At 46.3% G+C, this 121896-nt stretch overlaps 1 protein-coding gene across 1 annotated transcript; it reads right to left on the bottom strand.

Moving 5' to 3' along the window:
• Positions 1–7144: 7144 nt before the first annotated feature.
• Positions 7145–59338, bottom strand: LOC129708824 (peptidyl-prolyl cis-trans isomerase FKBP5-like). Its single transcript, XM_055654831.1, has 10 exons — positions 58719–59338; positions 39481–39625; positions 35108–35250; positions 30895–31015; positions 19038–19194; positions 15700–15790; positions 14384–14467; positions 12751–12936; positions 11767–12006; positions 7145–9191 (listed from the first exon to the last, which is right to left on the bottom strand). The coding sequence occupies exons 1-10, from the start codon at positions 58872–58874 to the stop codon at positions 9093–9095; spliced, it is 1422 nt and encodes a 473-aa protein (XP_055510806.1). The 5' UTR covers positions 58875–59338; the 3' UTR covers positions 7145–9092.
• Positions 59339–121896: the final 62558 nt, after the last annotated feature.

Genomic DNA, 121896 nt, shown 5'->3' with positions numbered 1-121896 from the left:
ACGTTCTCCCCGTCACCGTGTGGGTTTTCCCCGGGTGCTCCGGTTTCCTCCCACACTCCAAAAATGTACATGTTTGTAGGAGAATTGGCTTCGGTAAAAACAATAAATTGTCCCCGGTATGTAGGATAGTGCTAGTGTGCGGGGGGTCGCTGATCGGCGCGGACTCAGTGGGCCAAAGGCCTGTTTCCATGCTGTATCCCTAAACTAAACTAAACTAGACTGACTACACAATGAATTTGTCCACGCCTCTGGACTTCCAAGTAAGTAACTTGCCTTGAGAAAATGGGAAGGAGGAATTTGCATTGTATATTAAGGCTGCGATGGTCGCTAAATCTGAGCCAGATAATAGACAGGGGGCAGTGGCGGACTGGCCAGGGTGTCACCCTGATGAAGTGGGCCCCCTATATCAAGTGGGCCCCTGATGAAGTGGGCCCCCTATATCAAGTGGGCCCATGATGAAGTGGGCCCTTTTTATCTCCTGGCAACCAATATTTTAAGACCCAGTCTGCCACTGACAGGGGGCATTGTTGTCTCTTGGTGAAAGGGTGAGATATTTGCACCATGCGTTAAATTAACAGAGACATTGAGAATATAGGATGAAGCACACTGCACGGTGGCGCAGCGGTAGAGTTGCTGCCTTACAGCGCTTGCAGCATCGGAGACCCGGGTTCGATCCCGACTACGGGTGCTTCTCTGTACAGAGTTTGTACATTCTCCCCATGACCTGCGTGGGTTTTCTCCAAGATCTTCAGTTTCCTCCCGCTCTCCAAAGACGTACATGTTTGTAGGTTAATTGGCTTGGTATAATTGTACATTGTCCCTAGTGTGTGTAGGGTGGTGTTAGTCTGCAGGGATCGCTGGTCCGTGCAAGCTCGGTGGGCCGAAGGGCCTGTTTCCACACTGTTTCTTTAAACTAAAGTAAACTGTCTGAAGAAGGGTTTCGGCCCGAAACGTTACCTATTTCCTTCGCTCCATAGATGCTGCTGCACCCGCTGAGTTTCTCCAGCATTTTTGTGTACCTTCGATATTTCCAGCATCTGCAGTTCCTTCTTGAATACCCAGAAATGAAACAGTTGGCTGTTACGAGTGCATGATAAGTAACCAGGGCCAGGGAGAATGTTTAAATACTTTCTGAACACAGTAAAGATTGCCAGCAGATAAATATAGTTGCGGTCTTTAAGGACTGTTTGATTAGAGATTGATTATTTATGAGATCTGGGAGACCAGCAGAGGGAATGGCTTATGATTGAATTGATGTTTTAAAAATAGTGTATATAGATGTGTAAAGAGCCTGAAGAATGGGTTGCAACACAAAATGTCACCTATTCTTTTTCTCCAGAGATGCTGCCTGACCCGATGAGTTACTCCAGCATTTTGCGTCTATCTTCTGTGTAAAGATGTATATGTATTCTTGATTAGTAAAGGCGTCAAAGATTACGGGGAGAAGATAGAGAATGGGGTTGGACAGGCTAGATGCAGGAAGATTGTTCCCGATGTTGGGGAAGTCCAGAACAAGGGGTCACAGTTTAAGGATAAAGGGGGAAATCTTTTAGGACTGAGATGAGAAAAACATTTTTTACACAGAGAGCGGTGAATCTCTGGAATTCTCTGCCATAGAATGGAGTTGAGGCCAGTTCATTGGCTATATTTAAGAGGGTGTTAGATGTGGCCCTTGTGGCTAAAGGGATCAGGGGGTATGGAGAGAAAGCAGGTACAGGATACTGAGCTGGATGATCAGCCATGATCATATTGAATGGCAGTGCAGGCTCAAGGCCGAATGGCCTACTCCCCCCCCCCCCCCCCCCTGCACCCCCCCCACCGCCCACTATCCTTTCACGTCAGGTCATAACTCATTGCACCCACCCCCACCCCTCTCCCCCCCCCCCCCCGCACTGTTCCCATTCAGTCCAAGCACGATATTTACTCAGACAGAGGAAGAGGCCATGAATGTTGACAAAGTCCTCAACAGCAATATAATAAATGCTCTGTTCCGCACCCATTAATCATCGTCTCCGCGATCAAGGTGTCAGGACACAATGTTCTCGATGTTTCTTGAGAATGATAAATGGTAAAAAACAAGGACTCTATTTTTTTTTTAACTGCAGCCAATTAGAATATTTTTTAGAATAGTCGCCTAGTCTTCTCGTGCAAATTGAGTTCTGTTGATCAGGCGTTTGAAAATGTATTCAAGCATAATTTTATTCAGGCTATTACAAAATAGCCTTGATGCACTGATTTAGAACAGCTGTTACTAAAGCAAAGCCAGAATCCTAAATGATAGACTTTGAAATAGAAATAGCTCAATGGGACAAAGCAATTTCCTCCTTTTCTAGGAGGATTAGATTAGATTTGGAAAAAGGTTCTGATGGTGGCATGTTTTGATGTTGTTAGGGGTTATGGGGAGAAGGCAGAAGAATGGGGTTGAGAGGGAAAGATAGATCAGCCATGATTGAACGGCGGAGTAGACTTGATGAATCGAATGGCCTAATTCTGCTCTTAGAACTTATGAACTTTTAAGAAAGTTTTCTTGCTGCATAAAGGAGAGAATGTACTACATAAAGTAAACCCTCATGTTTACAGACCTTTATAACGGATTTTGGTTTTAGCGGGCTGATCTATTGGCCTTCACTGTTGAAGAAGGGTCTCGACCTCAAGCGTCACCCATTCCTTCTCTCCAGACTTGCTGCCTGTCCCGCTGAGTTTCCCCTGCATTTTGTGTCTATCTTCACTGCCAGGCCAGGCTGTCGATGCCACGCCCGATCTGTGCCACCTCCCCGGGCAGCTTCCACTCCACACCTGCCTCCAACGTTGACTCCTTCCTGCCTGAAGGCCACGACCAATGACTCTGCCAATTTCCCCTTCCTCCACCCTAGTCACCAGCAGGCCGGGACCATCAACTCACCTGGATTCCAGGCCCAGTTCCAGACCGAGAGTCCGAAGAAGGGTCTCGACCCGATATAGTCACCTATCGATGTTCTCCAGTGATACTGCCTGAGTTACTACAACACTGTGTGTGCTTTGGTGCGTTGACCAGCAACTACTGTGGTTTCTTTCTGCTGCTTATACAATGATAATCCCTAACTTGGTTATAGCGGGCAATCATTGCACCAACTCATTGCAAAGATAGACACAAAATGCTGGAATAATGCTAACCCTAACCCTAATAATGCAAAATCTCTGGAGAAAACGAATAGGTGATTTTTTGGGGTTGGGATGCTTCTTCAGACTGATTGTAGTCGGGGGTGGTGGGGCTGGGAAAGATGCAGGGCAAACCATGGCCAGCAACAGATGACCTCAGGCGACGAGGTTCTCTGCTAGGCAGATTGTTGGACATAGACCAAATATAGTAGGTGTGAGCCCAAGAGGGATGAATGGGCGGCACAGTGGTTCAGTTGGAGCGTTACTGCCTTATAGCGCCAGGGACCCAGGTTCGAACCTGACTATGGGTGCTGTAAGCTGTTTGTAGGGTGAAAATGAGAAGCTAGTGCGACTTGGGGGGGGGGGGGGGGGGGGGGGGGGGTAGAGAGAGGGGGAAATGCCGGGGCTACCTGAAGTGAGAGAAATCAATATCATACCACTGGGCTGTAAGCTGCCCAAGCAAAATATGAGATGCTGTTCCTCCAGTTTGCATTTAGCCTCACTCTGACAATGTAGGAGACCTAGGACAGAAAAGTCTGTGTAGGAATGGGAAGGAGAATTAAAGTGTCCAGCAACCGGGAGATCAGGTTGGTTCACATGGGCTGGGCGAAGGTGTTCCGTGAAACGATCGCCCAGTCTGTGTTTGGTCTCGCCGACTTGAAGAACATATACAGTAGATGTTGGAGGAGGTGCAAGTGAACCTCTGCCTAACCTGAACGGACTGTCGGGGTCCTTGGACAGGGTCGAGGGAGGAGGTATAGGGACAGGTGTTGCATATCCTGCGGTTGCAGGGGAAAGTACTTGGGGAGGGGGTGGTTAGGGATGAGTTAACCAGGGAGTTGCGGAGGGAACGGCCTCTGCGGAAGGCGGAAAGGGGTGGAGATGGGAAAATGTGGCTAGTGGTGGTGGGATCCCATTGGAGGTGGTGGTAATTTCGGAGGATTGTATTATGCGGTGGAAGGTAAGGGCTAGGGGGACTCTGTCTCTGTTGCGACTAGGGGGATGGGGAGCAAGGGCGGGGGCTGCGAGGTACCGAGGAGACACGAGTGAGGGCCTCATCTATGATGGGAGAGGGAAACCCATGTTCCCTAAAGAATGAGGACATCTCGGATGTTCTAGTATGGAACACCTCACCTTGGGCGCAGATGCGGCGTAGACGGAGGAATTGGGAGTAGGTGATAAGAGTCTTTGCAGGAAGCAGTGTGGGAAGAAGTGTAGTCGAGATACTGCAGTGGGTTTTATATAAATGTCAGTCAATAGTTTATTTCCTGTGATGGAGACGAAGATCAAGATCAAGAAAGGGGATGGAGGTGTCGGAGATGGTCCAAGTAAATTTGAGTGCAGGATGAAAATTGGTGGTGAAGTTGATGAAGTCCATGAGTTCTGCTTTGGTTTAGTTTAGATGAGAGATTTAGTTTAGAGATACAGCGCGGAAACAGGCCCCTTCAGCCCATCCAGTTTGCACCGACCAGCGATCCCTGCACACGTACACTCTCCGACACAAACTAGGGACAGTTTGCAATTCTACCAAAGCCAATTAGCCTACAAGCCCGCACCTCTTTGGAATGTGGGTGAAAACCGGAACTCCTGGAGAAAACCCATGCGGGTCACTGGGAGAAGGTACAAACTCCGTACAGACATGCACCCGTGATCAGGATCGAACCCGTGTGGGTCTCTGGCGCTGTAAGTCAGCAACTCTACCGCTTGCTGGTGTAGCTGAAGTTCGCATGTCACTGTCGTGACTGAATACAACGGCTGCTCTGTTCTGAGACCCGTGGCATATTTTGAAGTAAGTATCTACATGAGTCACGAGTACAAGCTGCTCAACATCAACATCACATGATGGGAGCGCTCATTTAATTCTTGCTTGTCCACAATAAAGTGTACACAGTGTTTTGTAGCTGCTGGTGTCTCCTAGCAACTATTACAGATTATACTTGTAATCTGGCCAGTAAACATGCTTGCAACCAGTCAACAGAGGCATCGCTGACATTTTAATCCACCGTGACACCGTGTACACATCTTAGCAACCGTTTCCTTTCCCGGTGATGCAGGATGCCTTCCCCGCATCTGTTCCCTGTTGTGCTAGTGAGATAAATGGAACTAAATTCAAATCCATTGTCACTTCTTTTCTCGTTTGGTTTTTTAAATGATCGCAAAGTTGCAGTTCGGATGCATCGTGGCACAGCGGCAGAGTTGCTGCCTTACTGCGCCAGACACCCTCCAGTTTAAATTCCATTTGGAATATTTTGGAGGACCAAGAAACCAAGAGCCAAGAGCCCGGGTTCATATGTTCTCGGAGCAGTATAAGGCCGTATGGCGCATCAAGTCCACTCCGCCTTTCAATCAAGGCTGATCTACCCTTCTCCCTCCCAACCCCGTTCGATCCTGACCGGAGTTTGCACGCTCCCCCTGTGACCGCTTGGGATTTTTCCCGGTGCTCCGGTTTCCTCCCACTTCCCAAATAACGTGCGGGTCTGTAGATGAATTGGCTTCTGTAAATTGCTCGTAGTGTACTGGATAGAGCTAGTGTACAGGGTGATCGCTGGTCAACGCAAACTCATTGGACATAAAGACCTGTTTCCACACTGCATCTCTAAAATAAACTAAACTAATTGGCGTCTGTAAATTGCCCCTAGTACGTAGGATGGAACTAGAACTAGAACTAGAACCAGATACTAGATGCTGCCTTTACAACTTACAACTTAGAACATAGAACAATACAGCACAGGAACAGGCCCTTCGGCCCACAATGTTTGTGCCGAACATGATGCCAAGTAAAACTGATCTCATCCGCCTGTACATGATCCATGTCCCTCTATTCCCTGCACTTCCATGTGCCGATCTAAAAGCCTCACGGATCTGTACTGGTTGAATTTAGTTATACTTTCATTGGCCACTAACTAGACCACAGTAGAGAGCATGCTGACCGGTTGCATCGTGGCTTGGTTCGGCAATTTGGGTGCCCTGGAGAGGAAAAGACTACAAAAAGTAGTAAACACTGCCCAGTCCATCATCGGCTCTGACCTTCCTTCCATCGAGGGGATTTATCGCAGTCGCTGCCTCAAAAAGGCTGGCAGTATCATCAAAGACCCACACCATCCCGGCTATACACTCATCTCCCTGCTACCTTCAGGTAGAAGGTACAGGAGCCTGAAGACTGCAACAACCAGGTTCAGGAATAGCTACTTCCCCACAGCCATCAGGCTATTAAACCTGGCTCGGACAAAACTCTGATTGTTAATAACCCATTATCTGTTATTTGCACTTTATCAGTTTATTTATTCATGTGTGTATATATTTATATTATGGTATATGGACACACTGATCTGTTTTGTAGTAAATGCCTACTATGTTCTGTGTGCTGAAACAAAGCAAGAATTTCATTGTCCTATACAGGGACACATGACAATAAACTCACTTGAACTTGAACTTGAACACTATTATTCCCAGTCTCCTCTGCATCACAATAGAGACAACAGCAGGGGGCAGCACAGTGGCGTAGAGTGGCTGCCTCACAACGATGGAGACCCGGGTTCGATCCGGATTACGGGTTCTTCCTGTAAGGAGTTTATACGTTCTCCCCGTGACCGCATGGGTTTTCTCCAGTTGCTCCGATTTCCTCCCACATTCCAAAGACATATGTACATGTTTGTAGGTTATTTGGCTTCTGTGGATTGTAAATTGTCCCTAGCGTTTGTAGGATCGTGCCAGTGTACAGCACGGGCCCGGTGGGCTGAAGGGCCTGTCTCCACGCTGTATCTCCAAAGTGTAACGTCTAAAGAATATGATCCATATCCCTCTATTCCCTGCGTGTGCCCATCTAAAGGCCTAGTAACGCAATATTGGATAATTTGGTTACATTTTCATTGGCGATTAACTAGAACACATGATTATTCCCAGAGTCTCCTCTGCGATCACAATAAGAAGCAAACAATGCATATGCAGCGGAACCTTGCAGGAACATAAGCTGATGGAAGAATTTTCCGATACTGCTTTGGACAGCTTTCAGTATGAAACAAGCTTTTTATTAAGAATCCTAAAACAATACTCAAGCAAAGACTTAAAAGCAATAGGTCCTCAGACATTGTACCAAACATTGCTTCTTGGATTCCCACTGACCCTGCTTGATACAAATACAGTTGGACACACTGAAACCACTGCATGGGCGCTGTAAGGACAACCATTGCAGTTTACGAGGATGTTGGCAGGACTCGAGGACCTGAGGCTATAGGGAGAGGTCGAGCAGGCTCGGACTTTATTCCTTGGAGTGCAGCAGGATGAGGGGTGACCTGAGGGGAATCGAGAGGGGAGGTGCAGGGAGTATTTGCCCCAGGGTAGGGGAACCAACAACCAGAGGATGTAGGTTTAAGATGAGAGGAGAAAGATTTAATAGGAACCAGAGGGACAACTTTTTCACACAAAGGGTGGTGGGTATATGGAACGAGCTGCCAGAGGTGGTGGTTGAGGCAGGTACGATCACAATATTTAAGACATTTGGATAGGTACGTGGATAGGAAAGGTTCAATAAGGATATGGGCCAAACAGAGGCAGGCGGGACCAGTGCAGATGGGACATGTTGGTCGGCATGGGCAAGTTGGGCCGAAGGGCCTGTTTCCACGCTGTATAACACTAATATCCTTCACACTACTAAACACTGTGGTACTGGGTCCATTCAGGGGGGGGGGGGTGCTTCAGACAAAACTGTTGGAAGGAGGGGGGCAGTGATGAAGCAATTAGCCAGTTTATAAAGAAGAGTTTTTGAGAAACATAGAAACATAGAAATTAGGTGCAGGAGTAGGCCATTCGGCCCTTCGAGCCTGCACCGCCATTCAATATGATCATGGCTGATCATCCAACTCAGTATCCCGTACCTGCCTTCTCTCCATACCCCCTGATTCCCTTAGCCACAAGGGCCACATCTAACTCCCTCTTAAATATAGCCAATGAACTGGCCTCAACTACCCTCTGTGGCAGAGAGTTCCAGAGATTCACCACTCTCTGTGTGCAAAAAGTTCTTCTCATCTCGGTTTTAAAGGAGTTCCCCCTTATCCTTAAGCTGTGACCCCTTGTCCTGGACTTCCCTAACATCGGGAACAATCTTCCTGCATCTAGCCTGTCCAACCCCTTAAGAATTTTGTAAGTTTCTATAAGATCCCCTCTCAAACCTTATGGAATGAGCGACAACAGTAATATGCTGCCCACCTGAATCAGAAGGTTACTCCTTTTCTCTGGGGAACTTGACTTGAGACTGAACTCTTTGCAGGGTCGATGCACCATAACAACAAGGGGAATCGAGAAGCAGAGGGCATAGGTTTAAGGTGAGGGGGGGGCGAAAGATTTAATAGGAACCTGAGGTGTGACTTCTTCACGCAAAGGGTGGTGGGTGCATTGAATGAGCTGCCGGAGGAGGTAGTTGAGGCAGGGACAGGGACTATCGCAACATTTAGATGGGTACATGCATAAGGCAGGTTTAGAGGGACATGGGCCAAACATGGGCAGGTGGGACTAGTGTAGATGGGACATGTTGGTCGGTGTGAGCAGGTGGGACCTAGGGGCCTGTTTCCACGCTGTAAGGCTCCATGACTCTATCAGAACTGAATCTTTTGGCTGTCTGAGTGCTACGTTCAAGGACTAACATCAAAGACCAGAGGAGGAGGATAATAACATTTATTTGTGCTTGGTTTTGGAATGCTCAAAATTCGGAAAAATATTTTCACTCCAGATTATAAAGATCTACCGTGGCTTTCAGGGAAGTCTGTGGCTAACAACTCACATTGCACTTGTAGAGTTCTCCAAGGACAACAGTCCTTTTGCTCCTTTCATTCAGGCAGTAAATAGCTCCTTGCACTCTTAGAAATGGTGACCCTCCCAGCGCAGTGTAGCTGGGGTGCGATTTGCGGCCTGCTAGGGCGCCAACTGGTTCACTCTTCAGGCACACACGCTTTTCCGCTTCATGCTGCCTCTCGTGGTTTTTTTTCTTCTGGTGAATCTTTTTCCTCCTCCTTAAATATAACGCTCCCTTTCCCCCTGGATGACTTGCCATTTCGTCCCTGCAAAATGAACAAGGAGAGGGTGGGTCAGAAGACGCTATTTGGACTTCACTTCACGATGCCTCGGGCAAGCCGCCAGAATAATCGAGCATGAGTCTCACCCCGGTCACTCCCCCTTCTCCCCTCTGCCATCAGGCAAGAGGGAGCAAAGGTTGAAAGAAACTTACCTCCAGATCCAGGGGCAGTTTCTTCACACCTATTGTGACTAAGGCAACTGAACCGTCCTCCCATCAGCTAGAGCAAGGGTTCCCAACCTAGGGTAGATTTACCCCCAGGGGGGTAAATTTCACCTACCCAGGGGGTAAATTTGTTGATTCTGGTTTGTACATATTTTTTCACATTGACTAACTGTGTTTGGTTCTGGTATACCGGTATCTGATCAGTCTGAGGAAGGGTTTCGGCCCGAAACGTTGCCTATTTCCTTTGATCCATGGATGCTGCCGCACCCACTGAGTTTCTCCAGCACTTTCTGTTCATCATGTACAGGCATGTGAGATCAGTTTCACTGGGCATCACGTTCAGCACAAACATTGTGGGCCGAAGGGCCCGTTCCTGTGCTGTACCCTTTCTACGCTCTATGCTCTAATGGAATTATCCAAGCCTTGGTTGACTCATGAAAGAATAATCATCACATTTGGCCACATTTGTAATGAAGGAGTCTACAAGAGCAAGTTAATCAGCACAAGGGTGTCATAGTGGCCGAGGGTTAGAGTTGCTGCCTGACAGCGCCAGAGATCCGGCTTCGAACTTGACTACGGGTGCTGTGGAGTGGCCAGCTGCGGGACTGTGGAGCGGCCAGCTGCGGGTCTGTGGAGCGGCCAGCTGCGGGTCTGTGGAGCGGCCAGCTGCGGGTCTGGAGCGGCCAGCTGCGGGTCCGTGGAGCGGCCAGCTGCGGGTCTGTGGAGCGGCCAGCTGCGGGCGGCGGCGCCGACTTTTCATTGAGAGCCTGGGATCGCTCAGCGAGATCGCCAGTTGTGGAGCTCCATCCGGCGCGGTCTTGTCGGCTTCGGAAGCCGCGGCCTCCAGTACAGAAGCGGCCGTTCCAGGTGTCCCAGGCCGCTGTGAGGATTCTCCTGACGCCGGAGCACCACCACCCGGCGAGAACGGCCTGGAACATCGGGCCTCCATGGAGGCAACTGTGGAGGCCTCAATAGGCCCGACTATGGGTGGACTGGGGATGGGGACTGGACATTGTGCCTTCCCTCATAATGGGAACCATTGTGGGGGGATGTTTTTATGTTTAAAACTCTTATTAATGTTATGTCTGTATTATTTATTTATGTGCTGCATGGCAAGAAGCATTTCACTACACCTAGGTGTATGTGACCAATAAAATAACCTTTGAACCTTTGAACCTTTGTCTGTACAGAGCTTGTATATTCTCCCAGTGACCACGTGGGCTTTTCTGGAGGCCCAATTATTCTCCCACATTCTAAGGAGCTGCAGGTGTGCCGGTTATATTGTGTGTAGGATGGAGCTAGTGTAGGAGTGATTATGGTCGACATGAACTCGGATGGCCGAAGAGCTTGTTTCCACACTGTATAAACCTTCGAACTATCTTTAACCGGCCTTTACAGAACATTATCTTGCATTAAATGTTCCACCCTTTATCCTGTATCTGTATTCTGTGGATGGCTGGATTGCAATCATCTATAATCTTTTTGCTGACTGGATAGCACATAACAACAATTTTTTCACTGTACCTCAGTACATATGACAATAATAAACTAAACTAAACTTAAGGTGAGGGAGGACTTTTTCACACAGAGTGGTGGAAACAAGCCCTTTGACAGCACTGGGCCTCTACTCACTGGGGTTTAGAAGGTTGAGGGGGGACCTCATTGAAACATACAGAATAGTGAAAGGCATAGATAGAGTGGATATGGAAAGGATGTATCCACTAGTGGGGGAGTCTAGGACCAGAGGTCATAGTCTCAGAATTAAAGGGCGCTCTTTTAAAAAGGTGAGGAGGAACTTCTTTAGTCAGAGGGTAGTTAGTCTGTGGAACACATTGCCACAGAGGGCTGTGGAAGCCAAGTCAGTGGATATTTTTAAGGCAGAGATAGACATGTTCTTGAGTAGAACGGGTGTCAAGAGTTATGGGGAGGAGGCAGGAAAATGGGATTGGGTGGCAGAGATCAGCCGTGATTGAACGGCGGAGTAGACTCGATGGGCCGAATGGCTTAATTCTACTCCTATAACCTGTGAACTTGAGAGCTGCCGGAGGAAGTAGTTGAGGCAGCGCTTAAGAAACATTTAGACAGGTACATGGATAGGACAGGTTTGGGGGGGGGATATGGGCCAAATAGAGGCAGGAGAGACTTGTGTAGATGAGACATGTTGGCCAGTGTGGGCAAGTTGGGCCGAAGGGCCTGTTTCCACACAGCATGACTCCATGAGTCTATGTTCCAAACTAAACTCAACTAATCACTGCATTAATCTGAAATTAGAAGAATAACTGCACCTGATAAGTTGTTAATGATCTGTAAAGTGCTTTGAGATGTCACGAAGGTCGTGTACAACTCCGTGTCTCTGTTTTCCTTTGGCCATTTCTCCTGTCCCCCATTTCACACACCTTTAAGTCTCTGTCTGCAAACTTTTGGAACATATTAGCATAAATCTTCTTGTTCTTCTCATGATGTTCCTTCATTCTCCTCTGGCACACGATGAGCTGAGTCTTTGCAGCCTTGTTTTCGGGGTTGACCTGCAGCACCCTCTGGAAGTCAGCCTTTGCCAGATCAAACTCGTTAACGCAGAGCCTGGCCTCGCCGCGTCTGTACAGCGCCTTCTCATTCACTCGGTCCATCTCCAACGCCTGGACATGAATGGAAAAGAAAGTTGAGTTTTAAACCCCGCTGAAAAATGTGCAAATGTGAAAAAAATCCCCCACCGATTTTCCGGCACCTCCTTCAATCCAGACAAAATGTCACCAGAGCGCACTTGAAATCCCTCCCGGAAGTCCCCCCGCGAATGAGACGCCTATGCCGGGTGAGGCTGTCGATCTCGCCCTCATCGGGACTTCTGCTGCCGATCGGCGGGACCCCCTGCGGCCCTGGAACTCCAGCCCAGCCTTAGCCAGCAAATCCTTTCCCATAGCCGACCTCTTGGGTTTATAGGTTAATTGGACTCGGTAAAATGTACCACCTCTTCGTTTTTAGGGAGTGGATTGGAAAATGGTTTAACATCGAACAAGTGCAAACGGACGTCATGGAATCAGTGGGCCGAAGGGCCTGTTTCCAAGTATATCTTTCAATATATCTTTCAAGCCCTCCCTTCACCAACTCCAGTTTAAATTCCATTTGGAATATTTTGGAGGACCAAGAAACCAAGAACCAAGAATCAATAAATCATTAATCAATCATCATGGTGGGGCAGAGGTAGAGCTACTGGATGGCTTATGTATGGCAATCATCTCACTGATCTGGATGCAAAAAAAGAATCTCACTGTACCTTATTACAGGAGATAATAAAGGAACCATTGAACCACCTCACTAAGAGTTTATTTGAAGCAACAAGTCCATTACAGAAGCCCCCCCCCCCCCCTTCCAAAGGTGCTCACCTTGTCACAGCTCTCCACAGCCTTTGGATACTCGTTCAGTTTGAGGTAGCACATTGCCACGTTTAAATGTGCCGCCAGAACCAGGGCCTTGGCACTCTGACTGTCCTCTTCCCTCCGGCAGTGTTCCTGGTGCAACCACACCACGATCTTCCTGTACTGGATCTGAGCCTGTTTATATTTGCCATGCTGATTGTGAGAGAAAAGAAAATCCAGGGGTAAGGACACATTTAGAACCAGGTATAATTAGGCCATTCGTCCCATCAAGTCCACCATGGCTGATCGAGGCCCTCCCTGGCAGATCCATTGTTTCTGCCTGCTCCTGCCCCACTGATATCATTTCCACGTACCTTGACTCTGTCCAATCCCTCCCGACCTATGTCCAAGACACCTCACAAGCCCTTCCTCTTTTTAATGACTTCCCGTGACCCATCCTCAGAGCAGACTCGATGGGCTAAATGGCCTAATCCTGCTCCTATGTCTTATGATCCAAGGCGGCACCGTGGTTCAGTGGTAGGGCTGCTGCCTTAAGGCCCTGTCCCACTTACACAACATTTTCTGCGACTGCCGGCACCCGTCATAGGTCGGCAAAAGTTTTCAACATGTTGAAAATTCAACGGCGACCAGAAAGACTAGGAGACTACTCACGACACCCTGGAGACATGTGTCACCGTGTCACTGGGTGTCACTGGCGGCATGTCGTGGGTGACATCACGCGACACCCGCTACATGTCGCCAGGGTGTCGCCTGTATGGTCGTGAGTACAATCAAGCCGCCCATTGTGTACAGATACAGGATGAAGGGAGTCATGTTTAGTAACATCATAAAGTCCAGCAAAGTCCAATTAAAGATATTTCAAGGATCTCCAAAGAGGTGGGTGGTGGATCAGGACCGCTCTCCAATTGATGATAGGGTGGTTCAGTTGACTGAGAACAGCTTGGAAGAATCTATCCCTGAATTTGGAGGTGTGCGAATTCACACTTCTGTACCGCTTGCCTGATGGGAGAGGGGAGACTCATCCTTGAATATGTTGGTGGCCTTGCCGAAGATGTATATAAGATTATGAGAGGAAAGAATGGGTGGACAGTCAGAACCTTTTCTCCCCTGGGTGGAAATGTCAAAGGCTAGAGCGTGTAGCTTCAAGGTGAGAGGGGGCAAAGTTTAAAGGAGATGTGCTGGGCAAGACCCTTACAGAGGGTGTAGCGCGTGCTTGCAACACAGTCACAGGGGTGGTGGTGGAGGCACATATGATCGTGGCATCCCCAAAGATGTACAGGTTTGTAGGTTAATTGGCTTGATTGAAATGTAACTTGCCACTAGTGTGTGTAGGATAGTGTAAGTTTGCGGGGATGGCTGGCCGGCACAGACACGGTGGGCCGAAGAGTCTGTCTCCGCGCTGTATCTGTCAACTAGACTAAACTAAACTAATATTAAGATGCAGGACATGCAAGGAATGGAGGGCTATGGATCACATGCAGGCAGAAGAGATTAGTTGAACTTGGCATTGAGTTTGTTATGGACAATGTGGGCCATGTGGCATTGTCCCTATGCTGTACTGTTATATGTTCTTTGAAGTCAGCGTATTACTAATGGATGGATGGTATTTCCCTAGAGGTGGACGTCAGAGCAGAAATACCTTAAAGTAGGACGTTCCCTTCTCCTTGACGATAGCAGCTTGCTCCAGCTTCTCACGGGTATCCATTTCCCAGGATTCTTTTGCCTGTGTGGTAAAAAGGAGCAGTCCAGTCTGCACATGTTTAAAACAAACACATGCGCACGCGTGTGTGTGCCCGCTCCCAGTCTCCAGCAGGGAGGCACAGCGGTAGAGCTGCTACCTTACAGCGCCAGAGACTCAGGTTCGATCCTGACTACAGGTGCTTGTCTGTACTGAGTTTGTACATTTCTACCCATGACCTGTGTGGGTTTTCTCCAAGATCTCCGGTTCCCCCCCTCCCACACCAAAGACATGCAAATTTGTAGGTTAATTGGCCTGGTATAAAATGTAAAGTTGACCCTAGTGTGCGTAGGATAGAGTTAGCGTGCGGGGATTGATGGTCGGCGCAGACTCGGCGGGCCGAAGGGCCTGTATCGGCGCTGTATCTCTAAACTAAACTAAACCAGGTTAACTCGCAAGAAGCAAGTCGGCTACAATTCTATCATCGGCCTATTTCCCCCACCTCCATCATTGGCAGAAGCATCGCAGACCACGCGATAGTTGACATTAGCCAGAGGTCAGGGTCTGTGACAGGGTTCAGCTTCCAGTCGGTGTCCTGTTATTCTAGAGAGACCATCAGATCCGTGCAAATCAAAAGTTGCACAACAGAATCCCCTTGCCAACCTAGTGTAACGCAGTAATAAAAACAAACTGCAGGTGCTGGTTCATACCAAAGATGGACATAAAATGCTGGAGTAACTCAGCAGGTCAGACAGCATCTCCAGAGAGAAAGGATGGGTGACTGGGTCTGAAAGAAAGGTCCCAAACTGAAACGTCATCTATTCCTTCTCTCCAAAGATGCTGCCTGACCCGCTGAGTCACTTCAGTACTTTGTGTCTATCTTTAGTGTGCAGCAGTCCAGGATTATGGTGATACCTATACCCATGCTATGTTGGACTCTAGGTGTCCATAAGGCCAATATTTGTCAACCATCCACACTACCCTTCAGAAGGTGAACTGATACAGTCGAGTCTCCATTGAAGTGTAAGGGCACCACACTTTGCTGCTAGCTCGGTAACTTTAGGAGGTTTTTTGAGAGTCGGCCACATGAAGTGGGTCTGGGGTCAGACGCAGGTCAGACTAAGTAAAGGTGGCCTTTCCTAAGCGATTAAGGAGATCCAGCAGACCTTGGCGGACCAAGCCTCAGTGCTCATTCACCATCTCTACCATATGAACCACTCACGTTTCTGCCTGCTATAGTTTGCTTTAGTTTAGATCTATCTGCCTTATCCTCTCACCTTCTCGAAGTTCTTCAGCAGGACCTCATAGTCCAACTCCGCATTGGGTGGAATGTTGAAGCCCGGTTTTCCGAGATCTCCAAACCCATATCTACAACAAACAATTTAAGCCATTTTTATTTCTATTTTAATGCCGGAAGCTTAGAAACAAAGAATCTCAGATGCTGGTTTATACACCAAGATGGACACAAACTGCAAGAGTAACTCTCTGGAATTACGGATGGCACGGTGGCGCAGTGGTAGAGTTGCTGCCTTACAGCACGAGAGACCCAGGTTCGATACTAACTATGGGTGCTGTCTGTACAGAGTTTGTACACTCTCCCTGTGACCGCGTGGATTTTCCCCGGGCACTCCGGTTTTGTCCCACACTCCAAAGACGTACTGATTTGAAGTTTGATTGGCTTCGGTAAAGATTGTAAATTGTCCCTACTGTGTAGGAAAGTGTTAGTGTACGAAGTGATCACAGGCCAGCGCATTCTCGGTGGGTCAAAGAGCCTGGTCTGCACTGTATTTCTAAAGTAAAACTCAGTGGGTCAGGCAGCATCTCTGGAGATAAAGGATGGGCGACGTTTCGGGATGGGACCATTCTTCAGACAACTGAAAGTGGGGAATTGGGAGGAGGGGGGAGGGGAGGGGGAGGGGAGGGGAGGTAGGGGGAATTGATGAGCTGGAGGTGAGAAAATATGAGGACTAATCAAGGCCCGTCACAAATGACCACAGGCAGCGTGGTGTCCTGGGAGGCCCTTTGTTGGACTAGGGAAGGTGTGATCTCAGGAGGGAAACAATGAAGAGAACCTTAGAACCGGCTAAACAACTTGGGTGGAGGGAGGGGGCAGGGGAGGGGAGTGTAGGTAGAAGTTATTTAAAGTTATTAGAGAATTCAACATTCACACCAAAGATCCTATAGCGGAGCAAGATAGACCACTCCTGCTAAATGCAATGGGCTGACGTGTAGTACGCAACGGAGCGGAACGTGGGCCTTTTTTTCATCCATTGCAGTAACCCGACCCGTGTAATCAACGTTGCGGGGGAACAGTTTGTGCTAATAAATTATAATTCTGAAAATGAGTAGAAGATTTTTGCCAAATAACGTTTTTATTTTTACGTGGATGTTTCCGTAATCGGCTTCCGTCTCTGCACCAGTTATCTTTGCTCCGCTACGGGATATTTGGTGCGGAGACGGAAGCTGGTTACAGAAATGGGGCCGAAAATTACCCATGAATCTGCCCATGACCGTACTATGACTTTTTCGACAAGTGATCTATCTTGCTCGCTATAGGATCTTTGATTCACACCGCTGGGGTATAAGCTGCCCAAGCGAAATATGAGGTGCTGTTCCTAGAATTTGCATGTGGCCTCCCTCTGGCAATGGAGGAGGCCCAGGACAAGAAAGGTCAGTGTGGGAATGGGGAAGGGGAGTTGAAATAGTTGGAAAAGCGGGAGATCGATTCGGACTCGGCGGACCAAGCGTACGTGTTGAGGGAAACGTTTGTCAACTTCTTCCCATCAGACGTGACAAGTTCCACGCCAGAACATTCCTCCGGCCCGATCCTTCATGATATTGTTGGATGTCGTGGAGACTGCTTTTCCGCTCTTGCAGGGCCAGGATCGGAGCATGTAAATAGTTGAGTTGGAGATGAAAGGTTTGCAGGGTCCAGTGTGTACAGAATGTCAAGTACTCTCTCCCTCAATCCCCCCAAGTAAATACCGTCCCAAGTATGACAAATAATCCCTTGCAGCTGGCAATATTTGCACTCTGCGCCCAGTTACCTGACAAGAAGTGTTGAAAGAAAAATGAAACCACATGCCTGCGTGAGAATTTTTTAAAACAGTTAAACATGTTGCTGTTTAACTGCACTTTTTCTTTCGTGTGGCGTGCACAGCCTAAAGTTGTTGGACAACTTCTTCTATTTGGTAGGTACACAAAAAAACTGGAGAAACTCAGCGGGTGCAGCAGCATCCATGGAGCGAAGGAAATAGGCAACGTTTCGGGCCGAAACCCTTCAAATTCTTTTTGGTCTTCTGTTTGTGCACGTCGAGTTGATTGCATTAATCGAAACAGGGCGGACCACGTGAAGGTTGCAATCTTCCACCCCGTTTAACTGCATGAAGCAGAATGATTGAGGAGGGGAAGAGGAGGGGTAGAAGCTTTTTTTTTTTAATTAATTTTTTTTTTTGATTGCTTTTATTCTGTGGCTATTATTTTTACTCATGTTTTATGTCTTTTAATTTATTGTTGTATTTCGTATGTAATTTTTGCGCCTCATGTGAGCTGTTATGGTGTCTGTTTATGATGTCTTGTTTATTCTTCTGTACAGCACTTTGGGTCAACATTGGCTGTTTTAAAGTGGTTAACAAATAAAGTTGGATTGGATTGGATTGGGAAGCTTCTCCTGGGGTCCAGTTGCATGTTTGGTCACGATAATGGAAGGGGGTTGGAAGGCTGTAAGGCAGTGAGGGTTGGGGAGGGCGGGGGAGATGGTCACGATGAGTGTGGCCCAAAGGAGGCGATGAGCAATAGTGATGCTCATTCATATTTTAGATTGAATATCTTGGTTTGGAGTTGTAGGTATAGATTCAAAACAATCAAAAAACAACAAACAAAATGTTTTTTTTTTACAGGAGCTTAAAGATCTCAAAGTTATACCATCAGCAGAGTTTAGATACAGCACGGTGGCGCAGCGGTAGAGTTGCTGCCCTACAGCGCCAGATTCCTGGGTTCGATCCTGACTACAGCTGCTGTCGACACAAAGTTTGTACGTTCTCCCCGTGACCGCGGGGACTTTCTCCGGGTGCTGTTGTTTCCTCCCACACTCCAAAGACGTACAGGTTCATAGGCTAATTGGCTTCAGTATAATTGTAAATTGACCCTGGTGTGTGTTGGATAGTGTTGGTGTGCGGGGATCGCTGTTTGGTGCGGGCTCGGTGGGCCAAAGGGCCTGTTTCCACTCTGTATCTCTAAACTAAACGAAAAACTAAATTCCAAAGATGTGAAGGTTTGTAGGTTAATTGTGTTCTGTAAAATCTTCCCTATATGTGTAGGACAGAAGTAGTGATCATTTGTTTGGTACAGACTCAGTGGGCTGAAGGGCCTGTTATCATGCTGTCACTAAACTAAACCAGACTGAAAGTAAAGGGGTTTAGAGAATGTAGAGAGGAAAGTAGAAAGTAGAGGGAACACATCTGCATGCAGTCTGAAGAAGGGTCCCGACCCGAAACATCGCCCATCTTTTTTCTCCAGAGATACCCCAGCTTTTTGTGTCTATCTTCGGTATAAACAGGCGTCTGCGTTTCCTTTCTACACATGACCATGATGTAACCCCGGTTTCCACACTTACTTTGGCTTCAGGTGAAGAATGCAATGCTCTCCCTTCTGCATTTTTTCTAAACCTTTGTCGACACCGATGGGAATATCTTGATCTTCCCCTTCTCCGACAACGATCCGAACCTCACGCCGGTCGAACAGGGCGCCATTGCACCGCCCTTCCACGTACACTGCAGGTAGACAAAAGAAAGCTGACTGTAACAACTCTCCGTACATTCCTTCTTGTCATTCTCCACAAGAAACTCTGTCATTTCAAACAACACGGAGGGTCGGGTAATTTATTTTAAATTCACAGAAACATTGTGGATTGGTAAGGACTCAATGGTTCAATGGTTACTTTATTGCCACATGTATCAAGGTACAGACTCGGTGGGCCGAAGGGCCTGTTTCTGCGCTGTATCTCATAACTAAAAGATATGTACAACAGTCCCTACAGTGAAGATGTGGATCACAAACATGTCCGAGACACTACATTTAGAAAACATTAGGCTTGTCTTGGCGGAAAAACCAGATCAATTTCTCAAGACATGGACCACCTTCACCGAATTCTTACAACAATAGCATTGGTGCAACACAAATTTAAATTTAAATGTAAATCCGACGCTGGGTTGGGTGAGGTGGGCGGGGGGATGAGGGGCAAGGTATATCTCCACCTTTCTTTTTCTTTTTTCTTATTTCTATATCTTTCTGCCACACTACTTTGGTAGTTTCGGGGGTCTTTCTTTTGTTCTTTTTTAGATCTATCATTTCATTTTTTATTTTTTCCTTTCGTGTTTTCTTTTTCTTTTCTTTTTTTTTTTGCATTTTTATAGTTTAGGTTGAAAATGTTAAAAAATGAAGCTGTACAATAATTGTATCATTTTAGATGCCGAATGTTTTATCTTTGTACAATTGCTTCTAATAATAAATAAATAAATAAATAAATAAATAAACAGATAAATAAATAAATAAATAAATAGAGAGATGAGAAAAAAGAAAAAAAGCCCAGGAACTTGAAGTCAGTGACTGCATCCAACACCAGCCCATTGATGAAGACATGTTTGTGGATCCCCGGCCTATGATGGATTATTTGGAAAGGGACGCGCTCTTCTCTGCTGCGTACAGGGGGATACTGTGTATTTGAGGTTATCAATACCATATCCAAAGCCCCTTCTGGACAGTGATAGAAACATAGAAACATAGAAATTAGGTGCAGGAGTAGGCCATTCGGCCCTTCGAGCCTGCACCGCCATTCAATATGATCATGGCTGATCATCCAACTCAGTATCCCGTACCTGCCTTCTCTCCATACCCTCTGATCCCCTTGGCCACAAGGGCCACATCTAACTCCCTCTTAAATATAGCCAATGAACTGGCCTCAACTACCCTCTGTGGCAGAGAGTTCCAGAGATTCACCACTCTCTGTGTGAAAAAAGTTCTCCTCATCTCGGTTTTAAAGGATTTCCCCCTTATCCTTAAGCTGTGACCCCCTTGTCCTGGACTTCCCCAACATCGGGAACAATCTTCCTGCATCTAGCCTGTCCAACCCCTTAAGAATTTTGTAAGTTTCTATAAGATCCCCTCTCAATCTCCTAAATTCTAGAGAGTATAAACCACGTCTATCCAGTCTTTCTTCATAAGTCAGTCCTGACATCCCAGGAATCAGTCTGGTGATCGTGGCCCAGGGATGCTCAAACGTCAACACACACACTTGGATGCTCCCAATGTCACATTCACAGGCATATATAAAATGAAATTCTCTTCCACTTCATGTGTGTGATCCCCTGAGCCATGATATTTTGCAACATGCTGTGATTGCTGTTGCAATTTCTCTTCTGTTAGCACTTTGCAATAACAATCTTTAATCTTGGAATATCTTTAGCACCCGCCCATCCTGCGCACAGGCGGAGACTACAAGTCTGGCTTACAGGCGACTAAGACCTCGACGAGGCCAAATGTGAGCTGAAACAGGTCCAAATAAATACCGTGTCTCCCTGCACTTTCCCTTGAATTTCGCGTTTATTTATCTGTAGACATTAGACTTTAAAGATACAGAGGCGAGGAAATGCTCTTGTCTCATGCACAGTTGATGTGTGCCACACAATAAATTTCACTTGTGATCAATAACACGGATCAATTCCTTATCTTTAAAGATACAGATACAAGGATACGGAAACAGGCCCTTCGGCCCATCAAGTCGGCACCGACCAGCGATCACCCCGTACACCAGCATTAGCCCACACACACACGAGGGACAATTTACAGTGTTACCGGCGACAATTAACCTACAAACTTGCACGTGGGAGGAAACCGGAACACCCGGAGAAAACCCACAAGGTCACTGGGAGAGCGTGCAAACTCCGTACAGACAGCACCCATAGGCAGGATTGAACCCGGGCCTCCGGTGCTGTAAGGCGGCAACTCTGTCGCTGCTCCAACGTGCTGCCCTATTGCTGGGATCATTCTTGTAACTTCCCTGCTGTTCACACTTTGCAGTAAAAAACGTTAACCTTGGCATATCTTCAGTGCCCAACCATTCTGAGCACAGACGGTGGCTGCAAGTCTGGCCCGCAAGCTGGTAGTGTTTAAGAAGGAACTGCAGATGCTGGTAAATCGAAGGTACACAAAAATGCTGGGGAAACTCAGCGGGTGCAGCAGCATCTATGGAGCGAAGGAAATAGGCAACGTTTCGTCCCGAAACGTTGCCTATTTCCTTTGCTCCATAGATGCTGCTGCACCCGCTGAGTTTCCCCAGCATTTTTGTGTACCTTCACAAGCTGGTAGGACCTACGACAAGGCTAAAGTAGGCCAAAGTGAGCTGAAGCAGGTCCAAATGTATACTGTGCCTCCCTGCACTTTGCCTTGAAGTTGACATTTAATTACCATCTACAATCAAGATGGACCGAGGAAATCTCATTGAGGAATGGAATCTCAGACTGGAGGAATGTGAGATCTTTGGAAATGGAGTTGACATCCACTGTTAACTCACAGCAGCAGAATGAAAGAATTTTAATAGCACCCTTTACCGCCTTACAAGTGCAATGGTCAGGATAGAGTGGATGTAGAGAGGATGTTTCCACTAGTGGGAGAGTCTTGGACTAGAGGTCATACCCTCAGAATTAAAGGACGTTCTTTTAGGAAGGAGATGAGGAGGAATTTCTTTAGTCAGAGGGTGGTGAATCTGTGGAATTCTCTGCCACAGAAGGCTATGGAGGCCAAGGCAGTGAATATTTTTAAGGCAGAGGTAGATAGATTCTTGATTGGTACGGGTGTCAGAGGCTATGGGGAGAAGGCATGAGAATGGGGTTGGGAGGGTGAGATGGATCAGCCATGATTGAATGGCAGAGTAGACTTGATGGGCCGAATGGCCTAATTCTGCTCCTATCACCTACGATCTATGATTCCTTCTAACGAGGTGTCGCTATTATCATGTGGAAATAGCAGCATCCAAATTGTGGAGATAGGGCCCAGCAACTACAAGAGGTGGCTCAGAGATGCCGCAGATAAGGCTGTTGCCTCACAGCACCAGTCATCTTCCATCCCAACACGGGGTGCTGTCTGTGTGGAGTTTGCACGTTCCCCCTGTGGCTGCGTGGGTTTCCTCTGGGTGCTTCTGTTTCATTCCACGCCCCCAAAGATGAGCGGCTTTGTCAGCTCATTGGCCTCTGCAAATTGCCCCCAGTGTGCAGGGAGTGGCTGAGAGATTAGGATAACATGGAGCCAGTGTGAACGGGTGATCAATGGTCAGTGTGGACTCAGTGGACCGAAGGGCCTCTTCCCGTGCAGTATCTCTAAAACTAACGCAAACTAAAGTGAAACACAATGGAACACATTGGCGAGGAAATGCTCTTGTCTCGTGCACAGTTGATGTGTGCCACACAATAAATTTCACTTGTGATCAATAACACGGATCAATTCCTTACTGCGTTGGGCAATTTCCCTTCCAGCTGCTCTGTAATGTTTGTTAATGCTATGTTAATGTAGAAGGATGCCTGCACATGCAGAATGGAAAGTGGCTATGGGCAATGTTGAGGGTGTGGCCATTCAAGAAGAAACATGCCTTTCTAAAGAGCATGCGGTCTGCTTTGATGAAACTTGTAGGGGTTGTGCCCAAATACCAAGTGTCTAGTGCCACGGTGCTGCAGCTGGTAAAGCTGCTGCCTTACATAGAAAATAGGTGCAAGAGTAGGCCATTCGGCCCTTCGAACCTGCACCGCCATTCAAAATGATCATGGCTGACCATCCAACTCAGTATCCTGTACCTGCCTTCTCTCCATACCCCCTGATCCCTTTAGCCACAAGGGCCACATCTAACTCCCTCTTAAATATAGCCAATGAACTGGCCTCAACTACCTTCTGTGGCAGAGAGTTCCAGAGATTCACCACTCTCTGTTACATGATCACAGACCCAGGTTCAAATTCTGACTGCGGGTGCTGTCTGTATGCAGTTTGTACGTTCTCCCCGTGACCACGTGGGTTTTCTCCAGGTGTTCCGGTTTCCTCCCACACTCCAAAGATGGATAGATTTGTAGGTTCATTAGCTTCGGTAAAGATTGTAAATTGTCCCCGGTGTGTGTGTAGGGGGTGATCGCTGGTCATAGCGGACTATTTCCACACTGTATTTCCACACTGTATCTCTAAGCTAAACTAAACTAAATGGAACTTAACTGAATGGAACTAAACTAATTTAAATCTTATTGAGCAGGCTTGAAGGGCTGAGTAGCATTCTCCTGCTTCTGTGTACTTTCTGTGTCCAGCCAAGGGGATCTATTTGTTCTATCGTGTGGGCCCATATAAATACACGATCTAGTGTCACCACTCATCTCCACTCAACAAATGCTTTTTGTAAAGATGCCATTCCAACTATTGATCATCACGAGAAACATCTGAGCAATAGTCGGAGCATTGCTTCCCTCTGGTTCGATCCCAAGAACATTTTGCCACACAATTTATTTCCTTGAATATCTCAGAAAAGCTTAATGCCCCTGTCCCACTTAGGGAACCTGAACGGAAACCTCTGGAGACTTTGCGCCCCGCCCAAGGTTTCCGTGCTGTTCCCGGAGGTTTCAGGTGGTTGCCGGAGGTTGCAGGTAGTGGAAGCAGGTAGGGAGACTGACAAAAACCTCCAGGAACCTCCGGGAACAGCACGGAAACCTTGGGTGGGGCGCAAAGTCTCCAGAGGTTGCCGTTCAGGTTTCCTAAGTGGGACAGGGGCATAAGGCTGCGGTATATTTCTTCATCTCCAAAGAAAATGGTGCCATTGGAGTTGAAAATTGGCTTTGCGTGCGACAGAATGGCTTAGTACGTGTTTCAAGGCGTCGTAGCACCTGTCAAAATATTGGTCTCTTAATATTCCATCGCCTCTGGTGGGTTTTTTGGAGCAGTGAGACAGCAGATCTTCCAGCTGTACCACTGCATTTCCCTTGGTGTTGAGATCAGTGTTGCGTTGGGCTGCGTTGGTGATGCCACCCAACAAGATTAGACTCCTGCACACTTCCTTCAGCCCAGAGGGACAGAAAGAGCAGGCTTGTACTTTGCCCAAAGTGCGGGCATTGAAATCTCATGTCGGCAGAGAGGCTTCTCTGGAAGGACCATGGAAGTCTTCAAGGACCAGCCTCTAATGGTTCTGGAATGGGGATGAGGAGCAAATGTCTTTAGCCAGCGAGTGGTGAATCTGTGGCGCAACGGTAGAGTTGCTGCCTTACAACGCCAGCGACACGGGTTCAATCCTGACAATGGGGGCTGAATTGGGTCATGCCGCCCATTAAGTACACTCCGCCATTCAATCATGGCTGATCTATCTCTCCCTCCAAACACCATTCTCCTGCCTTCTCCCCATAGCCCCTGACACCCGTACTAATCAATAGTCAAAGAGTCATCCAGCATGGAAACAGGCCCTTCGGCCCAACTTGCCAATCCCAACCAACATGCACATCTACTCTAGTCCCACCTGCTTGTGTTTGGCCCATATCTTTCCAACCTTATCCTATCCATGTACCTGTCCAAATGTATTTTAAATATTGTGAAAGTACCTGCCTCAATTACCTCCTCTATCAGCTCGTTCCATGTCCCTTCACGTTCTGTATAAAGACATTGCCCCTCTGGTTCCTATTAAATCCTCTAGCAGTTCATTCCATATACCTACCACCCTCTGTGTAAAAAAAGTTGCCCCTCAGGTTCTCCTGAAGGTCACTAGTTAAACTTTAATATGGCATTAAAATTAATTTTCCTGCTGTTTTAATAGCAACTGGAAGTTCCTTCTCTAAAGAAGTGGGTCACAAGCACGTTATAGTAAAAGAGCCTCAGACACAAGGCTTCAGATAGGGGTGGCACAGCTGGCTGAGCTGCTGCCTCACGACGCCAGAGACCCCGGTTCGATTCTGACCGCGGGTGCTGTCTGCGCGGAGTTTGCATGTAATCCTTGTGACCGCGTGGGTTTCGTCTGGGTGCTCTGCTTTCCTTCCAAGCTCCCAAAGATGTGCGGCTTTGAAGGTAAAGTGTAAAGTGCCCCATGTGTAGGGAGTGGATATGAAAGGGAGATAACATAGAACTCATGCGAATGGGTGACTGATGGTCAGTATGGGCTCGGTGGGCCGAAGGGCCTGTTTCCATGTTGTATTGTAATCTAAACTAAAACAATAGACAACACAGATGGCCTCTATTATTTGTGAGCATTTGGGAACCCCGATGAAAATATGCCAAGTCCAGCACTTTAATTGCCAAGGCAAAGAATGCTGTGGACCAAATTCAAGTGAATTGGACTAGTTTAGATAAGGACTGATGCTAGGCAGCACAGTGGTGCAGTGGTAGTTGCTGTCTTACAGCGCCAGAGCCCCGAGTTTGATCCTGAGTATAGGTGCTGTCTGTATGGAATTTGTACATTCTCCCTGTGACCATGTGGGTTTTCTCAGGGCGCTCCAATTTCTTCCCATCCCAAGGATGTGCAGGTTTGTAGGTTAATTTACGATAGGCTTTAGAGATACAGCGCGGAAACAAGCACATACACAACCACCGAGTCCGGGCCATCCAGCGTTCACCCTCTACATTAACACTATCCTACACCCTAGAAGGCCAATTTACCGAAGCCAATTGACCTACAAACCTGTAGGTCTTTGGAGTGACAGAGCACCTGGAGAAATCCCACTCGGTCACAGGGAGAACGCACAAACTCCATACAGGGCGGCACCCGTAGTCAGGATCAAACCATGTCTCTGACGCTGTAAGGCAGTGACTCTACTGCTGTGCCACCGGGCCTCTGTACAAAATGCCCTCAGCGTGTTGGCAGGAACAGCTTCTTCCCAACAACCATAAGGCAATTGAACACTAGGAACTCGAACTAAACTCCGAACAATGAACTGCCTGGGGAGAACTAATGTCTTTGAGCTTTGTCTTGTTTTTGTATTATGTTGAGTTATTTTTTTCCAGTTTGCTTATTATATTATTTATTCAGCACTGTGCTTACAAACCTGTTGTGCTGCTGCAGCAAGTGAACATTTCATTGTTATGATTTACGATATTCGACTCCCTTAACTCTTGAGTGGATGAGAGTGTGGGATAACACGGAACTAGCTGAACAGGTAATCTGAAGAAGAGTCTAAAGAAGGGTCTCGACCCGAAATGTCACCTATTCCTTTTCTCCAGAGATACTAACTGACCCGCTGAGTTACTCCAGCATTTTGTGTCTATGAACAGGTGCTCTAATGGCATGGTGGCGCAGTGATAGAGTTGCTGCCTTATAGACCCAGAGACCCGGGTTTGATCCTGACTACGGGTATTGTCTGTACGGAGTTTGTACATTCTCCCAGTGACCACCTGGGTTTTCCCCAGGTGCTCCTGTTTCCTTCCACTTAGAAACATAGAAAATAGGTGCAGGAGGAGGCCATTCAGCCCCTCGAGCCAGCACCGCCATTCATTGCGATCATGGCTGATCGTCCCCAATCAATAACCCGTGCCTGCCTTCTCCCCATATCCCTTGATTCCACTAGCCCCTAGATCTCTATCTAACTCTCTCTTAAATCCATCCAGTGATTTGGCCTCCACTGCCCTCTGTGGCAGGGAATTCCACAAATTCACAAATTCTCACCTCAGTCTTAAATGGCCTCCCCTTTATTCTAAGACGTGCAGGTTTGTAGGTTAATTGACTTCTGTAAATTGTTCCTAGTGTGTAGGATAGAACTAGTGTGCAGGTGATCATGGGTCAACATGGACTTGATGGGCTGAAGGGCCTGTTCTCTTGCTCTACATCTAAACTAAACATTTGTTGAAAGCTTGAAGATGAAAGAATAGAGAAATGAGTACATTGAATGTATCTCACCTAAACTGTGAAAAAAATCTACAGAGCCATATTTAGTAAAGAAGAAATTAGAACACAGCTTTTTATTTTTACGTGTTTTCTTATCCCCCATCTCAGCAAGTTTGTTTAAGTTTTGCCTGGAGGTACGTATGCTGGCCAGAACATACTGTACTGAGGAAGATTGGCAAGGAGTCTGGAATAAAGAGCCCAAACAGAACATTCTGTACATTCTGACTTAAATCACCCACTGCTGTGCAGTAGGCAAAAAAATAATATCCTTCAAAGAAACAACAGAAGTCCTGTTTTAACTTCCATTGTTTAAATCGCTTAATGTTAATTCAAAAGCAAACCATCTATCATTCAAGGAGCCACAGATTTACGATGCAGAAGTGTGATTAATACAGGGGAGTGTTGTTATCCTTGTGTTCAGAAAGTTTCAGCCAGACTTTTACTCGAACGAACATGTAACAGAACACGGAAGTGGAGGGACACACAATGCTGGAGTAACTCAGCAGTTCAGGCAGCGTCTCTTGAGAAAGTGGCTGGGTGACATTTCGGGTTCGGAACCCTTCTTCAGAGTCAAGTCGAAATGTCACCTAGTCCCTTTCTTCAGAGTTGCTGCCTGACCCGTTGAGTTGCATCTATCTTATATAAACAAGCATCTGCAGTTCCCTTTTATTAAGCGATCAGATTTACGCGATTTTGAATTACACGCTGCCTTTCATCTGAACCCTTTTAGTTTAGTTTAGTTTCGAGATACAGCGCGGAAACAGGACCTTCAGGCCATCGAGTCCACGCCGTCCAGTGATCACCGCACGTTAACTCTATCCTACACACACTAGGGACAGTCTTACATTTATACCAAGACAATTAACCTACAAAAACATGTACGTTTTTGTTTGGAGTATGGGAGGAAATCGACGATCTCTGAGAAAACCCCACGCAGGTAATGGGGAGAACGTGCAAACCCTGTACAGACAGCACCCGTTGTTGGGGTCGAACCCGCATCTACCGCTGTGGCACTCAGCATACGTTTGCTTTCACAACTATGTAATTCATCTGCACTTCTACCTTCAACCTTTGCCCCGTTGTGCCCATATATCTGTATCCAAATCATTTGCGTACATTATAAAAGATCCCAGCAGTCTTCTGATACAAGTAAAACTCCAATATTCTGGCACGCTGCAGAATTTGGTGATACCGAACGAGTGGATTTTCCAGACTATTGGATGTTATTTCTATTATTAGACCAACTGTGTTTTTTTACTATGTGGAAACAAGAGTCTGAAGAATGGTCTTGACCTGAAAGATCACCTATGCATGTTCTCTAGAGATGCTGCCTGACCCGCTGAGTTACACCAACACTCTGTGCCCAGTTTTATTTGATGTTCCACGGTATAATCCAATGAACCAAATAACCTTCGGGGGAGAGCGGGAACTGGGGCGCTGGAGAGCAGGAGAGGAAAGAGTAAAATGGGTGAGTGGAACGGGAACACAAGATCAAGGGCCCCAGAGAATGGTCATCACTTGGTTAGTCAAATGCTGCACCTTCGGGATGTCCGAATGGTCAGATACACAGTGCAGTTGCTGCCTTACGGCGCCAAAGACCCGAGTTCAATCCTGACTGCGGGTGCTGTCTGTACTGAGTTTGTACATTCTCCCTGTGACCGTGTGGGTTTTCTCCGGGTGCTCCGGTTTCCTCCCACACTCCAAATACGTACAGGTTTGTAGGTTAATTGGCTATTGTAAATTGTCCCTAGTGTGTAGGGCAGAACTAGTGAATGGATGATTGCTGGGAAAAAGGTTCTGACTGTCTATCTATGTCTCTCATAGTGCCATATACTTCTATTAAATCTTCCTCCAATCTCCAACGTTCCCGAGAAAACAATCCAAGTCTATCCAACTTCTCCCTGTAGCTGAAAGCCTCCAGTCCAGGCACCAGTCTGGTAAACCGCCTCTGCACCGTCTACAATGCCTCCACATCTTTCCTGTGATAGAACTACATGCAATATGAGCCCTTTTACATTAGTATCTGGTTTTCATCGTGTTTATTCACTTTTCTGTGTTTGATTTGTGTGTGTAAACTGTTCAGTATCGGAGAAAGAGGAAGGACATGTGGAAACAAGTCTGAAGAAGGCTCTTGACCCGAAACATCATCTGTCAATGTTCGCTAGAGATGCTGCCCGACCCGCTGGCACAGGTGGGCGGCACGGTGGCACAGCGGTAGAGTTGCTGCCTTACATTGCTTGCAGTGCCAGAGACCCGGGTTCGGTTCCGACTTTGGGTGCTGTCTGTACAGAGTTTGTACGTTCACTGCCTAGATTTTCTCCGAGAACTTCGGTTTCCTCCCACACTCCAAAGACGTACAGGTATCCAAGTTAATTAGTTTGGGTTTGTATACTTGGAAGGACCTGTTTCTGTGCTGTATCTCTATACTAAACCAAAAAGCCACGCACAACCCTTACAAAATCGCGCGCGGATGATCTTCCCAGGAGGCTGTGCCCATTGCATGGGTGAACTCAGAACCCAGCAGATTGTGGCTTCAGGGCGAGCCCGCTGAGCCGGTCCCCCACAGACGAATGGAGGGGCCCTGCAGGAAAAAGCTGCCGAGCCGGTCCCCTGCTCCTTGGACCCGGTGGATCGCCGGGCTGTGTGGGAGAAGCCGCCATGCCAGCCCCTGCTCATCACCCGAAGACCAGAGCCAAAGACGACCGAGATGAGGACCCGTCCCTGTGGATGGAGCCGGCGATGAAGAGCGAGGCCGGTAGGGAGAGGAGAGGGGACCCAGCGACGGGGAAACGCCGAGGAGGGGGGCTAGAACAAAAGGGGGACCCGGCATGGAACTTTGTAACCTTTGTCACCGCCCTGTGGTGACTCTTTGCATACCTTGTGTGTGCAAAACAAACAGTATCACTGTGACTTGTCATATGTCCCAGTAAAGTATTCAGAAAGTTTAGTTTAGCGTTTCGATAAAGTGCAGAAACACTTATTTACACTTATACCAAGTATACAAACCCAAGCCAATTAACCTACAAACCTGTACGTCTTTGGAGTGTGGGAGGAAACCAAAGATCTCGGAGAAAACCCACGCAGGTCATGGGGAGAACGCAGAAACTCCGTATGGACAGCACCCGTAGTCGGGATCGAACCTGGGTCTCTGGCGCTGCAAGCACTGTAAGGCAGCAAATCTACCGTTGCACCACCGTGACCGCCCTTCGAAAAAAGGGAACCGGGATCTGGCCTACTGTGTCCTCGTGGTCAGCTGCTGGAGGCACTCCCCCCCCACCAACCCCAGGGAACAGAGGCGGGCTGGCGGGCGAGGAGAGGAAGGTGGTGTCAAAGGAAGGAGATGGCTGGAGGCCCGGCTGCAGCCTGGGACTCGCCTGGAACTGGAACGTGGACTATGAAAACGGCTCCTGCATGCAGCTCAGTAGACTATTTCTGTACACTTACTAATCGAGGATCGGGCGTGCAGCAATATTCTAAGCAACTGTTTGTATGAAAACATATTTCACTGTGTTCGCACTTCGCACATGTGACCATAAACACCATAGAACCATTGGATTGTTATCACTCAGCACGATGGTTTAGACCTTACCTTCCACTGTAGCTCCTTCATTAGGGGTGGAATACCCTTGGCCTTTCTTTTTAATCCTACGGATGATCCCCCCATCCTCACAGTCCGTTAAATCCTCCCCCTTGAAGTCTATTAGTTCAATCTGGAATAAAGAGAAATCTCCATTAAAGTTGAAACAAAGCAAGATTTGACAGCAACTTCTTTAGACTTTAGAGATACAGCGCGGAAATAGGCCCTTCGGCCCACTGAGTCCGTGCTGGCCAACAATCACCCCATAAACTGGCACTATCCTACACACTAAGGACAACTTACAATGTCTGTAGCCAAATAACCTACAAACCTGTACGTCTTTGGAGTGTGGGAGGAAACCGGACCACCCGGAGAAAACCCACGCGGTCGCAGGGAGAACGTACAAACTCTGTACAGACGGCACCCATGCTGTAAGGCAGCAACTCAACCGCTGCGCCACCGTGTGGCCCCTCATGGTATCAGGGACACAGGTTCATTGTTCATTCTTTCACGGAGTGACCAAAGTAACATTATGTTATGTTTTTTTAATTATTTTTAGTGTTAAAGTATAATGTATTTTGTGTCCTCTCCAGTTTATTGTGTTTAGTATATGTTTATTGGCTGTTTTTCCAATAGAGTCACAGTCTCACAGCGTGGAAACAGGCCTTTCGGCCCAACTTGCCCTGGGTTGTACTGGGTATAGCGTACAATCACCACTAACGGACACCTTTACTTATTTAGTCAGAGGGTGGTGAATCTGTGGAATTCACTGCCACAGAAGGCTGTGGAGGCCATGGCAGTGGATATTTTTTGAGGAAGTGGACCATCGAGGGAGAGATGTGGCCCTTTAAGAGATAGGTAGATTCTTGTTTAGTACGGGTGTCAGAGGTTATGGGAAGACGGCAGGAGAATGGGATGAGGAGGGAAAGATTGAATGGCGGAGTAGACTTGATGGGCCAAATGGCCTAATTCTACTCCAGTTCCATATGACCATTTCCCCCCTCCATAGACCCACTTCTTCTTGCGTATGGCGTGTGCTGCCTAAAGTTGTAGGACTATTTGTTCTATTTGATCGTCGACGCCATGTTGATTGCATTTGTCAAAACAGGGCGGACCACGTGAAGGTTGCAATCCCCCACCCCTCCATAGTCCTTTTTAATGCGGGTGTAAGGAGGAACTGCAGATGCTGGTTTAAACTGAAGTTAGGCCCAAAAAGCTGGAGTAACTCAGCAGGACAGGCAGCATCTGTGGAGAAAAAGGAACATCACTTATTCCTTTTCTCCAGAGAGGCTGTCGTTACTCCATCTTCTTTTATAACGAGGGTGGCATGTACCGATAGTTACATTTGCCACTCTCAGCAACCGAGTCAGTAATCCTGGAACCGGCCAGCACCTTACTCCACAAACGTCTGGAAAAGAAACAGCTTCTGACTTCTAATCTAATTCTCTGCACCTGTGATCTTTTTTCCTTCAACTATCCATCTGGTCTGAATTCATGCCTTTCATTCGACTAAAAAACAACAAATAAATCCCCTATAAACGTGTATTTTCCTGTGCAATGTTCTCTCTGTCTTCCCTGCCACTTATCAATCTGATCACCTTGTTCTGAAACATTTCTCGGACATAACCACACGAGCTGCACGCCGGTAGTGTCCCGGCAAGCAGCGGCCAAGCCCACCAGCAGGCCCAGGTTGGGACTCGCCTGCTGCCAAGGTCCGAAGATGCAGGACCCGCCGTTAGACCCGGCTTGACTCGTCCACCGCGGGCTCCGAAGTCGGCCCCGAGCCACAGGCATCGACGGGACCCCCACCCCACCCGCCGAGAACGAGGAGGGACCCGCGGGCGAGGTGGAATGGCGAGAGAGAGGTGGATGATCGTGGAAGAGGTGGACCATCGAGAGAGAGGTGGATGATTGTGGAAGAGATACATCATCGAGAGATTGGTGGGCCATCGAGGGACTGATGTGGAACTTTGAAAGAGAGGTGGACCGCCGTTAGAGTGAGGTGTACCATCGAGAGCACTGGGGGACCCTCGCCTCACAGAACGAAGGGGGGACCTGGCGGAGGCCGCCGGGAATAAAGGGGGACCCAGCGGGGGGAGGGGGGGGGGGGGGGGGGTTGGGACTGATGCCACGTGCAGCGGCAATCAGACGATGGGACTGTTTGGTGAACGTTCGTAACTATGTCGGCACCAGAAACATGGCGACACTTGTGCACTGCATAGGTGAGGTCTGCTGTACGGTTTTATCGGGTTGTATACAAAACAAAGCATTTCATTGTACTGAGGTACATGTGGCAATAATGTATCATTGAATCATTGAATGATTGATGGACTGAAGCAGATCCACGATGATGCTCAATTAAGGATTTATTCAAGGACAGTGTATTATTTTAGTTTAGTTTAGCTGAGTTGAGAGATACAGCGCGGAAACAGGCCCCTCGGCCCACCGAGTCCGCACATTAATACGATCCTACACACGCTCGGGACAATTTTACTGTTATACCAATGCCAATTCGCCTACAAACCTGTACGTCTTTGGAGTGTGGGGGGGGAAACCGAAGATCTCAGAGAAGATCCACGCGAATCCGCGCTGTATCTCTAAAGTAAAGTCTAAATTCACCCGGAGAAAACCAACGCAGTCACGGGGAGAAAGTACAAACTCTGCACAGACACGACCCATAGTCAGGATCGAACCCAGGTCTCTGGCGCTGTAAGGCAGCAACTCTGCTGATGCGCCACCGTGCCGCCGATTTTTTTCATCTTTGATTTAATCTTTCTGGTAATACTTGCTTATTTACTTTTTTTAAATGGTCTTACAACAATTGGGCAGCGATGTTCAACGATTCAAGCTGAATACCATAGGATTAATCTCAATAGATTTAATTGCAAAACCTCAGGGACCAAGCTGAGGATTTGGTAGGTTGGTCACGGTGAAAATATTTCCACTGTGGCCGCAGGCACAACTAACGTCACAAGAGCTAGTTATTATTAATAATGTCAATAACTCATGCTGAACTTCTTTACCCTGAAGTGTGATTGGAATTTTGAACATGCTGCTACGAAAACAGGTTGTTGAGAAGAACATGTGTGTTTACAAGGGGAAATTATTTGAGTATGTGATGGGATGAAATCAAGGGTGCATGCAGATTTCATAAGTTCACAAGTGATAGAAGTAGATTCAGGCCATTCGGCCCATCCAGTCTTCTCTACCATTCAGTCATGGCTGATCTATCTTTCCCTCTCAACCCCATTCTCTGGCCTTGTATAAATGAATGGATGAATTAATACTTTGTTGCCACATGTGTTTAGGACATAGAACTAGTGTAAATGTGATTGTCGGCCGGTGGGGACCTGGTGGGCTGAGCACCTACACACTAGGGGCAATTTATAGAGGCCTATTAACCTACAAACCCGCACGTTTTTGAAATGTGGGATGAATCCGGAGCACCCAGAGAAAATCCACGCCGTCACAGAGAGAACGTGCAAACTCTGCACAGACAGCACCCGTTGTCTGGATTGAACCCGGGTCTCTGGCGCTGTAAGGCAGCAACTCCACCACTGCGCCACCATGCTGTTCAGTGGACAATGAATTCCACAGATGCACCACCCTCTGACTCAAGAAATTCCTTCTTATCTCCATTTTGAAGGCACATCCTTTTATTTCTGAGGCTGTGCCCTCTGGTCCTAGACGCTCCCACTAGTGGAAACATCCTCTCCGCATTCACTCAATCCAGGCCTTTCAAATGTATTCATTTTTGGGAAAGGTATCTTCAATATTAAGAAGTAAACAAGCAAGTAAAAATCCTGAGATGCAAGGTCAAGAACAAGCTTGTTTAATTTAGTTTAATTAAGTTATCTCTAACTTAGAGATACAGCGTGTAAACAGGCCCTTCGGCCCACCGAGTCCATGTCGACCAGCGATCCCCGTACACTAACACGGTCCTGCACATCAGGGATAATTTACAATTTTACCAAAGCCAATCAGCCGACAAACCTGTACGTCTTTGGAGTGTGGGGGGAAACCGGAGATCCCTGGAGAAAACCCACGCAGGTCAAGGGGAGAACGTACAAACTCCGTACAGACAGTACCCATGGTCAGGATCGAACCCGGGTCTCTGGCGCTGTATTGCAGCAACTGTACCACTGCGCCCCGTGCTGCCTTGTAAGGTATTGCAGCAAGCTCATATCTACCCTGAGATGCAAGTTGAAGAACAAGGCAGACCTACCTCAAAGAGTAACGTTGCGTTTGAAGGGACTTCAGGCGGACTTCCAGCCGTTCCATAGGCATAGTTTGGTTTACAAATCAATTGACAGATCTCCCCTTTCTTCATCGAAGCCACACCCAGGTCCCATGCTTTTAACACCTGGCCTGTAAAAAGAAATGTATATTTTTGTCTGCATTCTTTTTAAATTTATAATTTCAAAAGCACATTTAGTTTAGTTTAGCTTAGAGCAGTGGTTCCCAACGTGGGGCGTGTGCAATTTGATTTTTAATGGGGGCAATTGAGCGCGACTGAGGAGGCCTGGGTCCAAATTTTCGATTTTTATTTTTTTGGATTTTCCATCAGGTAAACATATGTAGTTTATGTTTCAGATGTTATTTTGAGTAAATCATTTTTTTTGGGTAAAAAAGGTCTTTATTGTGTAGTTATTAAATAATCACCGCGCCATTGCTCTTCATGCACGTCGCACGAAGCGTGCGAGGTCATGGGAGAACCTTATTTATTGAATTGGATTTAGAAATGCGATTCAAAAGAGCTTTTGCTAAGTTACCCTTATAATATCTATTTCCTCCGTTTTCTCTCAAGGGAAAGCAAGGGGGGGGCATCAGGATTTTAGAGGTGATTAGGTGGGGCATGGCCAAAAAAAGGTTGGGAACCACTGGCTTAGAGATACAAGGATAGGACAGGTTTGGAAAGATATGGACCAAGCGCGGGCTGGTGGGACTAGTGTAGCTGGGACATGTTTGGCCGAAGGGCCTGTTTCCACACTGTATCACTCTATGACGCTATGACTCGGATGGACTCGGCTTGTACTCGCTAGAATTTAGAAAATTGAGGGGGGATCTTATAGAAACTTACAAAATTCTTAAAGGGTTGGGCAGGCTAGATGCAGGAAGATTGTTCCCGATGTTGGGGAAGTCCAGAACTAGGGTTCACAGTTTAAGGATAAGAGGGAAGTCTTTTGGGACCGAGATGCGAAAATCATTTTTTACACAGAGAGTGGTGAATCTGTGGAATTCTCTGCCACAGAAGTTAGTTGAGGCCAGTTCATTGGCTATATTTAAGAGGGAGTTAGATGTGGCCCTTGTGGCTAAAGGGATCAGGGGGTATGGAGAAAAGGCAGGGATGGGATACTGAGTTGGATGATCAGCCATGATCATATTGAATGGTGGTGCAGGCTCGAAGGGCCGAATGGCCTACTCCTGCACCTATTTTCTATGTTTCTATGTCTATGACTCTATGACTCTAGGAGATACACTGTGTAAACAGGCCCTTCGGCCCACCAAGTCCGTGCCGACCAGCGATCCCTGCCCTCTAACATTATCCTACCCACTAGGGACAGTTTACACTTCTACCGAAGCCAATTATTAGCCTACAAATCTGTACACAAAATCCACGCGGTCACAGAGAGAGCGTACAATCTCCGTACAGACCGCACCAGGAGGTAGTCAGGATCAAACCTGGGTCCCTGGCGCTGTAAGGCAGCAACTCTACCGCTACACCACCAAGTTATTGTCCATGTTGGAATTCTCCTGGGCCTTGTGGTCAGGACAGACCTGGCAAAGTTTCCGCATTACAGGAGAGACTGATTACAAGTGCGGTGAGTTGTGGGCTGCATATCATCTACAGTATCGTAGCCAGGACGTTGTCAGGCACCATTGATCCCAGTATTTATTTTTTCCCCCAATTATATCAAATGAAGCAAAACAAATTGAATGAAAAACGGCTTTTATGATGTTGGTGACCTCTGGACGTTACATGATTACAGCATTTCAAACTGGAGCATGGAGTTAATAATGTTTAAACAGTGAGTTTTTTTGTTCAATTCAACAGCAGTGAATGGGCAGCATACGGTCTGAATTTAAAGTGTTTTTGATGCCATGATATTGTTGAACACTGCTCCCAAGTCTGAACTTCCACCAATTTAATTCTATTTCCGCACAGAGCGTTTTCTTTCTGAAACAAAGTCATATATTTGAGGAGGCGATTTTGATCTCCATACTTGGGCAGCACGGTGGCGCAGCGGTGGAGATGCTGCCTTATGGCGCCAGAGACCCGGGTTCGATACTGACTACGGGTGCTGTCTGTACGGAGTTTGTACGTTCTCCCCGTGACCTGCGTAGGTTTCCTCTGAGATCTTTGGAATCCTCCCACACTCCAAAGACATACAGATTTGAAGGTTCACAAAAATGCTGGAGAAACTCAGCGGGTGCAGCAGCATTTACGGAGCGAAGGAAATAGGTGACGTTTCGGGCCGAAACCTGAAGAAGGGTTTCGGCCCGAAACGTCACCAATTTCCAACATCTGCAGTTCCTTCTTGAGATTTCCAGCATCTGCAGTTCCTTCTTGAGTTGTTGAGTTGCCATTTCGTCCCGTACACCCACCGCCCTTTGCGTGAAAAAGTCACCCCTCAGGTTCTTTCCCCCTTCACCTTAAACCTACAGTATGTCCTCTGACTCTCAATCCCCCCTCTCTGTGCAGCCACCTGTTCTATTCCAAAGGTCTAGGGAGATTTAATGTAAGAATTTGATATTATCAAGGAATTGACAAGAGAGAAAACTCCTTCCAGTGGCAGGGTGAAATCAGCAATCACAGAGTTAAGAAGATTGCCTAACGGATAACAGCAATTTGGACCTAATTTTTTCAACAAATAGTCTTGATCTGGAATGCCTGAAGGGATCTAGGAATCAAATTCAGTTGCAACATCCAAAAGGGAAATATTGAAACAGAACTCTTTGTAAGATTATACGGAAGGAACAGAGGAAATGGATAGTGCTATCAATGGTCTGGCATTGGGCGTTATAGGTCAAATGGTCTTAAGTGCTCAATGACGCACAAAAGAAAAACTAGATGTTGGGATAATAGCCGCCAAAGAAACTAGATGGTGAGTTGGTAACCGCCCAAGGAGTCAGGTTATCCCAGATCTGTGCAGCTATCTGTAGCTTGGCCATTCCATGCAGAAACACGTCTGTCAGCAAGTAAATCCTTTGGAGAGTATCGCATTTCTTGTTGCCATCCTTCTGCACTCACATAGATGACTTATCAGTGGCTGTGCTGGGTCTTAGACTGGGAAGAGAATCAAATCCCTGAACTCCATTCAATATGCGGCAGAACGTACTGAATCATTGGCATTCATTCCCTCAAGTAAATTTCCAATGTCCCTTCCAATGTTTACCCTCTCTTTCCATCCTAGTTACATAGATACATAGAAAATAGGTGGAGGAGTAGGCCATTCGGCCCTTCGAGCCTACACCTACACCAGCACTAGTTTGGTGTAGTTGAGTTGAGTCTAGTTTAGTTTAGTTTAGCTTACAGTGTAGTTTAACTTATTATCATACGTACCAAGGTACGATGAAAAGGATTTTTGTGGCGTGCTATCCAGTCCGCGGAAAGATTGCATGATTACAATCGAGCCATCCACAGTGTGTGGATCCAGGATAAAGGGAATAATGTGCAGTGCAAGATAAAGCCCAGTAAAGTCCGAGTAAAGATAGTCCGAGGGTCTCCAGAGAGGTAGATGGTAGCTCAGGACAACTCTCTAGTTGGTGATACGATGGTTCAGTTGCCTGATAACAGCTGGGAAGCTATTGTCCCTGAATCTGGAGGTGTGTGTTTTCAAACTTCCGAACCTTTTGCCTGATGGGAGAGGGGAGAAGAGGGAGTGGCCGGTGGTCCTTGATTTTGCTGGTGTCCATACTTGTTCTGGTGGCTCTTTGAGAATCTCCCACTTGTTGGACACTGAGGTACGATTAAATAGCGGCTTCTAAATCACTTTTTTTTTTGTCGGCATCTTAGTGCTGACATTTGACTGTTCATGGGTCATAGTGCATCCCTAACAGTGTGATGGACCACAGCCCAAATGGCCTCATTTGTAGATACCGCTAACACACTTTCCTCTTCACATTCATAATTATTTCCTTTTCCAATGCTGTAATCCTAGCCTGCTTTTGTTTTTAAATCCCGCCCATTTAAAAACTCTACCAAATAGGAAGGTGGAGCTGCATTTGCGTCATTCTTTATGCCCTGTTTCATTGACAGCTATGATAGCGTATGTCCATATTCTACCTTCATCTGCTTTATTAGTCATATAGTGTGGAAACACGCCCTGCGGCACAACTTGCCCACACCGACCAACATGTCCCATCTACACTAGTCCCACTTGCCTGAGCTTGACCCATATCCCTCATACCTGTCTATTCCCTCCCCAGATGCTGCCTGACTTGCTGAGTTCCTCCCGCACTTTGTTTGTTACTGTGTGAAGCTGGGCAGACGCAAGCTTTGCATCAGACTATAAACGGCAAAAATTCAATAATGCTTGCACTCTTGAATCTACATTTTGCTTTTCCCCGCAGGGACCGATTTGCGAAATCACTTACTTTTTCCCAGATCAAAAACAAACTGCTCATTTCTGTCTTTACTTGAATCAAATTTTCTTCCGTCCGGCAGGGTGCCAGTGTAATGGACAAATACTTTGTCACCGATCATGGGAGTCTCACCATCGGTTCCTGCCTTCTTGACAATCTAGGAAGACAATGGGAAACATGAATCAATGGAAATCTAAAGATGTGGCGAAAAGAGCAACAAAGACCCTGTGCAAAATGGTTACACAACAGCAAAGGTTTATCCATTTTCTTTCGCAGAAGGAGACCATTTGGCCCACAGAGTCTATGCTGGCCCTGAAAGCATTCCCATCATTTCCATCGTCCACAACATTTATGCTGAACATGCTGTGGCAAAGAGAGCAAGAACACTGATGATACCATGATCAGCTTATATGTTGTGGATGCATTGAGAAAGGCTAGGGGTGACCTCTGCACTGGGATCCCAGTATATTTTCCAGTACGGTCTAATCTGCCCACCTGGGGTCCAATGTCAGAAACAAGGACCTGCGGATGCTGGTATACACCAAAGATTAGACGCAAAGTGCTGTAGTAACTCAGCGGGTCAGGCAGCATCTCTGGAGAACACGAATAGGTGATGTTTCAGGTTAGAACCATGGGTCTGGACCTTTTGTCTGAAGAAGTCCCGACCTGAAATGTCACCTGTCCATTTTCTCCAGAGATGCTGCCCGACCCGGCTGAGTTACTCCAGCACTTTGCGTCTATCTTCGGAGCTCAATGACAAATCATGTGCTTCACCATGAGGTCGGCTGGCTGAACTGCCGCCTTTACTTGCAGCACCAGAGACCCGAGTTCAATCCTGTCCTCAGTTGCTGTTTGTGCGGAGTTTGCACGTTCTCCCTGTGATCAGATGGATTTCCTCCGGGTGCTCCGGTTTCCTCCCACTTCCCGAAGACGCGCGGGATTGTTGGTTAATTGGCCTCTGCAAATGGCCCCTTAGTATGTTGGGAGTGGGTGCGAAAGTGGGATTTTATAGAAATAGGGTGACACGGTGGCGCCTTACCGTGCCAGAGACCTACGTTCCATCCTCACTATGAGTGCTGTCGGTACGGAGTTTGCACGATCTCCCCGTGACCACGTGGGTTTTCTCCCGGTGCTCCGGTTTCCTCCCACACTCCAAAGAATTACAGGGATGATTGTGGTTTCAGTAGCAAGTTGTCCCTAGTGTGTAGGTTAATGCTGATGTACGGGGATCGCTGGTCAGTGTGGACTTGGAGGGTCGATGGGCCTGTTTCCACGCTGTACCTCTAAACTAAACTAAACTAAACTAGTGTGAGCGGACGGACGGACGGTGGATGGCCGGCGTGGAGTGGCTGCGCCGAAAGGCCTGTATTTTATGTTGCATTTCTAAACGAAACAAAGTCAATGGCGGACAGCGTCGCACTGTGAACTGTCATCATCGGGACTGCTCTCACCCCAACCAATTCACACTCTACCATCCAGGAGGCGCTGAATGATCGCGGACAGCTGTTTCCGTGTCACTCTAGCTTGTGCAATGGGCTGCTCTCCAAATTGGCTTTCAGATCCTCGATGACATGACAATGACATTTAAATTGAAGCCTGGAATGAAGAATGTTGCATTTCCTTAAAGGTCACATTGCACTGAAGCCATTTCAAAAAAAAAAAAATTGGCTCAGATTCCAGATCTATTTGATTAGTTGAATTCCGCAGAGACCACAGTGGGATTGAAGCAATATTTGTGAATCATCGCTGCAAGTCTCTGGTTTAGTTTCACGAACCCACACGAAGCCACCCCAGCCCATGTTTGTCCATGTCGCACAGTTGGTGTCAGGTTCACTGTCGGTGTTCAGGCACCTTGCTCCAGTACACAAACAATTCTCTCAGAATTGCAAACCTCAGAGGACGACGTCTATTATTCACTGTTCATCTTCGTTACTTGGTTTAGCTTGGAGATACCGCGCGGAACAGGCCCTTCGGCCCACCAAGTCCACGCCATCCAGCGATCCCCGCACATGAACACTATCCAACACACACTAGGCACAATTTATAATTTTACCAAGCCAATTAGCCTACCAACATGTATGTCTTTGGAGTATGGGAGGAAACCGGAGAACCCGGAGAAAACCCACCCATGGACCATTGTGGGCTCCACCTTGCCTTGATCAACGTTGCTGGATTTGATGTGCCCTATTGCATAACTTTCATTCATTTGTTCTTTCTAGCTCGTTATATCTCTAGTTTCCCTTCTGAAACCGACTCTCAGTCAGAAGAAGGACCTCGACCCGAAATGTCACCTATTCCTTTTTCTCCAGAGATACCGCCTGACCCGCTGAGTTACCCCAGCATTTTGTGTCTATCTTTGGTGTAAACCAGCATCTGCAGTTCCATCCCACACACTATAGATAGGTTTTCCCAGATCAGTGCATAATATGCTTGACTCAGTCATGTGCAACTATGCTAGTTGTAATGTGTAAGAAGGAACTGCGGATGCTGGTTTAAACCGAAGATAGACACAAAAAGCTGGAGTAACTCAGCGGGTCAGGCAGCATCTCTGGAGAGAAGGAATGGGTGACGTTTCGGGGTCGAGACCCCGAAACGTCACCCATTCCTTCTCTCCAGAGATGCTGCCTGGCCCGCTGAGTTACTCCAGCTTTTTGTGTCTATCTTATGCTAGTTTTAAGTCTGGCCCTTACAGGTGTAAGAATTGCCAGGTGTGTTAAATATTCACAGATGGTGGCCAATATTCTTATTTCCCTATGGTTCAATGATATCTTTATTATCATGTATAGCAAGGTGCAGTGACATTTTTAGTTGCATACAGATCAGCAAGACTATCACCATACATAAAAGCCCAACCCCCCGGTTAGTACTGAATGTACAGCACTGCCCACTGAGTCTCTATGCAAGAGGCATCATTTTGACTCCATTGTACCGTCCCAGCTCCATTGTACCGTCCCAGCCTCAAAGGCCCGTTGCAGCCGTTGCCTCCATTCCAGTCGTCCCGCAAACCCGTCGCCCCTCTCGTTGCCCGGCCATCTTCATCCCTTGTTTCACGGGGGGGGGGGGGGGGTGGGGGGGGTGGGGGGACCTTGAGGGGCAGAAGATAAGACCACCTCCCACAGCCGACCTTGAGGGTGCAGAAGATAAGACCACCTCCCCCCCCCCCCCCCCCCCCCCCCCCCCATCTGATTTAGTTTAGTTTAGTTTAGATACAGCGCGGAAACAGGCCCTTCGGCCCACCGTGTCCGTGCCGACCAGCGATCCCAGCACATTATCCTACTCACACTAGGGACAATTTACACTTACACCAGGCCAATCGCCCTACGCCTGCGCAAGGTGTAAAGTGTACGCCTACGTCACTGTACGCCTGTGGACAGTGGGAGGAAGCCGGAGATCCCGGAGAAAACCCACGTGGTCACGGGGTACAGAGAACATACTCCGTACAGACAGCACCCTTAGTCGGGATCGAACCCGGGTCTCCTGCGCTGCAAGCGTTGCACTGCAGCAACTCCACCACTGCGCCACCCTCTCTATCCTTACACATAACGGCAAGTTAGTTCTCAAATAAGATAAGAAAACCGGCAAACATTGACCTAACTTAGAGCCTGATTTGCAAACGTACATTCTGTCCTTGCTTTTATAAATCCCTATGACCACATTGATAAATTAATCTGCCTCTAGAATGGTGGCCTGCACCCTCCCTCTGCTGGTAAACACCACAAAGCCGTCATTGATTAAAGGGTTTACTTAGTCTTAAGACAGATTTGACAAAGAGTCCCCAGATTGGAATTTATATTGGACGACTGACATAAAGTCCAATAGTTCTTTACAGATATGCAAATGTACGGAGGCGAGGTTCCGATCTGTGTGATCCTTTGCTGCATAAATGGGGACTGTCAAGCACATCAATAAAGGTCCTGTCTCCAGTAAACAGAACCGCATATAGTTGATCTCATCCGCAATGCTGGCATTAACTTAGAGAGACTTCTTCTGCCTCCCTTAATATCTTGCCCCCTCATCTGAATCTTTGCATACCTGTGACTTAAGACTTTAGAATCATGTTTTGACTGTGGAGAGGGCTGTGACTGAACAAAGTCGTTCATTGTTAGCTGAGGGGAAGGTGACAAGGAGGCAGACAAGTGATCAGAAGGTCAGTGAACCCCCCACTCTAGTTCTCCGACTCGTTTCACTGTCCATCTGATTAACTTTACTGTTTGTGTGTCTCCTTGTCGCCTCTCTCTCGACTAACAATGAACCATTCTATATCCATATCGTCCATGTCGTTGTCTGCTTTGACCTGTCGTTTTCACACCTTACCCTTCCACATCTCTAGACACCCTCTCCCCTGACTCTCAGTCTGAAGAAGGGTCTCGGCCCGAAACGTCACCCATTCCATCTCTCCACTGCCTGACCCGCTGAGTTACTCCAGCATTTTTGTGTCCATCTTCGGTGTAAACCAGCATCTGCAGTTCCGTCCCACACAGCTCTGACTGAAGGCAGACGTCGCCTGTTTCAGCAGCTTTACCCTCGATCCCAGGGAACTTACACGACCTTCCGAGCTGCCTGTGATAACAGTAAGCCAAATGGAGATTGTGCTGCCAGCCTTCAACAGCCAACACTGACAAGGACAACAATGACATTGCAAACTCTAAATAAAACCGCCCTGTGCGAGGAAAACATGTTGTGGTGTAGTACTGCCAAGAAAATCAGGAATTATGCTCCTCCGCGCTGTTAGTGAAGAGAAACCTTTAGTTTAGTTTGGAGATACAGCACGGAAACAGGCCCTTCGGCCCACCGAGTCCGTGACGACCAGCCATGCTGATGCTATCCTACACACTAGGGACAATTTACGGTTTTGCCAAAGCCAATTAGTCTGTGGAGTGTGGGAGGAAACCGGAGATCCCTGAGAAAGACCCACGCATGTCGCGGAGAGAACGTGCAAATTCCGTTCCACCAGCACCCGTGGTCAGGATGGAACCCGGGTCTCTGGAGCTGTGAGGCAGCAACTCTACCACTGCGCCCAACCTTAAACACTGTCGTGCCCCTGTCGTGCCCCTGCAATTTGTGGTTCAGGATGAAGTTGATGCCCCAAGATCATAGCCTGGCAAATCATTCATCAGTGGTCCACCATTAGACATCTTCCCAAGGCCCTCAACATTCAATAGTAGTAAATTTCAAGGACAGAGGGAGCTGTTGACTTTGAGATAGGCACACATTACATGGACAACAATGCTGGCCAGGAGCAGAGCTCCTCATGTGCACCTCATTCCTGGCCATGGTTTTATACATAGAGATACAGCATGGAGAGAAGCCCTTCGGCCCACACAATTCATGCTAGCCATTAATTACCCATTCATAACAGTTCTATGTAGTCCCATGTTCACATCCACTCTCTACACTATGCAATATGCAGAGGACAATCAACCTACAAACTGCAGTCCTTCTGGTTTGGTCTGTTAAAGATCCTGAGCCACATATACAATAATTTATGGGAACAGTGGTTTTGCACGCATTGACAAATTAGTCACTGAAATGATACCGACCAAATAAACTAAGGAGAGAGTATTTGTTGGCATAAATATTTACCCTGCTGCAGTTGCTCAAGTTCAATGTCAGGCAATGAGCTGTACACAACGAGGGCATCCAAATATAAATTAGTTAAGGGCCAGTCCCACTTGGGCGACCCTAATCCGCGAGTTCTGGCGAGTTTACTCTCGACTCATACTCGTAGCATGGTCGACACGAGGTCGTAGGAGGTCTTCGTAACGCTCCTTCATGCTCGCGAGTGGTCTCCCCGCACTCGAGGCCTCAGCTAGTGTCCGATTTCCCCGAAGTTAGTCGTAGCTAGTCGCAGCGTTTTTTTCGATATGTTAAAAAAAGGTTGCCATGGAAAAAATCGATATTTTTGTTACTCCTAGGTCGTAGGTAATCGAGGGTAGTCGAAGGTAGTCGAAGATTGTCTTCATCATAGTCAAAGGGAGGTCGAAGGAGATCGAAGGAGGTCGTCCTCCTCTCCACTATTCGGTGTCCAATTTTCCCGAAGTTAGTCGTAGCTAGTCGAAGCTGGTCTTCTACATAGTCGAAGGAGGTCTTCAACATGACATTTTTTCAAACTCTTCTAAACTCGCCAATTAGGTCGCCCAAGTGGGACAGCCCCTTTAACCTAAATTTCTTAATGTTAAAACAAGGGATCACACAATCATTTCATACGCCCAAAGAATTCAAGGGGACAGTATTTAAACAAAACATCACAGTGTATTTCACAGAGGGTGGAAACTTAGAATAAACACAAAATGCTCAGCGGGACAGGCAGCATCTCTGGGGAGAAGGAGTGGGTGACATTTTGGGTCAAGACCCTTCTTCAGACTGAAGTCCAGGAAGAGGGAGATATATAGATAAGGAAATGTAAGGTGTGAAAACAGGAACAAAGTGGATGGGGATCAAGGAAGATGTAGAATAGATTGTTGGTAGCTGGGAGAATCAAACAATGTTAATCAGACACTGTTCAATTTTCTATTTCTTAATTACTTGAAAATTAAGCACAAACAAAGGGCAGCAAAAGGCATTTTGGAATCTAATTCTGATATTCCCCAGCCTCCATCCACGCACTGGAAAAACGTGGAACGTCCCAGAACCTTTATTCATGGCATTTCTCCAAACAATTCACTGGAGGTTTCCCCGACCATCCTTCCTGGATGAAACAGTTCACAGTTAAAAAAGAAAACTGGGGAAGTTCAAGGCTCATTAGCAGCAGGAACTAGTCATGAATGTATAGAATCAACACAGCTGGGGGACAGACACAACACACGTTCATGATTCTCCTCTCACTCCACGCCGAGGAGTAACAATGAAGTTGCTCACGTGGTCACAGAGAGGCTGGTCATGTCGCAGGTAAGTTGGTCACGTGGTCACATGCTTGATCACGTGATCGCAGAGAGGTCTGTCGCATGATCACAGAGATGCCAGTCACGCGATCTCAGAGATGATCGTGGAGACGTCAGTCACATGATCCAGGGGCCGCAGTTTAAGAATGGAGAGTTGTGAATTTGTGGAATTCTCTGCCTCAGAAGGCAGTGGAGGCCGATTCACTGGATGCATGCAAAAGAGAGTTAGATAGAGCTCTAAGGGCTAAAGGAATCAAGGGATATGGGGTGAAGGCAGGAACGTGGTACTGATTGTGGATGATCAGCCATGATCACGTTGAATGGCGGTGCTGGCTCGAAGGGCCGAATGGCCTACTCCTGCACCTATTGCCTATGCATCTGTGTGTGATCACAGAGAAGTCGGCCAAGCGATCAAGGTGATGCCGGTCATGTAACCGCGAGACTCCAGTCCAGTCACATGATCAAGGAGACGTCAGTCACATGATCACAGAGAAGTCAACCACGTGATCAAGGGGAAGCAGGTCACATGACCGCGAGCCACCGGTCACATGATCATGGAGAAGTTGGTCACGTGACCACGGAAGAGTAGTAAGGTCCTGGTCATCATGTAATGTACTGTAGGTTCTACTTCCACTGCATCCGTGCAATAGTGCAACAGAGCAGTGATCCAGCCCTCACCAGGGTGAGGCTACACGTAAGGTATAGCAACGGCATCTCCTATTCCGCCCACGTAGTCTGCAGCCCAAAGGTCGAATTCTCCAACTTCGGATGAGCTGCACCCCCTCTGTTCCTTCTTCTCTTGTTCTGATCCACCCAGAGCCTCTCACACACTCACTCATATTCGTTGATGGGATTGTGGGATTAATGTTGGGTTAGTGTTTGGTTTAGCCTTGTTTATTATTGTCAGATGTACCAAGTTACGGTGAAAAGCTGTACGCTATCCAGTCAGCGGAAAGACTTTACATGATTACAATCAAGCCATCCACAGTGTACAGATACTGGATCAAGGCAATAACGTCTAGTCCAAGATAAAGCCCAGTAAGGACCGACCTCTAGTTGGTGGTAGGATGGTTCAGTTGCCTGATAACAACTGGGATGTAATTGTCCCTGAATCTGGAGCTGTGCGTTATCAAACTTCTGTTCCTTTTGCCTGAGGGGAGAAGAGGGAGTGACCGGGGTGAGACTGGTCCTTGATTATGCTGGCAGCCTTGCCGAGGCAGCGTGAAGTGTAGATAGAGTCAATGGAAGGGAGGTTGGTTTGCGTGATGGTCTGGGCTGTGTCTAGGGTCTGGGCTGTGCAATTTCTGCAATAGTGTAGAGGGTTGGGTTGGACTAGTGGGCTGAAGGGCCTGTTTCTTTCCTGCATCTCTCTTTTTTTCTTTCCAATACCATCTTCACCCCAACTCCCTGTTACCCAGTTTCTTCCCCCCCCCCCCCCCCCCCCAAAATGGTTCCAATTATTTTATCACCCACACACTACCCATTTGTTCCCAATGTTGGGGGAGTCCAGAACCTGGGGCCACAGTTTAAGAATAAGGGGTAAACCATTTAGAACGGAGATGAGGAAAAACTTTTTCACACAGAGGGTTGTGAATCTGTGGATGGTGTTAAACAGACAATGAAACTCAACAGGAACACAGTGAAACTAGTACGACTAGGGTGGTAGTTTCACAACTAACTGACGTCATGGACCTCTCTGATATTAAATAAATGAATGGGTAACATCTCAGGATGGACTCCTGTAGCGGGTGATTATTATATAGTTCAAGAGATTACTCCCTCTAACCGCTAAATGGTCTACATGGTTAAGGGGAATGTCTTTGTACGCATGCAAGCTCACCGTCGGGGACCTTCAGAGCTTCTTCACAGATAAATCTTCAAAACACAGTCCTTTGATTAATAAATTCTTTATTGTTGATGAAAAACAATAGGGTACATCCAAAATTCTTCCGACATACACTATAATCTCCATCGAACTCCAGCTCATCGCTTTAAAGGTTAGAAAACCCCTCGTGTCTCCGTTACGCTTTACGCATGGTCATCTGGCGCACGTGCCTGTATTTTGTCCATACCCCTTTAAACCTGTCGTCCTGCTGAGTTTCATTGTTTGCATTACTCATCATCACCTTTCCCACAGCCAACAAGGGACCATTGTGGGCTCCACCTATCCTTGATCATCGGACCTTTGATCTGACTCTTTGCATACCTTTCATTCATTTGTTCCATGTACGTTTTCATACTGTATCTCCCGGTTCCCTCTCCCCTGCCTCTCAGTCTGCAAAAGGGTCCTGACCCGAAATGTCACCTGTTCCTTTTCTCCAGAGATGCAGCCTAACCCGCTGAGTTCCTCCAGCCTTTTGTGTCTCTCTAAACCTATTCTATCCATGTACTTGTCCAAATGTTTTCTGAACGTCGTGAGGATGTTGGATGATGTGATCAGATGTTGCATGATATGGTCGAAGATACAAGGAAGGACATGAATGTTTACTGTTTCCTTCCAAAAAGTGGAGGCTAAGGGATGATCAAAGTTAAAAGAACATAAAATTAATTACAGGCATCTCGCGTATTTGCTTTTTGTGTTTTTAAAATAACACGCTTGTTTAATTAATCTCATTTATGTGCTGAATTTTTGTAGGCTTAAATTGATTAATTGGCTTGATAAATGTAAAAACATATATATATATCCAGTATAAAATTGTCAAACTTCCAGTATAGTCCCTGGTGTACTCTTCGGATGGTACAAGGTACAAGATACAAGGTGCTGGCTCGAAGGGCCGAATGGCCTACTCCTGCAACCTATTTTCTATGTTTCTAACGGCACGCTACAGATCACCGCTTGCACAACCATAGACTTGCTGTTTTTATCTAAGTGTGGTTTGTATCAACGTCTTGTTTTCTTTTTGTCTTTGCTGTCTTTATTTAACTGCCTTACTGAAGTTGTGTAATTTCTGCAGAATTCATGTTTTTTGTATATAGTCTGAATTTAGTATTACCATTGTCACATGTACAGAGATATATTGAAATGCTGGATAAGAATAGGTGATGTTTTCGGGTTGGAACCCCTCTTGCGCTACTGTTTTGAAGCTCCCACACCTCGCCTTTGGATATCGACCTCAGTGACATATTTTCTTCATTATCATAAAAGCAGCTTTCCAAAAAGTGCCAGGTAAATAGCACTGATTCCTTTTTAAAACAGTTACGATTAAAAGCATTTAGGGATCTGTTGAGCGGTTTCACAAATAGTTAGAACAATCTGTAGGTGAACATGTTCCTCAGCAAGAAATATGTTTTTACATTGACTAAGTCCCCACAAACCTCCTTATCTGTAGATATTTCAGTCCATTGGATGGAAGGCAAGACTGTGGAGCTTCTTCAAGACTTGTCTCCCAAATATAAAGCACACTTGGTCTAGTTTGGCGGTATAGCGTAGAAACAGACCCTTTGGCCCACCGAGTCCGTGCCAACCATTGATCACCCTAGTTCTATGTCCTACACACTAGAGGCAGTTCACAGAAGCCAAATAATCTATAAACCTGAAGGTAGATGCAACATGCTGGTGTAACTCAGAAGGTGAGGTAGCATCTCTGGAGAAAAGGAATGGGTGACGTTTTGAGTCGGAACCCTTCTTCAGACTCCGAAGCAGGGTTCCAACCCGAAACGTCACCTATTCCTTTTCTCCAGAGATGCTGCCTGACCCACTGAGTTACTCCAGCATTTTGTGTCTTCGGTATAAACTAGCATCTGCAGTTTCTTCCGACATGTTTAATCTACATAAATGCACATCTTTGGAATGTGGGAGGAAACCGGAGCAGCCGGAAAAAAACCCCATGCAGTCACGGGGAGTATGTACAAACTCTGCACAGACAGCCTACAACCCAGCGGTATGAATATGGATCTCTTGCATTCTTGCATTCCCTCTCTCTCCGTCTCTCCCCTGTACCGGTCGTCCTGCTAGTTTCTCTGTTCGTATCCCTTCGATACCACCTCTTCCACGGCCAACAATGGACCATTGTGGGCTCCACCTGTCCTTGGTCATCAGTGCCAGGCTCTGATTTGTTCTGAACCCTTTCATACCTCTAGTTTCCCTCCCCCCTGACTCTCAGAAGAAGGGTCTCCAGAGATGCTGCCTGACCCGCTGAGCTACTCCAACACTTTGTGTCTCTCTTAAGTCTTTTAAATGCTGTTTTCGCATTGAACAGCCTTAACTTCTACCATCTTCTGTTTGCAAGTATTTCTCCACAAGAAAAGGCACCTAGAGAGATCTTTGGTCCCAAAACTCAAGCGTTGCTAATGGCCATTCCCAATAGCAATTGCCAGAGTACAGATGTATTCTGAGCAGATAACAAGTATAAACAGGAAATGGACTTTGCCGTGTATAGACAGGAAACCACAATGTACTCTGTGTACTGGAGGAGTTGGTACTGAGATAACATCACAGGTGGTTCTCAATGCAATATTGCATAACGTACAAGTCGGTTTCTAATCTAACCAACTGCCTCATAGAGTCCTAGATTCATACAGTGTGGAAACAGGCCCTTCGGCCCAACTTGCCCACCCCAACCAACATGTCCCATCTACATTAGTCCCGCTTGCCTGCGCTTGGTCCATACCCCTCTGAACCAGTCGTCCTGCTGCTGTTTGGATTACTCGTTATTACCTCTCCCACAGCCAACAATGGACCATTGTGGGCTCCACCTTTCCTTGACCATTGTTGCTGTCTTTTTGCCTTCCTTTCATTAATTTGTTCTATGTTACTTTTCATATCTCTCGGTTCCCTCTCACCTAACTTGTTTCCTGTCTCCCGCCAACTAATTCCACGCACCCACCACCGTTTGTGTGAAAACGTCACCACTCGGATTGCTATTATATCTTTCCCCCCTCACCATAAACCTATGGTTCGCAACTGGTCCCCACTGGTATTTACGTGTGTAACCATCCTCACTCCAGTTATTTCTCCCAGTCTGTGCTAACATCCCTCTGTCCTCACACATATCTGTCGAGCTGCCTCTTAAATGCACACACACCACCCGTTTCAACACATACTATATATGTGAAGAAATCCCCTTTAAGTTCCCTTTATATTTATCCTCTCTCTGTGTTAAACACATGCAAATTTTGAGGTGAAATTATTCTCTACATTTACCATATAAGTGTCCTTCATATCTCTTAAAAACCCCTATTGGAAATGTCCAAGTCTGCTTAATCCTTCCCAACATTGGTAGAATTCTTGTATATATCCTTTCTGTACTTGTTTCTGTGTCTCGGTAAACTGTTTGTGATATGGAGATCACAAGGAACATAATGGCCTAAGTGCTATCTAATCAAGATTATGTATTTACCTAACATTAACTCTCGGTTGTAAGTAACACACCCCTTCCCCCTCTCTCTTTCCTATTCCCCCCCCCCACTACCTTGGTACACATTACTATCTCGCCCTCCTCCCACTACCCCCCCCCCCCCCCCCCCCCCCCCCATTCCCCATTCCGCCTACATCCTTCCTTACCTGGTACCCTTTCGTCTCCCTTTCATCTTTAGACTTTGTCCACCCATCTGACAATCAAACCCCCCTCACCTATATCCACCTATCACTTGCCGGGCTTAGTCCTATCCCAAGCTCTCTTCCCGCTTTCTCCCCCCCCCCCCCCCCCCCCCCCCCCAATCCCACCCAACTAGCAAACTGATGCATTATTATAGTTTCGTTTAGTTTTGAGACACAGCGTGGAAACAGGCCCTTTGGCCCACCGAGTCCGTGCCAACCTCAAACACCTACACTAACGTATACACACCAAGGACAATTGACAATTATACCAAGCCAATTAAGCTACAAACCTGTATGACCTTGAAGTGTGGGAGGAAAGCGGAGATCCCAGAGAAACCTGCGCCACTCTGCCACACACTAATACTGAGAATTATTCTCTGTTCTCTGTATCTTCTCCTTTGCTCTATCTATTGTACTTTAGTATTATCTGAACTCATTGGATAGCGTGCAATCAAAACAAACCTTTTTCACTCCACCTCTGGACACAAGACAATATTAAACCTAAACCTACTACAATCAGTCTGAAGAAGGATCTCAACCAGAAATGTCACCGATCCATTCCTTCCACAGATGCTGCCTGATCTACTGAGTTACTCCAGCACTTTTGTTTCAGTCAAGATTCCAGCATCTGCAGTTCATGGTGGCTCTCTTCTTGTTTACATTCTTTCCAACTTTGTCATTGTTTAGTTCAGTTCAGTTTAGAGACACAGCGCGGAAACAAGCCCTTCGGCCCAACCAGCGATCTCTGCACACTACCACTATCCTACACACACTAGGGACATTTTTTACATTTTACACCAAGACAATGAACCCTACAAACCTGTACCTCTTTGGAGTGTGGGAGGAAACCGGAGATCGTGGAGAAAACCCACTCAGGTCATGGGGAGAACGTACAAACTCCGTAGAGACAGCACCTGTAGTCAGGATCAAACCAGGGTCTCTGGTGCTGTAAGGCAGTAGCTCTACCATTCTACCGCTATGCCGTCATGCCGCCCTGTGTTGCAAATATTAACATTATCTATACATCTCCGTCTCATTGCTTTTTGCCAATTCCAAAGTACCCTCCCATTTCTCCGTCAAAACAATATCCTTTTGAACAATTATTCAATGGATGTCAGGTTCCATGGAAATTCATGCAGTCTATGAAATCCACAATCCACAAAACAAGGCAATACCTGTCCAACAGAGGTCTAATCTTTCATTAACTCCAACAACAAAACCTTGGGAACAAAAGTCCAAAAAGAGATGAGATTAACTATTAAGCAAATGCATTGTGAACTCTTGCACCAATTACAATGGCACAAAGTACTAATGACGCAGAGAGAATAAATCCTACAAGCCACACAATTTTAATTTACCTGCAATGTAAGTAAGGAGAATGGATGCTGTTTTTTTGCGATTTATACCAGACTGTTTTAGTTTATAGTTTAGAGATACACTGTGGAAACAGGCCCTTCGGCCCTCTGAGTCCGTGCGGACCAGCAGATCAGTTCAGCTCAGTGCAGTTCAGTTTAGTTTATTGTCATGTGTACCGAGGTACAGTGAAAAGCTTTTTTTTTGCATGCTAACCAGTCAGCGGAAAGACAATACATGATTACATACATGAAAACTTACAAAGGCAAGCTATGAAGGAAAATATTGTTCGAAGTCAAATCATTTCTTAGAATGCAATTGATACATAACAAGAACAATAGGCAGTCACATTTAAAATGGGTGTACTTTCGTTATAGAATGTGTTGCTCCCATGCTTGGCCGGGAGCATGGAAAAACAAATTAATCAGACGTTGGATGTTGCTTGCTGCATTATTCAAGTACCTTTGGGAATGGGATACATTTCCCAGGAAGATTAAAAGAAGTAACTGCCTCTTTGCTCAGTCAGATGGCAAGATACAAATTGGAGTGGTACAGCTTCAGGGCGGCATGGTGGCGCAGTGGTAGAGTTGCAGCCTTACAGCACCAGAGACACGGGTTCGATCCTGACCTCAGTTGTGCGTTCTCCCCGTGACCTGCATGGGATTTCTCCGGGAGATCGCGTTTCTTCCCACCCTCTAAAGACAGGTTTGTAGAACAATTGACTTTAGTAAATATTGTAAATTGTCCCAGAATGAGCTTCCAGTGGAAGTGGTGGAGGCAGGTTCGATTTTATCATTTAAAAATAAATTGGATAGGTATATGGATGGGAAAGGAATGGAGGGTTATGGTCTGAGTGCAGGTAGATGGGACTAGGGGAGAATAAGTGTTTGGCACGGACTAGAAGGGTCGAGATGGCCTATTTCCGTGCTGTAATTGTTATATGGTTATATATTGTGCTAGTGTGCGGGGATCGCTGGTCGGAGCGGGCTCGATGGGCCGAAGGGCCTGTTTCCGCACTGTATCTCTAACTTAAACTAAATTAAACTAAAAGCTATGAGAATTGTTGCCTCATAGAACCAGTGGCCAAGGTTCAATTTCATTCAATGATGCTTCAATTACACTTTATTGTCACATGTACCTAGGTACTGTGAAATTCTTTGTTCTGCATCCAATCGGGTAAAATCATAAGGCAGGCCTCAGCTAGGCTGTGCACAAAGAGTCGCCACGTTTCTGGTGCCGGCAACGTTACAAAGAGTTTATCAAATAGTCTTATCTTCTTCTTGTAGTGGCGAACCAGGTCTGCCACCGCGCCTGGGGGCAGGCAGCCCCCCACTGAATCCCCCTTCAATCTTGGCGACCTACTGTCGGAACCCCCTATCGGTCTCTGCGTCTCCCCCGCTGCCCCCCCCCCCCCCCCCCCCCCATCGTTCTCAGCAGCCTCCCACATAGTTTGCTCTTGGCAGCCCTCCTCCCTCTCGAGTCCCCTTTCACTCTCGGCTTGTAACCTTTGGTGCTGGCTATCCTAGAGTTTGCATATTATCAGTAGGTGCCCTGGTTTACACTCAGATCCCAAAGATATGTTGGTCAGTAGGTTAATTAGCCACTAAACTATCCCCAGTATGTAGGTGAATGCTAGAATCTGAATATGGGGGGGGGGCAGTATTTGATGGACTTCAAGTCAAGTCAAGTCAAGTTTATTTGTCACATACACATACGAGATGAGATGTGCAATGAAATGAAAGTGGCAATGCTCGTGGACTTTTGTGCAAAAGACAAACAACAAAACAACCAAACAAATTATAAACACAATCATAACACACATATTAAAATCTTTAAAGACTTTAAAATCTTACTGCTGGACTTAATTGAGAGTCTCACTTCTTGGAAGCAGCAATGTTTACATATTCAGTTGTGGGGCGAGTAAGAAATATAAATTGGGATTAGCGTAAAAGACCAATGGATGGTCACCTTGAACATGGTTTAGTTTTGTTTAGTACACACACATGTACCGAGATACAGTGAAAACCTTTTGTTTGCATGTCATCCAGTCAAGGAAAAGACGATATATAAATACAATGAAGGTGTCCAGAGTGCACAGATACAGGATATCGATGGAAGGGTACCTTTCAGTGCTGTAGACAATATACAAACTATCTACAATCTGAGGAAATATTAGTAACTTGCTTTTAAATGTTTAAATGTGCAATAACAACAAGGCGTATTTCACAATGAAACTGTTATATTAAGTGGAGAGGACCCAATAATGTACACATACCCACACTGGAAGTACAGAACATTACAGCCAGTAATTGTGACCAAACAACACTTCTGAAAAATTACCGAAAGTGCTGCAGTAACTGAACCACAATCCTGTCTGAATAAGTGGTCCGACCCGAAACATCACCCATCCTTTTTCTCCAGAGATGCTGCAAGCAAGAAAAGACCAGGACAAAACAGAGCCGGCCATAAATAATCTCAGGCAAGGGCTGGTAGGTCCATTGTTGACTAGGCAAGGTTTGATCTCAAGAGAAACAACGTGTAAAGAAGGGGGGAACAATCCTAGCGACTGAAAACCAGTTTCAAGAACAGCTTCTTCCCAACAACCATCAGGCTCTTGAACACAACAGACTAACCTCAAAGATAGATACAAATGGCTGGAGTAACTCAGTGGATCAGGCAGCATCCCCGGAGAAAAGGAATAGGTGATATTTCAGGTCAAGACCCTTCTTCAGAGTAATTCTCAGGTCTGAAGAAGGGTCTTTACTCTGAAGATGCTGCCTGAACCGCTGAGTTACTCCAGCATTTTGTGTCTATCTATGGTGTAAACCAGCATCTGCAGTTCCTACTTACACTAACCTTAACTTTGAACTATTTTTTGGCTGCTCTATTAATGGGATTACTAATTTATTGATTTTTCTTTGGTTTATTGTATATTGTCTGTGAGTACACTATGTTTGAACAGGCTGGTTAGCCTACTGCAAGTAACAAGTGAGGGGAGGGGGTGAGGGGAGTAGGGGGTGAGGGGAGGGGGGGGGTGGGGGGAGTGGGGGTGAGGGGAGGGGGGGGTGAGGGGAGGGGAGGGTAAGGGGTGGGGGGTGAGGGGAGTGGGGGGAGGGGAGAGGGGGTGGGGGGGAGGGGGGGGGGGGGAGGGGGGGGGGGGGGGGGGGGGGAGGGGAGGGAGGAGGGGAGAGGGGGGGGGGGGGAGGAGGGGAGAGGGGTGGGGGGGTGAGGGGAGGGGAGGGTAAGGGGTGGGGGGGGATGAGGGGTGGGCGGGTGAGGGGAGGGAGGAGGGTGAGAGAAAGGTGGTGAGGGGGGGGGGGTGAGAGGTGGGGGGTGAGGGGAGGGGGGGTGAGGGGAGGGGGGGGGGAGAGGGGAGTGAGGGTAGGGGAAGGGGGGTGAGGGGAGGGGAAGGGGGGGGTGAGGGGAGGGGAGGGGGGGGTGAGGGTGATGGGGGGAGGGGAAGGGGAGTGAGGGGGGTGAGGGGGGTGAGGGGAGGGGGGGGTGAGGGGAGGGGAAGGGGGGTGAGGGGAGAGGGGGGGGGGGGTGATGGGGGGGGGAGGGAGGGGGGGAGGGGAGGGGCGGAAGGGGGGAGTGGGGCAGTTACAGCTCAGCCTTGATGCTGAAATTTCAAATTGTCCCCCCCCCCCTCTGATTTTTAAGAGTCGTGTTTTATTGTCATGTCCCAGATAGAACGATGATTCTCTTACTTGCCCCACAACTGAATATGTAAACATTGCTGCTTCCAAGAAGTGAGACTCTCAATTAAGTCCAGCAGTAAGATTTTAAAGTCAACATTTTGTGTTTAGGTAATAGAATCGGGGCATAAATATCAGTTGTCAGAGTGAAGATAGACACAAAAGTAACTTAGCGGGTCAGGCAGCATCTCTGGAGAGAAGGAATGTGTGGCGTTTCGGGTCCAGACCCTATTTCAGAATCATACACGCTGCCCGTCCCGCTGAGTTACTCCAGCATTTTGTCTCTTATCTTCGGTTTAAACCAGCATCTGCAGTCCCTTCCGACACAGTTGTCAGAGTGTGTTGATTTGCAATGGCGAGCGTTGTGGCGTGTTTGTTTGTGGGGACGAGCCCTCGCTGCCTGCCCGCGTTACTGATGAGTAATGACCTCTGGTATGTTTTGATCGCCGGGGCGGCATCACAAGTTGCTGCTGTCCCTGAGTGGAAACGGTGCACCAGCGGCAGCCTATGCTGACATTAACCCCACCAACCCATATCTACAACGCTGTAGATAGTACAAGCACCGTGGAAGTTCCAGCCGGTGATTGGAGTTTGACTATGGATCGATCACACAACTCCAATTGAAGGCGCCTGGTAAAGTGAATGAAAACAACATCCCCAAATAGCATTGGGGAATTCAAACGCTATCTGCACTTCACAGTTTGTCCTGCCGACTCGTGTAAGTTTAGTCAACTTGTGCTTAGTTACATGTGATGTAAAAGTATGGCCGATTGTAATCTTAAAAACAGAGTTACACAACCAAAACAAGCAAGTATGCATAAATACATTCCCAATGCACCCGAGGCATGGAGGATAACAAACGGTTTGAGCGGGAGGGGGGTGGGGGGTAGAAAGACAGTTTGAGAGAAATATCTCTCGGGTCGTCAATATCCCGGAGCGGCATGTGGAGAGTTCACATCCTTCAACATTAGTCGAGTTGCAGGTGAAAGGTGAGCACGTTGTGTTTGCGCGGTGTTGCCATTTGACACGACCTGCAGCAACCCTCAAACAGGGGAAGGAAAGGTGCTTGGTTCAATGATAGGGGGCGAACACTACTGAATATGACTCTAATTAATGAATAGACGCTGAGAATGTATGCAGAGTTTGTGCACTGTTCTTGTTATATATATAAGAAATATATAGATGTATAAGAAATACAAAAATAAAACATAATTTTATTTTTTTATGTTTCATTTTTGTTTTTTTGGAAAAAAAAACAATAAAAAGATTTTAAAAGATTTTAAAAGAAAGAAAGAAATTATATATATATGCATATATTTCTCCGTTCTCTTGTTTTATATATATATATATATCTTGTTATGTAAATATATATATAAGACATATATATATTTAAGACATATAACAAGATATAAAACAAGAGAACAGTGCAAATTAGACATTCTCAGCGTCTACAATTAATATATCAGGGATATATATAAAACAAGATAACAATATATCTATAAATATATATATATAAATATAAATTCTGAATAAAGTTTAATTTTGGAGATAAAGATACTATATATAGGCACGAACAATGTATGAAAAGATTTTATTTGCAGGTTTAGTACCACATGTATTATTTTGAATGAAGTTTACTTTTGGAAATAAAACATGTATATCCACTGACAATATATGAAAAGTAGTGGGTTTTTTTGCACAGTTTTATGTTTCGGATGTATTTTTCTTCAGAATAAAGTTTACTTTTTGAAACGTCATTAAACCACGGTGCATGTTCGTTACCTTCAGAACCCCTCTGTCCAAGTTGGGTGTCAGATCCTCCGCGCCCGGCTCCAATTCTGCAATTCTGCCATCTTTCTCCGGCCGCTTCTGCTCCTGACCTGTGGTCATCTTGCAGCAGCCAGCAGGCACGGTCGATTGCTGACGCTCCTCGACCATAAGACGCTGGTTCCTTCCCCCCCTCTCCTCGCTCTCCCTCTCTCCCAGCTCCCCGATTCTCCGATTATCCCCTCGCCCTGCAAGTCCTCAACCTTCCTTTAACACTCCAGCAACTTCAATCTCGCCGGCGGCTTTGGGCAGATATACAGGAGAGGATGGATGTCAATGTTCAATCTCCCAGCGCCACCACTTCGCCTGGAGATCAAAACGCTCGCTTGCTGTTCTTTACCCCTCTATCTCTCTATCTCTCTCTGTGTCTGTCTCTCTGTGACCTCTTCCTGAATGTTTTGTTCTCTCTCAGTCCGCCCACCCTTTTTCTTCTTCCTCTATCTGCCTCTCTCACTCTCTCTCTCTTTCTTCCTCCTTTCGCTGCTCTCCGAAAGGTATGGAGGAGGTAATAGCCCAGTGTTCCAAGCGCGCCTGAAAGCGGTCTATTGCTGCCACAGGTGCCTAGTTGGCCGGGACGCTACAGAGAAGGGGCAGGGCTTTTTGTATTAACTGGACCGTCGGAATGTGACGCGGGAATGCAGGGGGTCAGAGGAAGAGTGCCAAGGATCGGCGAATCTTCAGGGACGATCCTTGAGACAAGGAACAACAAGGGAAGGAGACGGGAGAGAGAGAGAGCCCAGAGAAAGATGGACCTGACATAGATTGAGGATTCGGGGCACCCAGGGAATGGGAGAAGTCAGGATGTAAGGGAAGGGACCAGGGGTTTCAAGAGTTCAGTTGTCCACGTGTCTTACACCGACGGTGAGAGGAATTACCAGTGGGAAAACTGGGATACTTGGGAGGAAGAGATGAAAGAGAGGGGAGAGCAACCTGGAGTCATATTCATAAGTTCTAGGAACAGAATTAGACCATTCGGCCCATCAGGTCTACTCCGCCATTCAATTATGGCTGATCTGTCTTTCCCTCTTAACCCCATTCTCCTGCCTTCACCCTATGACCCCTGACACCAGTACTAATCAAGAATATGCCAGTCTCTGCCTTAAAAATACCCAATGACTTGGCCTCCACAACCTTCTGTGGCAAAGAATTCCACAGATTCACCACCCTCTGATTAAAGGAATTCCTCCTCATCTCCTTCCTAAAGGTACTTCCTTTTACTCGGAGGCTGTGCCCTCTGATCCTAGACTCTCCCACTGTTGGGAACATCCTCTCCATGTCCACAACTTTGGGTCTAAGACTCAAAGGGAAGGACCGGAGTGGGAAGAAGGACCCCTGGGTGTGCGTTGGGGGGGGGGGGGGGGGGGGGGGGGGGAGCATGGACTTTTAAAGCTCAAAGCAAGAGGATCAAGATATCTCCAAAGAGTTGGGTCGGTAACAAACAGGCTGGGACCAGTTACTAGGGTTTATTGTGGAGTGGGGGCTATGAGAGATGCATAATCTTGAGGAATAGAAAGGCAGCTCAGTGGCACAGCGGGTGGAGCTGCTGCCTCGCGGTGCCAGAGATTTGGGTTCGTTCCTGTCCCCAGGTGCTGTTTCTGTGGAGTTTGTATGTTCACCCTGTTTCTTCCGGGTCCTCCTCCTTAATTGGTACGTGACAATAAAAGACCCTTTGAAACCTTTGAATTAGTGTAGGGGCGATTGCTGGTCAGCATGGACTCGATGGGCCGAAGGGCTTGTTTCCACGCTGTATCTCTAAATTAAATTAAACTAAATAGATTTGGTACAAGGGAAGAAAATATTTTGGTAGGAGTCGATTTTATTTTTGGGCAGGAGCCACGAATGTGGGTTAGTTGGAGAAACAGATTATTCAGGCAGTATAGCAGTGTGGAGTTGGGGTGTAGAGGAGTCAGTGAGATAGGTGGGTGAGGATTGAATACAGAATGGTCACAGCACTGGCAGAGGCCATTCAGCCCATCAAGCCCACCTGCTCGAATTAATACGTTGGGCTGGTCCAATACTATCCTCCACCGCAAAGTATGGAGCGTTTCAACTGACGACTAGGAAGACTGACACCTGCAAATAACCCCATTCTTTCAAAACACTTGTTTAATGAAAAAGCGAAGAGGGCTCACTATAGAATAAGAGGTCTTGAATTGAATGAAGTGTGTCAAGGACTACAAAGGTAACTCATCATCAAAAGTGGCGCAGCAGTAGAGTTGCTGCCTTATAGTGCCAGAGACCTGGGTTCAATCCTGACTCTGGGTGCAGTCTGTACGGTTTCCCTGTGACCACGTGGGTTTTCTCCGGGTGCTCTGGTTTCATCCCAGTTGCAAAGACATGCAGGTTTGTAACTAAACTAAACGAATTGGCTTCTGTAAATTGTCCCTAGTGTTCAGGATAGCACTGGTGTAAGGGAAACTGCTGGTCAGCGCAGACTCAGTGGACCGAAGGGCCTACTTCTCTAAATTTAACTAAACTAAATGAAATGTTGAATATTGAGAGGTCAAATACAAGAGGAAAGTATATAGAAAATGATAGGACACTTAGGAGCATTGATGCACAGAGGGATCTTGGAGTGCAAGTCCATAAGTACCTGAAAGAACCCTGACTGGATAGCTTGCACCAGTCCATAACTTTTCTATCCCCGATCTTAACAATTCACAACTCTTTATCCTTTTTTGGGATTATAGCAGCCATTTCATCTCTGGCCCTTGCCCAACAATCTGCCCATCTCTATAAACCCTCTCGACAGTCTTCACCTATTACCGGCCATGCTCTATCCTAGATGTAACTAGTAGAGTGGATAAGGGAGAACCAGTGGATGTGTTATATCTGGACTTTCAGAAGGCTTTCGACAAGGTTCCACATAAGAGATTAGTATACAAACTTAAAGCACACGGTATTGGGGGTTCAGTATTGATGTGGATAGAGAACTGGCTGGCAGACAGGAAGCAAAGAGTAGGAGTAAATGTGTCTTTTTCAGAATGGCAGGCAGTGACTAGTGGGGTACCGCAAGGCTCAGTGCTGGGACCCCAGCTATTTACAATATATATTAATGATCTGGATGAGGGAATTGAATGCAACATCTCCAAGTTTGCGGATGACACAAAGTTGGGGGGCAGTGTTAGCTGTGAGGAGAATGCTAGGAGGCTGCAAGGTGACTTGGATAGGTTGTGTGAGTGGGCAAATGCATGGCAGATGCAGTACAATGTGGATAAATGTGAGGTTATCCACTTTGGTGGCAAAAACAGGAAAGTAGACTATTATCTGAGTGGTGGCCGATTAGGAAAAGGGGAGATGCAACGAGACCTGGGTGTCATGGCACACCAGTCATTGAAAGTAGGAATGCAGGTGCAGCAGGCAGTGAAGAAAGCAAATGGTATGTTAGCATTCATAGCAAAAGGATTTGAGTATAAGAGCAGGGAGGTTCTACTGCAGTTGTACAGGATCTTGGTGAGACCACACCTGGAGTATTGCGTACAGTTTTGGTTTCCTAATCTGAGGAAAAACATTCTTGCCATAAAGGGAGTACAGAGAAGGTTCACCAGACTGATTCCTGGGATGGCAGGACTTTCATATGAAGAAAGACTGGATAGACTTGGCTTGTACACGCTAGAATTTAGAAGATTGAGGGGGGATCTTATAGAAACTTACAAAATTCTTAAGGGGGTTGGACAGGCTAGATGCAGGAAGATTATTCCCGATGTTGGGGAAGTCCAGAACTAGGGGTCACAGTTTAAGGATAAGAGGGAAATCTTTTAGGACCAAGATGAGAAAAACATTTTTTACACAGAGAGTGGTGAATCTGTGGATTCTCTGTCACAGAAGGTAGTTGAGGCCAGTTCATTGGCTATATTTAAGAGGGAGTTAGATGTGGCCCTTGTGGCTAAAGGGATCAGTGTGTATGGAGAGAAGGCGGGGATGGGATATTGAGTTGGATGATCAGCCATGGTCATATTGAATGGCGGTGCAGGCTCGAAGGGCCGAATGGCCTACTCCTGCACCTATTTTCAATGTTCTATGTTTCTATCCCGCCACTCCTCTTTTGCAGCTCTCCTTACCGACCCCCTACAATCAGTCTGAAGAAGGATCCCGACCCGAAACGTTACCTATCCATGTTCTGCATTGATGCTGCCTGCCAGATTCCCACAGTGCAAATGCCCAATGCAAGAAGGCGTTTGGTTAAGATGAGGTGTGGAGGGGGGGGGGGGGGGGGGGGGGGGGGGGGGTGTTAAGATGAGGGGGAGGGGGAGTTTTTAAAAGGAAATTTACAAGACCATAATTTTACAGAGAGTGGTGGGTGCCTGGAGTGCATGGCCAGGGGAGGTGCTTGAAGAAAGTACAAAAACAAACTTTAAGAGTGGTTTAGACAGGCATAGAGGGAACAGAGGGATATGGACTATGTCCCAGCAGGTGGGAATACTTCAATTTGGCTTCAGGGTAGGCACAGACACTGGGCCAACAGACCTGGTCCAGTGCTGTGTTCTATGTTCTCAGTGTGTCTGGAATGTATCAAATGCCCATGTTGAATTATAAATGAATGTTTCATTGTTGGAAGCAGGTTACCAAGTTAACAAGTCAAAATCAAAAGACAAAACAAGTGTAGTTCTGTGTTTTCAGTTACTTCATTGGAACATTATACAGCCTGAGTAAGTCAGCGGGTCAGGCAGCAACTCTGGAGAAAAGGAATAGGTGACGTTTGGGGTCGAAAAAGAGAGGGAAATTAGAGGTTTGAAAGGGTTCAGAGCAATGCGAAGCCAGCACTGATGACCAAGGAGCCCACAATGGTCCAATGTGGCTGTGAAGGAGGTGATTATGAAGGGGTATGAACAGTGAAACTAGCAGAGCGACTAGGGTTGGGGAGGGATGGAGAGAGGGGGTTAGGGCACTTCAGATAACAGAAATCATTTGTCATTGTTTCTCATCATGATCATTAACTGACCAATCAATGATGAAGATCTATTGCATTTCCATTTCAGCTTCTGTATGCATTTCAAGATTAAACATCAAGAAACAGTTTCCAGAGTGTACATTTTTAATTGCAAGTGCCAACACATTAAGTCAGTGATTCTGAATGGTGTCGGGCAGCCAGCATGGTATCTTGGAGGGATTCACATGGGTTACAGCTTGCTAAAGCTAAGACATGAATGGCAATGGCATTATCACTAAGGTTCTTGTACTGTTCACAGAAGGGGATACATTTAGCTCACCCTATAACAGTTGGAAAGGTGGAGAACTGCAGTAGCCACCTCCAAGGTAACCCAATAATAGTAATAATAATAATAATATATTTTATTGTCATTGAACATAAGTGCAACGAGATTTGATATGCAGCTTCCATCCGATGTCATAACTTAAATAACTAATAACATTTAGATTTAGATACCCCGAGAACATGGTTTGTAAAAAGAACATTACAACAGTAAAATAGTCAAAACAGTTCAAACAGACTAAATCAAGTGACCATCCAGGCTTGGAGACACTATGATGATGATGATCACACTTTATTGTCACATGCACCTTAAGTACAGTGAAATCATTGTTTTGTATACAATACACAAAGTATGCAAAGAGTCACGCTGTTATCAGGCAGCTGAATCATCCCACCACAACTAGAGAGCAGTGCTGAACTACTATCTACCTCATTGGTGACCCTCGGACTATCCTCGATCGGACTTTACTGGCTTTACCTTGCACTGAACGTTATTCCCTTATCATGGATCGATTGTAATCATGTATTGCCTTTCTGCTGACGGGGAGCAGCAGGCGACTCAAGCTTTTCACTGTACCTCAGTAAACAATAAACTAAACTAAAGTAAAACTATTGGGTGCTGACAAAGTCACAAAAGTATTCCTTACAATCCCGATGGTCCTTCTAAGTTCTACCCCCCCCCCCCCCCCCCCCCCCATGGTGAATCCCCCTTTGGTCTCTCAGTGCCCCTCCCCCCACCCTTCCCCAAATGGCCAGTCCCGCTCTGCTCTCTCCAGGCAGCAGGCAGTCGATGGCTGCACAGCGGTCAGCTGCCTGCCCCTTTCCGGGGTGACGTCCGAGCTCGCGTGTCCCTAGAAAAGGAGCACGCGGTGTCCATGGGGACTGTGGAGGCCTTCTGTGAATGCTGGTCACCACAGGAGGTTGAATATATTATAGATTAAAATGTTAATATTTTATTTTGATAATTTTGTTTAAGTGTTTTTTAAATTGCTTGAGCTTTTTCCGGGTCTACGTCCGTGCCCGCCTGTCCCTGGAGAGGGAACACACGGTGTCCATGGGGACTTTGGAGGCCGTCCGTGAATGCTGGTCGCTGTTGGAGGTCGAGTGTTTTGTTGATAAGGTTGACGTTATATTAATTTTGATGATCGTTTGTTTGTAAACTGTCAACATAGGCAGTCTTTGATTGTGTTAATACTCTATGTTTACTTTAATTTTTTTGAATAAAAGTAGTTTCATAATAAAAAAAGAAAAAGAAAAAAATAAATAAAATAAAAATAAATAAATATTTAAAATAAGGGGTCGGAGAGAGTTCTCTAGGAACTGCAGACACTGGAGTCTTGGGCAAAACACAAAGTGCTGGAGGAACTTGGCTAGATCAGTCAACATCTATGGCGGGAATGGAAGGTCGCCTGCCCATTCCTTCCAGCAATGCCGCCTGACAGGCTGAGCTACTCCACCACTTTGTGTTCTGATGATCCAGGGTTGATGTGATGAGGTGACGGAGCGTGCCTTATCTACTCAAGGGTAGGATATGGGTAGAATGGGTAACTAGGAGATAAACATGGGTTATTGGTTAACCCAGCTCATGTTCTTATTTAGCACCCACTTCAGCAACAAAATGAGTTTCATTGGGCTGATCAATTTAGATCGCAAGTCAGTGCATGGACTGCCATGCAAGTGGTTTTATTGAGGGTGATGGAAGGGCAAGGATAATAACTTGGCAAAGTTTCTTTCTTTTGCCCAATGTAAGTTGTTAGCCTGAATGTGTAGGAAGGAACTGCAGATGGGACATCTTGGTCAGCAGGGATGAGTGGGCCAAAAGGCCTGTTTCCGTGCTCCATGACTCTATGAATCTAAGGCACCATGAATAAGGGAGATTAGCTACAATGAAGAGGCACGTTGGCGCAGCGGTAGAGCTGCAACCTCACAGCACCAGAGACCCGGGTTTGATCCTGACCACTGGTGCTTTGTCTGTACGGAGTTTGCATGCCTGTGACCCTGTGGGTTTTCTCTCGGGTGCTCTGGTTTCCTCCCACATTCCAAAGACGTGCAGGTTTGTGCACTACAAATGCTGGAAGGAACTGCAGATGCTGGTTTGCACCAAATGATAGACACAAAATGCTGGAGTAGCTCAACAAGTCGGGCAGCATCTCTGGTATAAAAGGAGTAGGTGACGTTTTGGGTTGAGGCTCAGAGCATCAGGGGAGAGGGAAACTATAAAAAGGTACAAAGAGCAAATGAATGCAACAAGTATGTATATTTCGCTTGGGCAGCTTATATCCCAGTGGTATGAATATTGATTTCCCTAACTTCAAGTAATCCTTGCATCCCCTCTATCTCCGTCCCTCCCCCACCCTAGTCGTCCTACCAGTTTCACTCATGTCCTGCTTAATTTCACTGTTTATATCCGCTCGTTATCACCTTTCCCACAGCCAACAATGGACCATTGTGGGCTCCACCTTATCCTCGATCATCGTTGCTGGCTTTGATTTGCATACCTTTCATTCTTTGTATGTTCTTTGTATGCTTTCATGCCTCTAGTTTCCCTCTCTCCTGACTCTCAGTCTGAAGAAGGGGCTTGACCCTGGACGTCACCTATTCCCTTTCTCCCGAGATGCTGCCTGACCCGCCCAGTTCAGCATTTACGTGTCTATCTCAGTTGCGAGACTATTCGTTACTGGTGGAGAGAACATGTGAAGGGTTAACAAGAGGGGAAAGTACGAGTTTCATTCCAATGTACGAGCTGTTGTAGTTCTAAGAAATGTAAAATGTGAAGGTTAAGGATAAAGGAAAATGTGAAGTTATCAGATGGAAATGTTCCAACATTCATTGGCTGGGCCTTCCAAAGACTGGGTAATCATTCAATTTAAATAGAGGAAACTGCCATTTTCGCACAAGGGGATTTAGCATAAATCAAGTAACCATTGACAGGATTTGTAGGAAGGAACTGCAGATGCTGGTTTAAACCAAAGATAGACACAAAAAGCTGGAGTAACTCAGCGGGTCAGACAGCATCTCCAGGGAAAAGGAATAGGCGATGTTTCAGGTCGAGACCCTTCTTCAGAACTGCTGGAATTTACCTGCTCTGAAAACAGCTGTTCAGCCCATTAGAATTGCACATTAAGAACAGTCAAGGCTACCGAACGAGGGCAGCAAGATTATCATTGAGAAAAAGGGAGAAACATAGAAACATAGAAAAATAGTTGCAGGAATAGGCCATTTGGCCCTTCAAGCCAGCACCGCCATTCAATATGATCATGGCTGATCATCAAAAATCAGTACCCCGTTCCTGCTTTTCCCCCCATACTGCTTGATTCCTTTAGCCCAACAAGCTAAATCTAACTCTCTCTTGAAAATATCCAGCGAATTGGCCTCCACTGCCTTCTGTGGCAGAGAATTCCACAGATTCACAACTCTCTGGGTGAAAAAGTTTTTCCTCATCTCAGTGCTACATGGCCTACCCTTATTCTTAAAATGTGACTCCTGGTTCTGGACTCCTCCAACATCGGGAACATTTTTCCTGCATCTTGCCTGTCCAATCCTTTAAGGGTTTTATATGTTCTATAAGATATCCTCTCATCCTTCTACATTCCAGTAAATACAAGCCCAGTCGACTCACTCTTTCATCATACGTCATGGGAGGATGGAGGTAAGACACAAGGTGCTGGAGTAACTCAGCGGGCCAGGCATTATCTCTGGAGAAAATGGATAGGTTGAATTGAGTTTAGTTTATTGTCATGTGTACCGAGGTACAGTGAAAAGCTTTTGTTGCATGCTAACCGGTTAGCAGAAAGTCAATACTTGATTACAATCGAGCCGTCCACAGTGTACAGACACATGATAAAAGGAATACTATGAATAATGTTTAGTACAAGATAAAGTCCAGTACAGTCTGATCAAAGATAGTCCGAGTGTCTCCAATGAGGTAGATAGTAGCTCAGGACTGCTCTTTAGTTGATGGTAGGATGGTTCAGTTGCCTGATAACAGCTGGGAAGATGATGACTGAAAGGTTCTGAGGAGGTATCTCAACCTAAAACGTCACCTATCCATTTTCTCCAGAGATGCTGCCTGACCCGCTGGGTTACTCCAGCACTTTGTGTCTACCTTTGGTATAAATCAGCAACTGAAGTTCCTTCGTATTACAAGAGCGGAGGGAGCTTTTCTTGGCTGACTTGTGGCCTCAGAATTGTGGAGGACGAGGCTCACTTCCGAAGGGTAGTGGTCTGTGGCAAGGGGAAGAGGGGGCTATCGCTTACTACAGCAGAAGGCACGAGAGGAAGCAGTGTCAAAAACAAGTGCATGGTGTGACATTCACCAGAACACCTCGACCCACAGCACGCAGGCACCTCAGAGAGAAACCCGTCTCCTCCCACAACTTAATAGTCTTTCAGTCTGACACACGCTCATTTTCACCAGCACGAAAAATGCTCTCCATGTTGGGGGAGTCCAGAACCGGGGGAGTCCAGAACCAGGGGGTCACAGTTTAAGAATAAGGGGTAGGCCATTAAGGACTGAGATGAGGAAAAGCTCATTCTCCCAGAGAGTTGTGAATCTGTGGAATTCTCTGCCACAGAAGGCAGTGGAGGCCAATTCACTGGATGTTTTCAAGAGAGAGTTAGATAGAGCTCTTGGGACTAACAGTATGAAGGGATATGGGGAGAGAGCAGGACTGAGGTACTGATTTTGGATGATCAGCCATGATCACCTTGAATGGCGGTATCGGCTCGAGGGGCCAAATGGCCTACTCCTGCGCCTGTTTTCTATGTTCCTATGTTTCTCCCACACACTGGCAAACTGATCACCCTCTGCAACCACCCATCCCCCTATCCAATTTGGGGTGTAATGGCAGATGTATCTACAATACATTGGATAATCATGTGATTGGAGCACTGTATTTGGGCTGTACACTTCCTTACAGTTTAGCTTAGTTTAGAGATACCATGTGGAGACATGCCCTTCAACCCACCAAGTCCACGTCACCTGTGATCACCCGTAGACGAGTTCTATCCTACTATTATACAACTCCAATAGGGGACAATTGTACCGAAGCCAATCACCTACAAACCTGCACTTGCAAACTGATCACCCTCTACAAGATAAGGCACTTGCAACCACTTGCAGCTCTGTGGATCCATCTTGAGGTCTCAACTAATGACTGAATGGATAAGAATGAGTAAACATTTATGAGCCATGTATACATGCAAGGAATTTGCCTTGGTGCTTTGCTCGTAAAGGGATAAAAACACGACATATAGCAGACAATTAAAATTAAAACATTATAATTTAAGTATGTGGAAATAAAGTACCAGAGTTAAAAGGGGCTACAGGCTTTTGGCTGTTGAGAAGAGCTACTGCTCGTGGGATAAAAGCAGCATTTACGCCTGGCTGTGGCGGATTTGGCAGACTGGAGTCGCCTTCCAGAGGGAAGTGCTTCAAAGAGTTTGTGGCCTGGGTGAGAGGGGTCAGAGATGATCTTACCCGCTCGCTTCCTGGCCCTCGCAGTGTACTGCCGCAGGAGGTAGTTGAGGCAGGGACTATTGCAATGTTTAAGAAACATTTAGACAGGTGCATGGATAGGACAGGTTTAGAGGGATATGGGCCAAATGCAGGCAGGTGGGACTACTGTAGATGGGGCATGTTGGTCAGAGTGGGCACGATGGGCCGAAGGGCCTGTTTCCACGCTGTATACTCTATAAGCCTATCTTCATCCAGTTCGATGATTCACTGCGTGCGATGTCAAGAAAAGTTACTGGATCCAGCAAGGGTTCTGAGACCAGACAAGCTTCCAGCTGTTGTTCTGAAGACTTGTCCGCAACTCCTGCTAATTTATTTCCTGTACACTCACAATTTGGCATCTACTGACAATGTTGAAAATTGCCCAATATGTCCTGTTCACAAAACGTTGGAGAAATCCAGGGTGAACAATTAGGGTGAATCAGTCTGCCCTTGATCTTCAGCAGGGCGTTGCAAGGTGGCACGGATTGTTCCGTCAAAGTGCATTTACTTGTTAATGACTGAGTGATTGGGTGTGGCCAATCTCACACGGCTCCAGATCTTAGATTCACAGTCCTAGACTGTCCACAGTCCCAGCATTAGAATCCAGTGTCACAGCAGTACAGCACGGAAACAGGCCCTTTGTTCATGTTGACCCAATTTGGCCCACTTGGGCCATACTTGGACACACTAGAGGCAGGAAACATGTTCTCGATGTTGGGGGGAGTCCAGAACCAGGGGCCACAGTTTAAGAATAAGGAGTAAGCCATTTAGAACAGAGACGAGGAAACACTTTTTCTCACAGAGAGTGGTGAGTCTGTGGAATTCTCCGCCTCAGAGGGCGGTGGAGGCCGGTTCTCTGGATGCTTTCAAGAGAGAGCTAGATAGGACTCTTAAAAATAGCAGAGTCAGGGGATATGGGGAGAAGGCAGGAACGGGGTACTGATTGGGGATGATCAGCCATGATCACATTGAATGGCGGTGCTGGCTCGAAGGGCCAAATGGCCTACTCCTGCATCTATTGTCTATTGTCACAGTGGCACAGCGAGAGCGTTGTCATACTCCGGGGGCGGAGCGGTGGTGCAGCGGTAGAGTTGCTGCTTTACAGCGCCAGAGACCCGTGTCCGGTCCTGACTACAGGTGCTCTCTGTACACAATTTGTACGTTCACCCTGTGACGCGTGGGTTTTCTCGGTGGGGCAAGTGACTCTCAGTGGGCCGAAGGGACAAGGTCGTCAACAAGAGCATCTTCTCTGCGATGCCTTCGATATTTGGTGGGAGGTCAAACAGCAGTAGCTCATTATTTAACTAGGCTCCTCGCAATCTTTTGGAGTTGACATTCTGGATTCAACAGGCAATTCATCAATCACACCTGAGCAAAAATCGGCATGTACTTGAAATAAGAAATAACATTTCTTTGCCAGGCTAAACATCCCAACATTGAACAATTTTCCTTTTACCTGTGTTTACATTTGCAGCGTAAAAGCTGTCGGCATTGGAATCGACATAGTTCCTCAGTACTCCCCTACCCCCTCCCCTCGCTTCCTCCACCCTCCCCCCTTTTTCTTCCCTCTGTTCCCCCCCTGCCCCCCCCTTCCCCCCCCCCCCCCCACCCCGCCACCCTTCCACTACAAGTTCCACAGTTAGCAATGATGTACCCCTCTTGGGATCACACCATCCCTAGCCAATTATCAGCCTATCAGGGAACCTCCCTGCATGAGCTCATCTGTTGCCACCCACCCCCCTCCACCCCTCCCCCATCCCCACAAAGTTTGAAGAAGGGCCCCAACCCAAAAACATTACCCATCCATTTTCTCCAGAGATGCTGCCTGACCTGCTGAATGACTCCAGCATGTTGTTGTGTCTATCTTTTGATCCACACCACGCTCTCTACAGAATCAGGGAAGTAATCTGTGGAGTTTGTGTGAGGTTTTCGATCTGAAACACCGGCTATCCATTCCCTCCACAGATGCTGCCTGACCTGCTGAGTTACTCCAGCTTTTTGTGTTTTGCTCAGGAATCCAGCACCTTCACTGAGTTCCAGATCTATTAAGGTCCGCTCCCCCATCTCTTCCAGCACGCTGATGATTTTCTTCACTGCCTTTTCCAACCTGAACTGGAGACATTTGACAACAGCTGCCAGTATTCACATTTCCTGCAACTCCACATAGGTTCATAGAATCGTAGAGTTACACAGCGTGGAAACAGCTTCTTCATACCAACTTGTCCATGCTGACCAACATGTCACATCTACTTTAGTCCCACCTTTCCTGCATTTGGCCCGTATCCCCCTACTATCCGAAGATTTGCACAAACAGCTGGAGTAACTCAGAGGGACAGGCAGCATCTCTGGAGAGAAAGAATGGAGGACGTTTCGGGTCAGGGAAGGGGAGTTGAAATGGTTGGCAACCATGAGATCTAGTAGGCCTCGACAGACTGAACGTAAGTGTCCAACAAAACAATCGGCGAGTCCTTGTCCGTCCCTTGCGTTTCTCTGCACCTTACACTCTTTCGAAGAACTTTTAATGGAAGATCCTTAACCATTTCTCTCTTCACAGATGCTGCCTGACTTGCGAAGTATTTCCAGCACTTTGAAGTTTCCAGCGACTACAGTATTTTAAAAACTTTTTTTGTGCAAGTCTAAGCTGTTTATCGTTAGTGAGAATGTATGTTTATCTCTATTAAGTGGACAGCGATCAGCACAAGTTACTGCACTGAAGTATGAAGGTTATACAAGTTATGTAGTAAGGGCTTGTCATTTGGAACAGATTACTTGTAGGAACATGCGTCAGTATGTTTGGCAATATTGGTTGCCTGCCAGCTTAAGAATGAACACTATTTGGCCTATGTGTTGGATACTTCCCAAAAGTATTGCTAGCCGGATGATTAAAGGAAGTGATACAGATCTGATTTTCAAAAAACTCATGGAACAATTCAACACATTAAGTTTTTCTGATGTTGTGGAGATGAGAATGATTGGTAAATTCACTGCAAAATAAAATATCTTTTTGGTTTTTAGTTTAGAGATACAGCGCGGCGATAGGCGCATCGGCCCAGCGAGGAGTGAGTGGGTCGGTAGGAAGGTGAACCAGGATAACGCTCCTAGCGCCTTCCTGTACAGGCTCCTCCTCCACACCCTGTACGTCCTCACCCTGGTCCACCGCGGGGGTCCCTCTACGTAGGGATTCCCCCCCTCTACGTCGGGGACCTAGGGTGGAGGGTCCTGCACCAAGGAGTCCCGTGCAACCTGTTTCTCTCCCGGTTCACCTGCTGTAAGAAGGAACTAATGGAATGTTGGCCTTCATAACAAGAGGATTTCAGTATAGGAGTAAAGAGGTTCTTCTGCAGTTGCATAGGGTGAGACCACATCTGGAGCATTGTGTACAGTTTTGGTCTCCCAATTTGAGGAAGGACATCCTTGTGATTGAGGCAGTGCAGCGTAGGTTCACGAGGTTGGTCCCTGGGATGGCGGGACTGTCATATGAGGAAAGATTGAAAAGACTAGGCTTGTATTCCCTGGAGTTTAGAAGGATGAGGGGGTATCTTATAGAAACATATAAAATTGTTTCCGGACAAGATAGATGCAGGAAAAATGTTCCCAATGTTGGGCGAGTCCAGAACCAGGGGCCACAGTCTTAGAATAAAGGAGAGGTCATTTAAGACTGAGGTGTGAATGTATGGAATTCCCTGCCACAGAGGGCAGTGGAGGCCAAATCAATGGATGGATTTAAGAGAGAGTTAGATAGATAGTGCTAGTTAGGTGCTAGTGGAGTCAAGGGATACGGGGAGAAGGCAGGCACGGGTTATTGATAGGGGACGATCAGCCATGAACACAATGAATGGCGCTGCTGGCTCGAAGGGCCGAATGGCCTCCTCCTGCACCTATTTTCTATGTCTATGTTTCTATGAACTGTAGATGCTGGTTGGGGGGTGGGAAATCTGACCATCTGCCTATCAAACACCCCCTCGACCCGAGTCCATGCTTTGTCCTGCCTCATCCCCTTCTTCTACCCAACCCCCCCCCCCACCCCCCCACCATCAGTCTGAAGAAGGGTCTCGATCAGAAACATCACCTATCCATGTTCACCAGAGATGCTGCCTGACCCGCTGAGTTACTCCAGCATTTTGTGTCCTTTTATGATTCAGTTCTCTGATCTAATTTTCTCCTGTGCCACTTTGCACGTGGCTCGGGTAGTGATCTAGATTTGATTGTCTCGTCTCATTTGTCCCCGTACTGCCAGTCACCCCATGAGCTTCTACCGATGTGACTGGACCATGTGACAAAGATTCACAACACTCAGCAACTGGGTGGGTCACATTCATTCGGGCTGTGCCAAGGACATCTGTCAATAAATTCATGCCAAAGAATGAAAACTATGATCACAGTGTGTACCAGACTCTCAACCTTACCAAATAATAGATGCAGACAGGAGTCAATAATACCAACTCTCAAAGCGCTAAAGTGTGGGAGTGTTTTAAAATGAATTACATAACCTAGATCCAAAAGGCTAGGGGCTAGGTGGAGATGGACATAGAAGAGGTGGGCCAAATGGCCTGTTCCCAAAGTCTCTGACAATATGATTCAATTTGACATCACCCTGTTGTGATCACTGTCGTAGGAAAGATGTAGTTAAGCTGGAAAGGGTGCAGAGTGCTTTATGAGGCTAATTCTGGTTCTATAACTTATGAACGTGAACTTATCCACGTTCTCCAGGGATGCTGCCTGACCCATTGAGTTGCTCCAGCACTTTATGCCCTTTTTTTTTGTAAACCAGCATCTACAGTTCCTTGCATCTTGCACTGGTAAGGAGCTTGGCACCGCGGTTACCATGGACACGTGGAAAGTAGACAGTCCAGTTTTGGCGAGGCGTTTCTCGAGCTTTCTGAAGGAGGACACTGAAACCAAGTCTTCTGAAGCAAGAGGGAACAACCCTCTGCGGAAAGTGCGTTGCTCTATGCCCCCAACATTACTCACACTGATGAGCAGGAAGGTAGTCATTTAAAATGGAGTTCTCAACCATCCCGTGAGGTTGGGGTGTGGGGTGGGTGAGGGGGGGGGGGGGATGGGGGGGGGGGGGGGGGGGGTAACCCTGTTGCTGGATGTTTGTTGTCCTTAACTCTCTTTTTGTTCTCAACACCCCATGTTCTAGCCCCAGACAGAACCAATAGTGACACTTTTAGCTCCGTGACAGTGGAAACACAAGTAGATAAGAGTGGGAAAGAAGGCATATGGTTAACTTGCCTTCATTAGTTGAGGCATTGTATATAAAAGTCAGTGGGCAGTACAGTGGTTGACTTACAAAATTCTTGACGGGGTTGGACAGGCTAGATGCAGGAAGATTGTTCCCGATGTTGGGGAAGTCCAGAACAAGGGGTCACACTTTAAGGATAAGGGGGAAATCTTTTAGGACCGAAATGAGAAAAACATTTTTCACACAGAGAGTTGTGAATCTGTGGAATTCTCTGCCACAGAAGGTAATTGAGGCCAGTTCATTGACTATATTTAAGAATGAGTTAGATGTGGCTCTTATGGCTAAAGGGATCAGGGGGTATGGAGAGAAGGCAGGTACAGGATACTGAGTTGGATGATCAGCCATGATCATATTGAATGGCGGTGCAGGCTCGAAGGGCCGAATGGCCTACTCCTGCACCTATTTTCTATGTTTCTATGTGTCTATGACCTTGGGTGTTGTCGGCAATGTGCACGTTCTCCCAGTGGCCATGGGTATATGCTGCGTGCTCCAATTTCCTCCCGCATCTCAAAGGTGTACTGGTGGGCTACCCTACGTGAAGGTAGATGGCAAAGGAACCAAGGAGGAGGAGGAGGAGGGAGAATGTATGAGAGAGAATGCAGTTGCAGGTCCATAGCAAAGTACAGAAGAGGAATGTGCCTGATGGGAGAACCGTCTTGGGAGCTAAAGGGTCGAATCGCCTACAGTGTTGTAAGCAAGTGATGTATTTTGCCAGGAAGAAAAATAAATAATATATGAACAGTGGAAATGGTTGAGAACGTCAAGTTCCATGGCGTGAATATTGCCAACAATCTGTCTTGGAGCAACCACATTGATGTGACGGCCAGGAAGGACCAATGCCTCAACTTCCTGAGCAAGTTTCTAGTCAAAGAGAATCTTTCATCGGACTTTGTCGGACTTCAATGTTACATCTTCTACTAAATGTTGTACCCTTTATCCTTTATCTGTGCTTTGTATACACCTATCTTCGGCCAGATAGCATGTCACTGTACCTCGGTACAAGTGACAATATTCCTTAAGATATTATGATCAGACAAGCACATTGGCACAAATGGATCAGCAAAATACAGGAAGATGATGTAAATACATATCGGGAAAAAGAACAGTGATGTTGATCCATGAGTAACATTATGTTCAGTCACTTATCTGGCTAGCTATCATTGGCATTGAATTACAGTGCCTTATTTGATTCCCTTTCTATTAGCATGCAGTTCAGAATTTAGTAATATGAGAACGTAGCATTCAGCAGGTTAGGTTACGAACATTTCACAATCATTTCTAAAAAAATCAGTGAAAGCTACAGTGTCAGTAACAGGTTCCGTCTTTGTTTTAAAACAATACTGGGAACGCAAACTTGAAAGCAAAGAGAAGCTTTATGCATATTTAATTTAAGGATTTTTCCTGCATTTTAAACTGTTGAAGTGCGATTGCAATTCCAGATGAAGGTCCTGTCCCATTTTTTATTTACATTCACAGCATCTCTAATTGTGTACGTTACATTCACAGGGAACTGCAGATGCTGGTTTACACCGAAGATAGACGCAATAAATGCTGGAGTAACTCAGCGGGACAGGCAACATCTCTGGATAGAAGGAATGGGTAACGTTTCGGGTCAAGACCCTTCTTCAGACTGACAGTCAGGAGTGAGTGAGGGAGGTATGGAAGGGCAAGGTGTGAAAACAAGAGAGCAAAGGGAATGAAGGTCAAGGAAAATGTACAATAGATCTCTGGATACTTTCAAGAGAGAGCTAGATAGGGCTCTTAAAGATAGCGGAGTCAGGGGATATGGGGAGAAGGCATGAACTGGGTACTGATTAGGGATGATCAGCCATGATCACATTGAATGGCGGTGCTGGCTCGAAGGTTACTCCTGCACCTATTGTCTATTGTCTAGATCATTGTTAGTTGGGGGACGGCATACAAAGGTAAGATTTAATCAACAAGACACAGACTGGTCCGAGACCTAGGATGGGGATGGAGAGAGAGGGAAAGCAAGGATTGCTTGAAGTTAGTGAAGTCAATATTCATATCACTGGGATGTAAGCTGCCCAAGCGAAGTATTGCCCTTGTTCTAGGCAAGGAGGTGATTCAGAGAGGCCAGCTGTGGGCCTGGAGACACGTACAAGCCAGACCAGCTAAGGATGCTGATTTTCTTCCCACTATGAACCAAGTAAGCTAATAATTTCTTGGTCACCCTTCATGACATCAAATGTTTATGCCAAATCCATTTAATTAACCAAGCTCTAGTTTTCCACCCACAGCTATGTGAAGGTTTGAATTATAAACAGTCTCGTTCTCATTTTAATGATATTCAGTTTTGCTCCGGCCAAGGGCAATCGTTTCTCTCCAACTACTTTGGTTTAGTTTAGATCAGTTTAGTTATGACGTCCAGCGTGGAAACAGGCCCTTCGGCCCACCGGGCCCGCGCCGACCGTCAACTAGTTCTATCCTACACACCAGGAACAATTTACAGAAGACAATTAACCTACAAACCTGCACGTCCTTGGAATGTGGGGGGACAATAGATCATCCGGAGTAAACCCACACAGTCACAGAGAGAAAGTTCGTTCAGGCGGCACCTGTAGTCAGGATCGAACCCGAGTCTCTGGTGTCGTAAAGCAGAAACTCTACCTCTGCGTCTCTGTGCCCGCACCTCAAGTTATCTAATCATATAAATGGTAGCATTCTATTACATAGAACAGTACAGAAGAAGAACAGGCCCTTCAGCCCACAATAACTGTGCTGAACATAGTCATAGATTGATACAGTGTGGAAACAGGCCCTTCGGCCCAACATGCCCACACCGGCCAACATGTCCCAGCTATAGTCCCACCTGCCTGCATTTGGTCCATATCCTTCCAAAGCTGACCTATCCATAGATTAACATGATGAAGTTAATCTCTGCTGGCATGTGATCCATATATTTCCAATGGGTCAATTATTAAGTTTATATATCCTTATCCATTGTTGAATATGTTTTAACATAGAGGTGGTCCCAGTCCACACCACGAACAGCCACACAATTGGCAAATAATAATAAGCACTGGCGTACGTATCACAGTCAACCCAACGACACACTTTCACACCCAAGATGTTTGAATGTGTATCGTTCCATGGTACTTCATCATTCATCATTCTGGGGACTGGATCCAATTTACCGTTTATTTGTCATGCTCATTATTCTCCTCTCACCTCTCCTGAGGTCAGACATGGAGGGGAGCAATGGATGTGTAAAAGAGATCAGTCTGGATGCATATCTAAGCTTGCACCAGTGCAGCTCGGAGGCAGTGCTTCAGCCAGAAGTGCTATTCTACAGACAGCTCTCCCAGTCTGACATTAAAGATTGCTTGGCACTAGTACTAAGAGCGAAAGAACTAACCCCAGTAAAGGGGCAACATTTACCACAGTTCAGTTCATTAACATGTTACTGTTTCCTACAGCTTGCTATGGCCAAATTGACTTGACTTTAGACTTTAGAGATACAGAGTGGAAACAGGCCCTTCACTCCACTAAATCTGCGGCAACCAGCAATCACTCCATACACTAGTGCTATCGTACACACTAGGGACAATTTACAATTTCACTGAAGGCAATTAACCTACAAACCTGTACGACTTTGGAGTGTGGGAGGAAACTTGAGCACCCGAAGGGAACCCACGCAGTCACAGGGAGAACGTACAAACTCAGCATAGACAGCACCTGTAGTCTGGATGGAACCCGGATCTCTGGCGCCGTAAGGCAGCAACTCTACTGCTGCGCCACCGTGCCGCCCCAACTGAGAGCCATACTGCTTCCACTAAGATAGAAACTGCACTTGAAATCAGATTCACATTCAGATTCAGATTCAACTTTAATTGTCACTGTCAGTGTACAGTACAGAGACAACGAAATGCAGTTAGCATCTCCCTGGAAGAGCGACATAGAATATGATTTCACTAAATAAATCTATTTACATGCATACAGTCATACACTCCATTGACTGCATTGGGATGTCTTAGAGTCAGAGAGTCATAGAGCATTGAATCAGGCCCTTCAACCATCAACACCTCATCAAATCATACGGCGATTCTACATAGAAACGGGCCCAACCCATCCCTGCCGATCGAGATGCTCAAACTAAGCTAGTCCCATGTGCCCAGGTTTGCTCCATATCGCTCTTCACCTTTTCTATCCATGTCGCTCCCCAGATGTTTTTTAAAATGTTACAGTACCTGCCTGAATGACCTCCTCCAAAGCACCAAAGAGCAGGATTGAACCTGGGTCACGGGATTGTGAGTAGCGCCTTTACCAGCTGTGCCGCTGTGTCAGTCTCCTATCCTGGCAATGAACCTTCTGGCTCATCGTTTCCAACATTAGTCTAACCCAGGCAACCGCCCGAGCTAGAATAGGCTCCCTTCCTTACACTCAATAACACGGTGGCGCAGCAGTAGAGTTGCTGACTCACAGCGCCTGAGACCTGGGTTCGATCCTGACTGTGGGTGCTATCTGTATGGAGTTTGTACGTTCTCCCTGTGACCCCAGAGGTTTTCTCCGGGTGCTCCGGTTTCCTCCCACACCCCAAAGACGACAAGATTGTGGGTTAATTGGCTTCAGTAAAATTGTAAATTGTCCCTAGAGAGTGTAGGATAGTGCTAGTGTGCGGGGATCGCTGGTCGAAGGGCCTGTTTCTGCGCTGTGCCTCTAAACTAAGCTAAATACCAACAGTTTTAGGCGAGTGATTTCGACAAACAACCTTGTTCCTGCTTCTCCTTTGCTGGCTGGCTGCAGTTACGTGACAATGGATGACTCACTCAATGTTCCCAACCATACCTCATGGGGAAGTATCTGCAATTGGTACATTGCCTCAATCATCAGTCCTTTCAAGATGCTAAACCTGTTGTGAGGGAAACCACATCCAACCACTTTAAGATAAAGAACACTTCAATGCAGATTCTATATATTCAGTTGCTCAATGCTCAACTCGAAATTGTTACATTGGTTTAATTATATACAACAACCCCACATCCACCCCTAATTCTGGATTTAAATAGAAAGATGTGGCCAGCGTTTCACTGTACACGTGACAATAAACTAAAAACTGAAATGAAACTGATCACTTTCCTTTCTTTTTCTTTATTTATGGGCCTGTCCCACTTGGGCCACATTTTAGGCGATTGCGGGAGACTATGTTCGTGGGTGGTTGCCGGGTAGTCGCCGTCAGGGTCGTGAGGAATCCCCGCATTCTGGGAACTAGGCGCGGCCTCATTATGGTGACCAGAATGAAGCCGCCATGGAGAGAAGCGAGGATTCTCGTGCCGTAGGTGCGGTGGTAGTGGGTTGCCAGGAGGTCGAAGGTTGTCGTAGGTTCTTGTAGGTTGTAGCCGGTGCTGACCGGTGAATTTCAATGACTCATTGCGAAAGAAACCCCCAAGGAAAACCGACCGGTAATGTTAATGTCCGTCGAGCTTCACAGTGTACAAGTGTGTCTCTGGCTTTTTAAAAGTTGTCAAACTCTTTCTCCCCACCCTGTCTCCCCCTTCTCCCCCCCCTCCCTTTTAAAGGACTTACATGACCCCTCCTGTACACTGTGCTTTCACCGTCTTAATTACAGCGCCAACCTTCCTGTTCATCGCGGTGTGTGTCTGTATCACATTGGCTTTGCACCGTGTGAATTTCACTCAGACAGCGCTCCTCCCGCTTGCCCTGTCCCCCGCCTGGTGAAGGAATCGATGTGTGTGTGTGTGAGTGAAGCATTGTGTGTGAGTGTGTGTGTGTGTGTGTGTGTGTGTGTGTGTGTGTGTGTGTGTGTGTGTGTGTGTGTGTCTGTTCCACTCTGATAGTCAACGGGCCAGTCGCCGTTTTTTCAGGTGACTCTCGGCGACTTAACAGGGGGTTCTGGATTGTTGGTTCTGGATTTGTATATATTTTTTCTCATTAACTGACCGTGTTTGGTTCTGGTATACCTGTATCTGATCATCATTAGTTGTTCATAAATAAGTGAAATAACATTGTTATGTGCTATTAAAGTTGCCAGCGGTAAATGGGTCGAAAAAGGTTGGGAACCTCTGCTTTAGACTTTACTTTTTACTTTAGACTTTAGGGTTACAGCGCGGAAACTGGTCCTTCGGCCCACCGAGTCCTTTCCGACCAGCGATCACCCCGTATGTTAGCACTGTCCTACACACTAGGGACAATTTACAATTTTACCGAAGGCAATTAACCTACAAACGTGTCCGCCTTTGGAGTGTGGGGGGAAACCGGAGCACCCGGAGAAAACCCCGTGGTCACGAGGTGAGCGTAGATACAGACAACACCTGTAGTCAGGATCAAACCCGGGTCTCTGGAGCTGTCAGGCACCAACTCCACTGCTGTGTCATTGTGCTGCACTGTTCTCTAGGCCACAATTCTTCTTTGGAAAGCTGGCTCATGATGAGACTTGACCAAGGGATGCCTGCCTAACTGATTGGAGGTGCCAGCTTTCAGATATGATGTTAAGCAGAAACCCTCCATAATCAGTCTGAAGAAGGGTTTCGGCCCGAAACGTTGCCTATTTCCTTCACTCCATAGATGCTGCCTCACCCGCTAAGTTTCTCCAGCACTTTTGTCTACCCTCCATTATCAGGTCAATGCAAGCCATGCATTGGCACTGCTCAAACAAGAACAGGGTATTCTCTCCAGTGTACTGGGCCATATTTGATGCTCAACCAACAGCAGCGAATTGTTGCGTTGGTTTGTAGAATATCACCCTGCAAACCTGGGTTGCATTTCCTACTGCACCAGAGGGCCCACCTTTATCATGTGTCTGTACACTGTGGATGGTTCGATTGTAATCATGCATTGTCTTTCTGCTGACTGGTTAGCGCGCAACAAAAGCTTTTCACTGCACCTCAGTACACGCAAAAATAAAATAAACTAAACCAAAGTGACAATTTGCAATTTACAGAAGCCGATAAACCTACAGACCCGCATGTCCTTGGAGTGTGGGAGGAAAGTGGTGAAAACCCACACACAGTCGCCATTGACACTTAGGGAATGAATTTTGGGCGTGTTGTTATTTCCATTCCCCAGCCAAGAACTCCATCATTCTCTCCAGCAGCTCCATGATGGTGAAGCAGATTGTTTGCAACGTTGGTGCTACATTTAACCCCGGCACTTCACAGCAATGTGATCATTTCAGCTGCCGGTTCCACCTTGGAGCATTTCCGTATCTTACTCTGACTCAGTTTATCTGCTGCCAAATGCTGATCTGTATCTTTACAAACTGTCATCTTAGCACACGCTATAGAAAGAAGCACAGTACACCGCAGGAACAGGCCCTTCAGCCCACAGCGTGCGTGCGTGCGAGCGGATCACAAGGCCAAGTTAAAACTGATCTCCTCCATCTGCATATGATTCATACCCTTCTGTGTAGGAAGGAAGTGCAGATTCTGGTTTACACCGAAGATAGACACAAAATGCCGGGGTAACAGCGGGTCAGGCAGCGTCTCTGGAGAAAAGGAATAGGTGACGTTTCAGGTCAAGACCCTTCTTCAGACTATTCTTCATATATCTCTACTTCATTCATATCCATGTGCCTATTTAAAAGACTCTTAAACACCACATTTCGTATCTGGATCCACTGCCATTCCTGGCAACGCACTCCAATTATACACTATTCTCCATATAAAAAGTTGCCCTGCACATCTGTAAACTTTACACTCTCACCATAAAACTATACCCTATCATCTTTGACATTTCAACCTGGTGAAAGAGATTCTGACTGTCTATCTATTTCCCTCATCATTTTATTAAAATCAATCGAGTCTCCCCCTCAATCTCTGATGCCCCACAGAAAACAACCCCTATGTTTGTCTAAACTCTCCTTATAACTAATACCCTCTCATCCAGGCAGCATTCTAATAAACCTCCTCTGCACCCTCTCTAAAGCCTCCACATCCTCTCTGTAATTAGAAGCAAATAGATCTACACACTATACTCCAAATGAGACCTAACCAAAGTTTTGTAAAGCTGCAACATGACTCTTGACTCTCATACTCAATGCATCTATCAATGAAGGACAAGCATAACACATGCCTTGTTCACCACTCGATCTACTTGTGTTACCACTCTCAGGGAACCATGGCCTTGGACCCCAACATCACACTGTACACCAATGCTGTTGAGACTCTGTCCGCAGTGAGGTCAGTTGGAGGATCGGGTCTGTATCCTAACATGGAACTACGTATGACCTTTCCATCCCCTCCTTCCACCACCTCCTGCTCTCCTCCCCTCCTTCTCCCTCTTCGTCCCCCTTTCCCACACCTTCCCCTTCCTCACTCTTCTTACCCCCTTTTCGTCCCTTCTGCCCCACCTTCCCGTTTCCCATCGTTCCCCCTTTTCTTCCTCCTTCCCCATCTCCCCCTTTCACCCCCATCCACCCCTCCTTCCCCCACCTATCCTGTCCTTCCCTCCCCCCTCCTCCCCCTTCCTCCCTCCCTATGTCCCCTTCCTTCCCCCTCCCCCCCCGGCCTCCTCCCCCCCCCCCCCCCCCCCCCCCCCCCTTACTGCTCATCTCCCCACCCCACTCCCGCACAGCTCTCTCCCAGTTCTACCCTCTTGGGCATTTCCACTCCCCGGGTCTGGCCTCTAACACACATGTAAACACAATCACTCCACCGCTGCTAATGCTGCCTGCAACTATCTGGATCTTGAATCCCTCCCAATCTGCCTGAACACCTCCCCTCTCCCCCTTCCCCTCTCCCCCCTCCCACATCTCTGTTTAGAGATTGTAATCCTTGCTAACCCTCCACCTTCATGCTAGCTCGCTAAATGCTCGGAGAAGGGGGAAGGGGTTATTTGGAAAGCGGGGTTCTGCTGAGACGCGGTGAAAGTGTCTCGAACAAAGTGCTAAAGCACTAGGGGGTCTCAGTGCCCACGGCAGAGACACACGGGGAGGGGAGGGGAGGGGAGGAGAAGCGGTCGGGTCGGGTCGGCAACACCGCCCGCAGCCTCTCCGCACAAAGGGACGCGACACCAGAGCCCAAGATGAATGTCAGGCCACAAACTGTGTGTTTTTGTACTGACGTGAGAGTGGGACGCTTGCCAACTGCACTGGGAACTGAATGTACTTTCGCTGCGTTGTACACGGCGGGGAAGTGGGCGTGGCAGAGAGGGGGGAACAGCGATAAGTGAACTGTGGGACCCGCAGAAAGCAGCGGAATGTTAGAATAACAGCCTTATTGACATTGGACCTCGCCCAGAGAGAGAGAGAAAAAAGACTTCCACTGAAACTTGATGTGCTTGAAAATAGAAGAGGTCAGCTCTGTTGGCAGCCAGCCCAGTACATTAAGTTCTCTATCACACGAGATGTACCGGGGAGTATGTTAACTATTTTAAACTCTGCTCAAAACCTTTAATCATGCCCCCCCCCTCCTCAACCCGTCCTTGTCCCGTTGAGGACAGGGCACTTACAACTGGAACGACACAAAGTCTCTTGCCCAGAGTAAGCGAATCGAGAACCAGAGGGCGTAGGTTTAAGTCGAAGGGGGAAAAGATTTAATAGGAATCCGAGGGGTGACTTTTTTTCACACAAAGGTGTATGGGACGAGCTGCCAGAGGAGGTAGTTGAGGCAGGGACTATCCCAACGTTAAAGACAGGTACATGGCAGGTTTCGAGGGATACGGGCCAAACGCAGGGAGGTGGGACTGGTGTAGATGGGACATGTTGGTCGGTGTGGGATAGATGGGCCTGGTTCCACGCTGTATAACTCTATGGCGCTGTAAGTGCTGGAATAACTCAGAGGGCCAGGCAGTATCTCTGGGTGATGTTTCGGGTCGGGACTGGTGCTGCCTGTCCCGCACTTCGTGTCTTTTCTTGGTAAACCGGCATCTGCAGTTCCTTGGTTACACAAAAAAGCTGGAGAAACTCAGCGGGTGCAGCAGCATCTATGGAGCGAAGGAAATAGGCAACGTTTCGGGCCGAAACCCTTCTTCAGACTGAAACTTCGATTCTCCAGCATCTGCAGTTCCCTCTTAAACAATCTGCAGTTCCTTGTTGTTTTTACACTTAACAAGTGCAACATGTCTGTGTGTTCGGGACCGGCAGAGGGACGGGACGGGACGGGACGGGATGGGACGGGACTGGACGGAATTCGATCCACCTGCACACGCCGGCATCGCCAGATACCCTCTCATCCCCACCGCTGTTTCTAGCGAGTCGCTTGCGGTTCGCGGAGACACACAGAGGCATCCGCTAACAGCGGCTTAGCGAAGCTGCTGTAAATTCCCCATTGACTTCAGACCGGGCAGTTTAAAAACAAACATTAGCAGCGCACGAAACAGGGCTGGCGCAAGGAGATCTCCCCTGCATTGTGTGTTCCCATAAATAGGCGTGCAGCTTTGCCTGGCAGTCTTGGCTGTCTGAAAAATCCCGTACAGTGCCCCAAGCATGATGAACTAAGTATCATGTGTGGGAAGCAAAGATCTTAGAGCGGTTCACTCATGCTGCAGTTATATAAGATGCTGGCGAGGACACATTTAGAGTATTGTGTTCAGTTTTGGTCACCATGTTATTGGAAATCTCAAGCTGGAAAGGGTGCAGCGAAGATTTACAAAGATGTTGCCAGGACTCGAGGGCCTGAGCTCTAGGGACATTTTGAGCAGGCTGGGACTTTATTTATTTAATAGTTACGAGGAGTAACTTTTTTTATACAAAGGGTGGTGGGTGCATGGAACGAGCTTACAGAGGAGGTAGTTGAGGCAGGTACTGTGGCAACGTTTAAGAAGCATTTAGATAGGATACATTTAGAGGATGTGTTTAGCAGGGCCAAGCACTGGCAGCGGGGACTAGTGTAGATGGGGCATGTTGGACGGAATTGGCAAGTTGGGCCGAAGGGCCTGTTTCTGCACTGCATGACTCTCTGACTATGATCAGCACAACAGATCTTGGTAGATACCTTAATAAACAACAGTAAGAAGTTCAATAAATTAAGAAATAAAATCAATAAAGAGTAAAAACAAAACAAATCCCAAAGTCCCTAGTGCAACCAAGGCAGTTCCCAGGTAGATTTAGCTCTAAGGGCTAAAGGAATCAAGGGATACGGGGAAGCAGGAACAGGGTACTGATTTTAGATGATCAGCCATGATCATATTCAAAGGTGGTGCTGGTTCGAAGGGCCAAATGGCCTACTCCTGCACCTATTTTTTCTAGTTCTGCATTTAGTTGGGGTTCGTAGTGTTCAATAACCTAATAGTTGCTGGAAATAAGCTGTTCCTGAGCCTGGATATCACAGTTTTCAGGCTCCTAAACATGGATAGGTGATGTTTCAGGTCTGGACCCTTTAGTTTAGTTTACAGATTCAGCACGGAAACAGGCCCATCGGCCCATCAGGTCCACACCAACCAACGATCACCCTTACGCTATGTTCTATCCGACACACTAAGAACAATTTACAGAAGCCAATTAATCTACAAACCCGCACGTTTTTGGGATGTGGGAGGAAACCGGAACGCCTAGAGAAAACCCACGAGGTCCCAGGGAGAACGTACAAACTCCGTATAGACAGCACCCGTAGTCAAGCTCGAACCAGTGTCTCTGGCACTGTGAGGCAGCAACTCACCACTGTGACATCGTGCCACACTTCAGACTGATTATTATTATTACTTGATCCCCTTCAATGTTACAGATTGCACTGAAATTACAAATTAACTTGTAGGTTTTGAATCAGTAGTATTCAGACTCATTGTAGTAGGAGTAGCGGTGAAAGATGGAAAAAAATTGGCTCATCTTTGAAGGCAAATTGTCCACATTTCACATCTCAATCTCAGTCATCTGTCCCAGTCATATAGTTATGTCATTCTGTTCTCAGAAGTATTATTGAACTTGCTTTCAACACTCCTTGAGATTGTGCATCCCAGACCATAACAAGTTGCTACATTAAACAAAGGTTCCCTTGTCTTTGAGGGCTACTTTTTGCCAATGCTCTGAGATTTATGCCTTTCATAAAGTGTGAGATACTTGAGGATATTCCAAGGTTCTAAAAGGTGCCATACAAAAATACATTCGAGCTTCCTATGAGGTCAGTCGAAACAGATTACTTTTGCTAAGGTGATCTCCCTTTGGCAAACCTATCTTGGCTTCTTCCAAATGCTCATTGAAGAACAGCAAGAATTGACTTCCTCTTTTTCTGCTCTTTCATTCTAAGCAAACATTTTAGTACGGAGATTTGCATATATGAAAAGATATGTTACACGATGAGCCACAACGCAATTTTGCTTAATTTTACTTCGGAGTCACGTGAGTGACTACGTGAAGAAGCCCGCCATGACGCATGCGTGTCATATCGCTTTCACTCTTGCGAAACGACAGGTAACGACAGAGCGTTCCCCCGCAGCGGTAAGTTTGAAACCGCAACCCGCAGGTAAGTGATTTACTCTGCGGTAATGTTTGTCCCCGCGCTGTTTTACACAGGGGGGGAAGCTGGACAAAATAGTGTCTACAAGTGCTGCGAGTGAAGCTGGCTGGGGAGGACCGCGAAGTTGCGGGAGCCAGCAGCAGCTGAAGGCACAAGCCCCGTAAGGGATCAGCTGTACCGAATTCTGATCCCGCGCCGGCCAGAACACCACGGCCGGGCGGGAGACTATTCAGAATGGGGCCGTCGACTTTTGACAAGTCGAAAACGGCAGGAGGCGGGGTGGAACGACGTTCCCCCGTAGCGACAATTTAAACCAGGACCTGCAGGTAAGAACTGCTGTCTTTTTGTGTTTTCCCATGGTGATTACAGGTGGAGAAATCAACGGGAAACAAAGAAGACAAGGTCTGCGACAAAGCAGGTGAGGGAGGACGGCGGAGCAGCGGGCAGCCAGCAGCAGCCAGCGGCACTTGGATCACCGATAGTGGGATCAGCTGTGCCTGATGTCGCCACCGCACCGGCCAGATCCACGCAGCCGGGCGGTAAGGCTAGACACAAAAACAAACAAGGTTGTGGACTCAGAGGAGTCCGACTTTCAACAACCGCGGGCGGCCAGCGACTGAGAGCGCTGGAGCCGGATGGAGCGGTGTGTGGAGCATTTGCTCCAACGTGACAGGCTCTGGGAGATGGAGTCGGGTCACTGTGGGCCCTATGATAAACCCACAGCAGTACCTCTTGAAGGGCTGCACAGTGCTTCTACCTCATCAGAGGGGAGCACTGCGGGTCAGTTCTGGGCTGACCTGGAAGAGGGGTCCGCAGAAGGAAAGACAAGTGTGCAAGGGGTGCAGGAACGAGAGAACATACTGGACTAATGAAAGGGACTCTAACAAAAACCCACTACAGCCAAAGACAGCACCCCTACGCACCCACCAGCAGAACTGGTGAAAGCTCGAAGGCCCGGTACTCAAAACATGAGTCTTTTTTAGGCCATGGCCCTGGCCGGCCTTCTTGGAAGATGCGTGGACCTCCAACGCCAACTAAACCGAAAATCCAGACACCAGCGCAACAACAGCAGCGAAGAACCTACAAAAAGAAGTAAACCTGCCACTGGTAACTATGGAGGTAGGTGGGTCTGGTTCCCTACAAAATACAGGGAGCATGGAGGTTGGGGAGAGATTACACTCTTTTCTGAATGCATGGAGCATGTTAACAACCGATACTTACATCTTAAGCAGTATCCAGGGATATACAATAGAGTTTATACACAAGTACAGCCCTCCAGTTCAACATATACCGAACCGAATGTTCGTGCTTTCTGATAAAGAAAAATCAAAAGCGCAAGCTGAACTGGAGCGGCTTTACGTAAAAGGTGTAATTGAGAAAACTCAACATGAACCATTAGAATTCGTGTCCAATATATTTACCAAAAACAAAAAAGATAGTGGTTGTAGCATCATCATAGATCTGACAAAATTGAATACATTTGTACAATATATTGACTTCAAAATGGAAACCTTTGTTACTGCTAAACAATTAATTTCCAAAGGTTACTTCATGGCCAGCATGGATTTAAAAGATGCTTACTATTCAGTGCCTTTACGAGGTGACCACAGATGTTATTTAAAATTCAACTGGATGGGACAACTCTGGCAGTATAAAGCACTGCCAAATGAGTTATCATCAGCCCCGGGCTGTTCGCAAAAATTTTGAAACCAGCCCTAGCGTTTCTACGGAAACATAAACACATGGTCATGGCATATTTAGATGACATACTCATTGTGGGCAAAACTTTCGAATTGGCCAAACAAACTTAACAGCCACAAAACAGTTATTTGAAAAACTGGGATTTATTATCCAGTTAAATCTAAACTAACGCCTTCCACTACTATGGACTATTTGGGGTTCACCATTGACTCAGTTCACATGTCGGTGACTCTGCCCAAGGGAAAGGCTAGAGATTTAATAGAGGCTTGCAATAACCTCATTGACATCAGCAAACCATCCATCAGATTGGTAGCAAAAGTAATTGGCAAAATGGTGGCTGCCTTTCCAGCCACACAATTTGGACCTCTACATTACCAAACCTTACAGAGAGCAAAAATACAAGCACTCTAAATTAATGCAGGTCACTTTGACAGACCTATGAAACTACCAATCAAAGCTAAAATGGAACTAAAATGATGGATAGATAACATCTGGCTTTGTTCCAATCCAATCATTGTCAGTAACCCTTCCGTGGTACTACAAACTGATGCCAGTGCACTTGGGTGGGGAGCCATCAATACCATCTCCAGCTGTGGAGGTAGATGGACTGCTCAGGAGGCATCATTATTACTCACACTGGGCATAAACTACCTGGAAATATTGGGTGCATTCCATGGCCTAAAGTCATATTGTACTGGGTCACATCACCAGCATGTTAGACTACAGATAGACAATACCACCATGGTAGCATACATTAACCACATGGGTGGAAACAAATCGACATCATGTGACAATCTGGCTAATACAATTTGGCAATGGTGTATCCAGAGAGATATTTGGATATCAGCCATTTACCTACCAGGAAGACTAAATTTAGTCACGCAAATTTAATGAAAACACCGAATGGATGTTGAATAAAAAAGTATTTGCTGATATTACAGCAAAATATGGAACACCAGATATCGATCTATTCGCATCGAGACTTAACCACCAGTTATCAAATTATGTTTCATGGGAACCAGACCCTGGGGCAGCGGCGACAGATGCATTTTCGCTGCATTGGGGGAAATTGTTTATTTACGCATTCCCTCCTTTCTGCCTCATCAGTCGGGTATTAAGGAAAATACAACAAGACTCTGCGTCTGGTATTTTGGTAGTACCCGATTGGCCTACTCAACCATGGTTCCCAGTGACACTGAACGTGGTATTAGAACCATGTATCACCATCCCACATAGACCAGATTTACTGCTACATCCCGTAACAAGGGATAGCCACCCATGGCATAAACATTTGAACTTATTAATTTGTAGAGTTTAAAAACACCTCTACTACAACTGGGACTGGCGGCCCAAAGACAGTCAACCAAACAACAGTATCTGGTCTATATCAGGAAGTGGGAGATGTACTGCCATAAAAACAACATCACCTACAGAGACATGAACATCCCGTCTGTTCTGGAATATCTGGCAGGCCTCCACTATGATGAGGGGCTCAGTTACAGTGCCATCAACTGCGACAGAAGTGCCCTATCGTCTTACCTATGGCAGGGGACAGAGCGTTACTCTGTTGGGACTCACCCACTGGTAACAAAACTTATGAGGGGAATTTTTAATACTAATCCCCCAAGAACCAGGTACTCCCAAATATGGGATGTAAGTATTGTCCTGAAGATGCTCAGGAATTGGTCTCCAGCAACAGCTCTGTCCCTACACAGACTGACATTAAAAACAGTCATGCTAATGGCATTGGTCACGGCTCAGAGGGTACAGTCACTGCATAAACTAAGACTGGACAACATGACTTCCTCAACAGAAAATATTACGTTTCATATCTATGAGTTAGTAAAGCAGAACAGACAGGGATCAGCAGGCCTCAATATAAAATTTAGGTCATACCCAACAGATGACCGTCTGTGTATAGTAAGACATCTGTCGTTATACATGGAGAAAACAAAAATCCTAAGAGGCAACGAGAAGGCACTTTTTGGTCAGCCACAAGCAACCACACAAAAGAGTGACGGTCCAGACCATCTCAAGATGGCTGAAACAGGTGCTAACACAGGCTGGGGTGGATACTAATATTTTAAATTTCATTCCACCAGGGCTGCAGCTACATCAGCAGCGATACAGTTGGATGTACCAATGGACCAAATCCTCAAGGCAGCAGGATGGTCTGGGGAAAAAACATTTCAATTATTTTACAACAAACCAGTAATGAAACCTGGAACGTTTGCAGAAACAATTTTAAGTTTTGTAAATTAATTTAAACCCATAAAAAGGGGTTATAATTTTGTGTTAATAAATTTTATGATTTCAATGTCGAATTCATGTCCAAATTATGTTAACACAATTCCTCCTACAGTCATCAAGGCAGACGTGATGCATGGACTCGTTTCCATGGCATGAAATCACAGAGCTTTAAAATCTTCACGTAGTCACTCACGTGACTCCGAAGTAAAATAGTAAGATTAAACGAGAACTTACCAGTTTGAAGTTTGATCTGCATTTTATGAGGAGTTACGATGAGGGATTACGTGCCCTCCGCTCCCACCCTTGATCATATACTTAACTGGTATCTCTTCTTTAATCTTACTATGTTTAGTCATTACAGTTATCTGTGATTTCACACCGCTGCTTTGAAGAATGACACGCATGCGTCGTGGCGGGGTTCTTCACGTAATCCCTCATCGTAACTCCTCATAAAATACAGATCAAACTTCAAACTGGTAAGTTCTCGTTTAATCTTACTATAAAATATTGTTTACCGTTCCCTAACCTATGTGTAGTTGGGATGGAAGATTGCTAACTAGACTTGCCTCTTTATGCTTTGGAAAGTATACAGAGAAGGTTTACCAGAATAATGCCTGCATTAGCAACATGAGACTGGACAGGCAGTGGCTTGATTGCAATCGTGTATTGGACTTTATCTTGCACTAAATGTTATTTGTTTTATTCTGTATTTGTACATTGTGGGCGGCTTGACTTTTAACAATTATAATCTCTTCGCTGACAGGATAGCACACAACTTTTTTTAATTGTTTTTTTTCCCTTTTTCCTTCACCTACAATATTTAATATGTAAAAGAATATGTGGTTCTGTTCGATTCTGTTTGTAGTTTGTTTGGTTGTTTGTTTGTCTTTTTGCACAAAGTCCGCGAGCATTGCCACTTTTCATTTCACTGCACATCTCGTATGTGTATGTGACGAATAAACTTGACTTGACTTGACTTGAACAAAAGATTTTAATTGTACCACTGTAGACGTGACTATAAAACTAAACTAAACCGAACTAATCTCTCTGCATGCTGTTCCAGAGGAGGGTCAAGTATACTCATGTATAGAATGATTTAACTGAACATCATGCAAACAAACTTCTCAATATATCTCTGTGCATGTGATTCAGACAATACACAAAAACATTAATTCTGCAGAAATTACACAAATTCTGTCAGGCTGCAAAAAGGAAAATAAAAAACGTGAAAACAAAAACAAGACATTGGTTCAAAGAACAATCAGAAAAAAAGCAAGTCTATGGTTGTGCGAGAGGTGATCTGTAGTATAGTACACACGGCAATAAACTAAACTAAACTAATCTTGGATTGTTTTCTCTGGAACGCTGGAGGTTGTGAGCAGACCTGACAGAAATACATAAAATGTTGCGAGGCTTAGATACGGTAGACAGTCAGAATCTATTCCTCCTGGATGGAGAAATCAAATACTAGAGGGCATAGCTTTGAGGTGAGAGGGGCAAAGCTTAAAAGAGCTGTGCAGGGTAGTTTTTTTTTTACACAGAGGATGCTGCTGTATTGTTCTATGTTAAACTCAGGTTCTTGACTGCAAGCAAGCTAAAATAGGTCAATTGGGGGCTAATCATTGGAATTTCTTTACCATTGGTTCTCTGTCTTATCTTAAGTGCTCAGATGCTAACACTCTTGTCTCTCGGTCGGTCGGAAGTTTGGGTGTTCTATTTCATAGGCATTGTGTCAGGGGTGGTGGCTGGGGTGATTTATAACAGGAAGTCCCCAGTTAAATTTCCTGCAACTGGTTGTAAACAGGCGGAATTACACTTTCATTTACATGGTGTTGAAGCAAAAACACGATGTGATCCAGCTTCTTGGCATTTATGGTGTGGTTAGGGGTCGGGAGTGGTCAGGAGGTTTGGACAAGGGGGCATTCATGTCCGCTAAAGATCAAGAGTGGATGAAATTCAGAGGAGCTGCCTCTTACTAAACTCAACAACATATTTCCACTTGAGGGTGGACCCAGGATCAGAGGGCACAGTTCTACAATAGCATATCACCCCTCGTAAAGATCAGGAGAAGTTTCTTTTCTCAAGGGATCATGAATCTTCAGAGATGAGATTATATTTAAGACGGGCAGCATGGTGGTGCAAAGTTGATTCCTTATAACGCCAGAGACCCCGGTTCAATCCTGACTACGGGTGCTGTCTTTACGGAGTTTGTATGTTATCCCCGTGACCTGCGTGGGTTTTCCCAGGGATCTTCCCAGGTTTCCTCCCATACTCCAAAGATGTACAGATTCATAGGTTAATTGGCTTGGAATAATTGTAAATGGTCCCTGGCGTGTGTAGGATAGTGTTGGCAGAACCTTGGTATATACGATAGTCAAGTGGAACTGTGGACTTGGTCATTCCAAAGCAGCCAACATAATCAAGGTCAACTTATACATCGATCATTCCCTGTTCTCCCTTCTTGCATCGAGCAGAAGTCAGAAAAGCTTGAAAATACTTACCACAGCTTCAAGAACAGATTCTTCTCCGCTGTTGTCACACTCTTGAACGGACCTCTCTTAAGCTAAGGATGTAGTCCCGATCTCCCAACCTACCTCATTGTGGCCCTTGCACTTTTTTTTAAATCTGCTCTTTCTCTGTAGCTGTAACCCTACATTCTGCACTGATATCTCTCTCTTTTTGCATCGTCCATTGTACTTGCGTCTGTGTGGGAAGGAACTGCAGATGCTGGTTCACACCGAAGGTAGGCACAAAGTGCTGGAGTAACTCAATGGGACAGGCAGCATCTCTGGAGAGAAGGAATGGGTGACGTTTCGGGTCGAGACCCTTCTTCAGACTGAGAGTCAGGCGAAAGGAAAACGAGAGATATAGATCATGATATGGAGAGATGTCTCTTGTTATAGGGAGATATATACCGTATTTCTCGGCAATGAAGACGCATCCCCATTTTGCGGAGAGAGAGAGAGAGAGAGCGAGTGAGCCCGGGATGGAGCAGCCAGCCTTCCACCCAGTAGCTACCCACCAACCACCACCTCCACCGGTTGCGCCTGTGTCGAAGGACAACGTGGCTGGTTTGCGGGTGGACGGCAGAAGGCGCTGAGGTGGTGGCCAGTTCCGCTGTCCAGTCCCGGTGGCCGCTCGCAGCCACCCAAGCTACTTCCCTCCCCGGCCACAATGAAGTGGCTCCACGCCCAGAGCGCCGCGGCAGTGGTGAGTGACTGAGTTGCTGGAATGATCTCCGGCCCCCTCCTTCTCAATGCTCCTGCCCTCCCCGCAACTTTACCCCTGGCAGCCCTGCCAAGTTTACTTCTTTGTGCAGCCCAGGCCGTGCTGACCCGGGCCAGTCTCCGCACACGCTGTGGAAAGGAATTCTTCCCCCCCCCAGCAGCGCTGTCCTTTTACAGTCGCTTCCCACTTCACACAATTCCAGGGTCGAAGGCGTGGCAGGATTCACGGAGCAGTCGCTATGAGAGTGGCATCGCTCGGCCTAACATTCGGCCTCCAAGACGCAGGCTAATTTTCAGGCCTTATTTTAGAGTAAAAAATAGCATCTTGAAAGCCGGGAAATACGGTTGTGTCTGGGTGGATTGTACTCATGCATGGTATGATTTGGCTAGATAGCGCAAAAACAATGCTTTTCACTGTACTTGGTACACGTGACAATATAACCCAATACCAATACCATTTGGGCAGCTTACAACCCAGTGTATGAATATTAATTTCTCTAACTTCAAGTAACCATTGCATCCCCTCTTTCTCCATCCATCCCCCACCCTAGTCATTCCTAGTTACACAGTCGTCTTGTTCAGTCTCATTGTCAGTAACTTGTTGTCACCTAGCCCACAATGGTCTGTTTCCTTTATCATCTTGACTGTTTTTGCATATCTATCAATCAATTGTTCTCTCTCTCTCTCTATATCATCATCTATATCTCTCGTTTCCCTTTCCCCTGTTTCTCAGTCTGAAGAAGGGTCTCGACACGAATCATCACTTATTCCTGTTCTCCAGAGATGCTGTCCGACCCGCTGAGTTACTCCAGCTTTTTGTGTCTATCACCAATACTAATAACTGGATGGCAGTGGGTATCAGAAATGAAACACTCAGTACAGGATCCCTAGCCTCTCCCTTGATCTTGCACCCATGGTATTTGTGAGGATAGTCCAATTGAGTTTACTGCAGGATAAGCTGGTGAGGAACCGAGTGATGGAAATGCCATGACATTGTCAGCTTAGATAGTTCGACTCTCCCTTGTTGGAGATGATTGTGATCAGTCACCTTGATGGCACAAATTGCCACCTACCGGCTTATCCCTGAATGTAGTCCTGATTTTACAGTAGGTAAAATAAAACTCAACATTGTGCACTCACCAGCGAATATCCCCACTTTCAACTTTAACATGGAAGGAAGGATATTCTTTAGAGATACAGCGCGGAAACAGGTCCTTCGGCTCACCAAGCCTGCTCCGACCAGATATCCCCGCACACTTACACTGTCCTACACATACTAGGGACAATTTATAATTTTACCGAAGCCAATTAGCCTACAAATCTGTACGTCTTTGGAGTGCGGGAGGAAACCGGAGTACCCAGAGAAAACCCAAGCAGGTCACGGTGAGAACGTACAAACTCCGTACAGACAAGCACCCGTAGTCAGGATCAAACCCGGGTCCCTGGCGCTGTAAGGCAGCAACTCCTCCACTGCGCCACCGTGCCACCCTGATATGCGTCATGATACAACAGCAATGTGGTCCTTCATATGATATGACTGCGACTAACAAGGGACACAAGATCTGCCAATTTCTCCGTTTAATCTGAAGACCAGCCCGCTGCGTCTACCTTTTGTAACAAAATACCTTTGAAACTTATAATTGTTGAAACTTGGTAAGTGAACTTGCAGTGTTGCAATAGTTGGCCGGATAAAAATCAGTTTGGAGTTCTTTGGTTATGATATTTGTGGAAATTTAAAATATATATTTTAACATTGACATTTTTAATGATGATCATCACTGAATAATCAAGGGCCATATAGACTTTAACAAGGCCTTTGGCAAGGTCCTGATAGCAGCTTACAAGGTTTCTCACTGGCTTAGTGACAGGAGGGTGTTAGTGGAGGGTTTCGTTTAATTTAGCTTAGAGATACAGTGCGGAAACAGGCCATTCGGCCCACCGAGTCCGCACCGACCAGCAATCCCCGCATATTAGCACTATCCCACACACACTGGGGACAATTTACATTTACACCAAGCCAATTAACCTGCAAACCTGTACGTCTTTGGAGTGTGGGAGGAAACCGACAATCTCGGAGAAAACCCACGCAGGTCACTGGGAGAACGTACAAACTCCGTACAGACAGCACCCCTAGTCAGGATCTAAGCCGGGTCTCTGGTGCTGTAAGGCAGCAACTCTACAGCTGCGCCATCATGCCATTGTTATTCAGGTTGGAGGCCTGTGACCTGTGATGCAGGATCTGGAGCAGGGGCCATTACTGTGGTCACCTTGATTAATGATTTGGATGACAACATTGTTAAGATAGTTAGCAAATTTGTGGTTAACACCAAAATTGTCTGTGCAGTGGACAATGAAGAAATTTAACTAAGAATGCCAAAGTATTTAGATGGACTGGGGAAGTGGGCCAAAGAATGACAGAAGGGGTTTAACTCAAACAAGTTATGATGTGTTGCATTTTCATAATTTCATCTTCATAAGTTATAGGAGCAGAATTAGGCCATTCAGCCAACACCCAAAACGTCACCCATCCTTTTCTCCGGAGATGCTGCCTGTCCCGCTGAGTTACTCCAGCACTTTGTGTCTATCTTCGGTATAAACCAGCATCTGCAGTTCCTTCCGACACAATTCAGATGATAGTAGCCATTTCAGGTCGGATGTATTCCTGGTGATTGCATCACAGGGCCTCCCTTCTCTTCGCACTGAAAGTTATTTTTCCCCATGAACATTTTTTATAAACAAAAATGGATAAAGAAAATACCAGAGTCGCACAATTGTTTGAATGCCTCTTTGAATCATTTTGTTATCTGGGCTGCCAGGAGATAAACTTACTTTCCTGAAACGTCCTGGAAAGTTGGCAACCTTGTGATCTAGACTGAGACCCAGGGTCTGACGCCCTGAAATGCTCAACAGCTAGAGAGAGGCTGGGAGATGAATGACAGGGGGGCGTCACGGTGGCGCAGCGGTAGAGTTGCGGCCTTACAGCACCAGAGACGCAGGTTCGTTCCTGACGATGGGTGCTGTCTGTGCAGAGTTTGTACATTCTCCATGTGACCTGCGTGCCTGTCCCGCTGAGATACTCCAGCGTTTTGTGTCTATCTTCTGTTAAAAGCAGCATCTGCAGTTCCTTCCCACATTTACATGAATATATATATTTACTGTATATATATATATATATATATATAAAACAAACAATAATAGTGCAATGGTGCCGTACAAACGTAGAAATGATCCGTCTCAGGACTGCGTGAATGGTGGTCAAGAATAACAAATAGTTATCTCTCCTTTATTCCTCTGCTTTTTTCTCTTAATTTTCTTTCTTTTCTCATTTTCCTTTTCTCACTTTCTGATATCACACACTTCTCTATTCCTTTCCTATTCTTTTTCTGTCTCGTTTTTATTGTTAAAATAAAAATAAGAAGAAGCTGTACATGAATTGTAACATGCCAATATATACTAGGTACCTATGGAACCATATTATTGTACTTACTTCTAATTTAAAAAGAAAATTAAAAACATAAATAAATAATAGTGCTAAAAGACAAAACCGACGCCCCCAAATCTATGCAGCTAACATCCTTTAATCACAGTGATCAGTCACAAAGGTGTACAGAATTCAAGATTCAAGATTCAAGAGAGTTTATTGTCATGTGTCCCAGATAGGACAATGAAATTCTTGCTTTGCTTCAGCACAACAGAATATAGAAGGCATAAATACAGAACAGATCAGTGTGAACCGTGACAAGGATCCTTGCATCTTTCTCCAGACCCTCTTCGCAAATCCACACCCTGCCAAGAGGTGGGCAACCATCTCCTCTCCGTATCAGCCTTCCCAAGGGCAGCGTGCACTGGGAGTAAGGCTCCAACAGTCCAGGAAAGATCTGACTGGGAGGGAGGGCCTCTCTCACTTGCCAGCCAGGCGAGGCGAGGCGTAGGTGCTGAAACTGGCCAAAGCCTCGGGTGGTCCCTCAGAGCTGAACCCGCTGGAGGTGGAGGCCATGGGATGAGCTGTTTCAAAAGCTGCCGAGAGAGAGAGCCTGCGAACTGAGGATGTGAGCTGATAACAATCCAAAACCGCAGAGGACTTTGCTTGCGTCTCTGTCAAGAGTTGTTTCAAGGCTGCGGATAAAACGTCTCTTTGAAGGCAGTTGAAGAGACTCTGGCTACGAGTTGTGGGAAAGATCGCTACAGATTCGGGAGGCAATGCCTCCTTCAAACACTTTGAAGAGAAAGGAGAGGTTGAAACTGATCAAACAGTTTCCAATATTACGCAGAGCAAGGTTATTTTTGTTGTAGAGAGACTGATGTCAGTAGCTTTGAGAGTGAGATGAACAAAATAAGTGTCAGCCCACAAGCGATTAGTATGCCAATTTTTTTTAGACTCCTACTTTCAGTTTGATAAGAAGCAGGACCTTGAACAAAAAAAGTGTGTGGTTTCCTTTGTGTGGAGTTTCTGCACAAAATGTTCAACTTGGAGGATGAAGTTTAAATTCTTTGCTATGATCCAAAAAGCTGTGGTTTACATCATGTGTCTCTTTCAGACTCTAAACAATTCCTTTCAAGCAGCGAATTCAACTGAGAGTGTAACACATTGTACACTATATCTCGACGTTGATGATTTCTTCGTGTATTCTCGGCAGAATGTTATCCAGCAAGGGTTTTCTCTGTAGGTCAGTGCATTGTGTAGCAGGCTATGCATTGAAAGAATCAGATAATTCCATTTGCTATTGATATTTCCTATTGAAGACAAGGTCAAGGGTAGACTTAGAAATGAGGGATTGTGGGGAGAAATCAAAGGATTGTGGGGATTATTGTATACAAAGGATGTTTGATGGTCAATCAGTGCGCTGGACAATCTTTTAGTTTAGGGATAGGAATAGGAATAGTTTATTGTCACATGTGGCTGGACACAGTGAGATTCTTTGCTCGCAGACACGATGTAAATAGCAGCCGTCTACGGCGTTGACAAAGTTATAAAATACGCCGGCTCTCCATTTTGTTCTCTCCCCCCCCCCCCCCCCCCTCCCTCACGGCGGTCCCCCCCCACGCCGGGTCCTCCATTGTTCTTCCCCACCCCCCTCACGGTGGTTCTCCACCCTCTAATCGACCGTGGACCGTGGGTCGACCCGTGAGGCATCGCTGCCGCCGCGAGGCTTCACCACCACGAGGCCCCATCGTCGCGAGGCTTCACCGACATCGACCCCCCCACATCAGGCTCCGTCGGCCTCTCTGGGTCGATCCGGGAGGCATCGAGACCACAGAGGGAGCTTTGTTTAGTTTAGTTTAGAGATACAGCGGTTTAGTTTAGTTTAGTTTAGATTAGAGACACAGAGATACAGTTTAGGAAACAGGCCCTTCAGCTCACCGAGTCAACACCAAGCAGCAATCCCCCTACACGAACATTACCTCAAGTACACTAGAGACAATTTACAACCATACCAAGCCAATTAGCCTACAAACATACGTCTTTGATGTGTGGGAGGAAACCGGAGCACCCACGCAGGTCATGGGGAGAAGGTATAAACGTGTGCAGACAGCACCTGTAGTCGGGATCGAACCCATGTCGCTGGTGCTGCAAGGCAGTGGCTCTACAGCTGCACCACTGTGCTGCCCTTTAAGCTGCATGGTTCTTATGGCCATGACATAATCTACCCCCAGCGATTCACCACCAAAGCTGAAAATCATTGGTGATACCATCAAAGATGTACATACTAGTTCCCTGTGCATGCTTAAAGTCTGGGGTTAACTGGATCATTGCCACCCCTCCCCCTGCCTGTGGCAGCAGTATGGTCAGATTATGCAATGCACTAGGATTTACTGACTGACTAAACATCATATTTCCAGCATGTGCAAGGGGTGTACTGGGTTACCACACGGACCCAACATTACAAGGCATGTATCCCAGGGATTTGTAGCTTGGCACCTCCAACACCAAAGAATGTGGTCGCCCGCAGCCCATTTTGTGGTCTTAATGTGGAATTTGGATTGAAATGAGACCAAGATGCGAAATCCAGCGTGAATATTAACTGGAGCAAGAGTGTTGCTTCATCTGTGATGACCATATCAGAAGCTTTCTCACATTCAGCCTGGGGAGTCTACAAACTATATGTAGAAAGAATGAACTGCAGATACTGGTTTATACCCAAGGTAGACACAAAGTGCTGGTGTAACTCAACAGGTCAGGCAGCATCAGTCTGAGGAAGGGTCCCAACCTGAAACATCACCTAGCCTTTTTCTCCAGAGATTCTTCCTGACCAGCTGAGTTACTCCAGCACTTTGTGTCTATCTTTAGACTACAAGCCAACTTGAAGAACATTGGTCAGGCAGCATTGGAGAAAATGGATAGTTCATAAGTTGAAGGAACAGAATTAGGACAATCAGCCCATCAAGGGGCGGTCAGCAGAGGAGAGGGATGTTGGGTTACGGGCCTGCTGACTTCCAACATGTGGGACTGGACTTTTGACCTTTGACCCTTTGTGTTTCCTGTTTTGTTTTTATTTTAAATGGCTCCAAAATTCTGGCGACAACTGTGCATCTGTAAGTTGTGCAAAATAAATCCACTGTGCTGTGCATTCGAGACCAAGGTTCAAGGTTCAAATTTATTTGTCCATTTGACCATAAAGAACCATTGAACCATATTATCAATCCTAGTCTTGCACTCCGACCCATCATAACCTGTGGATGTCCATCAACAGTGGCAACGCTGGCAAAGGTAAAGATAGTGTTGGTGTTGTGTCTGGCTACACACACACTCATGGCTATAGAGAAAGCAAAGCAGGGGACTGATCACACAGCCTTGAGGTGGCTCCTCTGCTGCTGGTCATCGAGGAGGAAGCTTTGTTGCCAATTCACTCTGATTGTGATGTGCTGTGGAGCAAGTTGAGGATGCAATGGCACAGGGGCAAGCAGACACACAGTCCCCTGACTTTGACAATACGTTTAAGAGGGGATGTGAAGCCATCAATCCCATTCTATCGGTTGACACCAAAAAAAATTGCTGGAAAACCAAATGTTAACTCTGCTTTTAAAACTGGGTGGATCTGCAACTTGTGCAGAATCAAAATCTGTAGCTGGAGGTGGATGGGTTAAACTAGCTGAACAATTTTCAGACAATGCGTTATTTTGTATGTTATTATAAGAATGAAAAGATAACATCCAGTTATCTAGAAGAGCTTAGATTTCAATGAAAGACACAAGGTGCGGAGTAACTGAACCAGTCAGTAGCAATGTTACAAAATTTTGAGATTTTAAAAATCAAGTCTTTAATTTATCAGGTAAATTTAATTCATCAGATAAAGCATAAAAAGAAGTTTAATTTGACACCCAATTCACTTTCATATCTTCAGTATTAAAAAAGTTATGGCCATTTTCATACTTTGAAATTGGCATCTTGTTACCTATTGCTCTTTCATTGACTTAACACAAAAACTGTGATCGAGAACATTTAAAAGCCGATAACTTTCTTAAGAGAACTGAAAGAAATTTTCAGTTATTATAGATTGAAGCATTCTGAAACAAATATGAAACAATCTTACTTAGATGACTTGAAATGAAAGCATATAATTAGTTAGTTACCTAATTGTAGCTAATTACAAAATTCAATAACTAAGATCTAAACATCTATCCATTTCTTAAGAATAGATTAACATTTTTAAATAGCCTAAGTGTCCAAATCACATTCACACAAGAATTCAGAATATAACATAATTTTTAAATCTCATTGTTATGGGTTTATAGGCCAAATGGAAGGAATTACTGTTTATTACCAGTAAATGAATGGCCATTTAAATCAGCTTGCGAGTGGGATTTTCTGGAATGGGACCATTTGGAACTTTGAGGTTGCGGTGAATTTAGCCCCCATATCGGCAGCAAGTACACTGCCGGTTCTTCGGGGGGGAAATTCACCGTTTCGCAACTTAAAATGTGAATTAAATACATCTTACGAAACACTTTTATACATAAAAATAAACTACTTTATTTTACCTGGTCGTCCATAAAATCCGTCCCTGTTGTCGGCATTGACAACTTCAGAAGCTGGTTTTAAAATCATGGGGAACATGGGCGTCGCAGCGGTAAAATAGCTGCGTCACAGCGCCAGGGACCCGGGTTCAATCCTGATTACGGGTGCCGTCAGCATGGAGTTTGTAACTGCGCCGGTTTTCTCCGGGATTCCGGTATCCTCCCACAATACAAAGACGTGCAGCTTTGTAGGTCACTTGGCTTGGTGTCATTGTAAATTGTCCCTAGTATGTAGGATAGTGCTAGTATATGGGGATCGCTGGACGGTGCGGACTCATTGGGCCGAAGGGCCTGTTTCCATGCTGTAAGCTAAACGAAAGCCTCCACTAAAAACATGGAGAAAGGCAATGTTTTGGGTCAGGACCTTTCATCAGAGAGACTGTATGGAGAGATGGGGGGGGGAGGGGGGGGGTGAGGGGCAAGAGAAGAAAACTGTAATAGAGGTAGGCTGAGCCTGGCAAGTGATAGGTGGATACAAGTGAGGTGGGTTAACTGGCTAGATATCACAGTATGGTACGGCAACTGCTCTATCTCCGACCGGAAAGCACTGCAGAGGGTGGTGAAAATTGCCCAACGCATCACCGGTTCCTCGCTCCCCTCCATTGAGTCTGTCCAAAGCAAGCGTTGTCTGCGGAGGGCGCTCAGCATCGTCAAGGACTGCTCTCACCCCAACCATAGACTGTTTACCCTCCTACCATCCGGGAGGCGCTACAGGTCTCTCCGTTGCCGGACCAGCAGGTCCAGGAACAGCTTCTTCCCTGCAGCTGTTACACTACTCAACACTGTACCTCGGTGACTGCCAATCACCCCCCCCCCCGGACACTCCTCCACCAGGAAAAAAATAATAATTGCACCACTATGACTGTATGCACGTAAATATATTTATTTATTGCTCATATTCTATGTCGCTTTTCTAGGGAGATGCTAACTGCATTTCGGTGTCTCTGTACTGTACACTGCACAATGACTATAAAGTTTGAATCTGAATCTGAATCTGAATCTGAGATGAGAAGACAAAAGACTAAGATAAGGAGATGAGGAGAGAAAAGGCATGAAGTGTGACGCTAGAGGTCGAAGGAGATGGGGGGGGGGGGATTGTGGGAGCAATGTTGGAGATTGGTGGTGCTTTGGCAAGGTGGAATGCTTTGATGCAAGAAGTCCACACACAGCAGTGTGAAAGAACTCAGTCAGTGCATCCAACCTTCTCAGCAGAAAGTCAAACGGGCCAAAAGTGAAACCTGTTTGCACTTACAGGGTTCCCAGTCCAACAATGGCTGGTGTAAAAACTGATCACACGTGAGTCTCAGAGCAGTGCTGTAAAAACTCTGGGAATAAAACATCAATTTCTTTACATCTTCCACGGATTAAGCGAACCATTAGTTGATATTTAGTTCACAACCTGGGGTTCATTGAGCCAGAACGAAGTGAGTTACAAAATAGAAGATCGGCACATAATGCTGGAGTAACTCAACGGGTCAGCCAACACCTTTGGAGAAAAGGAATAGGTGACGTTTCGAGGACCAAACCCTTCTTCAGACCATTCATTACAAAATAATTCTGATAACAGAATCATCACACACTGTAGGTAGACAAAAATGCTGGAGAAACTCAGCGGGTGAGGCAGCATCTATGAAGGAAAATTCCTCCGCTCCATAGATGCTGCCTCGCCCGCTGAGTTTCTCCAGCATTTTTGTCTACCATCACACGCTGAAAGGTCACAATATGGAATGTACCACCAGGGGCGCCGGGGAGATGGCAGCCCTGCCGGCAGTTTGGTCATTTTTTTCTTTCTTTTGGTTAGTGCGTTAAAAGTTTGTTTTAATGTTCTTCGGTATGTTTTATGTTTGTGGGGGGGATCAGGGGAAACTCTTTTTCAGGTTCCTACCTTCCCGGAGATGTGATCAATTTTTGGATCACATTCTCCTGGGCTCTGCGGCCTAACGTCGCTGGAGCTGGAGGCCTTCTCGGACTGTCGTGAGCCCCAACGTGGGGCGCGGAATTAACATCGGTGCGGATCCCTTGCCTGGGATCGCTCCCACCGCGACCACCGCGGACTTACCATCTAGGGCTCGCAGACTCGGGAGGAGCAAGTCGGGAGCTCCAACGCCGCGGAAGGCTCGACCAGCCCCGACGCGAGGTTCGATTGCCCGGTGCGGGGGAGTTGACAATCCCCCCCGATGCAGAAGCTGATCGCCTCAACGCGGAGGGCCCAAACGCCGCCAGCTACGGGGTCAAGACCGTCTTGTCAACGGAGGGCTCAAGGCCCCCGACCGAGGAAGAACAAAAGGAAGGACTTGAACTTTATTTCGCCTTCCATCACAGTGAGGAATGTGTAGGAGTCACTGTGGTGGATGTCCATGTTAAAATGTGTTTTTGAGTGATCTGTTGCTTTTTATTGTATGACTGACCTGGCCAGTGAAATTCCTTGTATGTTGCGAAACATACTTGGCGAATAAAGTGCGATTCTGATTCTGATTCTGATTCTGATTCGGTACCAAGAACGTCTTTGGTGAATGAATTAATGCAAACAAACAAACAAATTGGAAAGTTACCACTCGAGTTGCATTTACTTAACACCCGTTTGGAATTTAAAAAAACCTCTTGTTTGAAAAGGATAAACCTGCCCAGAGTATCGCATAGAGGATCAAAAAAGGAAAAGGCAGGTAGTTCTTTGATAACGCGATGATTCAATGAATCAATGATACTTAATTGTTGCAGGTACCTAGGTACAGTGAAGTTCTTTGTTCTTACATATAATACACAAAGCACACAAAGAGTTGCCACGTATATCTGGCACTGACAAAGTTACAAAACGTACACATTCGAGTCTCGATGGTCCCTCCTTGTTCTATGTGACCCCCCCAGCCCCCCCCCCCATTGCCGGGACCCTCCTTGTTTTCGGGGACCCCCCCCTCAGCCGCCAAGTCCCTCTTTGTTCTCGGCGGCCCAACCCCCTCTCCACGGCCCGTCCTCGATGGAAGATATGTTTAAGAAGGAACTGCAGATGCTGGAAAATCGAAGCTTGTGGTACCGGGTCTGGGTTAGGATGTGGTCATAGAGTTGGAGGGAACGGGAGAATAAGAGAGGGGGTGGGAGGTGGGTTAGGGTTAAGGGCCTGTTCCACTTTCACGGCCTCTGCTGAATTTGCCCTTGACTCATGCTCGCAGCATGGTCCTCACGAGGTCGTAGGTAGGTCGTAGCAAGTCGTGATGCTAGTCGTAGGTACTCGTGGCATCAAGTAGGTCGCGGCGTTTTTTCTAGCCTGATGAAAAATGTCCACGAGTAAAAACGGTCGTGAATTAGGTCGTGAAAGTGGGACAGGCCCTTTAGGGTTAGGGTTATCGCTGGAAGATAGTTGCATTCCTGAGAAAAAAAATCATGTTGTAGAAAATCATGTGGAGATCACAAGAGTGTCGTTGGGAGAAGGGCGAGGGGGTTGATCGGGACCAGAGAGCTTCAGACTCACAATAACAACGTTATTTTTCCTCGCATGAATTTAAACAGTGAAAGCATTTCCAAGTCTTATCATCCTTCTATCAAAGACGTATGAAGCTGGTGCATTGTTCAATCTATGATCACACAAAAGCTGCAGGTTGGGAACGGGCGGGCGGGCATTGGCTTTTGTTTTTGATATGTTGCAAAGATACATCACACTGTGGCTGGAAAGCAACACGTGTGCTTTCTCTGGCACCACATACATGGAGTTGTCTGCAATTCTAGATAAAGTATTTTGCTCTCCCTGCCTGCTATTATCCAGTAGGCGAGAATAAGATGTGATTAACTGTCTTTCAATGGAGCGCCCAGTGAGATCGCTTATAAAACAATGTCAAACAGCAATGTGTTGCAAATATTTCTAGTACCAGCCCAGAAGATCGCCAAGAAGTCGATAAACAAACCTCAGGCAGTGAAAGTGTGAAATAAAAACAGAGAACGTTAGGAATATTAGTGCGGCACGGTGGCGCAGCGGTAGAGCTGCTGCCTCACAGCGTCAGACACCCAGGTTTGATCCCCGCTATGGGTGCTGTTTGTGTGGAGTTTGTATGTTCTCCCCGTATGGGTTTTCTCCGGGTGCTCCAGTTTCTTTCCCCACTCCAAAAACATGCAGGTTTGTCGGTTAATTGGCTTTGGTAAAATGTGTAAATTGTCCCAAGTGTTTAAGATAGTCCTCGTGTAAGGGGATCCCCTTGCATGTGGACCATCTTACACACTAGGGACAATCACTGGTCGGCATGGGCTCGATAGGCCGAAGGGTCTGTTTCTGTGCTGTATCTCTAAAGTCTAAAATCTATACGCCAAAAGTCTAAATTTCACTGTGGAAGTACCCTCACCAGAAGGGCAGCAATGGTTCAACAGAACAGCTCACACCAGCTTGTCAAGGGCGGTGGTGGTGGGACATAAATGCTGGCCCAGATTCCAAAGAATGCCAAAAATAGAAAAATTATATCCAGTAACTAGGCTAATCCCTATAAAAGTGGGATAACGTGTCTTTCCTGCTGCTTAACATACGATCAGTTGTTGAAGTCAAGAGAAAGCATTGCCTGAAATCTTGAGGATATCAGTGGCAATGCTGTCACAAAGTTAACATTGCCCGCTAATCACCTGCCAACTCTGCGTTCTACTGATGGAATTCAGTGCACACACTAGCACCCTTGGCCACATGAATGTCACGGTGGTGCAGTGGTAGAGTTGCTGCCTGACGGCACCAGAGATCCTGACTACCAGTGCTGTCTGTATGGACAGTTCTGTGTACGTTCTCCCCATGACCTCGTGGGTTTTCCCCGGGTGCTCCGGTTTCCTTCCACACTCCAAAGACTGACAGGTTCGTAGGTTAATTGGCTTGGGTGAAAATTGTCAATTGTGTGTAGGATAGTGTTAGGGCCTGTTTCCTCGCTGTATCTCTAAACTAAACCTAAACTAAACATCTAGAACCAAGCTTCCCACTAATGGCGCGTGGATCAGGGAACGGTAAGAGCTATCTCCTTCGCTCCATAGATGCTGCTGCACCCGCTGAGTTTCTCCAGCATTTTTGTGTACCAACGGTAAGAGCTCTCCCAGTACCCAAAGAAAATGGGCACCAATGGTCCAGATTTATTGCCATCAGTCTCTCCCACCTTTAACGGGACACTCCAGACCATTTCACACTGGTATTCAAAGAGATAAGAATATTTCTTGTTTCAACCCTGAGTTATTTTGATCCGAAGAGCAGTCTTCTTCTTCTTGCGTAGGGCATGCGCAGACTAATGTTGTAGGTTCGTTAACTTGTTCTATTTGATCTAGTTTGTGCACGTCGAGTTGATTGCATTAGTCGAAACAGGGTGGACCACGTGAAGGTTGCAATCTCCCACCCCATGAAGAGCAGTGAAAGAAAGTAAACGGGCCAAATGCGGGTAGGTGGGACGAGCATGAATAAGACATCCTGGTCGGCACGGACAAGTTGGGCCGAAGGGCCTGTTTCGGTGCTGTGTGTGACCCCAGGATTGTAAATGTCATAATAATAGCAACTGAAATGGAAATAGCACAATGTTCTGAAGAATGTGTGTATGTGGAGTTGAGGGGGGGGATGACTAAGCGGATAGGTCTTTGAAAGGGATTGCATAAACAGGGTGAATGGATGCTTGGTGTGCTCCGTGCGATTAGATGATAAACAATTCCTTACAACGAAAGCCAACAGAACTGGAATAAAACAGGAAATGGGCATTGGATTAGTTAGATCTGAAAGATCAACTTGAGTTTTCATCAGAAATAAGCGGCAAGGAGTCTTCGTCATTGATGTAAATTGTATTTAAAAAGAACAACTTGAAGCTGATAGTCTGTCCCTTGTACAATGTTCCTATTGAATGTGGAAACAGCTGCAACTGATGATTCGCTGCCAAAACAATAAAACTGCAATTTAGATAACGGCACTTGCAATGTGGTAAAACATCTGAAGACAAGGCCTGGAAGCATCACTAAGCAGAATTTCATACAAAACCTAAGACAATGTCGGGCTAAGAGGGAGTCAATTTTAAAGAGCTCATCAAAAAAGGGCGGCATGGTGGTGTAACGATAAAGCTGTTGCCTTACAGCGCCAGAGACCAGGGTTCGATCCTGACTATGGGTACTGTCTGTACGGAGTTTCTGCGTTCTCCCCATGACCTGTGTGGGTTTTCATCGAGATCTTCGGTTTCCTCCCACACTCCAAAGGCGTGCGTAGGCGTGTAGGTTAATAGGCTGGGTGTAAATGTAAAAATTGACGCTAGTGTGTGTGAGGCAGTGTTAATGTGCGGGGATCGCTGGTCGATGCGGACTCGGTGAGCCGAGGTACCTGTTACAGTGCTGCAACAAACAAAAAGAAAAAATTGAGGTGGAAAAGTTTGGGAAGATTTTAGCATCTGCAAACAGTTGACTGATTAAAATTGGCGATGGCAAAACTGGAGGAGTACTTATGCAGGCATAGAGTCGTAAAGCACAGAAACTGGCTATTCAGCCCAACTTGCCATTTCCGACCAGTCTGAAGAAGGGTCTCGACACATAACAAAAATACATATTTAGCAGCTAAAGAGAACTTTGTATTTGAAAACAAGGCATTGTTGCAAGGAGTGAGCACTAAGGTTGGATCGTGCACCTCACGTGGTTATAGCGGACAATCGACAATCGTGGCGTCATCCCCCCCATTATAATATGCGCAAAGGAAGGAACTGCAGATGCTGGTTTACACTGACGATAGACACAAAATGCTGGAGGAACTCAGGGGGTCAGGCAGCATCTCAAGGGGAAAAGCTTAGGTGACGGTTCGGGTCGGAACCCTTCTTCAGACTCAGATAACGAGTGTTATCTGTAGTTTTCATTTGGAGAGAAGGGATGGGGATATCTGTGACAGGGTGAGACCAAATGAGTTGATATGGTGGGGACAGTGGAATCAGGTATGATCTGACCAGGAGCCAAAATATGTGAACACAACACTAGAAATGTGTATCAACAGGTCTTGGTGTATTTTAGGAGTTTGTGTTTAGTTCATTGTCAAGTGTACCAAGGTACTGTGAAAAGCCTTTGTTGCGTGCTAACCAGTCAGCAGAAAGACAGTATATGATTACAATGGAGACATCCACAGTGTGCAGATACACGATAAAGGGAATAACATGAATAGTGCAAGATAAAGTCCAGTAAGGTCCAATCAAAGATATTCCGAGGGCCTCCAATAAGGTAGATAGTAGCTCAGGACTACTGTCTAGCTGTTGGCAGGATGGTTCGGTTACCTGGGAAGAAACTGGCCCTGAAACTCGTCCTTGATTATGCTGGTGGCCTTGCTGAGGCAGCGTGAGGATATTGCAATAACTCTTATGTGTTTGGAGTAAGTTTCATAGCAAGGAGCGCCAACAAGGGAAGCTTTGGGATAGTCAAGTCAGGAGACACAGGTAGGTTTTATTATAGACCAGCTGAGATTGGTACAGGACCAGTAATGGAATCACAGCGTTAGTGATGAATAAGGGCTTCTGTGGACAACCCCAAGGATTCAATGACGAGGATGATGATGGATCAGGAGGTGGGCAAACTGAGCGTTGAACCTGCCGCTAGGAAATGTGACCAAATGATGAGAAGTTTCAGTGTTCATTGCCAGCGGATCGCCACAAAACCAGCAGAACCAATTATTTTTTTTTCTGAGCTGCTTGCCAAAGGTGGTTTCTGGCTTGTAAAGTTGGACAAAGTATCAACTGTTTACGAGATATTGCTGGCACATGTTGGTACTTACATTTGCCTAAGCCACAGCACTCTGTGAAATTTCAATGCAGGACGTTGCATGAAGTTCTTTGAGGTTGAGTTTCATGCGATGTACCAGGCGACCAGTGGCCATTTGGCACCAGTTATGGCCGCACCACTTCTCAGCGATCCTCCTGCAAGTTTCTGCAACTCACGCTGAGCTTTTAACAACACTATCTACTCGTGCATCACATGTTGCGAGCCCCATCACACAAGCAAAGTTGTTGAAGAGAGACACAGAAGGCTGGAGTAACACAGTGTGTCAGGCAGCATCTCTGGAGAAAGAGACTGGTTTTTAGTATTGAGATACAACACGGAAACAGGCCCTTCGGCCCACCGAGTCCGTGCAGACCAGCGATCCCCGCGTACTAGCACTATCCTACACACTAGGGACAATTTACGATTCTATCGAACCAATTAACCTACAAATCTGTACGTCTTTGTAGTGTGGACCGAAACCGGAGATCCCGGAGAAAACTGATGCAGGACAAGGGGAGAACTTCCAAACTCTGTACAGACAAGCACCTGTAGTCAGGATTGAACCCAGGTCCCTGGCGCTGTAAGGTAGCAACTCTGCCTCCGCGCCACCATTTCCCCCCATCAATAGGTGACGTTTCATGTCGGAACCTTTCTTCAGACTGAAAGGAGAGGTGGGGGGGGGGAGGGGAGGGGGAAACAAACCAGGAGTGAGGAAAAGGCCAGATCAAATAAAGGCCAGCAACAGATGACCTCAGGTAGGGTGAAGCTCATATAATGGCCCACTGTTGACTGTGGAAGGGGGTGTGATCACAAGAGGGATTTAAGGATACGAACCTGTAGAATCGGTAGGATGACAAAGGTGGGGGAAGGAGGGGGGGGGGGTGGAGGGGAGAGGGTAGAGGGGAAAGACTGCAGGAGTTACTTGAAATTAGAGAAATCAATATTCATACCACTGGGCTGTAAGCAGCACAAGCTAAATATAAGGTGCTGTTCCTCCAATTTGCACCTGGACTCACTCTGACAGTGGAGTTATTGAATTCCAGCAGAGATCCAAGATGTTGCTTTGGTCTATCGTGTTATGGATTTGCAGTATAATTTTACAACCAGTTGCCAAGGAACATGAGAGGCCAGGTGTGCCTCAGGGAGTGGGAGGGCTGAGTGTGGCTTGGTCTGGGAGTGAGAGGCTGGGGTAGGGTGAGGACTGGGGGTTGTGAGTAGGTACTCTCTCTGAAACCCATCCATTGTGGTCAGCCCAAACCCAACTGGGTGGGGAAACAAAGAAGTCAGTCATTAACCTCAGTAAATGTGGTGGAGTACATACCCTGTCTTCATCAACGGTGCTGAAGTGGAGATGGTCTAGAGAGATTCAAGTTCCCCAGTGTAAATATCCTCAACAGTTTGTCCTGGCCCAAATATATAGACGCTATGGCCAAGAATGCACACCAATGCCTTACTTTGGATTGTAGAGATGCAGCACGGAAACAGGCCCTTCGGCCCACTGTGTCCGTACTGACCACCAATCACCCCTTACACTAACCTACACACACTGGGGACAATTTTACAACTTACCAAAGCCATTTAACGTACAAACCTGTATGTCTTTAGAGAGTGGGAGGAAACTGGAGCACCCAGAGAAAACCCACATGGTCACAGGGAGTACGTATAAACTCTGTACAGACGGCACCCATGGTCAGGATCGAACGTGGGTCTCTTGGGCTGTAAGGCAGCAATTGTACCACTGTGCCACCCCGGTTCTATGCTGTACAGGTATCTCTAAAACTAAAAACTACCAACTTGTTTGAACTTACACCCGAGCTCCCTTGAGACCGGGATTTTGTTCAATTTTTGTGATTTATTGCTGAAGGCATAAGTGTAACGGGAGCGATTGGGCTAGGGTATAAAAGGAGTGAGAGTCTGAAACATTGTCAGGGCAGGAGCAGGGAGGTGGAGAATGTCTAGGACCAGCGCGTGCTGAGGTTATTGTGGGAAGGAACTGCAACTCAAGTAACATCTCTGGAGAGAAGGAATAGGTGATGTTTCGAGTCAAGACCCTTCTTCTGAAAATCACAGTGAAGGGAAAGGAGAGATATAGACGATGATGTAGAGAGGTATAGAACAATGAATGAAAGATATGTAAAAAGTTACGATGATAAAGGAAACAGGCCATTGGTAGCTGTTTGTTGGGGTGAAAATGAGAAGCTGGCCTGACTTGGGTGGGGGAGGGATGGAGAGAGAGGGAATGTCGGGTTTACCTGAAGTTAGAGAGTACTGAGGTTAGATTTGTCTGGTGCCGGGAAGCAAGATGGGTGGAGCATGTCCGGGACTTGGGATTATGGGCTCAAAATGCTGGGGATCTGGGAGCAGTTGGGGGAGGCAGGGCAGGGATGTGGAAGGGAGGCTAGGGTTGATAGACACAAAATGTTGGAGTAACACAGTGGGACAGGCAGCACTTCTGGAGAGAAAGAATGGGTGGCGTTTCGGGTTGAGACCCTTCTTCAGACTGAGAGTCAGGGGAGAGGTAATCTAGAGGTATGGAAGGGTAAGGTGTGAAACTGGCAGATCGAAGCAGATGGAGATAAGGAAATGGAGAATGGTTCATTGTTAGCTGAGGGGGAGGTGACATCACAGTATACGATCAGTAATAGCAGAACTAGTCAGGGAACTAGGATGGAGAGAGAAGGAAAGGAAGGGTTGCTTAATCAATATTGACAGCAATATTGGGGTTATAATATGGGTTGTAAACTGGAGTTGATGGTGTGGTCAGAAATGGGGAAAAGGATCAGAGTCAGGATTCGGACCAGTTATCCCAGTGTGGCCAGGACTGGGAGTGGAGGGGAAGAGTCAGGCTGGGGGAAGGGATCGGGAGCATGGACAAGGTCAGGAACAGAGGGAGCATGGCTGGGGCTGCAAAAGGGGACCAGAGGGACAGGATCATGGACCCAGAGTGTGGCCAGAGTGGGCGGGTGAGTTGCGGCCCAGACCGACAGCAAAGTGGGTGGGAGGTACGTAGAAGGAGAGGGAGAAAAGGGACATGAAGAGGAGCAGGGAGTGGAGCAAGCAGAGAGGGGAGATAGAGAGCAGCGTGGATTGGGGAATATTGGGGGGAAGAGAGAGAGGGGAGAGAGGGAGGGAGAGAAGGGAGGGAGAGCGAGAGAGAGAGAGAGAGACAGAGAGAGAGAGAGAGAGAGAGAGAGAGAGAGAGAGAGAGAGAGAGAGAGAGAGAGAGAGAGGAGAGAGGGAGAGAGAGAGAGAGAGAGAGAGGGGGGAGGAGAGAGAGAGAGAGGGGAGAGGAGAGAGAGAGAGAGAGAGAGAGAGAGAGAGAGAGAGAGAGAGAGAGAGAGAGAGAGAGAGAGAGAGAGAGAGAGAGAGAGAGAGACCTTAATATAGATTAAACACTCACAAAAAGGCTTGCTAGACATCGTTGGGAGGTATTGAAGAGAAATTGTGTAATGGTGGTCACATAAGTATATTACATTTACCTGCCTTCCTTTGCATGTGCAGAAATGTAGATTGAGGTTTTTTTATTATTGAAGAAACATATAATAAAGTGTTCCAAACTAGCGAATAAATGGCTAAACATATAACAACTCCCTGTGCTCCAAAGAATAAAGTCCCATTCTGCACAACTCTCCCCGAGAGCTCAGGCCCTGAGAGGAATAGATCGGGTGGATGCACAGAGTCTTTTGCCCACAATGGGCATAGTTTTAAGGTGAAGGCGAAATATTTTATAGAAATCTGACGGGTAACTTTTTCACGCATAGCCTGGTGGGTGTACGGAACCAGCTGCCGGAGGAGATAGTTGAGGCAGGGGTTATCGCAATGTTAAAGAGGCAATTGGACAGGTACATGGATAGGACAGGTTTAGAGGGATATGGGACAAACACAGGCAAATGGGATGAATGTAGATGGGGCATGTGGCAAGTTGGGCAGAACGACCTGTGTCCACGCTGTATGACTCTATGACTCTGACCGGATAACATCCTTGTAAACCTTTACACCCTTTCCAGCTTAATGCCATCCTTCCCTTCGCAGGGTGACCAGAACTGAACACAATACTCCAAACGCAGCCTTGCCGATGTCTTGTACAACTGAACGTAACAGTAGACCAACCGTAGACCAACAGTTTATTTGTTCTTTTGTGGTATTTCACTTCCCCCATTTCAGGCTTCTCTATTAAAGTTGAGAAATTGATGAGTTGCGCAAATAGTAACTGCTGTGATTCCATTATGACTTGATCTTCCATTGACATTTGACAGAGTCAGCTGTTGGCTGATTATGAACTGGAAAAGAACAGGGCGGGAGTACAAGATTTGACAAATGTTTACTTCAAACCAGATAAGCCACCCATTGCAGGGATGAAGTGAATCATTGTTTTCACAGATGATAAGCACAAGAACATGGGCCAGTTTTAAGGACTGTCTAGACATTATTTTGTATTGTGTTGCCCTGTTCAGCTGTGTGTTTGACTGGAGCTGATATTTTTCAGAGTGGTTATGATGGTATCATTTTTCCAGGGGCATTTAGTTTAGTTTAGTTTAACTTTGTTTAGCTTTGGGGAAAAAACTCATACTTAAATTCTGGAAAAACGCCCCAACACCAACGATAAATAGTTCAAGAAGGAACTGCAGATGCTGGAAAATCGAAGGCACACAAAAATGCTGGAGAAACTCAGCGGGTGCAGCCGCATCTATGGAGCGAAGGAAATTCCTTCGCTCCATAGATGCTGCTGCACCCGCTGAGTTTCTCCAGCATTTTTGTGTAGCAACGATAAATATGTGGATTTCAAATATGTCCGAAATGTTACACCTGGAAGACATGAGATTCCTCCTAGCAGGCAAACCAGACCATTTCCAAAAGATTTGGTCTCCATTTATCGACTTATTACAAGTATAGGGTGCAACTTAATTTTGAAAATAAATGGTTTCAGGACCTGGTGAGGGGTGAGTAAAAATACAAAGTAGGTATTTCCCTTTTATCTTTTTTTATTTTTACATATCTTCTAATAACCATATAACCATATAACAATTACAGCACGGAAACAGGCCATCTAGCCCCTACAAGTCCATGCCGAACAACTTTTTTCCCTTAGTCCCACCTGCCTGCACTCATACCATAACCCTCCATTCCCTTCTCATCCATATGCCTATCCAATTTATTTTTAAATGATACCAACGAACCTGCCTCCACCACTTCCACTGGAAGCTCATTCCACACCGCTACCACTCTCTGAGTAAAGAAGTTCCCCCTTATGTTACCCCTAAACTTCTGTCCCTTAATTCTGAAGTCATGTCCTCTTGTTTGAATCTTCCCTATTCTCAAAGGGAAAAGCAGGTCCACATCAACTCTGTCTATCCCTCTCATCATTTTAAAGACTTATATCAAGTCCCCCCTTAACCTTCTGCGCTCCAGAGAATAAAGACCTAACTTATTCAACCTATCTCTGTAACTTAGTTCTTCTTTTCTCTTTTTCTCTCTTTATTTTTCTTTGGCTTTCTTCTTAACTCTTTTTCGAGTTCTTCGTCTCTAAAGGTCTCTCTTGATCACTCTTTCACGCACTTACTATCCTATCTAACTCTCTTTACTTTTCTTCTTTTAGAGTTTAAAATATGAAGTGGTACAGGAAATGTATTATATTATTTTTGGCTTATATCACTGTAATGTACACGACTTCTAATAAATAAAAATTTAAACAAAACAAAAAAATAGCAACTTAGTTTAGCTTAGTTTAGTTTAATGATACAGCGCGGAAACAGGTCCTTCGGCCAACCGAGTTCGCGACGACCAGCGATCGGCATTCAAGCTTGAAAGGGTTCAGAAAACATTTACAAGGATGTTGCCAGGACTAGAGGGTGTGAGCTATAGGGAGACATTGAGTAGACTGGATCTCGATTCCATGGAGCGCAGGAGGATGAGGGGAGATCTTATAGAGGTGTACAAAATCATGAGAGGAATAGATCGTGTAGATGCATTGGGTCTTTTACCCAGAGTAGGGGAATCGAGGACCAGAGGACATGGGTTCAAGGTGAAGGGGAAAAGATTTAATAGGAATCCGAGGGGCAACTTTTTCACAAGGAAGGTGGTGGGTGTATGGAACAAGCTGCCAGAGGAGATAGTTGAGGCTGGGACTATCCAATCATTTAATAAACAGTTGGACAGGTACATGGATAGGACAGGTTTGGAGGGTTATGGACCAAGCGCAGGCAAGTGGGACTAGGGTAGCTGGGACATTGTTGGCCGGTGTGGGGGAGTTGGGCCGAAGGGCCTGTTTCCACACTGTATCACTCCATGACTCTATGACTAGAACTCTCCTACACGCCAGGGATACATTACTATCTTTACTGATGCCAAATAATCTACAAACCTGGACGTCTTTGGAGTGTAGGAGGAAACCGGAGCACCAGGTGAAAACCCACCTGGTCATGGGGCGAGTGTACAAACTCCACCCATAGTCAGGATGGAACCTGGGTCTCTGACACTGTAAAGGGCCTGTCCCACTTTCCCGAGTCCTCTGCCGAGTTGAACGGACGTTAAAAAAAAAATCAAGATTTTTGTGATCTACGAAAGTTGCAATTTTCTCCTCCCGAATATCTTTTTCCTCGTGGACTTTTTGTCATGCTGTAAAAAACCGTCCCGACTTACCTGATGCCCCGAGTACCTACTGCTGGCATAACGAGCCGCTACAATACATCTTTGGACTCCTGCGGCCTCCTACGGACTCGCTACGGACATTCTCCGAGTTTGAATCAAGGGGAAAACTCATGAGAATTCGCGAGCAGCTCGGGAAAGTGGGACAGGCCCTTCAGGCAGCAACTCTACCGCTGTGCCAGCGTGCCACCCTTGATGCTCTAGATGTGAAAATAAATAGAGCCGGTCTGGTTGTAAAGTGTATTGGCACGAGTCAATGTAGACGCTTTTAAGGAGGCAAATAGAAGTGCAAGGTATATATGGATATCGAGCTTGTACAGGCAGATAAGATCAGTTTAACTTGGCATCATTTTAAAACAAAGAACTACAGATGCTGGTTTATACCAAAGATAGACGCAAAGTGCTGGAGTAACTCAGCGGATCGGGCAGCATCCTCATATATCTTTGAAGTACTCTTGCAGGCTTCGTGCCATCTTACCTACAGCAGGGTGACCAAATCGCAACACATTATTCCAAATGCAGCCTCACCAACGCTTTGCATGACTGGAACATAATGTTATAACTCCTATACACATTTGGGTAAGAAGGAACTGCTGATGCTGGGTTATACTCATTTCCCTGACTGATGAAGGCCAGTGGTGCAAGTGAATATAAGAGTCCACATCTTGAACAACAGATACATTAGATGAGGTTGGAGGAGGTGCAAATAAATACTGTAGACGAGGTTGGAGAAGATTGTTTAAGAAGGAACTGCAGATGCTGGAAAATCGAAGTGCTGGAGAAACTCAGCGGGTGCAGCAGCATCTATGGAGCGAAGGAAATAGGCAACGTTTCGGGCCGAACCCCTTCTTCAACCTCATCCACTGTATCCGTTGTTCAAGATGTGGACTCTTATGCATCGGCGATACCAAACGTGGACCGGGCGATCGTTTCGCTGAACACCTTTGCTCAGTCCGCCTGAACCTACCTGATCTCCCGGTTGCTAAACACTCTAATTCTCCATCCCATTCCCACTCCTACCTTTCTGTCTTAGGTCTCTCCCATTGTCAGAGTGAGGCCAAACGTAAATTGGAGGAACAATTTATCCTCCCCCACCCAAGTCGTGCCATCTTCTCTTTCTCACCCAACAAACAGTTAACAATGGCCAGAGGAGGATGACTGAAATGTGGTGCCTTCCCTCACAGTGGGAAACTTTGATTCCGCTGTGTGGGGATGTCTATGTTAAAGACTATCGTGTTCTGTGCTCTTTTTTATTTGTATGACTCTATGGTGACCACAAATGTCACTGTGTCAATTGGCACATGTGACAATAAATGTCTCTCGTCTTGTGTCTTGTCTCTTGTCTTGTCTCTTGTTTCCTTTATCATTGTTACTTTTTGCATATCTTTCATGTATTGTTCTATATCTCTCTACACCATCATCTATATCTCTTGTTCATAGCTTCAGAATTAAAGGATGTTCCTTTAGGAAGATGAGGAGGAATTTCTTTAGTCCGAGGGTGGTGAATCTGAGGAATATTTTGCCACAAATGGCTGTGGGGGCTGTCAATTGGTATATTTACGGTGGTGATAGATAGATTCTTGATTAGTACACTCTTGATTTGTCAGGAGTTCTGGGGAGAAGGCAGGATAATGGGGTTTAGAGAGACAGATAAATCAGCCCTGATTGAATGGCAGAGTAGCCTTGATGGGCCGAATGGCCATATTCTGCTCCAACATGAATTCATGCTGCCTGATCCATTGAGTTCCTCCAACACTTTATGTTTAGTTCACTTATTCTATTGTTGCTTCTGGTAGCTTTCAGTGTGCAGATTGCAACAGCGATTTCATTTTATAAGCATATCAGTAACGGTGAGAGATTTTGGAATATCTCAGTGCTGCAATGGCATCATATAAATGAAATTGTTCTTCATTATCGTGACATTGACTCCACATAAAGATGGCTTCACTTTTAGAAAACTTCAGGGAATGAACTGGGAGTTCACAGAGCATCTGTTGTAATGAGGAACAGCTCATTCCTTATTTATTTAGTCAGTTTCCTCGCTGTTAATCACTTTATAATGGATCACGTTCAGATATTCCTGTTATTGCAACAGATGACTGATGATACACTATTTCCCCCATGTAATCTCATTGCTTATGAATTCATACTTTTGCATAAGCTATTGTATTATCGAGCTATTTTTAATTTTGGAACTTAATCCAAACTTCAATGTGGTAGCACATTATGTCTCTGACTGAAAACCGACAGGCCTTTGTGCGACGTTGGTGCCCAAGACAGAAGTTATTCCCAACAATGAAAAACATATTGTTTTGAGGAAGTGCTACTGCAGGTTTGGAACATTGCACTAGTCTTTGCAGTTGCACAAAGTTTTGACATTTGACAATAAAGATTGATGCCATAAATCAGGTTTCACCGACATTTGGTGCTCGTGACCACAGTTGTGCTGAGCAATATTGCTAGTCTGTGTTCCCGTGAGCTAAAACAATGCAGTTAGCCAAAAACACATTTGAGAAAGCGTTAATATGCTTTTGTTTCACCCATAAACGTGCACTGAGACAAGGCTTGTACATTCCCTGACATTAAGTTCCCCACTTCAAGTAGTAAACACTGCCCAGTCCATCATCGGCTCTGACCTTCCTTCCATCGAGGGGATTTATCACAGTCGCTGCCTCAAAAAGGCTGGCAGTATCATCAAGGACTGGTCACACACTCATCTCCCTGCTACCTTCAGGTAGAAGGTACAGGAGCCTAAAGACTGCAACAACAGGGTTCAGGAATAGCTACTTCCCCACAGCCATCAGGCTATTAAACCTGGCTCGGATAAATCTCTGATTATTAATAACCCATTACCTGTTATTTGCACTTTATCAATTTATTCATGTGTGTATATATTTATATTATGGTATATGGACACACTGATCTGTTTTGTAGTAAATGCCTACTATATTCTGTGTGCTGAAGCAAAGCAAGAATTTCATTGTCCTATACAGGGACACATGACAATAAACTCACTTGAACTTGCTGCTAGGCTGCTGAAATTCCCACAAACTGGGATTAAAACCAGGAAGCTTTTGGTTTTTGTGGCCAAACAATTTATTTTTTTTGCCCACCATCCTATCAGTAGGGCTGGAGAACAGTTAGGTTTATAGATTAGAGATACAGCGTGCAATCAGGCCCTTCGGCCCACCGCGTCTACGCCGGCCATTGATCGCCCGTATAGTAGTTCCATGTTATTCCATGTTTGCATCCTGCACCCTAGCGGCAACATACAGAGGCCAATCACCCGACAAATATGTACATCTTTGGATTGAGGAAAACAGAGCACCCAGAGAAAACCCACGCAGTCACAGGTTGAATGTGCAAACTTCACACGGACAGCACCCGTGGTCAGGATCGAACCCGGGTCTGGGGCGGCAGCTCTACAGCTGCGCCATCGTGCCTCCCTGTGTTGAAGCTCTTTCCCACCATTTGTGTGCAATGATTGGAACCATTTATTCTGATACTTCTTAATACGATATAAATTAAGTGGGATTTTCTTTTGTGTTTGTGGAGTTGAAAACATTTGTCTCCACCACATTACAGTGGGAGCAGACATGCCTGCCTCTAATTTGGTTGAAACTGAGACCTACTTTGAGACTCTGGAACCTCAAGGCTTTAGTACGAACAAGCCTGGATTCCTTTGGAGGCATCTGGTATGATTTGAACATCAACACCATCCCCCCTGAGGTTTAATAGTAAGATTAAACGAGTACTTACCAGTATGAAGTTTGATCTGTATTTTATGAGGAGTTACGGTGAGGGATTAAGTGAAGAACCCAGCTCTACTGCGCATGCGGCATACTTCGAAGCAGCGGTGTGAAATCACAGAATAGACACAATATTTGAAGTAAGATAGTAAAGATCACGAGACCTCAGTTTATTAGTTTGATCTATATAATGAGGGTGGGAGCGGCGGGCACTTAATCCCTCACCGTAACTCCTCATAAAATACAGATCAAACTTCATACTGGTAAGTACTCGTTTAATCTTACTATTTTACTTCGGAGTCACGTGAGTGATTCCGTGAAGACTTCAAAGGTCTGTGATTTCAAACCGTGTAACAGTTTTTATTTCACTCACTGCCGAAGTTTATGAGGGAGGAAGTGTTATCGTAATCAACCAGTGGATCTGCTTTCAAAAGAAACAGAAAGAAAATTTGTTAACAATAACAACATAAAAGAGCTCCTCTGAGCTTAAATTAATATTGCAGTTTGTAATATTCTCCTGCAATTAAATCAGGTTTATCAACGGTTTATAATAAAAAATGTTCTGAACGCCGTTCCCTTGACCATTCTGCTGTATTGAAAATGTGGTCAACCGGGATGTCCATTCGTTCAGCCGCTGATACCAATGCTGCCCTAGTGGAATGGGATTAAATGTATTATTATCTATTCCGGCAGCTTTCAGTACCTGTTTGAGCCACCTTGGAGTGGTTTGGCTCGTATCCCGTCTTGGGTTACTGTGGTTGACCCATAGGCTTTCCTCTCCCTCTAAGATTGTGGGTTGTGTCTATATATAGTAGTAGATGGGTCACCACACTCAACCTGGACTCTGGTGGGTAGGCCCGGAATCCCACCAGTGAATTGGGCGTTCCTGGTCCATATAGCCATATAACGACTACAGCACGGAAAACACAGGCGATCTCGACCCTACTAGTTCGTGCCAAACTCATAATCTCGCCTAGTCCCATATACCTGCGAGTTAGATTTTACCAGACCTAAATATGAACGTGATGCGTCTGGGGTAATCACCATGTTGTCCAGTCTGGTTTATGGAGTGACCGGACTCTGTGAGCGTGTACGAGAGCCATAAGCATGAGCGTTTTTTAAAACATAGATTAAGCAAGCTGAGGGATCTGGCTGGTGCCATTCTCTGAGATATGTCAATATCACACCAATATCCCATACATGGGTATATACCTGGGTGTTTGGGGCTTATATTATAGTTGCCCTTCATAAGTTTACCTTCAGTGGATGGGATCCCATGCTCTGCTGACATGCTGTTTTAAATAAGCAGATAAGGCGCTCCATGCTGTATTTACGGCACTGTAACTCACCTTTTAGTCATGGTGTAGATGTTCCAGGAACTCCAATACGTCAGTGGTTGAATAGTTCATTGTCCCTGCGTCGTGGCAGTATTTTACCCATGTTAGCTTTTAGTGACTGTTCGCAGGGATGCCGACATGGTGGTAATGGTTCCTTTGGATAA

This window comes from Leucoraja erinacea, chromosome 24 (assembly GCF_028641065.1).
Source record: "Leucoraja erinacea ecotype New England chromosome 24, Leri_hhj_1, whole genome shotgun sequence".
NCBI lineage: Eukaryota > Metazoa > Chordata > Chondrichthyes > Rajiformes > Rajidae > Leucoraja > Leucoraja erinaceus.
Note: the sequence above shows the minus strand (reverse complement) of the source record. Positions and strands in the feature narration are given on the sequence as shown.

Coding starts and splice junctions, on each gene's coding strand:
- LOC129708824 (XM_055654831.1), bottom strand. CDS start 58,874: ATGGTCGAGGAGCGTCAGCAATCGACCGTGCCTGCTGGCTGCTGCAAG. Junction 31,016..35,107: donor ACGCAACGTTACTCTTTGAG/GTAGGTCTGCCT, acceptor TCTTTATTCCAG/ATTGAACTAATAGACTTCAA. Junction 19,195..30,894: donor TGAAGGAGCTACAGTGGAAG/GTAAGGTCTAAA, acceptor GTCTACCTGCAG/TGTACGTGGAAGGGCGGTGC.